This window comes from Notolepis coatsorum (assembly GCF_963971535.1).
Source record: "Notolepis coatsorum genome assembly, chromosome: 7".
In the NCBI taxonomy this organism is placed as follows: domain Eukaryota; kingdom Metazoa; phylum Chordata; class Actinopteri; order Aulopiformes; family Paralepididae; genus Notolepis; species Notolepis coatsorum.
The window spans coordinates 100,819,396-100,963,574 of NC_140171.1; the positions used below are offsets into that span (position 1 = coordinate 100,819,396).

At 44.7% G+C, this 144,179-nt stretch overlaps 2 protein-coding genes across 2 annotated transcripts in view; both read left to right on the top strand.

The window, feature by feature from the left end:
* Positions 1–6,910: 6,910 nt before the first annotated feature.
* sun2 (Sad1 and UNC84 domain containing 2) lies at positions 6,911–90,974 on the top strand. The gene is made up of 15 exons (XM_084319556.1): positions 6,911–7,076; positions 19,061–19,163; positions 19,969–20,087; positions 37,115–37,252; positions 37,490–37,666; positions 37,826–37,900; positions 64,926–65,065; positions 72,103–72,153; positions 77,394–77,642; positions 79,571–79,708; positions 85,372–85,474; positions 88,967–89,082; positions 89,459–89,632; positions 90,307–90,399; positions 90,745–90,974. The coding sequence occupies exons 2-15, from the start codon at positions 19,063–19,065 to the stop codon at positions 90,859–90,861; spliced, it is 1,791 nt and encodes a 596-aa protein (XP_084175682.1). The 5' UTR covers positions 6,911–7,076; positions 19,061–19,062; the 3' UTR covers positions 90,862–90,974.
* A 28,597-nt stretch (positions 90,975–119,571) lies between these two features.
* The window catches only part of pla2g6 (phospholipase A2, group VI (cytosolic, calcium-independent)), a 71,119-nt gene continuing 46,511 nt past the window's right edge, over positions 119,572–144,179 (top strand). The window contains 2 exon segments of the mRNA XM_084318733.1: positions 119,572–119,688; positions 120,677–120,897. Coding sequence (XP_084174859.1) covers positions 120,683–120,897 — 215 coding nt within the window. The 5' untranslated portion in view covers positions 119,572–119,688; positions 120,677–120,682.

Here is a 144,179-nt window from a genome sequence, read left to right on the forward strand (position 1 = left end):
TACTTCAACTGGCAGAACCCGTCATCCAACGTCGCAGTGTTAAACTGCCTACCGAGGTACCACGACGCTACCTGAAGACCAGCTGTAACTACCCGTTTATGCTTGCCCTAACCTTCTGTTTCTTGTGCCCCAGGACTTCGCTCCAGCGTCCTTCCACCCTGACGTCTCGAGCTCGAGCGTCCTTCCACCCTGACGCTCTCGAGCTCCAGCGTCCTTCCACCCTGACGTCTCGAGCCCCAGCGTCCTTCCACCCTGACGTCTCGAGCCCCCAAAGAGGACTCCTGCTCGCTCTCAAGCGCAAAACCTGTGTCCTCTCTCTCTCGCTGCCGACAGCTGCACTGGAGTGCACCTGCTCTCATTCTTCTCCTCCCCAAGAACATTATAACCTCCGTGTTGTTCACATTCCTGTTTCACATTCCTGTTATACTCTGCTTGGTTGGGAAGAATAATTAAAGAACCCTAAACCGCTCCATTCTCTCCTCCTGTGTTTTGCTATTGGGCTCCGCAAGAACCCCCCCTCCTCACAGAACACTGCGACCATGATGTTGGACTCAGCAGCACAGGAGGCCAGTGAATGGAGCACCAGCATCCAGGCCGCCGTCAACGGACACGCCAGTCTGGTAAATCAACACTCACAGATACTGGATGAGACTATTGCCCAACTCAGCGCTCTCACTCTCAGCGCTGCGGAGCGAGACAAACGATTCGAGCGTTTCGAAGCATATTTAACGGCCCAGCCAATTCCGCCTACTGTCTCTCCACTCGTGGTATCCCCACCTGTAGTATCCCAGTCCCGGGAACCTCACGTACCCTCGCCAGAGCGTTACGACGGAAACGTTGCCAAATGTCGTGCCTTCCTCTTCCAATGCTCTTTAGTGTTTGGGCAACAACCTCTAACATTCCAGAGCGACAAATCCAAAATATCCTATCTGTCTGGTTTGCTGACGGGGCCCGCGTTAGAATGGGCGACAGCCCTCCACTTCAGTAATTCCCCCCTCTGCAATTCGTACTCCGGGTACATAGCCGACATGCAAAAGGTCTTCGACCATCCTCCCGGTGGTTCGGATAGAACGGCCGCCTTGTTTACCATCCACCAAGGACACCGTAGTGTGAGCGAGTACGCTATCGAATTCCGTATTCTGGCAGCGGGTTCCCAGTGGAATGATGAACCATTACGCGGAGCCTTTCGCCAGGGCCTCAGCGAAGTTCTAAAGGACGAATTGGCGTCGAAAGAGAGGCCTACTTCCCTTGACAACTTGACTAACTTAGCCAGAGAGCTGGACACGCGTCTCCGGGAACGCTGCCGTGAAAAGGCCAGCACCGTCAACAGCGTCCCGCTGCAGAGCCGCAGGGCCGCTGAATGGGGGAGCGTCCCGTTAATAGTGTCCCGCTGCAGCACCGCAGAACCGACGATTCGGAGCCCATGGACCTCGACCGCTCTCGCCTTCCTCTCCGCGAACGCCGTCACAGACTCAGGTCAGGGGCATGTCTGTACTGCGGGCAACTAGGCCACTCCATCGCCGCATGTTCGGTTCGCCCCAAACGACGGGGCTCGGCTGTGACGCTGGGCACATGCACGAGCCTTAAATTGGTTCCCAGTTCCGGTCCGAATATGCAATTCAGTGCCACGCTTTACCACAACAGTCAATCCCTCCCTCTGTCCGCGCTGGTCGACTCGGGTGCAGACGAAAACATCATCGACGCTCGGGTAGTGTCCCACTACCACATTGCCACCGACGCCTTACCCATTCCCCGAGATGCCCAAGGCCTAAACGGGAAGTTGCTCTCGCAAATAACACGCCACACCACGCCTCTCCGCCTTCAACTCTCCGGGAATCATAGCGAGGAGATCCGTTTTCACGTCACTGATTCCCCCCATAACCCAATCGTTCTCGGCATGCCTTGGCTAAAGCTACACAACCCTGTAATAAATTGGCCAACGGGCTCAGTCACGAGCTGGAGTGCTCACTGTCACGCCTCTTGTCTCCGGTCGGCGCGGTCACCACTGGGGGCCACTGGTTCTCCCGTTCCCAACGAACCTGTTGACCTTTCGACTGTTCCTCCAATTTACCACGACCTAGAGGCTGTGTTTAGCAAACAACAAGCTCTCTCCCTACCTCCTCATCGCCAGTACGACTGTGCTATAGACCTGCTCCCGGGAGCCCCGCTCCCCGCTAGCCGCCTGTTTAACCTCTCACGCCCAGAGAGAGAGTCTATGGAGAAGTACGTCCACGAGTCCCTGGCCTCGGGCATTATTACCCCCTCCTCCTCTCCTGTCGGTGCGGGCTTCTTTTTTGTGTCCAAGAAGGACCACTCCCTTCGCCCCCTGTATTGACTACCGGGGTCTCAATAACATCACGGTTAAGAACAAGTACCCCCTGCCTTTGATTAACTCTGCTTTCGAACCTCTGCAAGGCGCCACCATTTTCTCAAAGTTGGATCTCAGAAATGCCTATCATCTGGTCCGCATCCGGGAGGGAGACGAATGGAAGGCGGCCTTCAAGTCCCTGCTCGGCCACTTTGAGTACAAGGTGATGCCTTTTGGGTTGACCAACGCCCCTGCTGTCTTCCAGGCCCTTGTCAATGACGTTCTCCGTGATGTCCTGAACCGCTCTGTCTTTGTCTACCTGGACGACATTCTGATTTTCTCCCGCTCCATGGAGGAGCACATCCAGCATGTCCGCCGGGTCCTCCAGCGCCTACTAGAGAACAAGCTGTTCGTCAAGGCGGAGAAATGTGAGTTCCACGTCTCCTCCATCGGGTTCCTCGGCTACATCATCGAGGGCGGCAAGATCCGGGCGGACCCCGAGAAGATCAAGGCGGTGACCGACTAGCCCCGTCCCACCAACGTCAAGCAGCTCCAACGCTTCCTGGGGTTTGCTAACTTCTACCGGCGTTTCGTCAGGGACTACAGCCGGGTCGCGGCACCCCTTACTCAACTCACCTCGCCTTCCGTGCCCTTCGTCTGGTCGGACAGAGTGGACTCCGCCTTCGCCGAGCTACGCCAGCGCTTCACCTCCGCGCCCATCCTCGTTCAGCCGGACACGTCCCGCCAGTTTGTGGTGGAGGTAGACGCCTCAAGTACCGGAGTCGGGGCGGTCCTTTCCCAACGCTCCGCCCTCGACCAGAGACTGCACCCCTGTGCCTTCTTCTCTCGTCGCCTGACCCCGGCAGAGGTCAATTACGATATCGGGAACCTGGAGCTCCTGGCAGTCAAACTGGCACTGGAGGAGTGGAGGCACTGGCTGGAGGGATCGGAGACCCCCTTCCTGGTCTGGACCGACCACAAGAACCTCGCCTACGTCCAGACGGCCAAGCGCCTGAACTCCCGCCAGGCACGCTGGGCACTGTTCTTCACCAGGTTCAATTTCACCCTGACCTACAGGCCTGGCTCCAAGAACACCAAGCCAGACGCCCTCTCCAGGCAGTTCGTCCCAGAGGAGGGTTCCGCACACCCGGACACCATCCTTCCTTCCTCCTGCCTGGTGGCCGCCGCCACCTGGGAGATCCAGTCTGTCGTCCGGGAGGCCCAGTGCGTCCAGCCTGATCCAGGTAACGGCCCACCTAACCGGCTTTTTGTCCCCGACCTTGTCCGCTCCCAGGTGCTCGAGTGGGTCCACGCCTCCCGGTTCGCCTGTCATCCTGGGATCAACCGTACCTTGTCCCTGCTGAAGCGACACTTCTGGTGGGTCACCATGAGGGAGGACACCCGCGACTTCGTCCTTGCGTGCACCGTCTGTGCCCGTGGAAAGGCTTCCCACCAACCACCAGCCGGGCTCCTCAGGCCGCTCCCTGTTCCCGGTCGGCCTTGGTCGCACGTCGCCCTGGACTTCGTCACCGGACTGCCTCCTTCACACGGTAACACTGTCATTCTCACCATCGTGGACCGGTTCTCAAAGGCTGTGCATTTTGTCGCTCTCCCCAAACTCCCCTCTGCTACAGAAACCACGGACCTGATGGTGCTCCACGTCTTCTGTCTCCACGGGATCCCGGTGGACATCGTCTCCGACAGGGGCCCGCAGTTTATCTCCCAAGTATGGAAGGCTTTCTGCCGGTCCCTGGGGGCCACGGTCAGCCTCTCCTCCGGGTTCCACCCGCAGACCAACGGTCAATCGGAGCGGGCCAACCAGGACCTGGGATCCGCCCTCTGCTGCGTGACCACCCGGGACCCCTCCGGCTGGAGTACGTTCCTGCCGTGGATCGAGTACGCCCACAACTCGCTGTCCTCCGCGGCCACAGGTCAGTCTCCCTTTGAGTCCTCCCTGGGCTACCAACCCCCACTGTTCCCTGCACAGGAAGAGGAGATCGCCGTGCCTTCGGTGCAGGACCACCTTCGCCGCTGCAGGAGGATATGGGAGGACACGAGGGCTGTGCTGCTCCGCACCGCTGAGCAGAACCGTCGCTTCGCCGACCGCCACCGGACTCCGGCTCCCGACTACCAACCAGGTCAGATGGTTTGGCTCTCATCCCGAGACCTTCCACTCAAGTCCTTGTCCCACAAACTCACCCCCCGTTTTGTTGGTCCGCATAAAATCCTGTCCGTTATCAACCCCTCGTCGTTAAGCTTCAGCTCCCCGCCATCATGCGCATTCACCCCTCCTTCCATGTGTCGCAGCTGAAGCCGGTTCTCTCCAGTCCCCTGTCTCCTCCTGCTCCAGAGCCTCCTCCTCCGCTGATCATCGATGACCACCCGGCCTACATCGTCCACCAGCTGCTGGACGTGCGTCCCCGTGGTCGTGGGTACCAATACCTCGTGGACTGGGAGGGCTACGGCCCAGAGGAGCGCAGCGGGGTCTCCCGAGGGATGATCCTGGACCCTGAGGTCATCCGGGATTTCCATCGCCGTCACCCGGACAAGCCTGGGGGCCCGCCAGGAGGCGCCCGTCGAGGGGGGGGTCCTGTCACGATCAGAGCTTGTGTCTGCCAGATGAGGAGCAATCAGCACGACTGCAAGAGATCACCTCATCAAGCGCTCCCTACTTCAACTGGCAGAACCCGTCATCCAACGTCGCAGTGTTAAACTGCCTACCGAGGTACGACGACGCTACCTGAAGACCAGCTGTAACTACCCCTGTTTATGCTTGCCCTAACCTTCTGTTTCTTGTGCCCCAGGACTTCGCTCCAGCGTCCTTCCACCCTGACGTCTCGAGCTCCAGCGTCCTTCCACCCTGACGCTCTCGAGCTCCAGCGTCCTTCCACCCTGACGTCTCGAGCCCCAGCGTCCTTCCACCCTGACGTCTCGAGCCCCGCAAAGAGGACTCCTGCTCGCTCTCAAGCGCAAAACCTGTGTCCTCTCTCTCTTGCTCCCGACAGCTGCACTGGAGTGCACCTGCTCTCATTCTTCTCCCCCCCAAGAACATTATAACCTCCGTGTTGTTCACATTCCTGTTTCACATTCCTGTTATACTCTGCTTGGTTGGGAAGAATAATTAAAGAACCCTAAACCGCTCCATTCTCTCCTCCTGTGTTTTGCTATTGGGCTCTGCATGAACCCCCCATCCTCACATGTACAGTGTACCCCACCCACCCCTCCTACCCAACCCCCCCCCAACCACCTCCAGTGTACAGTCCCCTCCCCCCACCTACCCAACCTCCTCCAACAGTTTCTACGTCAAATGTATATACTCTCTTTTCTGGACTCTTTTTGTATCACAAACAGTACTGTATTTGCAAATCTGGTATGTCATAAATGTATAGATGTAGCAGTCTATCTGTATGTCGTGTGTGTCATATATGTTATGATGAATTGAAAATGGGGGATCCTGATGTAAACTAGACGAAAGTCTTTCTCTGGTCTGCATCATCCCCTTAACAATTGTATGTAATTGAGCTGTACTGTATTGTACCCATTCTGCAATCTGTTAATAAAGTTTTCAATCAATCAATCAAACAAATGTCTGTCCCATTTTATACCAATCAATGGGATATATTGGATGTTGACCTGCATTCTTTCAAATGTATATAATTAATCATTAAAACAGATGTGTAACAAATAAGAAATACAAATTCCACAGAAGGCATTAAATAATTATTATTTTCAATAATTTCACAATAATTGCATAATTGTGTTTGAATATCTGAGTAATTAAAGTAATTATACATTTGTCCAAAATAGCTGGTTCAGATATGGAAGCAGCTGCCCTGTGATCAGATGAATCCATATGATTTATTTTTCCGACATCAAATGCGTAATTTCTTATCGTACAAATATTGTCATATTTATTTTAATTATGATTAAGTAATTAATTCCAAGGAGGCCTGTAGCGTTAACATGAAGGAATCACTATGAGAACACAGTCTGTCAAGTTAATAAAAATTTCAATTAGTCAATCAATCATAAGAGTGCTCCTCAGCACTCTTAAATCTGCTCTCAGCCACGCTCAAATCTGATTTCAGGAACATTTGGGGATTCGCGCTACATGCCTTAAATGGGCAGAAATCTGCCTAAGAGGAAATTTTTTGTCCAATGTACAGTAAATGACCAAGTATGGTTTTGTCAATATTCCAATGTAAAGTTTTGCTTATACAGCTGAGTGTCCCCCCACCCACCCCTCCTACCCAACCCCCCCCCCTGAACGCGCGGGGCCTGAGAGCGCCGTGCTCTGCCTGTCTGCAGATGGATGCTTCTCCTCCCGTGTGCAATTCTGTATAAACCGGGTAGCCATGTGTGCTTATGGCCGCCAGGTGGCGCACTGGGTTGTGTTCGTGTGTCGGTGTGAAAGGAGGAGGAGCTCGGCGTAGCTCCACACAGCAACACCGCTGTCACAACAAGCGCTGTCTGTCCCTGTGTCCCACCGTCACGTCGTTCTAATGTTCATACTATGCATTGCATTCACCAGGCTGACGTTAACGTTACTTTATTTGATGGAAATCCACGGATTACACGATGAGACAACCGCAGTGGTCTAGACTCAGAGAGAAAGAGATTAATTTAGATGTTAGAGAGATCTTAATCAGCGTCGTTGTTAGGGCTGATTATTAACGGATTAGCGTTTTCTAGCCCGAGATAATTTGACAGTTCGCCGCCTGGAAGTTGTTGTGTTGTGGTTTTCTGACCTGCCTGACCTCATATCGGGGTAAGTTAGGACGCCAACCGCGCTAATGCATGTCTCCCGTTATTCTGTTAGGCCATACCAAAGTTGTATCTAGATAATGCAGCTCGCTTTGATTGATTGATTGATTGATTGATTGAATGAAAACTTTATTAACAGATTGCAGAATGGGTACAGTACAGTACAGCTCAATACATACAATTGTTAATGGGATGCAGACCAGAGAAAGACTTTCGTCTTGTTTACATCAGGGTCCCCCATGGATGCTTATGGATGCTATTGTTTGTATCTTGGTCCCGCATGTATTGCCAGGCATGGCTCCCGAGGAAGTAAAATGCTTTCTTTGCAACCGTGTGTGCACAAGTTCCACTTACGTTTGATAAGCAAGGATATCATCACCTTCTGGAATGTGTCCATCTTGACTATGCTATTTGTATCGGAGATATTGGGGTTTAGAGAAGTGTGTTGTGAATCAGCCTCGCCTACTTAGCGGACCACTAGTGCACCTCAGGTTTGAACAGGTGAAACTGAACCACATAGTTGTTCAACATAGTAAATGGTACAGCCCCAAGCTATCTGAAGTATCAGATCAATATGGTCCATACATACAGTACACACAGCATGGACACGATACCAGGGCCAGTGTTCGCTCTTGTAAGGTGCCGAGGAGGGTCAAGTTAAAAATGGCCCAGAGGAGTCGGAGCTCATTTTTCTACACCGGTATCTCAATGTGGAACAGCCTTCCACTTAGGATAAAACTGTCAGGTTCTAGAGGAATATTTAACCATTAAATATGTGGTGTTAGGGTCTCCAGCGACCCGTTTCAAGGTTATAATATGTAATAACTACCATGTAGTTGATTTTATTAGAACAAGGCTTTTTATGATATCCTCCACAACACATATAAGCACAGCAAAACTATGTTTCACCATTTTGAAAATTCTGAAGGTATCTGCAGAAAAAAAGGTACGACTGTGGTGTTAGGGTCATTCTTGGTAAAACTATACTATAAAAATACTAAATATAAATAAATAAAATAATAATAAATATACTAAACTTTTTTTCAGAAGTTATATTCTAATATTGTTCTATTATAGTCAGAAAACATTATCTATGGGTTTCACATTTAGTATATTATGATTGAACAACCTCATTTTCATCTTAAAATGAAGGGACATGATGTGTCTCGGGGGCCATCAAATCAAATTACAATGGGATTATATGGTTATGAATGCATATAATGTTAGTTAGGATGTAGTATTAACTATATTGAGTGATACTCCTTTCTTTTTAGTGGTCAGGACTGAGTTAGACCCCGGGTCAACATTGACCCGCTAACAACGGTCAGTGGTGCCAATTCCTAACACAACATGAGGGTTAAAGGTCAGGTTCGCTCATAATCTCTGTTGTCTCTAAAGTGGCCGGATAGCTGTCAGGTCATACTCATACTTGTATTGTTGTTTTAATGATAGTATAATGAAATGCGCTATTTTATGGTATTTGGTCAGGATGATATTGACTTGTTTTTAGATATAGAATATGGATTTGTTGTATTGGACTTTTGCTTTATGTGTTGTTTTATATGTTTTTATTTGTATCTGTCCTTTGGTCAGAACATCGGCGACCATGCTGGAAATAAGTGTTGTCACTTTTGCATGTCATCCCTTGGATTTATTGTGTCTTTGGATCCATAAATAAAATCAATCAATCAAGTGCTGTTTATCCAGAGACTCACCTATTTTCTGTGTCTGGGCCATTGTCACACCCTAACATAACAACCATTATGTGTCAGCCTACTCTGTTGGGTATTCTCCCCTTTCTCTCCCCATGTCTATACTCTCTCTCTCTCTCTCTCTCTCTCTCTCTCTCTCTCTCTCTCTCTGTCTCTCTCTCTGTCTCTCTCTCTCTCTCTCTCTCTCTCTCTCTCTCTCTCTCTCTCTCTCTCTCTCTCTCTCTCTCTCTCTCTCTCTCTCTCTCTCCTCCTGCACCACTCTCTCCATCCTCTCGTGCCTTTGGTTGACGTTGGTTGGCCTTTACCAGCTATGTCCTCACCCTGACCAGCCTGAAACGCCACCGCAACCAATGGCATGCACCAATGGCATCCAATGTAATAAAAAAAGTCAACCAACGAACGCGTTTCTTGTACCGGATCTCCTCTCTGGTAAACAAGAATACCCTGAACACTCTAGCAGGAGCACTCATTCAAGGGTACTACGACTATGCTTGCACCTCATGGTACCAAAGCACCTCAAAGGCACTAAAAAACAAATTACAAACATCTCAAAACAAGCTAGGTCAGACTACTACTTGACCTGACTCCTAGAACCCACCTCACCCCTGCCCACTTTGACAACCTAGGATGCTTAGAGTAGACGACAGAGTACAGCAACTTGCAATGGGCCTGGTCTACAAGATACACTACGCGACCAAGGTACCCATGTACATGTCAAAATACTTCCCAAAGGTCAGTGAATACCACGATCACAACACCAGAGGGAGCTCCACAAATCATGTAAAACCCAGATTCGGCTCAAACAAGGGACTAAACACGTTTCGCATTATGCCACATCAATGTGAACGCCCTGCCTAAAGCTGTAAAGGAATGTGAATCACTACCCACTTTCAAAAACACTCTCAAAAAACACCTACGTGAGACTGCAATTCGAAATTGGCCCCTACAAATGTCCTAACCTAGTTGTACAGTAAATGACCAAGTAAGGCTTTGTCAATATTCCAATGTACAGTGTAAAATGTGTGTGTGTCCCCTACCCAATGCCCCCCCCCCCCCCCCCCCCCCCCACCTCCAATGTACAGCCCTCACCCAACCCCACCCAACCCCACCCCACCCCACCCAACCAACCTCCTCCAATGTACAGTTTCTACGCCAAATGTATATACACTCCTTTTCTGGACACTTTTGTATCACAAACAGTACTGTATTTGCAAATCTGATATGTCATAAATGTATAGATGTAGCAGTACTGTCTATCTGTATGTCATGTATGTCATATATGTTATGATGAATTGAAAATGGGGGACCCTGATGTAAACAAGACGAAAGTCTTTCTCTGGTCTGCATCCCTTAACAATTGTATGTATTGAGCTGTACTGTACTGTACCCATTCTGCAATCTGTTAATAAACTTTTCAATCAATCAATCAAAACCATGTCACGGTTGGTCGGGCTGTGGTGAAAAGTGCTGAGCTACAGTAAGGCTGTGCTGATAGAGGCCTCTTTCAGCGACGGTTCCCCTCTTAGCTAAAGCCTCTTGACATACCAGAGGAGGAAAACCATGGATTGTGTGAAAGAAAGCTATTTATTAGATAGAGCCAATTGCTGCTGTGATGTTGAAGCCTCTTAACTTGTGTTTTCTACTTGTTTTCAAACAAGTTGAGTTGTGAGTTAAGGCTACATGGGTCTGTGGGTGAGTTGGTTCAGTAGGCCGTCTGCACTGTAGGTGTTTTAAGTCATCCATCTAAAAGTGACGTCTACAGTAGACCTCTCTCCAGCAACTTATTCCATCCATTATGTTGAAATGAATCAACCGAAATGTTGATTTTTGAATACAATTTGAGTAGGCCTACCTCTCAATGCTCCACAAATGCATCTAACCTAAAGAAAACACACACACACAAGACTGTTTAACAAGTTTTCTCTAAAATGTCAATTATACATTGGTCCATTGCACCCCCACCCCTCCTCTGAACATCTGAATTTGCGTGAATATTATGTCCATGTAACGTGACAGCCTTACCACCCTCCCAGAGGAGAAATATAGAGGAAACACAGCATGCAAAAAGTGTTTTAAAAATTGTTTTTTTTAAGTATAGGCCTGGCCTACTGTGTGTGTTAGGAATAGCCAAGATAAATCAATCATCCCTGGAGGGGGGGTGCTTTCTTTTCAGTAGCACTAAAGGCAGTGGTTGGAAGAGTAATGTACTAAAGCAAATGAGAACATAGGTGCTATAAAGAAAAACATCTTGTGGTTGAAACACGGCTTTACTTTACTTTATTTGTTTATTTAGACGGGACAGAGCATATTAATGGACACTACAAATAAATGCAGTGTAAATACACCAGATTTAGCAAGGATGCTAGTTTTCATCCGCAGTACCCACAAAACATAAAGATTTAACCGGCAGGCAGTGAAGCATATCATACTACGAGACAAAGCATAAAAACATACATTATGATACAAGAAACAAAGTACAAGGTATAAAGTGCATCTATATGGTTTACTGTAGCAGCGTTTTTACAGGGAAATACAGAATTGTATTAAAGTGCTTTCAAGTAATATAGAATTCGTTGTCAAGGTGCACTACCAGACTATTAGTGCACGGTGGTGTAGTGGTTAACACTGTCGCCTCACAGCAAGATGGTCCAGGGTTCGATTCCCGCTAGGGGACCAGGTTTCCGCGATGCCAGGTACCCAGGTGGGGGATCTCCCAGGCCTTTCTGTGTGGAGTTTGCATGTTCTCCCCGTGCTCGCAAGGGTCCCCCCCCCCCCCCCCTACGATAAGAGAAACCCAATGGAAAAACATGCACAACAGATCGCTGACGCTGTCGCTTCCCTGACGAAGACGGGCAGGAGCACTTGGATTGGTCCCCGGGCGCGGCCCTCGCCGACACCCTGTCTGCTCCCGGCAGCCCTTGGGGGGAAGGACGACGGGGTGGGTTAAGAGCAGAGCTCAATCGCATCGGCGACCCTGAGAGACAATTGCAATGTGTGTGTGTATTCCTCTGTGTGTGCCGCCCATTGCATGTCGTTGTGACGTTGCATGCCGAATAAAGACCTCTCTCTAAAGAGGTCCTGCATTATTATATTATTATTATTAGACTATGGTCACAGGTTTGGTCGAGTAACCAGGACTGCATACTTTTTTTGCAAAGCTTAGCTTTTATACTTATAGCACATGCATAAGCCTGGTCTCTTTTGAAAGATAAGATAAAAAAAAGGAGAATCACTTTTAGTGCTAAGGAAATAGAGTAACAGAGGTTTGAACTTGAGTTGAACTTGGTTAACCGTCTGTAGTGTGGTAGTGAAAGGTTAACCTTCTGCGTGTCTTCTTCCAAGAACTTGAACTTGTGTACAAATTTTTCTTTAGTGGTTGCAAGATTCCATATTCCATTATTCCAGCATAGAGGTTTGAGCTGGAAAACACTGCGGTTCCATAGCCTGAAGTCTTATGTAGTACAGGTCCACATTGTATTTGATCCGTCGAGAAATTTGTCTTTGAGAGAGGTTTTAGTAAACCGACACCAAAAGAAAAAGTGTTCCAAAATCCATTTCTTCCATCCACCACTGTGCGTTCTGAAGTCTGAATCATTTCTCATTTTCGCTCGTCAACTTTCACCTACTTCCTATATTTGTACCCCCCCCCCCCAAGGTGGGTATCGTTGGAAGCGGACCCTTGTTGGCTACAACGCTGACCAATAATTTTCGCCATCAGCGGTGATTGGTCAGTTCTCGAGGGTATACTGTCCGAAGTGGTCATTTGACGCGCGCCGTGTAAAAAGACGCCCGCCTGACATATCATCATGTAACTCGAGAACCGAGGCACGGAATTGGTCGAGTGAGGTGGCGTTAGAACTGCGGCAAATAGATGTTTCAAACAGTATATTATATCATATGTTCGGTGAAAAATGCAGCCCGAGCCGGTAGATGCTCGCAAAGTGCCGCAACGTGCGTGCATGGGCATGACGGATTTCGGGCCGGTGCGTAGAGGTTATTAAAGGATGGAAATGATGTACAATCTCTTATGGTCAAAGGTAGATCATTCCAGATTAAACAGCCCTGAACTGACCCAGGCTTCCTGAAACGCCGACCTTTGGTTTTCAACGGCGTCTCCTTGCAGTTCAAAATGCATTTGAATCGTCTCTCGGTCGGCGGATGTCGACCGCCGTCAGACATAGTGATATGTTGTTTGTTTACAATAGCGACAGGAGTCTGGTGAGATAGTTTAGCCACATCACACTGGCAGGCCTGTCTCGCTTCCTGGCCCCTGCCTGCACTATTTATATGACGCACACAGAGACACACATACAGTACACACACACACACACACATACTGGCTTCCTGTCTCTGCCTCCCCTTTTTGTGGCGTTTATAAGTCTATTAGGCTATTTCAATCTGCAGGATATTAAAAAGTCTTAAGAAGTTATAAATTCGGTGTGCACCGCATAGTGCCTTGCACACCTACGCGGCCGTCCCGGGTTCGCCTCCCGCTCCCGGGGGATAATTTGTCGCATGTCCTCCCCACATCTTCTCCCATTCTCCCTCTCCTCTGTCGGTCTTGTATGGCCAGAAAAGCTGTAAAAATGCTAAAATAAAAAAATTATAAAAAAAACTGTATTAAAAAGTATTTTTGGGGGGCTGTTGGGAGATGAAATAATATATTACATATAATAAATGTGTTTGTATTGAATTAGTTGGTTTTTGTGAGGCTACCGGGAGGTTGGTGTGTCTTGTCGAGAGTTTCTATGGAACGCTGCCAGTTCAGTGTCGCTACGTGTTGTTTTTTGCTAGAATGGTTGTGAAATTGGTATTCAATTGTATTAAAAACATTCCTTCTCCATCAGCACAGTAGTCTTATCCCTGACCTTGGCTAACGAGGTACTTCATCTATCCTTAGCCTATTCCTTAGCTACATTAGTTCTGTTGATATAGGCTTAGGTCTGAGTTTCCTTTCCAAGGGAGACCTGGCCTAAAAGGAACACACACAGCTATAGGAATCTGATTGCAGACCTAGTACAATCAATCGATACAATTCTGTTTTCAATCATGGTTTTGGCTTCCAACAATTATGAAAACAAGATGATCGACTTTTATCCAGGTCATGTTTTTGTATTTCAGTTAAATTATATTTAAAGTTCAAGGAAATCCACAGTTTAAAAAAGATGTTTCCAAAATCTCCAAAGTGATCTCGATATTGACCAAAGTATTCGCGATTGGGATTTTTGCCACATTAATCGAGCAGTCCTCACCTACAGTATGCAGATCACTGCGTTCTGTGATACCTGTAATGTACATGATGATAATGTTGCAATCGATGGGGCTGAAATGGATGAGGGCCTGTGATGGTTTTCATGGGATGATTTTCAGCAGGCTTGTGAACTTGAACAGCTGAAGCCTGTGCACAGGATACGAGACTTGTATGAAATCCCAGCCGATTTTTGCAGCACATATTTATTGACCAGATCATTTCCCAACTGCTATGTTTCCCTGTTGCTAGTTGCTAATAGAGACTCAGGACTGGATCGCCCAGTTAGGCTATGATGCTCCATGGGAGGTTAAAGACTCTTGCTCCTTAGGGATGCACCAATTCTGGGGAATAAAAAGTGATTATGGGATAGTAGCCCACTCTCAAAAGTTTACCATGGTTGAATGTTTATGGCAACAGTGACATGACAATGAATGTTTAGGCTGCTCTGTATGTGTGTGTGTATGTGGAGGGGGGTTCAGTGTGTTTTACGTTCTGTAGCTTCTGTATGTATTGTTGTGTTGTGCATATGAGGTGTGCTGGAGGGGTGCTTTAGATTAGCTGGATTATGGTCGTCAGGGCTTAGTCAGGCGGGCATCTGTCAGAGAGCTGCTGCTGCTTCCTGGTGCTTCAGACTAGAGAGAACACACAACACAACGTTAGCTAGACCTCTCCCTGGTGCTTCAGACGGGAGCATGTCTATGTTCCCCGGGTCCTATGTTCCCCGGGTTCTATGTTCCCCGCTTTGATTGATTGATTGAAAATTTTAGACCACCAGCCCTGATTCCAAACTCTAACCTTAACCAGTTCGAAAGAGGGCCTAAGCTTAACCAGTTCGAAACAAGGCGGACATTAATAATTAATAAAATAATAAAAATTAATAAAATGTTCAATCTATTAATCAATCAAGCGGGGAACATAGGACCCGGGGAACATAGGGATGATCCCCTTCAGACTAGAGAACACACAACATAACGTTAGCTAGAGAACACACAACACAACATTAGCTAGACCGCTCCCTACTGCTTCAGACTAGAGAGAACACACAACACAACGTTAGCTAGACCGCTCCCTGGTGCTTCAGACTAGAGAACACACAACACAACGTTAGCTAGAGAACACACAACATTAGCTAGACCGCTCCCTGCTGCTTCAGACTAGAGATCACACAAACACAACGTTAGCTAGACCGCTCCCTGGTGCTTCAGACTAGAGAACACACAGCACAACGTTAGCTAGAGAACACACAACACAACGTTAGCTACAGTAAACCGCTCTCTGCTGCTTCAGACTAGAGAACACACAACACAACGTTAGCTAGACCGCTCCCTGCTGCTTCAGACCAGAACACACAACACAACGTTATCTAGAGAACACACAACACAACGTTAGCTAGACCGCTCCCTGCTGCTTCAGACTAGAGAACACACAACACAACGTTAGCTAGACCGCTCCCTGGTGCTTCAGACTAGAGAACACACAGCACAACGTTAGCTAGAGAACACACAACACAACGTTAGCTACAGTAAACCGCTCTCTGCTGCTTCAGACTAGAGAACACACAACACAACGTTAGCTAGACCGCTCCCTGCTGCTTCAGACCAGAACACACAACACAACGTTATCTAGAGAACACACAACACAACGTTAGCTAGACCGCTCCCTGCTGCTTCAGACTAGAGAACACACAACACAACGTTAGCTAGACCGCTCCCTGCTGCTTCAGACCAGAGAACACACAACACAACATTATCTAGAGAACACACAACACAACTTTAGCTAGACCGCTCCCTGCTGCTTCAGACTAGAGAACACACAACACAACGTTAGCTAGAGAACACACAACACAACGTTAGCTAGGCCGCTCCCCGGTGCCCTCTCAGCAACAACGTTCCCTTCATCCATTCGCCTCTATCCACATTACTTGACATTTAACTAAACCTAGATTTCTTTTTTAAGCCCGTTGGGCGTGTGAAACATTCAAAATTTCAAACATAATTTTTTTTAAACAAACTTGCATCAACAAATTTCCTTTTCAAGCACTATAAGCCAGGTCTGGAGTATATGTGAATAATAATTAGAAAATATTTATTTACAATTTAACACCTTTTTGAACACATTTTCCAAAATAAGTCCTTCAAATTCTCATTACCGCAACAGTCTTAAAACTTCAAGACAATACGAAAAGCGTATACATTTTCACAGTTTTAAGAATTGATTATTAACACTTTGAATGCCGACGACGTGTATTGTCGTCTTATCATGCCCCCCGTTGAGTGCCGACGACGTGTATGTCGTTTGATTCTTTTTATATTTCATCAACCGAGTCTCCCGTTGGTACAGCAGACCCTCTAGGAGCTCAGATAGGAAAATACCGCCCCCTATCGTCTATCCCTGTGTAACTGCAGCTCATTCGATTAGACTGGGAGATCCCTGTGGGGGGAGCCTACTGGCTCCACTGTGCTGGCAAGCCGTCTGATGAAGAGGGATCTGATCGCGGGTTGGAAAGCAGCGTGGAATATATATTTACAGAAGCCAATAATCAATCAATAAACGCGATCGATATTTGGAATGGCGATCAGGAATTGGAATAATCTTCTTGGAGAACATCTGATCTAAGGTAAGGAGTCTATGTTACCAGTTTTAGGATAATCAGAGCTGTTTTCACTGAGATATCAGCATGTGCCGTGTGTGTATGTGTGTGTGTGTGATGTTGAGGAAATGAGAGAATAGATTTTTCAGCCCGCCTCTATAGCGTGCATAAGTACGTATATACTATCGATAATCTAGCATTTATTTGAAAACGATTCATAAATAGGCCGACAAATGACAACGTGTCTAGTGTATTCGAGAATATTCCAATAAATGCTGTTTATGGGGGAATCTTTCTATTTTCCCGGAAATTTTCGCGAGCACGATAGCTTTTCGAAATGCTATAAAAAGGATATGAACCGATTAAAAAACAATCTGTTTTGACAATGTTGACTGCAAACAAGTCATTGATAAGCGACGGGCAGATTAGACACATAGCCATAATTTAAAACATAGATTATGCGTTTTTAACGCTGAAGTGAATGATGGCATTCAAGGGGTAAAAAGGTAAACAAGGCCGGCACTGATAGTGTTAACAGTCATAGACACATACCTGAAACTATGAAATAATATATATCTTTAAATAATCATTTTTAGAATAGTTTGTCATATTACTCTCATTACCGCAACACCTTCTGCAGTCGACAACCAAATTTTTGTGATATTTCATGGAAACCTGAATTTGTCTTAACATGTCATTGTAAACCTGAAAGCACATAACAAATAGATCATGGACATGCCTTTAGAATCAAATTATAATTGTTCACTAAATTAAATAAACATTAAATTAACAGCTGTTGTGGTAATGATACATGGGTTTCGGAAATGAGATTAATGATTTCGGTAATGATAATAAGTATGCTAGGTGTTGCCAGACACAACTCGAGGCTTAAGAGCAAGCCTGTTGGGTATTCAAAGCAAACCACTTGGTGTGTCTGATTAGCCACAAACACCAAAGCAGTAAATTACATTTGTGTAATTTTACTTGCATCACAAAATTTTGGTAACACAACAAATTACATAATTATGAAAAACCTCAAATTTACTGTCTATTTGTCAAGTTAACTATAGGAGCCAAAGCACTCATGAGTTATACCTTATTTCTATTGGCTTAGTTGCCTACACTGTTAAAGTCTACATTTCAGAATACAATGGGGCTTAGCTGTATATTTATTTAGGTTATTGTATTATATGAATGTTTATTTTTATAACCTTACATTGAAACGGCATTAGGAATATTGATTGGATTTAGATAAAGTCATTGAACCGTCTTATTTGTCATAATAGAACATTTGTGATGGCACAGTATGATGTCATAATAAGAACATTTGTGATGTCACAGTATGATGTCATAATCAAACATTCTAGAACATTTGTGATGTCACAGTATGATGTCATAATCAAACATTCTAGAACAGTTGTGTATCTATATATATTCAACAATTCTCTCTTAGCTGCACTCCAACGGACAATGTAGTTGATGACGGGGTCCAGTAGAAGAAGAAGAAGAAGAAGAAGGTGAAGTAGAAGAAGACAAAGAAGAGCCCATAAAAAGAATTGCGGAGGGCAGTAATACGCCACGATGCGTCTACACTGCCGGAAATGCAAATAAGAAGAAGAAGAAGAAGAAGAAGAAGAGCTCATTGTGCATCTTGAAACTGTGCTGAGCAGTACTGAACAGATAGACTAAACAACATAGATTGAAGCCTGCATTTCTCAACCAAGGTGCCTTGCCTACCGTTTTGCTGTGGAAAGAGCCGGCAAGTTGAGTTTTACGGCTTTCCAGTGTGGAGGAATTTTGTCATGTGTCGAGTCGGCGGTGATTTTGGAGACTGGGAAAATACAGTTTTCTTACCTTGTAGTAGTGACGTGAATATTTCGTGGCAGTAAACAGCCAAACAAGTTTTAGTTTAGGAAAATAGCTTTAGGATCACTTCTGTAAAGAAAGACTTCGCTGTGGAAGAGAAATAAACCATTTGGATATCTTTGTTTTACACCGGAGCGGCTGTGGACATTTTTCTTTATCAATGAACGTACTACTCACGAGTAAGCAACTTTAACCAGTAGAGTGGACCGTCGGCCCTCATATTAGTAAGAAAACTGTTCCAAGAGGAAAAAGGAATCAACACAAACTACTGGAGCGCTGAAAGAAGGATAACAGTCCTTCCGTGGGCCGCTTAGTGTTTGAATAAGAGACAATAAGAGACACTCTGTTGTTGAACAACCGACTACTACTAGTGAGTTCCTCCTTGGTGGGATGATTGAACCTGCGAGACAAAGCACCGGTCAGGCAGAGGACCCAGAAACACAGTTAGCTTGATTATTTTTGCACACAGATACTGCTGAACTAACTATACTCTCTCCCTTTATCTCTCTATCTCCCTGTATCTCCCTTTATCTCTCTCTCTCTCTCGCTCTCTCCCCCTCCGCCCCCAGTCATGTCTCGTAGGAGTGCTCGCCTGGTGTCGGGCGGCTATTTTCCCGATGAGGACTCGGACTCTAGTAGTATAACTAACATGAAACGTGAGACGCCGGTCAAGTAAGTCTGTGTTTATGTGTTTGCGTATCTATGTCTGATTTGTATAATGTGGGGAAGGGGGGGGGGGGGATTCTACACCCCATCTCTTCTCATCTTTCTCTTTCTTCTGCCTCTGTTTTTTCCTTTTGTTTGCTTTTTGTTACAGTAAAGTGCTTATTCGGATGTGCATCTGCGTTCTTTTGGCGCGTTCCTTCGATTGATCGTGTTGTCGTTTCTTTATTTTATTTGTCGACATTGAACAGAGAAGCATTTTACAATCTATGGCAGTGTTGTAGTACTCAAGTCCGAGTCCTGGACTGATTTTCAGGACTTGTGACGACTTGGATTTGAGCACTGATGACTCGGACTTGGACTCAGACTCGAGCATTGACTGCATTCAGACTCGGAAGGTACAGACGAATACTCAGACTTGTTCATTGATAAATACAGTTATTGCTTTGTAATAGGCCCTAATCATTTGGCATAAGATATTGATGGATAGTGCATTTGTTTGGCTATTGTGTCACAAAGTAAATAAACTCCCTTTGAAACGGTGACAGCTGTGTCATTTATGTTTAATGTAGACCTTTTTTTATTTGTACGTCAGCTCTTTGACTGCCAGAGTGGAGTGGACTCAATCTTGATGACTTGGACTCGGACTAGGGTAATGGGTACTCGACTCGGGCTCTTCTTTGGTGACTCGAACTGTTCTCGAACACTGGGGACTCAAGACTCGACTTGGACTCGAGATTTAGTGACTCGACTACAACACTGATCCATGGATTCAATGAAGGGATGTTGAAGCTCAATCTCTCTTTTCTCTCAGGGTCGTGAAGAGGATGTATGCGGGTTGCAAGTCCCAGAGAGCGCCCACCTCCAGCCAAGCCGCCGGCTATGTTGGTTGCACCGGCACTGAGTCCGCAGTCACAACAGACCAAAGCGGCGGTAAGTCCAGGGCTTTCCATAAACAGTGGTATAGGGGCACGGCGCCACCGTGACAACACACCAGCGCCACCATGTGTTTAAACTAGGGCTGGGACTTTATCGCATACATTTTTATTAATTAACTACAGAAAGAAAAAAGAAAAGAAAATGTATGCATTTAATCGCATGATGATTTTTCTTTATTGTGTAAGAATGTTACCTTTCAAAGGAGACTCATGCATTTGCTATAAGTATAAAGTATAATAAATCGCAAATAACCTTTTTTCTTAGTCTGGTTTGTTCATAAAAACAAATTAAATAAGAGAAATTGAGATCAATCAAGAGTTTTTTTTTTCAATGGTCAACTGTTGGAATGTACTTGAAAGTACTGCGTTTTACTTTTACCTCGAAAGTGCTTGAGTTTACAAAAGGTTGTTTGCGCTATATATATATTATTCCTAAAATTTCTGCACTTTGTTAAAAATGTCATTGATCTGTTGGTCTGTGTAGTAGTAGCTAATACAGGATTTTGCTGCTTAAACGTATGTATAATACGTAATAATAAGCCATCATGATGATGTAATAGGGGGGACCACAGGGGGCAGTGCCATGTGAGGAGGACGCATTTTGGCTGAGCTCCTTACCAGTATTGCGTTTTATGTAAATTAATTGATCAGTTTGATCTTGAAAGTTCATAAAAGTGTCTGAGAACACCCAACAGAGATATTGAGAACGTTTGCATAGTTTTGTCATCGCAATAAAACCTGCAGCAGATGATGAAGGGTACTCGTCAGAATAAAGCCAACATGGAGGCTATGGAGGCTACACCGACTGAGAACACGGGGCAAGAGGCTATCCTACAAGCTATTGTGGCGCTGAGGATGGAGCTGCTCGACAAGGGGGAGGCCCAGTCGGTCGATATTAAGACCCAGGTTGACCATCTCAGGGCGGAGATTAAACAGGCTAATGATAATGCTAACGCTAAAATTGAGGCCATGGGGAAACGGTTTGTAAAACTGGAAACTGCGGTCAACGGCCAGTCCGACAGGATCACCGCCTTGGAGCGAGAGTTGATGGATGGTCTGAAAGAACTAGCGACCCAGAAAGCCCGAAATGAGGATTTGGAGGCTCGGTCCCGCCGTTTTAATCTGCATATTTTTTCAAGTCAAGTCAAGAGTTTTATTTGTCACGGCATACAAGTATACAATGAAATGCGGGGGGTCTTGCCCGCAACCATGTGCATAATACAATAGTAATATATAATAGAATCCAATAGAACGACATTGTGCAATAAAACAAGTAAACAGAGTAGGGCATATCGGTATATGTACATGAGTTATTTACAGAGCATGGTAGGACATGCTAGGTCCTGTGGTAGTGCAATACACTGTTAGCTACGGATGAGGCACTACATGCTATATTATACAATCTCAAGTTATACTATACTATTCTTAAAGTGACCTTTCCTTTTGTAAAGTGACCATAAGTGTGAGTGTGTGCAGCATGAGTGTGTGTTTGCTCATGTTAAAGTGGCTGCTAGTGTGTGAGCGTGTGTGTGCTCAAGTTCAAGTTCAAGTTCAAGTTCTTTAATAGTTGTCATACAGAAGTACAGAATACTTTCATACAAAATGCTTCTTACTGTTACGCTCCAGAGACTGTGCTAGACAAGATAGTATCAAATAACATAATAACATAATATAGCATGAATTTAGAAGAAGAAAATGAGGTCACAGTTGTTCGGTATAGACATATGTACAATGTTCTGAGTTACCATATAATATACAATACACAGTGTACTAATGTACAGTACTATCTAGTGCAAAGCAGAAATGGGATGAGGTACAATTTTAGGTACAATTTACAGTAAGGTGTACGAGTTGTAGTGCAATCCTTCATCCATAAATATAAAGTGTGGGGAGTGGGTGCTACAGTGTGTTTGTTTAAAGTGGGTGTGTGCTATAAAGTGTGTGTAGTGGGTGCTACAGTGTGTTTGTTTAAAGTGAGTGTGTGCGTGTGGATGTGTGTGCTATGTGTGTTTGGTGGTTGTTGTTGTGTAGTGTTCATTCATTGTTCGTTTAGCAGCCTGATGGCCTGGGGATAGAAGCTACTTCTGAGTCTTTCTGTGCTCGCCTTGAGACTCCTGTATCGCTTGCCTGACGGCAGCAGTTCAAAGAGGCAGTTGTTCGGGTGGCTCGAGTCCTTAATAATTCTCTTAGCCTTCCCCTTGCAACGCTTGTAGTAAATGTTCTGGAGGGTGGGGAGCCCCCCTCCAATTGTGCGTTCGGCTGAACGTGTCACTCTTTGTAGTCTGCTTTGGTCTTTTGCAGTGCTATTCCCAAACCAGGAGGTGATGTTGCCGGTCAAGATGCTCTCTATTGTACATGAGTAGAAGTTCTTAAGGATCTTCTGGCTGACTTGGAACTTCCTTAGGCGCCTGAGGAAGTAGAGGCGTTGTCGTGCCTTCTTCACCACACTGTTAATGTGTATGGTCCATTTCAAGTCCTCGGATATGTGGGCTCCGAGGTACTTGAAGCTGTTGACTCTCTCAACCGGTGCCCCGTCGATGCTGAGGGGGCTGTAGTCCTTGACCCCCGACCTCCTGAAGTCCACAATCATCTCCTTTGTTTTGCTGACGTTCAGGGAGAGGCTGTTTTCCTGGCACCATCCCGCCAGGACCTTGACCTCTTCCAGGTAGGCCCTCTCGTCGTTGGCAGAGATCAGGCCCACCACCACTGTGTCGTCAGCAAATTTGACGATTGTATTGCTACTCCGCTGAGCCACACAGTCGTGTGTGTACAGGGAGTAGAGGAGGGGACTCAGAACACAGCCCTGGGGGGCCCCTATGTTGAGGGTGATGGATGAGGAGGTGCAGTTGCCTGCTCTCACCACCTGGGGTCTGCCAGTCAGGAAGTCCAAGACCCACTGGCAGAGGTCATAGCCCAAGCCCAGGTCCCTGAGCTTGGCTATGAGTATGGAGGGGACTATGGTATTGAATGCCGAGCTGTAGTCGATGAATAGCATTCTCACATAGCATGCTCATGTGTGCTTGTGTGTGGAGAGTTCAGTGTTCAAGGCTCTGATGGCCTGGGGGAAGAAGCTGAGCCGAAGTCTCTCTGTCCTAGTAGCTGGTGTTCGCAGGCGTCTCTGCCTGACCTCAGCAGCATGAACAGGCTGTTGTTGGGGTGGTGAGGGTCTTTCATTATTCTGCAGGCTCTGGATTTGCACCTCTTGTTGTATAGAACCTGCAGGGGTGGTAGTGCAATACCCGTGGTACGCTCGGGTATCTCTGTAGGGCCTTCTTGTCCTGTGCCGTGCTGTTTCCATACCAGGCAGTAGAGCTGCCGCGGTATTGATGTTTTCCTTACCGCACAAATTTGCGAAATATTTCCTACCGCTGCGGTTATTACCGCACACACACACACACACACACAAAAAAAAAGTTTGAATGCATTTTTTTTGTAGTCTACTCTTTATAGCATATAGCCTGCCTCTAGTCTAAATGTCTATCTTTAGAGGATGACTTTGCAGCATGAATATTGTTTGGGATTCGGCAAGCACGCATTCATTAAAAGTGAAACACGGATTCGAAGTATCCCCTCTGTGTCGCGGGCAGGGGTGGTAGCGGCGCGCCCGCCGGTTACCCCCTGACCCTTTCTTCTTCTTCTTATTATTATAACGTTACTACTTATGATTACAAAGGCATTCGTTTTGTGGCATTACGTTATATAGTTACACGTTCGTATTTACCGGACCATAGCAAGGCAAGCGTTACTCAATTCATATCTCAGTTCCTTTCTTTGCTCAGAGCGTGCAGAGTTGTACCCATTCTGCGGTCTGTTAATAAAGTTTTCAATCAGAGTTAATAAAGTTTTCAATCAGACAAGTGTATAGAACGAAGGGCTTTTATTATAACATTTCGTTGCAGTAAAATCATTATGCCTCGTTCCCTGAGGAGCGACGGTACGTCGGTAATCCACTCCGGTCTCCGGTGGGAGCTAACGTATATTAGCCGTGTTGTGACTGTGAGCTCTGATCAATGGCTGAGATTCAGGAAGTAAAAGCACTGCAAGACGATCCAATGTGTGACGCGTCTCTCTTCTGACCAATCAGTGGTCTGCAATGTTTCATATGACTTTTCTGGTACCCAATAGGGTCGCTTGGAACCTCGATAGAGGAGTAGGGTATATCTGCAGAGCCGCAAGCCCAACGAGAGAAGGGTACTTTATTAGTATAAAAAAAAAACAGCAATGACGCGGTATTCAGCCTACTCTTGCGGTGGGCGTGATGTAACAGCGATACCGCGGTAATGCGGTAATCGCGGCAGCTCTACCAGCCAGTGGTGTTTCCAGTCAAGATGCTGGGATAAAAGAAGGAAGAGAGGACGGGAAGCGACAGACAGACTTTGTCTCAGTGCCTGAAAGATGCACTTGGCCTCTCCATATTACCCACTTTAGATTTTGCCCATCATACTTTACGCACAAGGTCAAGTGAAGAAGACGGCGGCCCACCGAGGACCTTCATCGTCAGATGTCATTACTTTCAAGAGAGGGAGGAAATTCTAAGGAGAGCCAGACAGGGGAAACGAGTGACCATCGGAGACGGTGACGCTATCCGCGCGCATCAAGATTTTACGCAAACTGTGGCCAAACAACGGGCCCAGTTTAACGAAGCACGGGGCTTGCTCAGGTCCTGTGAGGGGGTACGCTTTGGCTTGTGGTACCCTGCAGAGCTAAAAGGTGCGTATCTGTATGCTTGCTTACTTTGTATTTTCTTTTTCGAACTGAACATCAGCAAATGGCATTTAGGTGCGCACCTGTTGTACTCTTATATCTGCTTTCCGGGCTCAGTATAGGAGCTCGCAAGGTTTTCGTTAATACTGCAGACACTGTTTTATATCTAATTTGGTTTGTTGTTTTGTCTAATGGGCTGGGTTAACAATACTATGTAGATTCCACGGGAATCACGCAGTGAACGACGCCAATGAGGGCGCTTCTGACAACTAAAGGTGTGTATCTGTATGCTTGCTTATTTTGTATTTTCTTTTTTGAATTGAACGGCAGCAAACGGCATTTAGGTGTGCACCTGTTGTACTCTTATATCTGCTTTTCGGGGTCAGCTATGAGCTGGCGATGTTTTCGTTAACACTACAGACACTGTTTTATATCTATTTTGGTTTGTTGTTTTGTCTTGTGGGCTGGGTTAATAATACAGACTGTCTTGTCTGTAGATTCCACTGGAATCATGCAGTGATCGACGCCAATGAGTTGATGTGTTACTTTGTATTACTTCGCAGTAACTGCTAACGAAGCACTTTAACGCCTCAGCCTCTATTTTTATGCTGTGTTTTCTTCATGACAGCGTTGTTTTGTGTTATAGGAAGCCCGTTCTGAATGGTATGTCTTGCTGTGCCAGCCTCATTATAATACAATAGGTGTTGCGCTTAGCGAATACGGGATCACTGGTCTGCTTTAATGGCTGTGGTGTTAATTTTTTCCTATGATATGGTCCGTCTGTGCGAGGTTAAACAGAGCGGGCCATGTCTATGTTATGTGGATACAGTCAGCTCATACTATTGTCACGCTTGCACGTAGCGTTTGATTTTGAAGGACTGTTCCCTATTCCATCACTTCCGGGACCAAACCAATGAGGCTCTTTACAAGAGGGCATTTCAGGGACTCTAGAGTGCCTTTTGATGGACTATCCATCTATTCTATTCTTGACCATTATTTTCAATGATATGCATGTCATGCTGCCGTAAATCCAGTGTTTTAATTTTAACAAGAAGGTGTTTTTTTGTTTTTTTTGTTTACTACAGAAGGTAAAGACTGATTGTGGTTAGACTGGTTAGTATTATTTCAGTTTTAGTATTACACGGTTCTGGTAAGGCTCAGCCCCACAGGGTAAGCTTTGAATATGGTTTTGTTAGAGGAGGAAAGACAAGTAGAGGTCTCATTTGGTGAGGGGCCGGCAGGGGGATCTTGGGATGTTTTGTGTTTTGTGTTTGTATCCTTGTTTTCTCTCGTGTTTTTTGTTCATATCTTTAACACATTGGTTGCCAATGATGAATGACAAATTATCGCTTGGTTGCCACCACTCTAATCAATGAGAGGACGAGCACATTTGCGAATACTTAAACTATATCATACGGTTATCCTATAACCCTAGTTATATGAGTATAGCGAGCGCTCTGCTCTCTTGGAACTATCCCTTTATCCGATCTAATAATGAATAATTCTTCTCCACATGTACACACCCATCCGCCTGGCCACACCCACATCCGCTCCTCTACATAAGCAGGGTTGTGGCCACACAAACAGCTCCTTCCCAAGTCTTTCACCACCGAATGCGAAGACCACGGGGTCCTCAGTGAGTCAGAGCAGAGCGCTCGCTATACTCATAACTATGGTTATAGGATAACCGTATGTTATATTATCGTATAGCTTACGCTCTGCTCTCTTGGAACACAGGAGCTGAGCAGAGCGGAAGCTCGACAGATGTACCCGCTGAGGCCCCCCACAACCATCAGAACCGGGGAGGACCCGAGCCCCCGGACCCCCCTAGAGGGGGACGGGTGGGAATCGGATCCGACTGTGCGAAGAGGGTTTAGCACCTCAAACACACAGAGTGAGCAGATCGTGGGACTTACCTTCACACAGAAGGACCCGCGACCATCCCACATGCCACCAGGGAACGAACGGGAAGCAAAACACCCCCGTCACAGCCCCCAACATCACAGGGTCAAAGGTCAAGAACCCAACCCTGTGGCAAGGCCGTAGCAGCGGAGCGCGGAGGAGGACCCAGCCCCAGGAACTGCCTGAGGGCCAGGACCCCCCGAAAAAAGGGGGCCCGGTGAGGCCAACGATGCCGTAGCATCGAGACCCCACCAGACGGTCACTGGTGACACCACCCCCCACATCCCCCAGCGTATCGGACAGGGCCCAATCCAAGAGCAGGCCCTTCCCCCCTACGGCACGCCGCCCTGAAGCACTCTAGCTTACTGCACCTGGTATTCCCAGGGGGTCCCCCATCCAAGAACTAACCAGAGCCGAACCTGCTTAGTTTCCAAGATCTGATGAGATCGGCCGTGTCCAGGTTGGCATGGCCGTAAGCCCCAAGAGGCTACCCCCCCACAATACTGTGGGGTTGATCCCTCAATCCAGGCAACAGGCCAGAACTCGACCTGTGCTTGGAGCACTGCGGACTAGACAGACGCCTAAGGGGTCTACTGTAAGAACAGTACCCGGCGGAAGGGGTGTTCGGTATGCTGTGCACCATGTCATGACCTCAACAAACCCGACCCCTCCAGCGGGGTCGAGGTTCAAGGAGAGGCAGACACAATTGGCAGACGTCATTGAAAGATGTGGGGGCACACTCTCGGGCAGACGGGGTCAAGCCCGGCCTCAACCCGAGAGTCGACTCTGCTACCAACACACCGGAGAACCAACCACCTCCCTATGTTTAGCTTAACAGGAGGCGGTTGTTCCCTTAACCCACCAAGAAAACGTAGAAACATAACTGCACGTATACACAGGCTATACAAGCAGTACAAGTGTTTCAGTTTTCAAAGGGTTAACCCAGGCCAACAGGTCGACGAGAACGAGTCCGTACCTGGGCCTGGCGGACCGGGACCTACACAGGGATGCCTAGAGGGGTAGACAGCAACCACCTCGACAGCCCCCTCCCATCCCTGCCCAGCAGGGGGAGGGAGGAGTGAAACAAATGGAGAAGGACCAGGCCCCCTAACAGCGCAAGGTACAACACAGTATGGACCAAGCCCGTCTGTTATGGGCAAGTTGTAGTGGCATACATATGACACACATGGTTCGTACGGGTGCTGGAAATCCTTGAAAATGCTTGTATTTCAATGGGCTGTTTTCAAGGTTAAATGTGCTTGAATTGTGTATAAAGTGCTGGAAAGTTATTGAAATTGTAATTGCACTTTATACTTTCATAATAAATCGCTATCAGACTGAATAGTTTGGTTTTTAGATAAAGAAATAATCTGTGTGTGTGTGTGGCCAACATGCCGGGAGGCTGTCATTTAATGAGCTCTGGCTTGGAGATATAAAATATAATTCATGGTTAAAAAGAGTAGAACATCCCAGAGTAGCCATGTGCAAAATATACAGAAAGGTCTTGCAGATTTTTACCATGGGGGAGAGTGCACTTTCGAGCCACATGAAAGGTGAGCCAATGAGCCATGGATGTTATTAACATGTCTTGGCCTGGCTCGCCAGGTACTACTAAGTTCGAGACTACAAGTGCTCCACACCTGTCTCCGTAAATGTTCATTATAAAATACCACTTCAATAATCGAAATAGTCAAGTAACACGCAGAATACACTATTGGAATTACAAACTCGTGTTTACCGGACTCTGTTTTTCACCGCAGTGTAGCCTATAGCCTAACGTTAGCTAATTCCCTTCCATGTATTTCAAAACACGAAAACTTGTTGTGTATTGAAATGGTATTTAATTTTTATAACGGAACATTTACGGAGACTGGTGTGGAACTGGTGTGGGGCAGTTGTAGTCTGGAACGCAGTAACATACTGTATATGTGTATGTCATGTATGTCATAAATGTTATGATGAATTGAAAATGGGGGACCCTGATGTAAACAAGACGAAAGTATTTCTCTGGTCTGCATCCCCTTAACAATTGTGTATATTGAGCCGTACTGTATTGTACCCATTCTGCAATCTGTTAATAACGTTTTCAATCAATCAATCAAACGTGACGAGCCAGGCCAATTTTAGCATGTTAATTTATGGAATATGCAATCTAACAGCAAATGTGAACTTTACAGTAAATTACATGGATAATAATGTTAAGGTAGTTAGTTCATAATTGGGCCAACGGCCCAATACACACTGTAATAGAGAGCAGAGCAGAAAACGAACAGTTTTCGAATGCATCGCATCATCCAACTTTGACAAAGACCGGTCTCCAGCACAGAGCCTGTAACCTCACGGATGTCTCCTGGCCAATAGGAAACGCGCCAAGTGACGTATCCCATGGCCGGGGGGAAATCCTGTGACCCACCCATCCTAACATGGAGTGGAACCAGGGAACCCCCCCTTCCCCCTCCCTGTGACGCGCTGCCCCTCAGCCGACAGGGAAAACTGACAGGCAGGAGGTCCCACCTCCCGGCCAATCAGTAAAAAGGGGGGGAGGATTTATCAGCCCACCCCTTATGACCCCTCACCCCTGATACGATGCAACGACAAAGCAGAGCCATGACACCAGTCATAGCGTGCTACATGAAAGCGCATTATACCTGTTAGGGTAACAGCTTCACATTCTGCACGCCAGCCACAGACGATAACCTCGTCTGTGCAAAAACTGGCTTTATACATGGCTTCAGGCTCATGTGCGAACTTGCCACCTGAATTTTTTACACTTTTACCCTAAAGCAAGAAAAACACAGACCAAGAGAGGGGCCAAGGGCCTTGGTACAAGAGCTACACATGTAACTTCTGTAGACCAACACCTAACCCAGTTGTGGATTCAATGCCACGTTTACTTAAACGTGAACATGATACACACAACCCTCTATCACAACAAAAAAGGGCAAAAGTTCACTCTCACTACTGCAAGAGGAAAGCCGCTTTTTATGATGAGAGAAGACATAAGTCCTCGATCAAGTGCTGGTCACAGGCCTTGCTAAGTCTACATAACAGCCACCAAACACATTTCAGAGAAATTGCCTCTCTAAGCAAGAGCACAACCCCAGCAGAATCAACACACATTTTGTAAACAAAATCATATTTGAGGGGAGGGGGGGCAGGGGCAAACCGGGGAATAATTTCACCCACCCCTCACCACCTCACCGCTGATACGACGCCAAATGTGTAGAGTAAAAGCTTTACATCATGCACAACAGCCACAGCCGAAAACCTTGTTTGAAAACAGGTTTCCCACAGCTCTGCTTATGTGTGAAAAAACTTGCCACTTGTTATTTTCATCATTACCCTCAAGTAAAGAATAACAAGCTAAGAGAGGGACTCAGCCCTCGATCATATGTCACTATGCACAGCATTGTAGGGTAACACCCAGCCAGTTGTGGGCTCAGCCACGTTGTCTAAACGTTAATGAACACACACGTCTCATCATACAACAAAAACCCAGTAAATTTTTACTCACGTAAAAAACAACGCTGTTCTTAGGTAGAGAGAAGACATAAGCCTTGGCCAACGCTAACCTAAACTATACAAAGCGACCAAGACAATTTTCACACCACACGTCGTATCTCCAAATGTAGTGAAGTAACATATGTTTTGTAAACAAAGACATCGTTATTAACAAAAAATATTCGGGAGGGGGAGGAAGGAAGAGTGGGGTAATGTCCAATGGACACCTTACCTGCACCAACGAATGCAGGACGAAAGGCCGCAACACAGGTTGGTCCACCACGTTGACGAAGGCCTCTCGCTGGCAAGGCCAGAAGAAGCAATGGCCGGAGCCTTGCTCCGGTGTGACGCCCCCCTCCTGCAGCCGGTCATGGCGCAGGCCCGACGACATCTTCTGCCAAAGATGACGTCGTAGTCAGAGTGCCAGGGCCTGCTATTCTCATGGCTAGCGCCAATGGTTGTAGCACAAGCTAAACAGCTAACTCTAGGCTAACTGATAGCATCAAGCTAACGTTCCCAGCCGAGCGCAGCCGGCAGCTAACGTCGTAGCTAAACAGCTAACTGGCTAACAGTTAGCTCATACCGGCTATCGCTAGCCACTAGCTAACGCAGAAGCAAGCTAAGCGGCTACTACTGAAAACTGTACAACGTGAGAAAAGCAATACAGGCCAACACTCCAGACAGCCGCTGTCTTTTCCTCTTATCCGAAGAAAAAAGGGAAAAAGGCAACACACGCCTCTCTTTAGAACGGTGTTTACCAGACACAGCGGTGTCGGCAGCAAGCCCCTTGTTGTACGCGAGCTGCAGCCAACCTGAGCTCAGGGATATTCTCATAATGAACACCAAGCTCACCTCCCTTGTGCCGGGTGTTTTTCATCTTGAAAAGCGGGGCCAGCACGGCGACAGAGGGTATCCGTTTGTCCAGAGACCCGGGGAATTGAACCGCAGATTCGGAATCACGCTCCCAGGAAAACAAAGCTACGACTTCACTTGAGGAGGAGCTAATTTTATAGTGGAGCATCAGACTAGAACCCCCTCCACGCCGCTAAGGGGCAGCGAAAAAGGATCCTAGCCTGGAGCCGACCTTCGTAAGCTGTGCAGTTGACCCCCCACAACTGACACACCTGGCGCCCACGTCTAGACACTCTGGTGGCGAAGACATTATCGCTGTATTTCCTCGAAAAATAGTGAGAGAGAAAACAAAGATATTATGTCAACGCAGCTCCTTTTCTCCAATAACGTAACTCCTTTCCAATAACTATTTCGACACTAAACTGAAGTGGTGTATACAGGCACTTTACGGTGGTGAAAATAGGGAAGGAGCTGTTGGTGTGGCCACGACCCCGCTTATGTAGAGGAGCGGATGTGGGTGTGGCCAGGCGGATGCGTGTGTACATGTGGAGAAACATTATTCATTATTAGATTGGATAAAGGGATAGTTCCAAGAGAGCAGAGCATAAGCTATACGATAATATAACTTAAATTATGGCTATGGTTCTAATACACACACTGGAATACACACAACACGTTGTCATTTTCCGGCTGATTTATGATTCGTTTTCAAATAAACGCTAGATTATCGATAGTATATGTGTACTTATGCACGCTAGAGAAGCGGGCTGAAAAATCGATTATCTATGCCGTGCCTGGCGCTAACGTTACGCACACACTGTACACACACAGGAGACACGTTGTGAACGCTGTGAAAAAAAACTCTGATTAACCCAATACTGGTAAAATAAAGTCCTTACCTCAGATCAGATGTTCTGCAAAAAGATTAATCCAATTCCTGATCGCGTTTATTGATCCAACGTTATACCTCGAAACTAGGGATGTCCGATATTATCGGCCGACCGATATTGGCAGTAAAATGTGATATCGGAAAATATCGGTATCGGTTTAAAAAAAATAAAAACAATAACAATATTTGTTATATATATATCCAGTGAAATTATTAGTTACCTGAAATTATTCCGTTTTTTGGGGGGGGGGGGGGGGGGGGACCCTGCATATATCGGTATCGGTTGATATCGGTATCGGAAATTAAGAGTTGGACAATATCGGAATATCGGTATCGGTAAAAAAGCCAATATCGAGCATCCCTACTCGAAACACATAATCGACGCTTCTTCCAGTGCCCTCAGTGGATGCAATAGTCTCAGGTTACATGCCTCAGAAGTAAAATGTGGAGTCTGGAGTTTTTTTTTATGCATTCCCATCGACTCCATTCCAATGGGTGCAATACCATCCGGGAGACGATAGGGGGCGGTATTTGCCCTTTTCGAGGTCAAAACCATTCCCAATGATAACGTGAGGCTGGATGGATGAAAAATTATTGGATATCGCTAATAAAAGAAATAACGATTAAATAGCGAGATTTCTCGTCATTGGCACACAACGCATGGCGGCCAACAACGAGATTTCTCGTCGTTGGCACCCAATGTGTTAATGATGCATTGTTTTTATAGACTTGTCAATTAAAGGGCTCCTTGCCTGGGCTGTCTGTGACCAGGAGGTAATTATGTCTTGTTTTATACCACGGTATGGCTGTACCTAATCCTTATAAACTGCGGGGGGCAATTACAAAATGTACAACAATCACCCAGTGAAACGCAGTAAAATATTTGCACACTTATCAAAATTGCAAACAGATGTAGCCTTTTTAACTGAAACACATTTGCTTAATAAGAATCATAATATGCTGAAGAGGGGGGGCTTCCCGCAGATTTTTCATTCCAAATTTGATGCCAAATTCTGTGGTACAGCCATTCTTATTCATAGAGATGTGCAGTTTACACAATCAAAGGTGATATCGGGCAGCGATGGTCGCTATATTCTCGTTCAGGGACACCTGTTTAATATACCTGTATAAGACCGATGCAATTTTATTTTATTATTATTACTTTTCTTTTTCTCTTTTTGTCTACTTTATTTTTCATTTATTTTAGGTATTGTGTGGATGTAGTCATGTATTGTATGTATGTTTGTATGTATGTATATAATGTTGTTGTTGAACCTTAAAAAAAACCAATAAAAACGATTTAAATAATAACGTATGTATAATGTATATTCATTGATTCACTCGTATACAGAAATTCACTGGAATTGAAAATGTTTGCTTTTCGCATCAAATATTGATATGCGATTCAAATGTGATTAATTTCGATTAATTAACTATAAAGTCTAGAATTAATTTGATAATTTATTTTAATTAATGAATTATTATTATTATTATTATTATTATTATTATTATTATTATTATTATTATTATTATTATTATTATTATTATTATTATTATTATTATTATTATTATTATTATTATTATTATTATTATTATTATTATTATTTTCTGTCAAAGCTTGGGGCCAGCTTATATCTTATACATGATGACTCATTGACTCATTTTGGAACTTTTGTTACAGCAAACAGAAAATTACAGCAAATGCAAATCTTTATTGCAAATGTCTTGCCTCCCTGTCCAGTCTCTCTTGGGGACAGGGTGTGGAGGTTCGAACGGCCTCAGAAAACCTTTCTAGTCAATCAAAAGCCTCCATTTCTGAAACAAAATGCATTTGGACTATGGTGATGTGATTTATAGCCATGCTGCGGCTTCAACTCTTAAACTGCTGGCCTCAGTCTATCGTTCTTCCCTCAGATTTATTACTGGTGGTGACAGATATGATACCCACCACTGTGTCCTTTATGATATGATACCCACCACTGTGTCCTTTATGATATGATACCCACCACTGTGTCCTTTACGATATGATACCCACCACTGTGTCCTTTATGATATATATGATACCCACCACTGTGTCCTTTATGAAAACGTTGGATGGCCCATGGGCCTTCTCTGGTTGAAAGGCGTAACTATAATTTCTAAAGCCCTCATTGTTAAATTTCCCCCTTACATTACATTACATCACATCACTGTTGGAATGGAATCGTGGAACCTATTCCAAACGTTCAAATGACTGGTTGGTTCTTAGGATTCCGTGAGTTTTCTCTGAACTAGGAAAAACTGCTTTTTCCTTTGATGCTTCCAATTGATTGAAAACTTAGAATTTAGAATTGCAGCCTCCCGTAGGTGCTCTTTGAGAGCAGTTTTGAAGGTGGGTAGGGATTCACATTATTTTATGGCTGTGGGTAGGGCGTTCCACATTGTTGTGGCATAATTGCGAAACGTGTTTAGTCCCTTGTTTGAGCCGAATCTGTGTTGAACATGATTTGTGGAACTCCCTCTGGTGTTGTGGTCGTGGTATTCACTGACCTTTGGTAAGTATTTCGACATGTACATGGGTATCTTAGTGGTGTAGTGTATCTTGTAGACCAGGCCATTGCAAGTTGCTGTACTCTGTTGTCTACTATAAGCCATCCTAGGTTGTCAAAATGGGCAGGGGTGAGGTGGGTTTTGGGAATAAGGTCAAGCAGTAGTCTGACCAGTTTGTTTTGTGATGTTTGTAATCTTGTTTTTAGTGCCTTTGAGGTACTTTGGTACCACGAGGTGCAAGCATAGTCGTAGTACCCTTGAATGAGTGCTCCTGTTAGAGTCTTCAGGGTATTCTTGTTTACCAGAGAGGAGATCTGGTACAAGAATCTTGTTTGTTGGTTGACTTTTTTCATTACATTGGTTGCCATTTTGTCACAGGAAAGATTTGCCTCTAGGATGGAACCCAGGTATGTAATTTCATCTTTCCTTGTGACAATATTGTCACCCACTGTAACAGAGAAGCCGTTGTCCTTGCTGAGTTTGTTATTTGATCCAAAGAGAATGGACTCTGTTTTACCCAGGTGTAATGATAGTTTGTTATCAGCGAGCCAGGTACAGATTCTGCCGAGTTCAGAGCTGAGGGCTTTTTCAACCTGCAACTTGTCCCTGTCAGAGACCAGCAGGGCTGAGTCGTCCGCGAACAGGAACAAGTTGCAGTCACAAGCTCATGACATGTCATTTGCATAAATTAGGAACAGTAACTGTCCTAGTATGCTTCCTTGTGGAACACCACAGCTCACTGGGAGGGGGGGGGGGGGGGTAGTGTACTGTTTACCTCCACCATCTGTTCTCTCCCCTCCAGGTAGGATTGCATCTAGCTAACTGATTAACTATCAAAACCAATTGCTTTTAGCTTGTCAATCAGAATGGAGTGATTGACAGTGTCGAAAGCCTTTTGGAGGTCCAGCATGACCATGCCGCAGTATTTGCCTGCGTCCACCTCTTGTTTGATGTGGTCGTTCAAATAGAGAAGGCATGTGTCAGTGGAGTGGGATCTTCTGAAGCCATATTGGAATTCGTAGATTAGATTTTTCCCCGTGAGGTACTTTTCGACCTGTTCGTAGACTCTTTTTTTCCATGACTTTCGAGATGGAGGTAAGAATAGAAACAGGGCGGTAGTTGCCTGGGTATAATTTGCTGCCTTTTTTGTGCAGGGGGGGTCACTCTCGCAATTTTGAAGTCTTTGGGGACGTATCCCTGTTTTATGGAGATGTTTATTATGTGGGTGATGACTGGGGTGATGGCGGCTGCTGAGTCTCTGAGGAATTTGGAGGGGATATTGTCATGGCTAGTGGCCTTGTTAGGTTTGAGGGCACTCAGTTTTTTGAGTACCTCAACTGTTGTTACCATTTCAAGTTTGAAGTCCTCTTTGCGGACCCCTACGTTTTTGTAGAAGGCTAGGATGTGTTGTGTTCTACCCCAAAATGCCCTGAGTGGGAGGGTAGTTTATTAACCAGTGTTGTGGCTATGTTTGTAAAGAAAATGTTTAAGTAATTGGCCACATCCAGCTTGTCTGTGATGAGAGTGTTTTCTGTCTTTATGTTTATGTTTGTAAATTTGTTGGTTGTTGAGTAATTTCCAAAGTTCACAGGGTTTGTTTTTGTTTTCCTCAGTTTTGTCACTGATGACATTTTTTGTGTGCAGATTTAATCATGGTGTTTACATCGTTCCTTAGTCTGTTTCTTTGTTGTTTGAGTTCAACCACGTAGGCTTGGAGATCACTGTTAGAGCTTTTGGCAAGCTTTGTCTGACTTTTATGAAGTTCAGAGCATTTTTTGTCTCTGGTTTTCATTGCGGTCAGTATGTCTGAGTGCATCCATGGCTCAGCGCGATTTTTAACCCTGCTGGTTCTTAGGGGGGCCATGTTGTTTAGTATGGTTGAGAATTTGGTTTTGAATCCAAGCCATGTTTCTTCAACTAGTGTACCACTGAGCTCATCTGACCAGTCTCTCCAGTTCTTGGCTAAAGGCCTCGCTAGAGTAGGTTTTGAGGTCCCTAGATGTGATTGTTTTGTGACAGCCAGCCTTTTGTTTTAGCGTTTTGTGAGTACAGAATATCATATAATGATCACTTAACCCTCATGCTATAACCCCTTTATTGGAGATCCTGGACTTGTCAGAGGTCAGAATGAGATCAATGGTAGTTTGTGGTGAATCACAAAACCTACTGAAGGACTTGGAAATGGGTGCTTCTTTTCGTTGCATATCCGTGTTCCAACACCTGGAATGCCCTCCAACTGACTCTATAATAATAATAATGCAGGACCTCTTTAGAGAGAGGTCTTTATTCGGCATGCAACGACACAACGACATGCAATGGGGTGGGCACACACACAGAGGAATACACACCCACACACATGCAATTGTTTTTCTCAGGGTCACCGATGCGATTGAGCTCTGCTCTTAACCCATCCCGTCGTCCTTCCCCCCAAGGGCTGCCAGGAGCAGACAGGGCGTCGGCGAGGGCCGCGCCCGGGGACCAATCCAAGTGCTCCTGCCCGTCTTCGTCAGGGACGCGACAGCGTCAGCGATCTGTTGTGCATGTTTTTCTGGACTTGTAACTGTCTTAACTGATTTTTTATGTTGACTCAGTGACTCATCCCAGTATATCCCCCCCCCCCCCCATTTTCCATATCCTCGGTCCAGACGCTGCCATCCAGAGCAGCCAGGATCTGCACATCACGAGGACCAGACCCTACGCCGTCACTCCCCGCCCTCCCATACAGCCGCTGAGCAAGAGAGTCGTGGAGAGCTCAGGGTACTCCTCCTCTGAGAGGATGTGGTGTAAGTATTCTGACCAGGATTAATGAGAGAGAGAGAGAGAGAGAGAGAGAGAGAGAGAGAGAGAGAGAGAGAGAGAGAGAGAGAGAGAGAGAGAGAGAGAGAGAGAGAGAGAGAGAGAGAGAGAGAGAGAGAGAGAGAGAGAATTCTGACCAGGATTAATGGGGGAGAGAGAGTGTGTGGGGGCGTCTGTGTGTGTATATATAACTTTTTAATACATTTTTATTCTGGATTGTATAGGCTCAGTCTCGTACGGCCAGCAGCCGCTGAGCCAGAGAGGCGTAGAGAGCTCTGAGGACCCCGGCAGGAGAGGTGCAGCAAACGCCATCACCACCACCACCAATGTCTCGGAATGCAAGAGCAGCAGCCCCAGTTCCAGTCGAAAGAGTGAAAGAGAGAGAGAGAGATTATTGTTAGGTAGGTGCAGCCCTAATGTGTGTATATATTATAGTATGATGTGTATGTTGTGCACACACTGGCATTGTTACTGTGGCCACGTGCTTCATGTGATTTGTCTTAACTGCAGCTTATCAAAATCCCTGAAATTGAACAAGGATTTTTTTCTCTTTCCCCCAGCAAATGTGTCATTCGACAAGACTGGCATGAGGAAGGTTCTCTGCATCCTCCTCTTCCTCGTCATATTCTTGTTCGGTAAGGCGTGGCACTGCAGCATTTTACAAGTTCCATTTACCCTCGTGAGATACTCATCGTTGACCATGTTCACACAGCGGCTCCTTATTTTTTGCTCTTATGTCGTGCTCAGGTTGGGATTCCTTTCCGCAAAGTGACCGCCATGTGAATAATGGTCAATTAACACAGTGTAATAACCTGAGGCATTTGTGAAGTATTTTAGAATAGGAGTGTTCATTAGAACTAGGGCTGGGTATTTTGCACAAGACAATATTGCAATTTCAACTAAATCAAGTTTCAAGTTTGCTTTTATTTGTCACGTATAAAGTACATGTATGTTACAGTGAAATGCTTGGTTCTGTATGAGCCAGTACAGTAAGAAAAGTAAGTAAAAGAGGAATAAGTCCCAACAATATACAATATACAAACTAAAGTACAACCCAAGTACAATGAAGTAGAAATGCAGACAATGAGGTACAAAAACCTTAAAAAAAGGCAAGATGCAAAATGCTAAATGAGGTATAGATGTAGTGTATTATTTATTACTAATAAATAGATAAATATGGTATAGTGCTAAAGTGTTTAAAGTGTCTAAAGTGAGTGTTAAGATAAGATAAGATATTCCTTTATTGATCCACTTGGGGAAATTCAGGCATCATAGCAGCATGGGGGAAGGGGGGGGGGGTGGTACAGGTAGTAAAAACAACACAAGCAGTGTAAACAAATAGGTCAATATAATTTACTATCTAACTAGCTGAAAAAAATATTCACAGTATTCACAGTGTCACATAAGGTACAGTATGCATAAGGTAGTGTTATAATTTACTATCTACTGTGAGTATACATTATTCACAGTATCCACTGAAATATACATTATTCACAGTATCACAGTATCCACATAAGGTGCAGTATGCCTAAGACAGTGTAAATTGTCCTCCTTGGGTTCCTATAAGTCCCAGGTCAATGTCTGCAGCAGTCACTGCCCCCTGTTGTGGAGCCTGGAGGCCGCTAGTCGCTGCCCACTGTTGTGGAGCCTGATGGCCGCTGGTATGAAGGACTGTCCGAGGCGCTTAGTTGAGTGTCGGGGGGTATGAGTCTGTGGCTGAACGAGCTTCTCATCTTGACTAGCTCGTCGTAGAGGGGGTGGTAGGGGTTCTCCATGATGGCAGCCAGCTTCCTTATGGGGCGCTCCAGTAGCACACCACATCGCGAAGCGGTCGTCCCGGGTTAGTTTCCCAGACCCGGTGACCATACTGCATGTCTTCCCTTCTTCTCCTCCCGTTTCTCCCTCTCTTCTCTGTCGGTCCTGCGTGGCCAAGAAAAAGCTGTCGGTCCTGCGCAACCAGAAAAAGCGAATAAAGATAATTAAAAAAAAAAATGTACAAAATTATATGCAATGTAATAAAGCACAAAAAACACACAGACATAAAAGACTGTGGAATACTAACATACTATAGACCTGTTCGCTGTTTACAAACATACCGTGTTTGAGCCAATCAGCAATACCAACTGAGTCACGTGACTAAGATGCCCCCTACCTGCGCAAAAAAAAATACAACAGGGCTCTATGGAGAAACCAACCCTGACTAAAAGTTGTTTCAAACGAAAACGGCTGGATGTCATTTTGCCAAATCAGCATGGTTATGAGTGTGAGTCTTTCACCTTTTACATATCTAGCTTTGGCATGGATTGATTGTTTAGATCGCTAGCATGGCTAACAAATGCAAATATTGTAGTCTGCCCCATTGTTCTGACCAGGGTCTGCGCACGCATATTTGTCATGACGTCATCGGCGAACAGGTCTATGTATTGTACATGACGCAAAATGAACATGTAAAAAAACATACCTCACTGGCCGCGTGTAACTGAGGATGAGATTGTTAACACTTTCTCTGCCACGCTGGCCGTGCATCCTGCGGTCAGTAGGCCAGCTTTTCGTGATTGTTTTCGCGATAATGATCTTTGCGGAGCTATTTCTATATTATATATTATAGCTATGGGGAAAATGGTATGGCTAATTTGACAGACACTATTTGCAGTAGAGCATGTAAAAAGGCGTTCGTTTCTACACACTGTAGTTTGTAGTTTATTACACGCTGAACATCGCCCATTTCCGAAATAATCCAGTCTTTTTCCATAGATCGCGAGATAGGACGCTTTATGTGCAATATGCCCGAATCGTTCTGGTTGGGGGGTAGTCTTACCCCGAAAATCCGATCGTTAGAAAAAGCCTCGTTTATGACCGGTACAGTAAGCCACTGTGATAGTTACATAAACATGTTCCATGTTCAGTAAAATAGACATAGGGGGTCCTTACCGTAGCCAGAAGGTAATCCAAAAAGAATAATTCCAATGATCCCATCGGCGATCACGATTACAAGTTTATATGTAATTACACGTGTTTACTGGACACTAGGTTTTGAGGCGAGCGGATCTGCTTGCGTTGAATGCATCGAGACAGGCTCTGTGGGGGAGGAGCTCTTCCAAAGCAGTCTCGATGCATTCAATGACAATAATGCTGCCTTCCTATCTGAGTTCAAATGGTAGACGATACTTCCATCTCGTGATATTCGATCAGCATTGCAGTTCAAGCGTATGTGGCTGTGCCAAAGTGATTCAGATCGCTTCGGGCGAGTCTGTAGCGCGGGGATCAAAGGAAAAATATCAACCGATCTAATAACGTATATATACGTGATTGGCGTTCAACGCATGGCGAGCAAACACATATATATACGTGGTTGGCGCAGATTGAGTTAATGATGCTGATAATGATGTAATGTCTTGAATATTGTTGTATCGAATTCACAAAGAAGGGATTGCGCGGCGCTAATAGCACCCTTAACTGTACGTGATTAGCACCCGCTATTTGCTCCGTCTTTGCGAGCCATTCACTAAGGATATTGCGCGGATGAAATACTAACGCAAACACGCCCATAGGTATGCAAAGACTCCGGTAGCGCTTGCCTGACCGCAGCAGTTCAAAGAGGCGGTTGTTTGGGTGACTAGAGTCTTTGGTTATTCTCTTAGCCATGGCCCTGCAACGCTTGTTATAAATGTCCTGGAGAGTGGGAAGCCCACCTCCAATTGCGCGTTCGGCTGAACGGGACACTCTTTGTAGTCTGCTGCGGTCTTGTGCGGTGCTATTCCCAAACCAGGAGGTGATGTTACCAGTCAGGATGCTCTCTATTGTGCACAAGTAGAAGTTCTTAAGGATCTTCTGACTCACTTTGAACTTCCTTAGGCGCCTAAGGAAGTAGAGGCGTTGCCGTGCCTTCTTCACTACACTGTCAATGTGTGTGGTCCATGTCAAGTCCTCGGATATGTGGACTCTGAGGTACTTAAAACTGTTCACTCTCTCGACCGGTGCCCCGTCGATGATGAGGGGGCTGTAGTCCCTGGCCCCGACCTCCTAAAGTCCACAATCATCTCTTTCGTTTTGCTGACGTTCAGGGAGAGGCTGTTCTCCCGACACCACAGCGCCAGGTCCTCTACCTCTTCCAGGTAGGCCCTCTCATCGTTTGCAGAGATCAGGCCCACCACGAGTGTGTCGTCAGCAAATTTGATAATTGTGTTGCTGTTCCGCTGAGCCACACAGTCATGTTTGTACAGCGAGTAGAGGAGGGGGCTCAGAACACAGCCCTGGGGGGCCCCTGTGTTGAGAGTGATGGATGAGGAGGTGCAGTTGCCTGCTCTCACTACCTGGGGTCAGGAAGTCCAAGACCCACTGGCAGAGGTCATAGTTCAAGTCCAGGTCCCTGAGCTTGGCTATGAGTTTGGAGGAGACAATGTATTGAATGCTGAGCTGTAGTCGATAAATTGTATTCTCACATACAGTAGTTCCCCTGCCTTTTGTTGAGGTGTGATGCTGCTGTGTGCAGCACATGGGCTATGGCGTCCTCCGTGGACCTGTTGGGGCGATATGCAAATTGCAGGGGGTCCAAGGTGATTGGGAGGGAGGAACAGATGTAGCCCTTCACTAGCTTCTCAAAGCACTTCATGGCTATGGAGGTGAGAGCTACAGAGCGATAGTCGTTGAGGCACAATATTTCGTATTGTATTTAGTTTATTTCATAATGTATAGACTAGAGCTTGCTTAATTTGTATTTTCATGACACATTGCATCCTTTGTTTTTGTCACTATCTTTCGTCATTGTACATTTGTTTGTCATCCCTGACCTGTCCATGGTGGTGAATCTTTAGACCGAAGTTAGGCACTGTGCCAGTGAAAATATTGTCTCATTTAGAATTTTTTTTTTTAGTGAGAAGTTGTATTTAATGTTTAGTTAAGATAATATAATCCGCATTATCATATACTCATCATATATATATATATCATATATAGAATAAACGTTTCATTGGTCGTGTTTCCAGCGTCTACTCCTCATGGACCTGACGAAACGTTATAAGTTAAAAGTAAATTCTGGAGCATATGAGTGTGCGGGTTCTATTCTCTTTATTGTGATTATTACTGTACCTAATCCAGCACCCAAAGGAGTGATGTGCTTTGGGGAGAATATATAGCATTGCCCCACCGCTACGATCCAGGCATCTAAGCCGGCTTTTTAAAATGCCAAATGTGCGCTTGATCAAATGTGCGCATTCTGATTTGAGCCCGATTGTACACCGCCTCTCCAACGTTGGCAGGATTACGCACGGCAAGTGGACCCAGGGAATGTGGCAACCACATTCGTTATTATATTTCTGCCGTTGCACACTACCTGTGTTGATTGAATACTTCCTATTTCTAAAAACATGTTTGTTTTCGCTTGGTGGTACAATTGGAACGTGAGTGCAGTCAATAATAATAATAATAATAATAATAATAATCAACTTTATTTATATAGCACCTTTCATACAATGATTGCAGTTCAAAGTGCTTTATATACGGGCGGCTGGGTGGCGCAGTGGACATTGCGCTCGTCACCAACGCAAGAGACACCGGTATCGAATCCGGCTGTCAGCGTTGCCTCCGGCTTGGGCCGGCCGTCATACTGACTCAATTGGCAGAGTCAGCGGGAGGAGAGTCGATGGGTGGTAGTCTGGTTGTTGTAAACAGCGACTCCTACAGGTCGGTCAGGGCGCCTGCACAGCAAAGACAGGAAAATGACGGGGGCAGTGTGAGCCTCCTACACGTTACTTCTCGCCAATGAGAGTCCGCGCTGGCAGGTGAAAAGATGTGACTGGTTGCCTCCACATGTAGGAGGGGACTTTTTTTTTTTTAAAGCAAACGTTTTTATTGGTGAAGCAAGCAAGTTTGTACAATTACAAAGTCAGAATTATTCATTCACCCTTTTTTTCCCTTTTTTTTGTATAATCTACCCCACCCATCCCACCCCCAAACCTACCCCCAAACCCACCCCACGAATCAACAGGTAGGGTTACATACATAACATGCAACCAGAGAAAAGGTTAAATTACAGACAATAATAACAATTGCTACTTACAATGATACAATTAAATTAAATTAAATAATACAAAATACAAAAATAACAAAGACAAATTAAATAATATAATAAAAAAAAAAAAAAAAAAAAAAATAATAATAATAATAATAATAATAATAATAATAATAATAATAATAATAATAATAATAATAATAATAATAATAATAATAATAATAATAATAATAATAATAAACAAAAGGAAAATAGTCTGAGTCAGATATGGTACATTAATCAATTATAGAGTATCTACATAGTTATCTGGTGGTATTACATAGTACTGTTGGGCCTGGTTAGATGGGAGGATCACTCAAAGAAGGAAGACACTCAGTCAGGAGGGAGAACAGATAGGCTGTTAAAGTAAGAAATGAACGGCTGCCACTTCTTAAAGAATTTTTCGTTAACTCCTCTAAGTGCATACTTAATCTTCTCTAGTTTTAGAAACGAGACCATATATTTTAGCCAGGCGGAGAAGGGGGAGGTGTAGACAGTTTCCAGGCTAGGAGTATTCTCTTTTCAGCCGGTACGCCGAAAATGGCCAACAGTGGACAGGGCTGTATTGTGGTATCTAGTACTATCGAGAGCACATTGAATATCGAGGACCATAATGGTCTAAGCCCCGGGCAGGACCAAAACATGTGAGAGAGATCAGCTTGTGGGCTATTACAGCGGTCACAATTGGGATTGGAGTCTGGGTAGATTTCAGCTAGTCTTGCTTTGCTGTAGTGTACTCTGTGTACCACCTTTAGCTGTATTAGGCTGAGTCTGGCACAAGTGGAGGAGGAATTCACCCTATCCAGTGCTCCCCCCACCACCCCTCTGTCAGTTCCACCCCCAGCTCTTCCTCCCACCTGGATCTCGTCTTAGCGCTTTTGTCTTTGGTCAAGCACATAGTATTTTGATAAATTTCAGATATAAGCCCTTTTTGGTTTGGTGATAGACCCAAGAGTCTCTCCCAATTTGATCGTTGAGGGGGGCTAGGAAATGAGTCAAATTGTGAACGTACAAAATGACGTATCTGAAGATAACGAAATAAATCGGAGCGTGGAAGACCAAATTGGAGACACAAGGAGCTAAAACTGGAGAAAGTGTCACCGTCATATAGATCCTTGAAACTATTTATTCCGAGTCTGTTCCAGCGTGTAAAAGACGAGTCCAGAGTGGAGGGAACAAACAGGTGGTTATTACTAATAGGCCCCAAGACTGATGCTGCACAGAGTTTAAAGTGGCGACGAAACTGTATCCAAATCTTTAGAGTGGACAGAACAACAGGGTTTGAGGAGTGCCGGGAAGGAGAGAGAGGGAGAGAAGAGTAGACCAGAGCTGCCAGGGAGGATGAACGGCACGATTGCGCTTCTAAGCTACACCAGTCAGTTTCTGGGGCTTTCAACCAAAGAATAATTTTATGGATGTTGACAGACCAGTAATAGTGCATGAAATTAGGGAGCGCAAGTCCACCTGACCCCCTAGGTCCTTGTAGGATGGCTTTGCCTATTCTAGGGATCTTTCCCCCCCAGATAAAGGCAGATATTGCTTGGTCTATTGTGAGAAAAAAGGATTTGGGTAGAAATAGAGGGAGACATTGAAAGACATACAGGAATTTGGGCAGGATATTCATTTTAACACATTGTACTTTACCGGAGAGTGAGAGGGGCAGGCTGCTCCAACGTTGAAAGTCAGCTTTCATGTTAGTGATTAATGGGGGGAAGTTAGCTTCAAAAATAGAGTTTAAGGTGTGGGTGATCTTTATGCCCAGATATTTAAAGCCTGATTGTGACAGACGAAAGGGAATTGAAGATTGTGTAATTTGTAAGGCTGAGTTGTTAATGGGGAAACATTCACTTTTATGAAAATTTTGCTTATAGCCTGAGAAAGAGCCAAACTGTCTTAACATAGATTTTATGTGAGGGATGGAGGTAATAGGATGCGTCAAATAGAGCAGAAGGTAGTCAGCGTAAAGGGAGACCCTGTGTTCGACTCCGTGACGGGTGATACCACGGAAGTGGGGCGAGGACTTGAGTGCAATGGATAGAGGTTCAGCGGCGATGGCAAACAATAATGGAGACAAAGGACAACCCTGGCGTGTCCCTCTGGAAAGTGGGAAATAAGGGGAATTTATAGAGTTGGTAGTGACACAGGCCAAGGGGGCGGAGTAGAGTAGCCGGACCCATGAAATAAATGTGTCCCCGAACCCAAATTTTTGCAGAGTCGTGAACAAGTACTCCCACTCCACGCGGTCAAAGGCCTTCTCCGCGTCCAGAGATATAATTACCTCAGGAGGGAGAGAAGGACCTGAAGTGTGTATAATATTCAAGAGTCTACGAATGTTAGAAAAGGAGTGGCGACCCTTAATGAAGCCAGTCTGGTCCTCAGAAATAATCAGAGGTAAGATGTTCTCCAGACGCCTAGCCATCACCTTGGCAATGACCTTTCCATCGTTGTTAATCAGCGAAATTGGGCGATACGATCCACAATCTGTGGGGTCTTTGTCCTTTTTAAGTAGGAGGGAAATGGTTGCTTGTGTGAGTGTATGTGGCAGTGTCCCATTTTTCAGGGACTCGTTAAACATTTCCATCAGAAGCGGGGCGAGTTTGTCACAAAACTTTTTATAAAAACTTGCCTCATAGCCATCTGGACCCGGTGCCTTGCCACTCTGCATAGCATTGATAGCCTCCTTGATCTCCTCAATGTTCAATGGTCTGTCTAAATCCTTAGCCAGCTCCGGGTCTATAGACGGGAATTCTAGGTCATTTAAAAAAGTATCCATAGATATTCTGTCAGGAGGGGGTTCGGATGTGTAGAGAGTGGAGTAAAACACTTCAAAGGCCTTGTTAATGTCTTGTTAATGACCATGTTATTAGAGCGATCCCTTATCTGTGAGATCAGCCTGGAGGCTGCTCTGCGCTTGAGCTGATGTGCAAGCAGCCGACTGTTCTTGTCTCCATATTCATACGACAGGCCGTGGGAGTGGAGCAGCAGACCTTCAGCTTTCTTTGTGGATAATAGATCGAATTCAGACTGCAAATCCAGCTTCTTTTTATACAATTCAGGTGAAGGGTCTGCGCGTACTCACCATCAAGCTGGAGAATAGAATCTGTAAGGTCCTGCAGCCGCTTTCTCTGGGTTTTGTTCGCATGGGCTACATGGGAGATAATTTCACCACGCAGAACCACTTTTAAAGTCTCCCACAACAGTGAGTGAGATATTGAATCCGATCTATTGGTGAGTAAGAAGTCATCAATTGACTTTGAAATTTTGTCGCAAAACCCCTTGTCGGAAAGTAGCAAGGTATCAAATCTCCAGGGAGGGCGATCTTTTCTATTCAGAGTAAGGGAGATGTCCATTTGTATAGGCGCATGGTCTGAAATTACAATGGCTAAATAGTCAACTGAGCGGACAGAGTCTAACAGGGTTTTATCAATAAAAGAATAATCTATCCTGGTATAAGAGTGGTGTACAAAAAGAGAATGCCTTTAATAGTGGGTTAGCAGATCTCCATGGGTCCACACATCCATTTTCCCTCATAAAGGCTGATAAGGACCTGGACATTTTAGAGAGTGTTGAGGGTCTTAGAGAAGAGCGATCCAAAACCGGGTCCACAACACAGTTCAAATCGCCCCCCAAAATAAGTTGGTGTGTGTTTAAGTTTGGGAGGGAGGAGAGGATCTTGTTCATAAAACCAACGTCATCCCAGTTGGGAGCGTAAATATTGACTAAGAGCACTGGGGTTTGGAATAGAGTGCCCGTTACTATTATATATCTGCCATCCGGGTCAGAGATAACGTTAGAGGATGTGAATTGAACTTTTTTGTTTACCAGTATCGCAACACCTCTTGCCCGAATATTAAAATTGGAGTGAAATACCTGGCTGATCCAAGGCTTGTGTAGTCTAATTTGATCTGCTTTCAATAAGTGAGTTTCTTGCAAAAACATAATATCGGCCTTCAAGTTTCTTAGGTGAGCAAAAACCCTTGAACGTTTGACTGGCCCGTTCATAGATTTGACATTCCACGTGATCAGTCTAACAGAGTTGTCCCTCCTATTATTAGATGAAGTCATGATTCAGTTCAAGATTTGAGTGGTCTGATTGTCCCATATACAGGCCCCCTGTACCGGGGCATTGTAGACTCATAAAGTGATAAAGAAAAAAATAAATAACAAATAAGTAACTATAAACATATGTATGTGTAACCACAACATCTGCAAAAACAGCAATAACAACAGAAAGTACCGACCTTTCCCGGACCGCATCCGGTGTAAGCAACCCCCAAAATAATCCCCTCTCCATTCCCATCCTAGGTTCCCTTCTCTTTTTCCCACATCTAGAGAACCGCAGGTAATCGCTACTAAACTTCCGGTGCATCTACAGACCTTAACCTAGCTTAGAACCTAACATTGAACCTAACCTAGAAGCTAGAAACTAACCTAACCTAGAAGCTAAAACCTAACCTAGAAGCTAACCTAACCTAGAAGCTAGAACCTAGCCTAACCTAAAACCTAACCTAGAACCTAGCCTAACCTAAAACCTAACCTAGAAGCTAGAACCTAGCCTAGAAGCTAAAACCTAACCTAACCTAGAACGTGAGCGTGAGCTCCCAATTTAAGAGTGTAGAGAAAAAAGAAAAAAAAGTATATATCAAAGAGCATTTCGCTGTGACAAGCGACACATTATAGAAATAGAAATAACTGAAAGATACTGAACTTGAATAACAACTCAAGATTTGTCGAGCAAAGAAAAGAGTAGGGGGAGCACCAACCAGTAGGCTGGTGTGTTAACGTCATTCAGTCCAAGCCAGCTGTTGTAGAATTACATTATAGAAATAGAAATAACTGAAAGATACTGAACTTGAATAACAACTCGAGATTTGTCGAGCAAAGAAAAGAAAAGAGTAGGGGACGCGCCAACCAGTAGGCTGGTGTGTTAACGTCATTCAGTCCAAGCCAGCTGTTGTAGAATTACATTATAGAAATAGAAATAACTGAAAGATACTGAACTTGAATAACAACTCGAGATTTGTCGAGCAAAGAAAAGAAAAGAGTAGGGGACGCGCCAACCAGTAGGCTGGTGTGTTAACGTCATTCAGTCCAAGCCAGCTGTTAGCCAGCCTACGTTAAATCTGGTGTGTAAATAAACAAACCCCGACCGTTGTGTAGTTACCTCAGTCATGCCAATGAGCGTTGTAGAATGTCTGAGCAGCTGCGGGAGAGTCAAAGTACAACGTTTGGTCTTCGAAGTCCACACGGAGGCGAGCTGGGTACAGCATTCCAAAACGAATGTTTTTCTTGTACAGTCAGGCTTTTACGTCGTTGTAAGCCGCGCGCTTTCGGGACAGTTCGACGCTGAAGTCAGGGTAGAGTGAGATCTTGTGGCCACGGTATCGCAGATCCTCCCTTCTCTTCCCAAAAACACGCTCCTTGTCCTGGTAGTTGTGGAAAAGTACGATGAACGCTCTGGGTCTGGGGTTGGTTCCTCCGGCTTTATTTTCTTTCCCCAGCCTGTGGGCGCGAGACAGTATGAGCGGCGTGGGGAAAAGATTAGCCCCACAAATCTCCGAAAACAATTCGGTCATGAATTGGATTGGATCCGAGCCTTCCATTTTTTCAGGGATGCCGATCACTCTCAGGTTGGCTCTGCGCGAGCGGTTTTCAAGATCATCCAACTTGTCGGCCAGCCGAGCGTTCTCCGTTTTGAGTTGGGCATATGCGCCTTCCATCTCGACGACTCTGTCGCTGTAGTCAGACAACCCCGATTCGACGGAGGAGATCCGTTGTCCGTGTATATCCAGCGTGGATTTTATTGCCTCCAGGGTCCTATTCACCGGTGTGAGAGCTGAGTTTAGCAGCGAGGTGACCACTGCCGTCGTGTCGGTGAGTATGGCAGTACGGAGGTTCTCCAAGTCGCTGGGCAAGGCTGGCGTCGCTTTGGCTGGGGAAACAGGCATGTCTTTAGCCCCATTAGCAAGTTCAATAGCCCCACTAGCAAGTTCAATAGCTTCGAGGTTAGCAGCAGTTGCCTTCGACATTTCTCTTTTATCAATTATTTTTGCTCTTCCCGTCATGTTGTGAAACGTAGTGCAGTATTCGTCTTTTAGTTTAGATGGTGCATTGTAGCATGTTGCTTGTCAAATAAATAAATAGTTTGCAAGTTGTGCCGGAGCCACTCTAAACACGTCTATCCCGTCGCCATGCTAAACCGGAAGTCAGCTCGGAGGGGACATTTGATGGGCTTCTATCCTCCCTACGACCAGCCAGTGGGGGGCACATGCAAGCAACGATCAGGACAGGGGAGGGAGAATTGGCATGAGAGGTAAATTGGGATGGGAGAAAAATCACAGAAAAAGGAGGAGAAAAAGTAGATAAAAAAAAAGGTGCTTTATATAATGAAGACATAATAAAACAAGCAGCAAGAGCAATGCATAACACAAATAAAAATTGCAGCATGATGCAAAATCAAAATCTTGTTACAAAATCAATCAATTAACTCATTCAGCGCCAATCACGAGTATAGTTGGGTTAACTCGCCAACCGTTCAGCGCCAATCACGAGTATAGTCAGGTTTTAATCGTTATTTCTTTTATTAGCTATATCCATTAATTTTTCATCCATCCAGCCTGATGTTATCATTGGGAATGGGTCTGAGCTTTTCTGGGCCGATCTGAGCCGTGCGGGCGGGCTTTAAATACTCTGGCAGGACTAGCGTTTACAACGTTACATCTGCGATGCTGCCCCCCCCCCCCCCCCCCCCCCCTTCCCCCCCTTCATATGCAATGCCGAGCAATGTGGGACGGACCTCCACGAGCAGTATTTGGAATGGCGATCAGATAATTGGATTATTTCTTTTGCATTACATCAGATACCAGACTCTAAAATCTTGCGTTGATCTGATATTTCTTTCTACCCTGATCGAAGCTGTCTGTGTGTGTGTGGCTGTTTACCGTTGAGTGCAGGAGGTGGCGGGGGGAGCGCCGCGCTACGAGGGCCATTTCATGTATGCACGAGGAAGGATAATAATGATAATCTAGCGTTGATTTCAGGAAGATTCGATAATCAGGCGAAAAATTACAACGTGTTTAGTGTATTCCACTAAAGGGCTATTATCGCGTCTTTTCCTGGAATTACTAAGAATCACCAAAAATATACTCATATTCAAAACGGTATAAAACGGAAATGTACAGATGAAAAAACAATCTGTGCATGTTGACTGGAAGCAACTCACTGACAATCGACGGGTAGACCCATAGCTATAATATAAGATATATTTTAAGCACTCGCAAATCTCGCAGTCTCCCCATTGATTAAAGCGATGGCGTTCTAGCGCCCCCTGGCTCATTAAGTGATGGCGCTGAATGAGTTAATAGCGCCGACAACGTTAAATAACAATATTTAAATAATAAATAAGATTGCATGGGATCTCTGGGTGGCTGGCTCAATATCATCTTTGATTTCATCAAGTAGATCAAGAATTGCTTGAGCTGGCAACCTGTGTCTCTAGATGATTTTGGTCTTGCCTAAATAAAAAAAATGATATTCTCTGGCATTACGATGCCTTCGCCTGACAACAATTACTGCTGCCATGATCACCTGAGATGCTGGCATTAGGAAACGACTTGCTCTGGTCTGCGCCCATTGGCTCAGAAAAGTTGTCACCACCCACAAGGAAGTTATGAGACGTCTATCAGATCATTTAAATCAGACTAATTTATTATTATTATTATTATTATTGGATACAGGAGTTTGTGTACCAAGAGCTTCTTCAAATAACGTTACTCTATCTTATCCATCCTTATACCAAGATAAACTTCATGAACTGTCAGACAGACACCAAATAATTTTTATCAGAGTACTGACATTCACAATTGAACGCTTTACACATTCCTCATAAATACTGTCTTAACACTTTGGGCGCCAGTGGCTTTAGCCATGTTTGTACTCAGTGTGCCACTGACCGCTGTAAAGTATAGGGATTTTCACTGTGCGTTGCGGTGTTTGCAGGGCTATATCTATATTCTATATTATAGCTATGGAGACAATACTATGGCTCATTTGACATTAACGTCTTCCGCTCGTGACATCTGGTCATAAATCAATATTTTCCAGACTGTTCTATAAAAGTAGTGATTTTTATTCCAAACGTTTTCAAGTATAAACATCATTTCTCCAACAGACTTACAACAAAAATGGCTTTCTCTTAGGGCCATTTGAGACCTTTTCGTGCAAGACATGAATATCGACAATATATTATAATATAATATTAATTATATATGTTTTATTGGGACGGTTGGTGAATCCAAAATCATCCCGAAAAGGTCTAAAATGGCCCTAAGAGAAAGCCCTTTTTGTCGTAAGTCCTTGGTGAATGAGACCCCATGTCACAACAGCATTTAGAATGTATATTCAGATTCAGATTCAGATTCAGATTCCTTTATTGAGCCATTTGTGTAAAACACATTGGTAATTGTTGCAGCAATACAGTGTATGCATTCTTTCTTTTTTCACAGTAAACAAACACCAACACAGACAAGAAACGAAAACAGTGCAGTGGGGGATTAATCAATAAATAAAATACATACATATATATATAAAGTGAAGTGTGCAGAGATCCAGTACGGACTAGTGCAGTGCAGTCAATGTCATTGGGGGGGGGGGGGGGGGGGGGGTACCGAGGGAGGGGGGGGGGGGGGGGGGGGGCTGAGGCATTGATCAGCCTGGCGGCTGAGGGGAAGAAGCTCAGTCTGTGTCGAGCTTTCACAGCCTTTGGGATCCTCAGCCTTCTCCCAGAGGGGAGCAGGGTGAAGAGGCTGTGACCGGGGTGGGATGGGTCGGCCATGATCTTTCTCGCCCTCTTCAGCGCCCTGGAGTCGTGCAGGGACTTGAGGGAGGGCAGGGGACAGCCGATCACCCTCTCCGCGGAGCGAATCACCCGCTGCAGCTTGGCAAGATCTTTTGCCGCTGCAGCAGGGAACCAGGAGATGATGGAGTGGGTGAGGATGGACTCAATGATGGCCGTGTAGAATTGGGCCATCATGGTCCTCGGCAGTTTATATTTCTTCAACTGCCGGAGGAAGAACATCCTCCCCTGGGCCTTCTTGAGCAGGCCCGTGATGTTGAGCTCCCACTTCAAATCCCGGGAGATGGTCATGCCGAGGAATCGGCATGACTCCACGGAGGTCACCTGAGTGCCTCCCAATATGATGGGAGGGGGCAGGGCTGCTTTCTTCCTGAAATCCACTACCATCTCCACTGTCTTTTGAGCATTGAGCTCCAGGTTGTTGCAGCTGCACCAGCTCTGCAGCCTCTCGATCTCCCTCCTGTAGGCCGACTCGTCCCCCTGGAGATGAGACCCACCAGGGTGGTGTCGTCAGCGAATTTCAGGAGTTTGACCGAGGGGTGCAGAGAGGCACAGCTGTTTGTGTACAGGGAGAACAGTAGTGGGGATAGAACGCAGCCCTGCGGGGAACCGGTGCTGGTGGACCTAGAGCTGGAAATGCTCTTCCCCAGCCTCACCCGCTGAGACCTGTTGGACAGGAAGTCGGTAATCCACCTGCGAGTGGAGGCCGGCACCTGCAGCAGGGATAGCTGGTGCTCCAGGATGGGTGGAAGGATGGTGTTGAAGGCCGAGCTGAAGTCCACATACAGGATCCTGACATAGTTGCCCGCGTAGTCCAGATGTTCCAGCGTGTAGTGCAGAGCCATGTTCACAGCATCCTCTGTGGATCTGTTGGCTCTGTACGCGAACTGCAGCGGGTCCAGCACAGGATCTGTGATGAGCTTCAGGTGGGCCAGGACAAAGCGCTCCAGGACCTTCATGACCACAGAGGTCAGGGCGACAGGTCTGTAGTCATTAAGGCCCGTGACCTTGGCCTTCTTGGGGACGGGGATGATGGTTGAGGCCTTGAAGCATGCTGGGACGTGACACAGCTCCAGCGTTGCATTAAAAATGGTGGTAAACACCGGTGCGAGCTGGTCAGCGCAGTGCTTCAGGGCAGAGGGGGAGACAGAGTCCGGGCCGGCCGCCTTCCGGGGATTCTGACTGGAAAACAGCCGTTTCACCTCTCTCACACTGACAGAGAGAGGGGGGGGGGGGGATGTGGGGGGGGGGGATGGAGGTTGTGACCGAGTGGGTGAAGGAAGAGGGCGGGGGGGAACCTCTTTCTCAAACCTACAGTAAAATGTGTTTAGCTCGTTCGCCAGGGGGAGGTTATCAGGCGCCTGTGGTGACTTCGGCTTGTAGTTTGTAATGGTCTTGAGGCCTTTCCAAACGGAGGAGGAATTAGTTTAGGAATAGGTTAAAGGGTTAGATAGATAGATTTTCCTCTTCAAAATGTCTGTATATTCCGCGAGAGGCAACCATTTTGTAAAACCTTGAATCATGGGAATTGTAGTTTTTTGCGGCCATTTTCTAGCGGACATCCAGAGGTCTGGATGCCTGTATCAGTTCCGCAACCGTTCCTATTTCCGGGGTAGGCCTGATTGGCCCCGACAGGCACGTGACCCGCCGCGGCCACGCCCCACGGCAGCCCCAGGACGCGGCAACGAGGCTGCTGTGGTTCACCGCCACTTTCCGCCTTCAACGCCGCCCGCAGCAGCAAATTTGCGCGAGCGCAGGATTATTTCAGTGTGTATCATGCAATCATTTATCATTTAACATTTGAAAGGCATACATTGTTGTATGAAATAAAATAGTATAGAGACATATGTACAGCGTTCGATGCAGAATAGAAGTAACTGAGTTACCATACAATATACAATACGCTATAGTGCAAAGCAGAAATGGGATGAGGTACAATTTACAGTAAGGTGTATGCGTTGCAGTGCAAATGCTGGCGCGCTCCAGAGACCGTTACTGTACCATACAATATACAATGCAATGTACCAATATACAATACGCTATAGTGCAAAGCAGAAATGGGATGAGGTACAATTTACAGTAAGGTGTATGCGTGGTGTATGCGTTGCAGTGCAAATGCTTCTTACTGTTGCGCTCCAGAGACCGTTACTGTGCCATACAATATACAATACGCTATAGTGCAAATCAGAAATGGGATGAGGTACAATTTACAGTAAGGTGTATGCGTTGCAGTGCAAATGCTTCTTACTGTTGCGCTCCAGAGACCGTTACTGTACCATACAATATACAATATACAATACGCTATAGTGCAAAGCAGAAATGGGATGAGGTACAATTTACAGTAAGGTGTATGCGTTGCAGTGCAAATGCTTCTTACTGTTGCGCTCCAGAGACCGTTACTGTACCATACAATATACAATACGCTATAGTGCAAAGCAGAAATGGGATGAGGTACAATTTACAGTAAGGTGTATGCGTTGCAGTGCAAATGCTTCTTACTGTTGCGCTCCAGAGACCGTTACTGTACCATACAATATACAATACGCTATAGTGCAATGCACGTTAAAAAAAAATTTAAGGGAATCGAACTTGTCACAAATGGACCATAGGATCCACAGCCAAGCAGCGTTACCAATTGAGCTAGTTGTCGATGGTAAAAAAGGGGGGATTACTGCTACATAATGCTGCCGCGACGGAGCTCCGCCGCGACAATATTATTAAACAGCGGCTCTGTCATTGAAGTGGGAAAAGTTAGCCGTATTGCATAGTATATTGTATAGCTAATGGTAACTCTGCGGCATTGAAGGCGGAAAGCGGCGGTGAACCACAGCAGCCTCGTTGCCGCGTCCTGGGGCTGCCGCGGGGCGTGGCCGCGGCAGGTCACGTGCCTGTCGGGGCCAATCAGGCCTACCCCGGAAATAGGAACGGTCGCGGAACTGATACAGGCGGTCTGGATCTGCGTTGGAATTTTTCAAAACTACACTTCCTGTAAGATTCTATGTGGTTCAAGGTTCATAGTTCTGTATGAATTATTTCAATAACTCTTATTATTCAGGATAAGGTAACGTTTTTGACAAATATTGAAACGCAGTTAGTTTCTCTTCCCTATTGTTAGCATGCAGCAACAATTAGATCTGAAATTAGTTTCAAAACGGTTGCACTGTGGTGAAAATAAAAAAGTACAGTAGATTACAGTAGATTTCATTATCTGTTCTTATGCACGCCTGGTGATACTAAATCCAAATTGAACTCAGGCATTTGAAAGATAATATATGTATATATATATATATATATATATATATATATATATATATATATATATATATAAATATGTAAATGTGCGAATTGGCTATAATAAGGTAATTTATAAGCCTGCTATTCTTTTTTTTTATCCACTTTTTCTCCTTATTTTCTCCCATCCCAATTTCGCATTGCCAATTCTCCCCTCCCCTGTCTTGAACGTTGCTAGACTATGCCTCCCACTGGTCGGCTGTAGTGAGGATAGAAGCCTTGCATCACGTGTCCCCTCCGGTACACGAGGAGGCAGCCTGTCGCATCTTTTCACCAGACAGCGCGGACTCTCAGTGGCGAGGAGTAACGCGTGGGAGGCTCACGCTGTCCCCGATACTTCCTGTCTCTGCTGTACAGGTGTCACCCAACCGACCTGTAGGAGTCGCTGTCCACAACGTCCAATCCCCACCCATCGACTTCCACCTGCTACCTCTGCCAATTGAGATAGTATGACGACTGGCCCAAGCCGGAGGCAATGCTGACTCAGGGAGTCGAGACCGGAGTCTCTTGCATTGGTGACGAGTGCAATCTCCGCTACGCCACCCAGCCGCCCTATAAGCCTGCTATTCTATATTCTATAATAATATTTCAAATTGCATTGGTCCGGATGGGAGAATTCAGTACTGTATCTACAGAACCTTCCGTTTAATCATCTTCCCTTTATTAATTTCCTTAGACTTTTTGTACACATGATCTCAAGAAGGTACTGAACGAGATCAGTGGCAGTTTTTAATGTTTGGTCATTATTAGCATGGTGTTATTCACTGTCAAAGATGCAAAGAAAAATCATAATTCATATTCTCCTTTGTTTCATCACAATTTAAGCAAGCCTAGTAATAGACACAATATTTCTGACACTGGGAATACATTCACTGAGATACCAATAATATGCATGACTTGTAGAGGTGGAGCAATATTCCATTTACTTTCCATGTATTTTAGGCAGATTTTCAGAAAATAGGCTCCGGGTGGAAGAGGTCATCGTTCAACATGTGAAAAATAATAAAATGTTTCATGTATACGTTCACGTGTTATAATTCCTGGTAATTGTTATGGAGCTATACGTGAATTCTGCTAAAAGCGTTTGCGTTGCTCGCCTGTACACGCTACTATTTCCAATTCAAAGGTATATAATAGGTATTATGTTTCATCATGAATGCATGAAAGGTGGGGGGGGGCTAATTTTTTTATGCTTTGATCGCCAGTAACTGCATTCATTTTGAATACTACATAGGTTGATCGGCCGGATCTATATGAAATAATTGTAGGATCAAGGTGGAAGGTCATATAGTCATATGTCATATAGTCCTTACCTTTACTAGGAGGTATCCCAAAAAGAATATTCCAATTGTCTGATCGCGATTTCCAGTATGGATGTCGATCGGGTCCCTGACACGAAGTGGCACAGGATATGCCTCAAGTGTGCTGAATGCGTTTCAAAGTGGTCAGATGAAGCGATTCACTTGGCTTGGTCTAAATTCTCTGCCCGGACCATATACGATGTAACACAGAGTGTGAAATAAGGTTTCAAAGGGTGGGCGATACTGCCACCTAGCAGGATGCGTCCGGTATTTCACTTTTGGGATTTCAGAATGATTTCCTATGGGAACACGAGGTCCGTGAACCTGTAATGAATAAAAAAATCGAATAAAAGAAAAAACGAGAAATCTCGGGTCTGGCACTCAACCGCTGGCGAGTTAACCTGAGAAATCTCTGGTCTGGCAGCCAATGTGTTAATAACCATGTCTGCAATGGAGTTTATATCAAAATAACAATATCAACCCCCCTGAACAAATAGTTGGTGATTGCGTCAAGTCGATTCTACAGACGGACTGTTTCTATCATCGGAATTAAATAATTATAATGATAATAAATATGACAATTACGTTTAGCATTTATAGTCATGACTCAATGAGCAATCTGAGCATTACCGCTCGTATGCACAGTATACTTCACTAAGCCGTCTGGCTCACCTGCCGTTTAACCCAATCGCACGATATAGTGAAATAGACTAAGAATAGATGAACGAATTCCATATAAATCTATAGTTCATTAACGATGCAGCAGCTGATTCTGTATACTGAATACTCTATTCTGCACAAACACACATACACACGCTCGCACACTCCGTAGCGCGACAGCGATTTGCGACTTCAGATGATAATAATAATAATAATAAATGAAGACTTGATTCACATCAATTTGTGTGAATGAGTGAGTGTTATAGTATTTCTACCTGTTCTCATTATGCCCCCCACATAAAATACAAAGGATAATTAGCTGGCCAAACATTATCAGTGCTCTCGGAATTATAATTAGCCGAAATTATAATATATAGGCCTATATCTCGTTGCACACATCTTACATGATAAAGTGTCTGCTGAATAATTCTGTTTTGCCTCAATATATATACAGATGCAGCCATTAGTTGTCGTTACCATTTTGCCATGACGAGCGTGTGTGCGTGCGTGCGTGTATGTGTGTGTGTGTGTGTGGGAACGTGAACGCGATATCTGCCATTGCCAGACAAGACGAGGCGAGCAGGCTATAGTCAACTCTGAAGTGTTCAACTTTCTGACTCCTCCCCCGGATGTAATCGGCTACTCTCGCTTGTTTCCAAGGCGAGCCGAAAGTAATCTCAAACAAGCCTATTGACATCCCTTTATAAATGCGCTTAGTTACCACCAAATCTCTCAAGACGTATATAGCGTCGCTTTAACTGTGCAAGGCAAATAGTGCCGGTCTTTGTGAATTGGGAGTGTTTTTTGACGAGGCTCATTTGCAAAGAAAGGGGAACATGTTCCGCCCATATTACCTCATTAAATACCCGCAAATAGCACCGATGCACAGAGATGCAATGCTGATGGAAACACAATTGCCACCGCATTTCACCCGTTGCGAGTTCTTTGTGAATAGCAAACTGTGTTTGAAAGCTATTTGCATAGCGTCAGAAAAAGCTGTGCAATCCCTTTGTGAATTCGCCCCTTTCTTATTAATCACCAAAACCTTGTGTATACTGCACCCTATACTGTTTATTTTTACTCTTACTTAGTAAGAGTAGTAAGTATACATTCAGATAAAAATTCTTTATTGCCTATATTTATTTCATTCTATTGCTTTATTCTAATGTATAACCTCATCTGCACCTTTTGTTTACTTTCTTGTATTTTTATATTGAGATTGAGTTAATTCTATTGTTTAAACTGTTTTATTTTTCTCGTATTTTCATTTGCAGATACAATTTTATTACCTATATTTATGACTTTCTACTATTACCCAAAACATTTAGTAGGCACCGCACTCGAGGAAAATCGTTGTTTTTATTTTAATATGCACAAATTGTAACACACAAAACGTTTTCAGCCATCCGGCCTTCATCAGTGTGCAATGATAGTTGTGACAAACAAACCTTAACTAGGCTGTACTTGACAACATGCAGGTGGGAACAATCGGCAATCAGCAAACAGGCTAGGTTGACGTCATGATCAGTAATTAGCAGGGCTAGATTGACAGGTAGATATCATCACAGTATCACATGAATGCGTATAATGGCTATGTATGAAACAAGACATACATATCAATACAATATTTACAAATCTGTATGGAATAAAAAACCAGTACATTGGGGGTATCAGGTTGTTAGACCGTTCATTAATCAGTGTACTAGTTTTTGTTTATACAGTAGACAACTTAGGATAGCTTTCACCTAAAGGAATGGAGCCAAATTGAACTCTTCATTCATCCCAGATGGATACATAGATTTGAGCCGATGAATCCATACACATTCCTGTTGTAAAATAAGTTGTTCATGGTTACCACCCCTTCTATTAAGAAAAAACATCTCTAGACCTATGCACTTGAGGTCATTGATTTTATGATCCATTTCGTTAAAATGTCGTGCCACAGGGGAATTAATGTCGGCCCGCTTTATATTGCTTCTGTGTTCGTTCAATCTGATTTTTTATTTGCCGGATGTCTGTCCGATATAGTATTTTTTTTACATGGGCAGAATAATAAATATATTATGTCTGTGGAATTACATGTTATTAGCGATCTGATCTTGTAATTCTTCCCGGTGTGGGAGTCGTGAAATGTGTTTGTTTTGATCATGTGGCTACAAGATGTACATGCTCTACATGGGAAGCTTCCATAAATAAAAGGCTCTGGCCTTGAATACGAGTCTGCTATAACTAGGCGGTCCTTCAGGTTAGTAGCCCTTTTATGCGTAAAGCGTGGAGGGTGTTGGAAGCGGTCATTAAAAGGTTCTATCTGATGATAGAATGTGCCAGTGTTTCATGACTGTGGACTTAATAACAGAACTAAATGGATCATAAGTAAGGACATAATTAATGGTGCCTGATGTTCTGTTTTTTTCTTTCTTCCGGAATAGTTATTTTCTTTCAATTTGATTTACAGTGGCCATGGCAGAGTTAAGACACTGCTTTGGGTAGCCCTTTTCATCAAATCTTCCCAACATACTTTCACTTTCGGAGTGGAACTCCTCCTGAGAGCTACATATGGCTGCAGACCAACTAGCCAAGAATAGAAATATCACCATTAAGGCTTGTGACAAAGGCGGTGGAATCTCTATAATGGATACATCTAGATAAAAAATCAAAGAGATGTTGACTGACACCAATATTATAAGAGAATTTTACTGAATCCCAGGAATAACTACAACCTAGAATTGAAACAGATAATCAAAAAAGCTGAAGAAAACATTATGGCCAAAAGTGACAGCTCTGAGCTCTCTGATCAGGGCTGCAGTCAGTAATGGCTAGCTGTCAATCACTCAAGTGCAACTTTCCCTGCACGGGTTGATCTTTTTATTCTATTATCCAATCAAAATAGGCTATTTGAGTCATCTAAGCCCTGCCCGTGCAACTTTGCGCACGCTACTCACGAACGCGGGTTGAATGATTGACACCCCTCGACGGTCTGGGACTCAATCAGAGAGGAGCTGCGAGACATGGCATAGACCACTGCACTTCCGCGTTACATGGAGCTCGTGAGGAGGAGGGGGGGCGGGGGGACGAATGCGCTGCCTTCCCCCCCGAACCTCCCATGAGCTCAAAATATCGGAAGTGGTGCGGTTTACACTTTCCATGGGATAAAAGAACGTGTCTCGACTCGAGTCGGACTTGTCACGATGGAGAAGCTGCAATATTCAATGGAAGATGAGATCGGTCACTGCTTTGGCTGTTGTGTGGTGAGTGCATTTAAAATATATATATATTTTACAGTGATTATGAATTCATTGGCCCGCTGTGGCCTTGCGTGTGTAATAATAAGGTAGCCCCCAAGGACCACATGAGTCGCGGCAAGCCTTGCTTGCGTTTCTAATCAAATATTAATATCGCCGCGGGGAGGGGGGGGCATAATCCCACGGGACAATGGGATTGACCGATATGTTTACCAATATTCCAATGTACAGTTTTGCTGTACCATTGACTCAGAATGGTCTGTTTTATTGAAATCGTCACAGCAGTATAGTTTGTTTATACTTCAGAAGTCATTGGCCCGCTGTGGCCTTGCGTGTGTAATAATAAGGTAGCCCCCAAGGACCACATGAGTCGCGGCAAGCCTTGCTTGCGTTTCTAATCAAATATTAATATCGCTGCGGGGAGGGGGGGGGGCATAATCCCACGGGACAATGGGATTGACCGATATGTTTACCAATATTCCAATGTACAGTTTTGCTGTACCATTGACTCAGAATGGTCTGTTTTATTGAAATCGTCACAGCAGTATAGTTTGTTTATATAAGTATGATATTTAAACATGTTCCCCAAAATGAATGGAAGCGAATGAGGAGCCTGACACCTGGGAGGAATGGGGGTGTTGCAGCGTTAGGGATGTTTAAAAAATATAATTTAATATATAATATAATATAATAATTTTGTGCTTCACCAAGAAATTTGGTCAGCAGCCGCCACTGCGGGGAACATAGGACCCGGGGAACATAGACATGCTCCCAAATCAATTACCTCAAGTGCATAGGTCTAGAGATGGTTTTTCTTAATAGAAGGGGTGGTAACCATGAACAACTTCTTTTACAATGGGAATGTGTATGGATTCATCGGCTCAAATCTATGTATCCATCTGGGATGAATGAAGAGTTCAATTTGGCTCCATTCCTTTAGGTGAAAGCTATCCTAAGTTGTCTACTGTATAAACAAAAACGAGTACACTGATTAACTCTTTGATCGCCATGGTTAAATTCATAATTTACCATCCCTAGCCAGCTCTATTTGTCTATGGAGAAGTTCCCCTTCTTTGCAGGGCTATAACTTTTTAAATTCTATTGCTAAATTGACATTATTATGGCCCATTCAATGTCCTATATCTATTGTTCAGGGTGTAGCAACGTTATACTTTTTCATTCACATATTCATACTAAAATATGGTCTAAAGTATAAGTATGTTTTTATCGTTTTCTGCAGCTTTCTCCAGAACTTGATTTATAGCCCCAAATGCATTATATTGATGATCAAATACAGTTTGGTAGCGATCGGTGCCAGATAAAAAATTTCAACTGGAGGTACTTCTAGAAGTTACTACGTATCATCTGATGTTGACCGGATGGGCGGGGGGTCGTTTATAATTCCGTGGGCAACGTTATATCATTCATCTAGTGTGGGTCATATGGTCATCAGAGCAGTTAGTAAAGAACACGTTGGAAAATAACGCTGGATCTTACCATATCTTCCTCGCGCCGTTGGACGATCAGCTTGGAGTAGACAGTTTTCGATTATGGGATGTTGATCTAGATGAACCATTTCCAGGTTGTATAATACTATATACGTCCAAATAACGTTGTTTATTGAGTTAGGGCGAGCGATTGATTATCCAGTGTGTCGAGATGGAGTCCGGCTAACGATCGCGAGTGCCCGGACGAAATATGGATGAGCACTTCCTGTTTGGCGCGTCACTTCCTGTTGGCAGATCGGCCACCAGATGGCGCTCTTGAACCGTTAGACAGTTGAGTGGAGCTCAGCAGTATATCTCAGGTCCCCGGAGGAGAAATATGATTTCGATCACAGATTTTTGAAATATTGATATCAAAGACATGTTACGGCGTCTTCGGCAGAATGAGCATGGCGGGGAAAGACGAGTTCCAGCGTTTTCGGCGATTAAAGTGTTAATGAACGGTCTAACAACCTGATACCCCCAATGTACTGGTTTTTTGTTCCATACAGATTTGTAAATATTATAGTATTGATATGTATTAATGTGTTGTTTCATACATAGCCATTATACGCATTCATGTGATACTGTGATGATATCTACCTGTCAATCTAGCCCTGATAATTACTGATCATGACGTCAACCTAGCCTGTTTGCTGATTGCCGATTGTTCCCACCTGCATGTTGTCAAGTACAGCCTAGTTAACACTATGATCGCCGATGACGAGTTAAGACGTCATTCCTAGCCATGCTCATTCTGCCGAAGACGCCGTAACTCGTCTTTGATGTCAATATTTAAAAAATCTGTCATCGAAATCATATTTCCTTTCCGGAGCCCTGAGATGTACTGGTGAGCTCCACTCAACTGTCTAACGGTTCGAGAGCGCCATCTGGTGGCCGATCGGCAGACAGGAAGTGCTCATCCATATGTGCTCCGGGCACTCGCGATCGGTAGCCGGACTCCATCTCAACACACTGGATGATCAATCGCTCGCCCTAACTCAATAAACAACGTTATTTGGACGTATATAGTATTATACAACCTGGAAATGGTTCATCAGGATCAACATCCCATAATCGAAAACGGTCTACTCCACGCTGATCGTCCAACGGCGCGAGGAACATACGGTAAGATTCAGCCTTATTTTCTAACGTATTCCATATATATTCCGTATTCCAACAGTTAAAAGCTCTGGAGCGTAACAGTAAGAAGCATTTTGTATAAAAGTATTCTGTACTTCTGTATGACAACTATTAAAGAAACTTGAGAAACTTGAAACTATAAACTGCTATAATGAACTATGACCCACTCTGGATGAATCATATAACGCTGCCCACGGAATTATAAACGATCCCCCGCCCATCCGGTCATCATCAGATCATATGTAGATCATTCTAGAAGTACGTCCAGTTGAAATTTTTCATCTCGCACAGATTCCTACCAAACTGTATCTGATCATCAATATAATGCATTTAGGGCTATAAATCACGTTCTGAAGAAAGCTGCAGAAAACGATAAAAACATACTTATACTTTAGACCATATTTTAGTATGAATATGTGAATGAAAAAGTTTAACGTTGCTACACCCTGAACAATACATATAGGATATTGAATGGGCCATAATAATGGCAATGTAGCAATAGAATTTAAAAAGTTATAGCCCTGCAAAGAAGGGGAACTTCTCCATAGACAAATAGAGCTGGCCCATAACCCATGGCGATCAAAGTGTTAAGGTTTGTTTGTCACAACTATCATTACACACTGATGAAGGCCGGATGGCTGAAAACATTTTGTGCGTTACAACTTGTGCATATTAAAATAAAAACAACGATTTTCCATTTTTTGTTAACTTATTTAATGTTGGACTACGCACCTGTCTGAGCGCAGTGGTTACCCTTTTTCTACTTTCTACTATTACCCTGCACAATACCTGTATCTCCCTTCGCTCCTCCACCATGCTGCTATGACTCCTGAATTTTCCCAAGGGGATCAATAAAGGAATATCTTATCTTATAAGATTAAGATCTTATCTTACATTTATCATACATGTGCAGCACCAAAAGGTGTTTGTGTGCAACATCCAAAAATGTCCCCCTGCAACGCAAAATGAAAACTAACGTTCCACACAGTCCCAATACAAACAAACAAGAATATCCAAGAAGATACATTACTGAAAAAAATATGTAAACAAAGGAAATGTATGAAATAATGCCCTACAATATTTGTGGCTGTTACAGTTATATTGATGTCATGACTCATAATCATAATCAACTTTATTTATATAGCACATTTACAACAGTTGTGACTGTACCAAAGTTCTTCACAGAAAAACGGCATAGAGCAAAAAATACATATACTAAACATAATAAGTACAAATACAAATAAGTGCAAGGGTTCAGATATAAAGAAAAAAGAAAAAAAGTTCAGCAGATTACAAAAATAAGGCTAGGAGGCAGGCTCAGCTCTGGTCGAAGGCCAGGGAGAAGAGATTAGTCTTTATCCGGGACTTAAAGACCTCTAGGGTCTGGGCTGACCTGATGTGGAAGGGGAGGCTATTCCACAGTTTAGCTGCGGCTATGGAAAAGGCTCTGTGCCCTCTGGTCTTGAGCCTAGACCTGGGTACCTTTTAGCAGCAGTTGGTCGGCTGACCTTAAGGCTCTGGATGGGGTGTGGAGATGCAGGAGCTCGGTCAGGTACTGTGGGGCCAGGCCATTTAGGGATTTAAAAACAGTTAAAAGTTGTTTAAAATCAATGCTTGTTCTTCCTGTTTTCCCTAGGTTTTTGGTTCCTCTCTTTGCTGTTGACCTCTGTCATGAAGACCCCGACACCAACGGTGTCCAACAGCCCACCTGTGTTGTCTGACTGTCCCTGTCCCCCCTCCTCCCCGCTCAAAGCCACGCCTCCTGCACCTGTGGTGGTAGGGCCTCGTCTATCTGCCATACATCTGAATGTGTGTGTGACTGGTTATCTAGTCAATATGATGGTTAATAGATAGATAGACATAGGCGACCTTAAGGTTCAGGGGGGGGGGGGGGGGCATTTCTCTCTCTCTCTCTCTCTCTCTCTCTCTCTCTCTCTCTCTATCTCTCTCTCTCTCTCTCTCTCTCTCTCTCTGACAGACAGACATGTTTCGATTGAAACATAGCTAAGGCCGCCTATGTAGATAGATAGATAGATAGATAGATAGATAGATAGATAGATAGATAGATAGATAGATAGATAGATAGATAGATAGATAGATAGATAGATAGATAGATAGATAGATAGATAGATAGATAGATAGATAGATAGATAGATAGATAGATAGATAGATAGATAGATAGATAGATAGATAGATAGATAGATAGATAGATACATGTAGATAGATAGATAGATATGTGTTGGATGCATGAACCTATGAACTCGTAAGACATTGAGGCTACTCTCATTTACAGTGACAACGAACGTACAAAACAAGACGTAGTTTATCAGCAATTTCATACATATAGGCACAATAAATAAGAATAAACAAATACAAAGGGATCAGCTAAGAGTAAGACAGTTACAAGTCGACACACAGTGGTCGGAGATCATGCTTTTAAATGCAGCAGGAGAAGGAAGAACCTTCAGCTTCAGAGTCAGTTGGAGGGCAGTCCAGGTGTTGGAAGCATCAAAGGAAAAAGCAGTTTTTTCTAGTTCAGAGCAAACTGGAGGAATCCTAAGAACCAACCAGTGATTTTAACTTGTAGAAGATACCATTCCAACAGTGATGTAATGTAAGGGGGACGTTTACCAATAAGGGCTTTAAAAATATACAAATACCAATGATTGTTACGCCTTTCAACTTGAGCAGGCCATCCAACCTTTTCATAAAGGACACAGTGGTCGGTATCATATATATCATAAAGGACATAGTGGTGGGTATCATATCTGTCACCAGCAATAAATCTGAGGGCAGAATGATAGACAGAGTCCAGCAGTTATAGAGTTGAAGCCGCAGCATGCCTATAGATCACATCACCATAGTCCAAAGAAATAAAACAGCTTTGCCTATGCTGACACTGAATGCACAGTGTTTCCCCTGAAAAAGAATTCAGCAGTGCTGCGTGCACGCTGCCGGAATCCATATTTGTGCGTGCACAAAGCACACGTGCCGCCGGAATCCATATTAGCGCACGTTGCCGGGGGAAATACCTTAAAACTACCTTAGAATTGTTCGAGATAGGTTATTCATGTTGATGGAGTCATGTGTGTGTGCATTTTTCTAGGATGTTTTTGGTGTGTCCGCTGACACTAGAAGTGCTTTGGAGGCCCAGGTAGCTGCATATTTGTACACTGCACAAAATGAAATCTTATCAAGTGAAAATATCTTGTATTTGGTACAATCAGTGTTAATTTTGGCAGCTATTTTCATTTTAGTTTTAGTCTTAGTCAAATGCTCCTTTTTCGTTTTCATCATATTTAGTCATCTTCATTTATTTTTCGTTTAGTCAGTTTTAGTCAACTAAATGTCTGAGCATTTTAGTCTTAGTCAGTTTTTGTCTCAATTTTGTCTCGATTTAGTCGACAAAAACGGATGACATTTTTGTCTTTTTAGTTAATGGAATTTTTTTTCAGAAATAGTCAACATGGAACATATTCTGATTTAAATTGCATATTTATTTTTTAACCTATAGGCAGGGGTCGGCAACCTGCGGCTCCGGAGCCGCATGCGGCTCTTCAGCCAATCAGCTGCGGCTCCTGTCTCCTCTTCTGTGTTTTATTTAAAAATAGGTCTACACAGCCAGTATTTTTTCTCCTCTTCATAAGAGTTTGAGGTTTCCCTTTGTTATAACAGGTAAAAACAGCAATAAAAAGTAAATTCTTTTCTTTTTGTTGCTTTATAATTCCATTAATGCAACAAACTGTGTGCTATAAGTATAAAGTATAATAAATCGCAAATTACTTTGGGTATGCAATTGTCAGGCGTTTTATGCTAAATGTGGGGTATGCTTGGGGATATATAAAACATTATACACTGTGTTATCTTCATTTTAAGGGTAAATAGGTTGTGCGGCTCCCTGAGCATTTAATTTTGTGGGAGGGTGGAAAAGTGGCTCTTTTGATAGTAAAGGTTGCTGAACCCTGACCTAGGGGAATCTGAGTCGGCGGCACAAGTGATACACCGGAAGGGTGCACTGTCGATCTGTGAATGGAGAAATAACTTAATAAGACACATTATCTCTTCTTGCCTTGCTCAGCTGGCAGCGGTTTATTTGATAAATATTAAATAACAGTAACAGCAGTAACAGTGTAATAACACTAACTAACTAACAGGATACTGTGTTGTAAACAAACACACAGTACAGTAGTTGAGTAGATAGTAATAGTAGTGTGTATAGTACACACAGTAGCAATCTGATTGCAATCTGCTTGCATAAAAACATATAAAATGATAAATCACATTTTGAGGTTGGTGTAAAGTGCCACATGGTGATGGAAGAGGTCTGGTTAGGGGTTAGATTTAGAGGTGGTCTAGGTTTGGTTAGGGGTTAGAGTTAGAGATGGTCTAGGTCTGGTTATGGCCCCTATTAACCAGACCTAGACCACCTCTGACTCTAACCCCTAACCAGACCTAGACCACCTCTAACTCTAACCCCTAAGTTAGGGTTGGTGATGGTCAGTGCTGGGCTGCTGCCTGCTGCCAGCGGTTTATTCTATAACAACAGGATACTGTAAACGAAGTAAACAGAACACAGAGTAGTACTAGTAGTAGTACACACTGATTGCAATCTGCTTGCATAAAAACATTATATAAAATCACATTCTGAGGTCAGTGTTAAAGTGCCACATGGAAGAGGTCTGGTTAGTGGTTAGAGTTAGAGGTGGTCTAGGTCTGGTTAGGGTAACTTAGGGGTAGTTAAGCATTAATTATAATTTATTATTATTATTTAGATAGATGGATGTAAAGGGCTAGACCAACTATTAACTCCTATCCGGACCTAGACCACCTCTAAGTCACAACCCTAACTTAGGGGTTAGGGTTAGAGGTGGTCTAGGTCTGGTTAGGGGTTAGAGTTAGAGGTGGTCTAGGTCTGGTTATACTGATCCGATACCAGTGCATACATTTTAAAAAAATTAAAAATTATAAAACTTTTTTTTTCTTTTCTTTTTTACAGCTACTGTTTTATATATACTGTTTTTTAGTAATAACTAGAAAGTAATGGTATTTATTCAACAACAGGTGATTGTATAGATTAGTATTAGTATCATTAATTGACAACTATGCTCAATGAGTTCACCCACGGAAAGGTTGTTGGCACATTGGTTCCGCACGGACGTTATACACATTGCACTTGCTACCAGAAGGCTCAGTTTAGGTTGGCTAGTAGTAACGTCTATGTTGTGATTTTAAATGCAAAATAAATATTCAACATTCTCTTTTGAGACTCCGCCTCAGACTCTTATCATTTGGCACTAAAAGCTAAACATTGTCACCGGTATGGCTGTCCGCATTATGTCATTGTGCATGTGTGGGAGAGGTCGATCAGTTAGCCACGTTAGCGTGAGCTAGGTTAGCCACTAGTTAATGCGGGCTAGATGGAAAGTCACAATGTAACGTTACTGGTGAAAAAGTGATTTACCTTGGAATACTCCTTTGCCAACTTGCTGTACTTTGCTTGCAGGTCTGCAGCTGGATTATGAATAGTCCCAACTTTAGCCAAGGTAACGTTAAGCTAAAACTAGCTTTTCAGATAGCTCTTCAGCTAATGCTAATTACACATCAGAGCTCCCCGTCAGCCGTCACACTCCTCTGTCGGGACAATGGCATTTAAGAAAAGTTATAATTATTTTGTCTCGTCTTGTTTTAGTCAACAATATCAACATACATGAAGAGACATTTTGTCCTGGTTTTTGTAAATTACATTTTTCTGTCCTCAGTTGTGGTCAACGATATTTAATTAACTATTTAGTCACGTTAGCGTCACATGGTCTTCAATAACGTGACGTCACGTCTCGTTGTCATGAAAAAAACTTTCGTTGACGAACATCTTTCGTCATAATTTTCGTTGACTAAATTAACACTGGGTACAATAAGTCCAATATTGAGTAGAATTATGTTGAATTATCTTATTCCACTGACAGATAATTTAGCTTGTTTCAAAAAAAATTCTTTATTTTGGTAAATTTAATCTTGTTTTAAGAAAATGTTAACACTTTCAGCGCCACGCTTAATCCCCATCTCTGCCGCTAGAAGGCCATCTTAAAATACTAATTTCCGCAGTGTTTCACGATGTTTGCAGAGCTGTGTGTGTGTTCTCTATTATAGCTGTGGAGACAATGGTGTGGCTCATTTGACAGATACTACTTGTAGTCCAACATGGAAAAAAAATTTGTTTCTACACACTGTAGTTTGTAGTTTATTACATGCTAAACATTGCGCATTTCCAAGATAATCCAGTCTTTTTCCATAGATCGCGAGATAAAACGTGTTATGTGCAATACGCCCAAATCATTCTGGTTGATTCCCTGAAACCCCAAATACTCCCAAATCAAAGGTATATAACCTTCACAAAATCATCAAGGGGGGGGGGTCATTTTAAAGGGGAACTATCTTACTATTTCTTTCACTATTTCGGCAATTTTACACAATTCCTGTGAGTCTATGGAACACATCTGTACGTTTATTTTTTTTGTATTTCTAATCAAGTACTCTAAAGCAGCATTTTTCCACTTCAAGATTCCAAGCTGTTTTTGGCTGGGCTCTGCCCATACTCGCAAAGCACTTTGAGTGACAGTCACCAACCAATGTTACATCCAGCCTGTTTGAAAATACTAGAATCCAACATAGTCTGGTGAAAACACACCTTATGTTATGGATGGATCATCACCGTTTGTCCTCTTCCTCTTCATAATAATATTCAATAGTTCACTAGGCAATCGCCATTGTAGGCGATCGCCCAGCTGTAGTATGGACTCTGGGGAGCTCTCAATTCGGTGACAAATAATGCCTCGGCCGGTGTTGTGCCGAATTCGGACTCCCTGCCAGAATCCGACACGATGGTATCGTGAACGCGCATACACTATCAGATTGCTGTCATAAAACTATAAAGCGGACAGAAATGCGGGAACATTTTGATTATATTTAAAAGGCTTTGACATTGTAAAACGAAATAAGTGGAGTTTCGAAGCTGTAAGCTGAATACAAGTCATAGGAACACCCACGATATAGTGTTCTTCCCCCTTCCTACTGTATAAGAAAGAGGAAAATCGCAAAACGCAGAAACGCTACAGTAAAATAGTAACGTTAATACACTATTGACACATGTGCAGACAGTTGACAGTTGCTGAGTAATGATTTGACAACTTCTGTCCATAATAAATATAACCCTGTCAGTGAATCAATGACTAATTACGACATTTGTACTTACTGATTCGATATTTTCTTTCGGGTCCCGAATACTCGGTACAGCTCCCTTCTTTAGTAACATCCTGGAAATCATCCCAGCATTATAAAGTCCTTGATTCTCAATGTCCTCCTTGCATAAATGTGCGGTACACACCCTACTCCGAGCAGTTGGGACAACATTCGGCGGGTCTCAAAACAAACTTGGCCCATTGCTGGCGGATCACGACATCATCAGGAAATTTATGCAAGGACGTATATTCGCTGCTTGGCAGTCAGGAACAGCACAACATATCTTGCCCGTTTTGCTCATAACGTTTTTAAATGCTAACCCAATGCTAACTAACTGTTAAACTTCAATTCCACACATTTGCTTGCATACTGCAATAAATAATGGTTGAGTGTGCACGGTGGCTACAAACATAGAGGGGGCGTTACTATGCAGATGAGAATTCTTACACGTCAGAGGTACGCGTACGTTTCAGAATGGCTTAGTTCAGTGGGGGATGCTCTCGTGACATCTGAACTGGACGAATGAGCCCATTGATAGACCCCATTGATACAACCCCACATTGCTAGAAAACAATGCTAAACACTGGAAAAGGCCATTTATAAGATAGTTCCCCTTTAACTCAATACTGTGATCGTGTTTGCCGAGCATGTTTTACGTCCGGTGTGATTGTTAGAAAAACACGTTTCAGGTTCGGTAAAATAGACATAGAATATACCTTACCCTAGCCAGAAGGTATTCCAAAAAGATTAATTCCAAGTGATCGCATCGCCATCGCGATTTCGAAAATACGCTTAGGCAATGGAATTTTTAGGCGATCAATGTGAATCTCTGTTCAAGCAGGAGGAGGGGCCTTACAAAAAGATTTATAAAAAGGAAGACGTGTATCCATGCCAATGCAATTCCAGTTCAGACAGACGATACTGCCACCTGGTGATATTCGATCGGCATTGCAATTCCAATGTATACAAACGAGCCAGGGACAGCTAGAATGATCCGGATGATGATTTAGAACGGGGATCAGAGGAAAAAGATCAAAGATATAAAAACGAGTTTACTCGTTATTGGCGCTCAACGCTTGTCGGCCAATCACAAGTATACTCGTGATTGGCGCCGAAAGTGTTAATCTTGTTTTCTTAAAAGCCAAAATAAGCATCAGATTATTTGTAACATAATGGAGATGAACACTGGTTGGGGCTAAATGCACTTAAATTGTCTTTTAAGATAAGTTACAATCATAAAACACAAAATTGTTACAAATCTTAATTTCAATGTCTGGTGAAATCTCCTTTGGGGTGGAATTCTGCTTTAAACCATGTAACATGCCTGGAGGTATTGTAACTTTTCCGTTTTACGGCGCCGCTGCTGAATGCATAATGGAAACACTGATGCATTTTGTTTCAGAAATGGAGGCTTTTGATTGACTAGAAATGTTTTCTGAGGCCCATTTGAACCTCCACACCCTGTCCCCAAGAGAGACTGGACATAGAGGCAAGACAGAATAGGTGTAGAATAGGTTCCAAGATATACAGTACGTTGCAGCTGACAGTCGACCAACACCAGCTTGATCTCTTCTCAGGACCCAGCCACTGTGTATGCTGTCGTGGAGGAAAAGATGGAGAGTTTGCTGGTAAGATGGGGAGCGGGGGACAGCGGGGAGCGGGGGAACTAGGATGGATATGAGGACTATGTGTATGTGCAGCTAGGAGGGATATGAGGAATTGGTGTGTCTGGCGAGAGTTCGTATGGAACGTGCAATAATTTAAAGTGCAGCCGCTAGTTCAGTGTCGCTATGTGTTTTTTTGCTAGTATGGTTGTGAAATTGGTATCAGATTTGGTATTAAAAAAAAAAGTCTTAGATTTAACTTGTTAAAACCTGCAGATACCCTGTAACGGGAACATAATCTATGGGTATTCAAATATATTATATATATATTAGTAGGGATGCTCGATATTGGCTTTTTTACCGATACCGATATACCGATATTGTCCAACTCTTAATTTCCGATACCGATATCAACCGATACCGATATATGCAGGGTCCCCCCCCCCCCCCCCCCAAAAAATGGAATAATTTCAGGTAATTAACATTACATATCTCTTGTTGTGGAATTAACACAACATTGTGCATACTTTTGACAATAAATAAAATCAGAATTTGTTCTTACTTGCTTGCCTGGGTAAATAAAGGTTATATAAATGTAAAAAAAAGAAAATTAAAAAAATTTTTATTTTTATTTTTTTTGAAAATCGATATTTAAATACCAAAATATCGGAGTCATATTCCGTTTGCACACGTGTATGTATTCCCCTCAGCATTGTGGCCCAAATCAGATTTTCTTTTGCAGATCTGTGTGACAGTGTGAACAGCACAAATCACTAGGGCTGTCCCAGACTAAGGATTTGGATAGTCGACTTTGATTGGCCGAAATGAGCCGATAGTCGACTATTAGTTGACTATGAAAAAAAAAAAATTTGAAAAAAAAATCATTCCATTTGGGCTGTGGGGGTGCTTTATGTCTGAAGGAGTCAACGGAAGGTTCTTGTCCTCTGCAAAAGCATGCAATTGGTCCACTGATGGATACATCTTGATATTTGTCTAGTCTAGTGTGTTCATTAGATGGGTGAAATCCTCTTTCAGTGCCTCTGTGCCTGTTTTCTTAGGCAGTTAGCCTCTGGTATGCGTGCCATTCGCGTTAGCCACGCTTCTAGGCCTCTTTTCTTTTGGAAAGAAAGATATAAACTATTTAAAGGAAATAAAATAAAATTATTATTATTATTTTTTGCATTCGACTAAGAGGTTGGCAGTCAACTACAGCTCCTTTCGATCATTAGTCGACTATTCGAATAATAGGGGTCAGCCCTAAAAATCACACAGTACACTATGCCGTGCACTATGCCGTGCACTATGCTGTGCACTATGCCCTGCACTATGCTGTGCACTATGACCTGCACTATGACCTGCACTATGACCTGCACTATGACCTACACTATGACCTGCACTATGTGTAACGGGTGTTCTGTATGTGTTGCTCTTAGTTGGCACCCGTTGTCCTATCTGCGTTGTGTTCTGGGTGGCCCCTTGGGCGAGACAAGATGAACCCACAGTGAGGACGAGGAGACTTGACTGTCGTTGGCATGAACGGCCATTTATTTCTGGTTCACCTCAATGATGCAACCTGTATCAAAATGGTTGGTAGGAATACCACAAGAAGAAACAACGTCACTGTACAATTATCTTTCTGCACGCAGAACCGGTGACGTCACTACGTCGACCGCATGGTTAGCTACATCTTCACATGGTAACTTAAAATGCTAACGTGAATGACAAGTTACAACCAATATAAAACAATACATTTACATTTTAGAAACACACATACCTGTATCAAGATGGTTGGTAGGAATACCACAAGAAGAAACAGTGTCACTGTACAATTCTCTTTCTATCGACAAGAAACACTGAATTGACTATCTGTGACCAAACAAAATATCCAATTGTGCATCCAAACTAATCATACCATTTATAACAACAATATCGAATTAACATTTATCATTTGTCAACATTCATTACTTATTTGGAATATATACAACATAATAATACGCTTACAATACATAAAGTGCCGCACTATATACAGACACGTACCTCACAGATTGGCGCCTTGCGCAAACTGAACATAGATAAGACAACCCCCAGATAGTGAGACGTCTGAATGAACCGGAAGGCAAAGCTCTACATTGAACTCTCTTAAAGTGACGGTTCATATAATGAGTCTTTAGTATAAATAAATCATAACACAAGTGCAAACTGTATTCATAACAATTGGTAACATAGGATTTGGTGACATTTCAATCCCATAAAATAATAAACAATGTTCATTTAACACTTGTTACATATGCAGCAAAGGTTTTCTACTGGGTTATTTTCTCAGTGCATTTTATTTATTGGTGGCTGTTGTGTTGGGATATAAAGAGAATTTCACCAACATGGTTCTAAATCGCCTACCCCACCTTTTAACACTTTGAGCGCCAGAGGTTAATTCCGTATTAGTCCCTTGAATGCCACCATCGCCGCCAATGTTAATGTTAATATCGCCTAATCTATGTTTTAAATTATGTCTAATCTGCCCGTCGCTTATCAAAGAATCATTTTCCAGTCAACATTGGCAAGGCAGATTGGTTTTTTATCGCTTCATTTCCGTTTGATAGCATTTTGAAAATCACCCGTTTTCCTGGGAAAAACAACCCATTCTATGATAATCGCATTTTACTGGAATATTCCAGAACGTTGTTATTTGTCGGCCTAGTTATGAATCGTTTTCAAATAAACGCTAGATGATCGATAGTATATGTGTGCGCACGCACGTTTGTGCCGCACGCTGATAATAGCTGCTCTCATTTCCTGATCGCTTTTACAGTGAAACAGCAATATCACATATCACATAAACGCTTATATCTCTGTGAAAACGAGTCTGATTATCCTAACACTGATAACATAGATTCCTTACCTGACATCAGATGGTATCCAAATGGTATATTCCAATTCCTGATCACCACTCGAAAAAATCGATAAGTGTATAGATCCAATGTGATACAGTAGGAACTCATGATCTGCGAGGCTCAGAGGCTCCAGAATGAACTCTGGTAGACCCCGGCTGCATCAGTGAGAAGTAAAATGTGGAGTCAGAAATCCGTTCTCCCATTCACTTTCATTGAGTCCATTCCAAAAGGGTGATTTACCATCTGGGAGACGATAGGGGGCGCTTTTTTCAGATCTGAGCGGCGGCGGTCCCTGGATCTCCAACGGTAGGCTCGCGTGATGCAATATGATTTCAGATCGCTAATAAAAAAAAATAAAAAATACCAGAGAATACTCGGGCGTGGCACTCAACGGTCGGGGCGTAAACCCGAATATTCTCGGGCGTGGCACTCAAAGTGTTAAAGGGATAGTTGTGATTTTTGGAACCCTGGTCATATTTCTTACTTACCAAATATGTTGTTGATTGACAGTCCTTTCTCGGCACAATCCATGCTGTTCCTCATATTAGCTCCGGATAGTTAGCCACAAGCCAATACGAGGTCAATGGGGTCACGCTCCTGTCTGTATAAGCCAACTGTGGCTCGCTGATTACTCTGTGTGATTACTTGATTACTGAGTACTCGCTGATTTCTTTGTGTGCACTGTGGAGTAGATTTTAGTGAGCCGGCTTGTACAAACAAGAGCGTGACCCCATTGACTTTACATTGGTTTGTGGCTAACTATCCAAGCTAGCATTGGTCCTTGCAAACTTCCCACCACAGTCAGGGCAGCTGAAACCATCACAGTCAGGACAGCTGAAACCATCAGTCAGAACAGCTGAAACCATCAAGTCAGGACAGCTGAAACCATCACAGTCAGGACAGCTGAAACCACCACAGTCAGGACAGCTGAAACCACCACAGTCAGGACAGCTGAAACCATCACAGTCAGGACAGCTGAAACCACCACAGTCAGGACAGCGGAAACCACCACCGTTAGGACAGCTAAAACCCGCCCAATAGTATGCTGTTGACTAAAAACACACCTCTTCAAATAATATCTGAAATGAAGAAAAAAATACTTCCTACTGTCTTTTAACTATTATGCACTTTGCTACTAAGTAAAAACGTTCCTTATTCAGGGGATCGCAACTGAGAACATTTTGGCCACTTACGAACACCCTTTCACGCCTTCAGGCATCCGGAGGAGAACTTTCGTGAATTTGTTCTTACAAACTACTTACGAAGATAGTTATGTGACCTGTTGGAATTGGTGGGTTTTAAGTACCTCAGAGTCCGCATTACAGAGGACCTGACATGGACAACACACATAGACACTGTGGTAAAAAAGGCAAAGCAGTGCCTCTATCCCCTGAGACAATTAAGGAAGTACAGAGTATCGGGGAAGATACTCCACTCCTTCTACTCCAGGGCCGTAGAGAACATCACTGCCTGGTTTGGAAACTGCACTGGAAACTGCACTGGGAACATCACTGCCTGGTTTGGAAACTGCACTGCCCAGGACAGGAAGGCCCTACAGAGAGTGGTGCGCTCAACAGAGCGTACTATGGGTATTGCACTACCACCCCTGCAGGCTGCAGGACTTATACAATAGGAGGTGCAAATCCAGAGCCTACAGAATAATGAAGGTCCCTCACCACCCCAACAATAGCCTGTTCAAGCTGCTGCGGTCAGGCAAGCGCCTCTGCATAATACGCAGCAAGAACAGAGAGACTCAGGCTCAGCTTCTTCCCCCAGGCCATTGAACACTGATCTCTCCACACATTCTCCACACACAAGCACACATGAACACACACAAACACACACACACACCACACATTCTGCACTCTCTCACACACAAACACACCACAGGTCACTTTAAACACATACCGGTAATCACTTTAAAGGAAAGAAAACAGCTAACTTTAAAGAAAAAAGAAAAAAAACATAACTGGGTGTTTTTGTATAGTTAGGATAGCATCGTGACATAGAGTATAACTGTATATTTATTGTATAGTAGTGTACATACAGTAGGACTCATTACCTTTTGTACCTATTTTATTCTATTATTATTGTTTTTTTTTGCACAATTGAAGCGGGCATGGCCACCTTAATTTCACTATATGTCTTGTGTATGTATGATGAATAAACCTCTTGAATCTTGAATCTTGAAAACGTACACTTTCGATCATGCAGCCCATTGTTAGTAAGTAAGAAATAGGGCCGGGGTTCCAAAAGAATCCGAACTATCCCTTTATTGGCAGGTGGGACCAGGGCAGTGTTTGAGGGTCGTGGAGGAAAAAACTACTAGCTTCCTAGTAAAGTTGACGTGCTGTTGATTTGTTGATCTATCAGATGGAACAGCGGCTCCAGGCGTCCGAACGGTTACAGGTGGAACAGCGGCTCCAGACGGCTCAGCGGGTCCTGACGGACATGCAGAGCGAGAGAGCGAAGATGGTGGCCGTGGACTCGGACAGCCGGGCGCGTCTGGAGAGGGAAGTGGCCGGTTTGACCAGGCGGCTGGCCGACTACCACGCGGACCTCCAGTCTGCTGTCACCAGCCTCAGCGACAGGGTCCAGGCCGCGGAGGGACTGAACGTCAACGTAAGGATGTTGTCGGTGTGTGTGCTACTCAGTGTTGTAGTCGAGTTACTAAATCTCGAGTCCCCAGTGTTCGAGTCCAAGTCTGAGTCACCAAAGAAGAGCCTGAGTCGAGTCGAATCTCCATTACCCGAGTCCAAGTCATCAAGGTTGAGTCTGAAAATATACACTTTGACTGCTGTTTTGATAGGGTTCGGGTCTTTACTCTTGGCTACATTTGAAAAAGAAACACAACATTAATTAACACGTCTGTATTGATCAATTTATGATGAGCGACGGCTTAACAAGATAACCAACACTACAAAGCTTCTTCCTCATCTGTGGTTCAGGGTAAACAAACACAACCTACTTAACTTTATTGCAATACTTGTTGTTTTATTGGCTAGCCCTATACTTCCCTACAAAGGCAAAAAGCCTTATTTTTAGTCACTATAGTTTTGCCTTTGTAGGGAGCTACTGATATAGTGGTATTAGTACATACACATTTAGAGCGATACACATGCCGAATCCCCACCAATATTTCGCCGTCGACTAAAAACGTCTTCAATCAATATCTGAAATGAAGAAAAAACAAAAAAAAACACTAACCTTCTTACTGTCCTATACTACCATGCACTCCTCCTCCTATACTAATGTCTATGCACTCAACACTGCAGCACCCACGTTTCAGCACTGTTTGATCATTGTTACTCAGCTGAAAGAGTTGTACCCTTCCTGCTGACTTGTCGTACAGAACTTGTAAGTCGCTTTGGATAAAAGCAATCAGCTAAATGACAAAATGTAAATGTAAATGTAAACATGTAGTGGTATTCATACATATATGTAGGGGGCATACTCTGCTGTAGAAAGGCACACAGCAGTAACGCAAGTTACAGCTTTTTGTAGGGCAGTATACTTTATAAGTGAAATGTAACTTCTAAATATCCGTTTTATCTTGTGGCAAGGTTTCAGACTTCAGTTCAGTTCAGTTATTTTTATTTTTCGGGCTTTGGACACATAACAACGGTCATTCCATAAATCGCCAACGTTTTACCAGCTGCTATTGCAGCATTGTCCAATTGTCCGAAAAGGGCTAGGGAGAAGCACTAGGCTTGTCGGGCCCTACCCCTGAAGACTTATGTTTCGTTTTTTTATTTACATTTTTTTATTTACATACATACATAGTACATACATATAGTACACATTACAGTACACACATATAGTACACATTACAGTATAGTATACCTGCAGTACATAATAGTGTATACAGCACATATATAATGTGATATGAGATATATAGTACATGATATATACAATATAATATAGTACCATAATATAATAGTATATACTGCAAATATAGTTCAATATAATATACAAATGAATTATAATATGATTATATAATGTAATATGATATAACGTACAATACAGTATCATACGTATTTATTTTCTTATTAATATGCAATTAAATCTCTTCTTCCCTTCTGTACCTATCAAAAATAGATTTTTTTATCTAGATGTGAATTGATTTATGTTTTCACAATATTTTAGTTCATCCTCTAGACTCTAGCCCATTCCACAGGGTGGCTCCAAAAGAGGAGATACACATTATTTTCAGGTTGGTTTTCATCACAGGTTTTTTGAAGTGCAATGGTCCTCTGAGGTTGTATCCCCCCATTTACCGGTAATTGATTATTTCTTGCTTTGTACATAACTTGCAGAGTTTTAAAGTTTACCATATCAATGAACTTCAAAATGTGTGATTGTAGAAACAGTGTGTGTGTGGTCCCGATATCCTGCATTGCAAATAACTTTAAAGCCATTTTCTCAGTTTCACTGTTTGCATAGTTACTGTGGTTAGCTCCTGCATGGCAGTCTATACATAAGCACACATACAGTAATCATATTAACTTCTAATATAATTTAAATCTAAATCTGACCTCTTGTTCCCATAGCTGACCCAGGAGCTGTCATCGCTCCAGATGAGACCTCCTCCCGTCCCATGCCCTGATCCCAGCACTGCCCCCGACTACAACCAGCTCACCCCAGAGCTCCAGCAGGCCATGGAGAAGTGGTTCGCTGACCGGGTCAAGGTTTGATTGATTGATTCAAATGATTTCATCAACAGTTAAAAATGGAAACATGACTTTTCCAGTCAGCGACATTCCTTACATAATCATAACCATTCAGTATCTTACCATAACACAGTAACGGCCAGCAATTACACCAGCTGTGTGTAAGTTCAAATGTTGCTTTTTCATACAGTATCTATGTTTATATCAACCAATTCTAGAATATTGAATAATTGATTGATATAAACATAGATAATGTATGAAAAAGCGAAATTGTATATTATGCTGTTGTAGAAGTCGAAGGAAGAGGCGATGCAATAACCAGCGTGACAGGTCCTTCAGGTTACTTCCTACTTTATTCATTGACAAAATCACCACCTTACACACACACCTACTACTCTCCTATATCTCCTCCCCCGTGACCCTTCAACTCTGGAGTGAGAGACTCCCTCAACGTGACACCACACAGGCCCCCCCCGAACACCCAGAGTAGACATACCCTGCAATCCCAACTCATACAACACCCCCCAAAGTACTCAGCCCCTCGTAGGAGGCCTGACTACCCAACCATAGCGACTGCGCTTAACAGTCAGAAGGGAAGGGGGAAGGGCACGAGCCCGTGGCCGTCTGGACTGGGGGAGAGGCAGGGGCTGCTGCCGGGGTAGAGGTAGACACGGGGTAGACGTCGGCCCACTGGCCCATCCGGGGTCACGTGTGCAGGCTTCAAACGGTCCACCGATATCCGCTCCTGAATCCCCCCTTTGTCCACCACAAATCTCTTGGGTCCCGCCTCCAGGACCCGGAAGGGCCCATCGTACGGAGCCTGGAGTGGAGAACAGTGGGCATCACGGCGGATGAACACGTACGGGGCTGACATCAAGTCTTTGGGGATGTAGGACAGGGGAAGACAGTGATGTGCGGGCACGGGAGCGAAAGTGCCCGCACATCACTGTCTTCCCCTGTCCTACATCCCCAAAGACTTGATGTAGGATGGCCAAGCGATGAGTCGCAGCTGACCAGGGGGCTGTGGCACCTGGGAGGAACTCCCCAGGGACTCTTAGCGGCTGACCCAACACAAGCTCAGCCGAAGATGACTGCAGATCCTCCTTTGGGGCCGAGCGTAGGCCTAGCATAACCCACGGCAAATGGTCAACCCAATTACTGTCCGTAAGAGCCGCCCGGAGAGCAGCCTTCATAGTGCGGTGGAAACGCTCACAGATACCATTTGCCTGTGGGTTGTATGCCACAGTGTGGTGGAGTTTCACCCCCAAACTCTCTGCCACGGCGCTCCACAGCTCTGACGTGAACTGGGGCCCTCTGTCTGAAGTTAGATCCGCGGGGGTACCGAAACGGTCAACCCAGGTGGAGATGAACGCCTGAGCCACGTCCGGCGATGTAGTGGATGACAGGGGCACAGCCTCCGGCCACCTGGTGGTCCTGTCCACCATGGGTAGTAGGTGAGTGAACCCCTGGGAGGGGGGCAGTGGGCCCACCAGGTCCACATTAACGTGATCAAAACGTCTCTCCGGGATGAGAAATGGCCCCAGCGGGGCCTTAGTGTGCCGATGCACCTTGGAGCGCTGGCACGCTACACAAGAGGCTGCCCACCCCTTGACGTCCTTCCTGAGGCCCGGCCAGACAAACTTAGCCCCCACCAGCTTAACTGATGCCTTCACCCCTGGGTGCGACAAGGCATGTATAGCATCGTAAATGCGGCGGCGCCAGCCAGCGGGGACCATCGGGCGAGGTCGGCCGGTGGAGACATCGCAGAGGAGCGTGGCCTTACTGTCCTGGAACGCCACATCCTCCAGTCTCAGTCCTGTCGTGGCCGTCCTGAATGCCTGGATGTCCATGTCCGTGCACTGGTCAACTGCCATGGCTGCGTAGTCCACACCCAGGTGCACAGTGTTGACCCGCACTCGGGAGAGACAGTCAGCCACCAGGTTGTCCTTGCCCGCCACATCCGTGGTGGTGAATTCTGAAATGGCGGACAGTTTTACGCTGCTGCCGTGCCGACCATGGTTCCGTGGTCTTGGCCATGGCAAAAGTCAGAGGCTTGTGGTCCACGAAAGCGGTGAACTCCCGCCCCTCCAACAGGAACCTAAAATTACGTGTGGCGAGGAAAAGGGCCAGCAGCTCCCTGTCGAACGTGCTGTATTTCCTCTCGTTGTCCCGAAGTGTCCTGCTGAAAAAGGCCAGAGGCTGCCAGGCGCCGGCCACCCACTGTTCACACACAGCCCCCACAGCATAGTCCGAGGCATCGGTCGTGAGGGCTATTGGAGCGGCCGGGTATGGGTGTGCCAGCATGGTAGCGTTAGCGAGAGCAGCCTTAGCACTATCAAATGCTTGGACCCTCTCAGGGGACCAGTCCACCTCCTGATTGTCCTTCTTGCCCCTCAGTGCCTCGTACAGGGGATGCATCCAAGAGGGCCGCTCCTGCTATGAATCGGTTATAAAAATTTACCATCCCGAGGAACTCCTGTAGGGGCTTGATGGTGCGAGGACGTGGGAAGGCAGTGTTTGCCTCCACCTTAGTGGGCAGAGGCACAGCTCCCCGTGACGAGATGTGATGGCCCAGAAAATCGATCTCTGGCCGGCCGAACTGACACTTGGCCGGGTTCACAATCAGCCCATGCTCATTCAGCCGCTCAAACAGCTGTCGGAGGTGCAGATGATGCTCTTCAGCAGATGTGCTGGCCACCAGGATGTCATCTAAATACAAAAAAAAATTACAAACCTCGCAGCACAGAGTCCATTAACTGCTGGAAGGTCTGCGCTGCCAAAAGGCATCCTTAAAAACTTGAGAAGTCCAAATGGGGTAATAACGGCAGTCTTGGGCACGTCTCTGGGATGGACTGGCACCTGGTGGTAGCCCCGCACCAAATCCACCTTGGAGAAAATGGTGGTCCCGGCCAGGTGAACAGAGAAGTCCTGGATGTGCGGGACAGGGTAGCGGTCATGAGCCGTGGCACTATTGAGGCGCCGGAAATCTCCACACGGGCGCCACTTCCCATCAGCCTTCGGAACCATATGCAAAGGCAAGGCCCACGGGCTGTCGGAGCGGCGCACAATGCCGAGCTGCTCCATTGTGTCGAACTCCCCTTTAGCGATGGCCAGTTTAGCGGCATCAAGACGGCGCCAGTGCACGTGAGCGGCGCGGCGCGGGCGGTTTTGACGTGAGCGAGGAGTGGGTTTTAAAATGCGTCGGCGCGACGTCCGGAGCGAGAGTTCTCCTCCGCTCCAATCCACTCCAGGCCGCTCACAGTGGTTTAACACTGATGTAATATACATGTAGTACAATGCCAAAGCAACAGATGGCGATGTACAAACATGAAGGCCTTTTTTTTTTTTTTTTTTTCTTTTTTGGTCTTTTTCCCCCTCCATTTTCCTCCGATTTTCTCCCATCCCAATGTTAGTCGTATGCCAATTCCCAGTCCCTTCCTGGTCGCTGCGCTTTACCCCCCACAGTCAGATCATTTGGGAGAGTGGAGGCTACCACGTGCTCCCTCCGACACACGTCCAGCCAATCACCGCTTCTTTTCACCTGGCAGCGCGGATTCTCATTGAGAGGGCGTAGCGTGTGGGAGGACCACACTATCCCCCTCACGTCCAATCCGCGCTTAGCAGGCGCCCCGACCGAACTGTAGGAGTCGCTGTTTACAACGACCCGGACCCACCCCGCCAGCTTCTCCCACCCTCTGATACAGCCAATTGTATCAGTGCAGACGGCCAGCCAAGCTGGTGACAACCCCGGAGCTGTGAGCTGGATTCGAACAGGCGAACCAAGCTCACAGCTCCGGGGCTGGTGACGAACGCAATCTCCGCTCGACCACCTAACCGCCTTCATGAAGGCCATTTTCAACCAATGAGAAGGGTGAACCTGTGATATCCTGTTCAGGCTTTATCACTCACATCCTGTTAGAAAAAGTTTTGACGCCATTGTTGTCGTTAGCTTACATGCTAACGTTAATGGCAGCGACCATAGCATTGTGGCTAGGCTAGCTATCATCGCTTAATAGAGCTAGTGAATGGATAAACAACGTTATTTAACACTGCAGAATGGGTACAATTACAATGCGGCTCAATACAAACAATTGTTAAGGGGCCCAGGGGGTGTAGACTGTTGTAGTTTGAGCTCATTTACACCATGCTCCAAAAAAAATTAAAAATCTGCCGAGCGATGTGGCGCGGGGAGCGCTCGATTCAAGGTAAGCGGTGAGCGACTTGGGGGCGGGGTCAACATGAGCGATTAGCGGAGCGGACCAAGCTTTAAAGAGCGAAGAGCGGATTTCTCGCCCGCGCCGATCCGCTCACGTGGCCTGGGCGGCGCACACGCACGAAAACTGGCGGACCGGCCGTGGGAATATAATGCTCCACCCCATGTTTTGCGACCATGGCAGAAAACGTGGGCACAGTCAGAGCGGGGAAATCAGCGAGAAGCCACTGGTACACAAGCCCTGAGCCTCTAGCCTTTAGCCGCGTTAAGTAGCCTTTTACACTTAGTTGTCTGTTTTTACTTTTACTGGATTGTGTATTGCATGGAATGTTGTTGTTGCCGTGCTGTCATTGAGATGTTTTTGTTACTCGTAAAGCTACAATATGAATTGCCCCACGCAGGATCAATAAAGTTGTCTGAATCTGAATCTAGTGTTGACTTTACTCCCTGAGTGGTGTAACCCAGGGCTGAGACCTGTTGTCTTTGTGGTCCTGTGTGGCGCTGGTCAGTACTCTGTGTTCAGACTGTGAGCGACCACACCATACCATGTGTCGGGTGGCTTATCTGAAGCAGAGAGGGGCAATGGGGAGGGAGAGAGAGAGGAGAGAGAGAAATGAGGGGGGGAGGGAGAGAGAATTAAAAAGAAGATAGAATAGAGACAAAAAGGGAAGGGAACATTATTATCACAGACATCCTGTTGGGGGATCCCCTTTGAACAGCCCATCTGAAGTTTCTCTCCTCTACACCGCCTGTGGTGCTTTTTCCCCTATTGCTAGGTTTTAGTGAGTCTTTCCTCATCTTCATTGGGGAGAGTCTGGGGGTGTTGCATTATGTGGATTTCATGGTGGTTTTTGTTCAGGATCTATTGTGATGTTTCTTCTTGACTTGTAAAGCCCATGGGGGCAATTCCATGTGACTTCCGGCCAGGTTATACACATACATTTGATTCGATATGATTAGGAAGGAAGGAAGGAAGGAAGGAAGGAAGGAAGGAAGGAAGGAAGGAAGGAAGGAAGGAAGGAAGGAAGGAAGGAAGGAAGGAAGGAAGGAAGGAAGGAAGGAAGGAAGGAAGGAAGGAAGGAAGGAAGGAAGGAAGGAAGGAAGGAAGGAAGGAAGGAAGGAAGGAAGGAAGGGGGTCAGAGAGAAGGAGAGTACCTGGATGACAGATTTGATTTTATTAATACTAGTGTATAGGCGGGACATACCGCATAGCAATGCTAGTGGGTGAGGTGATTGAAAGATTATGTCGCCCCAAAAGCTCAGCTGCGGCCAACAATTAGCTCTACATAATATGTCTATCTATAAAAAATATATTTGTGCGTGTGTGTGTGTGTGTGTGCGTGTGCGTGTGTGTGTGCGTGTGCGTGTGTGTGTGTGTGTGTGTGTGGTGTGTGTGTGTGTGTGTGTGTGTGTGTGTGTGTGTGTGTGTGTGTGTGTGTGTGTGTATGTGTGTGTGTGTGTGAAGCAGGACCAGGACCAGGGCATGAACAGGCTCAGTGGTAAGGAGTGCTCTTCAGACTGTGGACGCCCCATGGCTGACAGAATGGCAGACTTTTCTCTAGAATCACAAGGTTTGGAACAACTTCACCTCATGACCTCTAGGGACAGAACCAGGTTCGGGGGAGCGGAGGGTGGGGAACTGTTGTGGGCCTAATGGCAAATGTTCTAATCTCTAAGCACTATTGCTGTCTATTCTATTTTACTAGCTATTTTATTGCACTACACTATTGCACTATTTTACCCTGTCTATTCTATTTGACTCTTTTTATTATTGTCTATTTTAAAACTGCCATAGAATCAAACCATACACAAGGTGGCCTTCTGGGATGTTGAGCCTAATGTGAAAAACAGATTTTTATATGTCTGCACTTTATGTGCTCATTTTGTGCCTGTCTTTTTTGCTGCTGTGAAGCACTTTGAGCTGCAATTCTTGTATGAAAGGTTTTTTAAATTATTAGAATAATTACAGGTGTAAGAGCCAATTTACATGGTAAGGTGCCATATGTTATATTTTATGTATTTGTTTGGATTTATGTATTTATGTTGATTTCTGCCTGTATACAGCCATGCCTGCCAAGTTGGGTTTATGGCATCAGTTCCCTTTGCTCACCAGTAGGTGACTTATCTGGCTACTTAACACATTCGGGGCCATTGGGATGAGTCTAATTAATCTCAAGAGGACCGGGGAATGTAAACAAACGTGGGCTGTTTGTAGAGTTTCCACGTTATCGATCGCCATCTGGTAGATTGATATGTCCATTGGCTGATGATAAATTATTGCATGGTGAAATCTGCGATGCAAAACGTAATCCAAGCTACATGCTACACATCCAGAATCCTGCTACTGGAAACTCCAAAAAAAAGTTTAAAAAAAGAGTCCACCGTTCGGCCACAGGTAACACTGCATTATCGCAATAGCGCCCCTAAGAGGATCTGGCCGGTATTGCACCTTCTCGAATTCATAGAGTAGGGTAGATCTGCAGTGCCGCTCGGCGACCTTGAATAGGTTATTAAAATGGAATAAAAGATTACACTCCTCCACATACAAATTTATTTGGAATAACAAACCACCACGTATAAAAAGATCCACCGCACAGAGAAATAAAGCAGACGGTGGCATGGCAGTTCCAGATTTTTTCCAATATTTTAAGGCGTACACATTAAGACCATTGACAATATGGTTTGATCCCCAAGCATTAGTGTCCTGGAGAAAATTGGAAGAAAACATAGTAGCCCCACATAGACTGAAGGACATAGCACACACTAAATTACCAATCAAGCACTGTGAGCGGAAATTTGGCCCCATAATTACCCATGCGATCCGGATATGGCGTGAAACACAAAAAAAATATCCTAACCCACAAAAATGGCACAATCACACTCCCTTATTCAATAACAATGCACTCTTAATTGAAAAACGTCCTATAAGATTCCCTATATGGGAAGAGCAAGGCATACACTCATTAGGGGATGTTTTTAACAACCAGGGTTTTTGTAGTTATGGAGAAATATGCACAAAATTTAATCTCACCGAGTCCACATGGCTTTTTTACATAGAGTTACAGCTATGTTTGAAGTCTCACGGTGTTCCATTAGACATACCAGTTGAACACCACAGATACCACAAATTCTTCTATGAAAGAGAGACATCGAGAGGTTTTGTATCAGGTTTTTATCATCAATTACTAACGTCCTCGTATGAAACCCTCCAACTAGACTCTGTCTGGAGGAGGGATATACCAGACCTGGAAAGTGACTTTGATTGGCAAGGAGCATGGGCAAATGTCCGTCTTACATCAAGGAACCCGGACCATCAACAAATCAATCTTAACTATATTCACAGGACATACTTGACTCCTATAAGACTGAACAGAATGGGTCTCAAACAAGACTCAAAATGCTCCCAATGTACAAATGGAGACGAAGGAACATTTATGCACATGTATTGGGACTGCCCACCAGTTAAGGCATTCTGGAAAGAGGTGACCCATCAATTATCAAAACTCGTATCTTGGAATATACCAGTACACCCCTCTGTATTACTATTGAATGATGTTTTTGAGTTTGCAGTAAATCCACAGCTAAAGAGGTTGGTTTTATCGGGTATCACAGTAGCTAAAAAAACTGATCGCATCACGCTGGTTTCAACCGGAAAAAATGTGCCGGAAGGTTTGGTCTCTTACATATCTCGATGTGATTTATCAAGAAATATCTACAGCAAGAATTCTGGGACTCAACGAATCCAAAATGTCAATGTGGTTAGAAGTGGTGGAGAGAATAAAAGCTAGCTTATAATGGTAGTGTCTGGTTAGGAGTGAGGGATAATGGAGGTACTATCCAAGGAGGGGTCCGGGAGGGGGGGGTTCGAGCTGGAGCATATGTGTGTAGGGTTTTAGATAATAGGTATTAGGAGTATATCCTGTATAAGACATTGGTACAATTGGTAATTTCGTTGGATATACACTGTATACGGTAAAATATTATTATATACTTTTTTTTGTTTTCTGTTTCTGTACTTGCATGTCATTTTAGCCACCTTAATTGTTTCATTATGCATTGTGTGTTGAGTACTGACTTTTAACAATTTTGTTTTGCAACAATAAAAAAAAAAAAAAAAAAAAATGGAATAAAAGCAATAACAACTTGCCACGGATTTATCCGTGCCTCTGTCCACAACCGTTGGAATTGAAACACGGATAAATACGTCCTTGGGCGCCATTGTGTTAATGGGTAATGGGACTGATGAGCCACAGGTGTGGTTGGTTACCGGCAAGAGCCAACAGTTTTTGACCGTACGTCGTCATCGTTTCATGGACCTCGTTTGTTTGTAGTTATAGTGTTTGTTTGTTCATTTGAAGGTATTAGCGTTTACTTATATTACATGCAAATTGTGCATTCTGTACTTATGTGGTCAAATAAACCCACTGGGGGTATTATTGCAACGGACCTTGTGGACATTCTATATTTTGACCAGACGAGTATCCAGCACGAGCCACAGACGCGTCAACTAAGTTCTAGTCGGTTTTCAGCCTCCTCAGGGCTTGTAGGTTTGTTGTTTTACTAGTCAAGTTAATTCAAGCCCTCAAAAACTGGTGTAACAGGTATTACATTTTTTTGGGGGGGGGCAGCATGGCTGTCGGGAGGTGAAATAATATTAAATATATGAAATGTTTTTGTATGCAAGTCGTTGTTTTTTGCGGGGCTACCGGGAGCTTGGTGCGTCTGGCGAGAGCTTGTATGGAACACGAGAATGACAATTTAAATAGTTTTTTTGCTAGTATGATCGTGAAATTTGTATAAAGTTTTGCTCTAAGTGGTATTAAAAAGGTCTTAAAAAAGTGTTAAATGTAACTCTTTGAAACCCGCAGATACCATGACTAAGTTTGAGGGATCCTTGCTAAAAATGTGTGCCGATATATCGTTATCAGAATGTTCTTACTCCCAAATACCGGCATCTGCCTTTTATCTGAATAGAATGGCACATGCTTTGAGCTTTTGCTTACTCTGTGTGTGCGTGTGGTGTGTGCGTGTATGTGTGTGTGTGTATGTGTGTGTGTGTGTAGGTGCCAGCGTGGTCAGTACCAGGTGTTCTGAGACGTACCGGATCCGTTCTGCCTGTATGACTCTGTTTGGCTTCCACCTCTGGTACCTATCTGAGAGTCCACGCACTGTCATCCAGGTACTCTCCTTCTCTCTGACCCTGTTCCTTCCTTCCTTCCTTCATTCCTTCCTCTCTTCCAAATCAAATCGAATGTGTCGAAATGTATGTGTATAGCCCAAAATCACATGGAATTGGCCCCATGGGCTTTACAAGTCAAGAAGAAACATCACAATAGATCCTGAACAAAAACACTCGCAGACTTTCCCAGATGAAGATGAGGAACGACTTCCTAAAACCTAGCAATAAGGGGAAAAAAGCACCACAGGCGACGTGGAGGAGATAAACCTCAGATGGGCTGTTCAAAGGGGATCCCCCAACTGGATGTCAGTGATAATAATGTGTTCCCTCCCCTTTGTGTCTCTATTATGTCTTATTTCTCTCTCTCTCTCTCCAGGGCTACCCAGTGCTCCTCCCTGGGAAGTGTTGGGCGTTCCACGGTGTCCAGGGCACCCTGCTGATCTCCCTGTCCCACCCGGTGTGGATCACCCATGTCACACTGGACCACCTGCCGCGCTCCAACTCCCCCACGGGACGCATCGACTCGGCACCCAAAGACTTCCAGGTCTATGTAAGTTGGTCTCATTTGAAGCTTTACAACCCAAAGACTTCCAGGTCTATGTGAGTTGGTCTCATTTGAAGCTTTACAACCCAAAGACTTCCAGGTCTATGTGAGTTGGTCTCATTTGGAACTTTACAACCCAAAGACTTCCAGGTCTATGTGAGTTGGTCTCATTTGAAGCTTTACAACCCAAAGACTTCCAGGTCTATGTGAGTTGGTCTCATTTGGAACTTTACAACCCAAAGACTTCCAGGTCTATGTGAGTTGGTCTCATTTGGAACTTTACAACCCCAAAGACTTCCAGGTCTATGTGAGTGGTCTCATTTGGAACGTTACAACCCAAAGACTTCCAGGTCTATGTGAGTGGTCTCGTTTGGTACTTTAGAACCTGTGACTCACATTCACTCACACATTCACATCACCTCACACCACCGCCGGCGGAGGCGACTGTGAAAAGTGCCAACCTGCTCATCGGGAGCAGTTAGGGGTTACGTGTCTTGCTCAAGGACACTTTGACATGCTGCTGGGAGGAGCTGGAATCGAACCGGGATCCTTAATAATAATCTCACTTTCTTTCTTTCTCTCTCTCTTCCACTTTCTCTCTCTCTCTCCCTCCCTTTCTCTCTCTCTCTCACTTTCTTTCCCTCTCCCTCTCTCTCTCTCTCTCTCTCTCTCTCTCTCAGGGAATGATAAACGACACAGAGGAAGGCACGCTGCTTGGGAACTTTACTTACGATCAGGATGGAGAGTCGACACAGACGTTTGAGATCCCAAAAGTGAGTCATAAATCAACATTCCTGTCTTGATTCCTCTTTCTTGCCGTAGTTTGAGACTCTGTGCATTAGAGCTGTACTGTACCTCTCTGGAGTCTCACCTCAAAACATACATGTGCGGGTTTGGTTCCTGAAGCAGAGTTGGTGACATTGACGACAAGAGCCTTCTCTCTCTCTCTCTCTCTCTCTCTCTCTCTCTCTCTCTCTCTCTCTCTCTCTCTCTCTCTCTCTCTCTCTCGCTCTCTCTCTCGCTCTCTCTCTCTCTCTCTCTCTCTCTCTCTCTCTCTCTCTCTCTCTCTCTCTCTCTCTCTCTCTCTCTCTCTCTCACACTATCTGTCTCTCACACAGAGCTCCAGCGATGTGGCGTATCACCTCACGGAGCTCAGAGTGCTGAGCAACTGGGGCCAAATGGAGTACACATGTGTCTACAGGTTCCGTGTCCACGGAACGATGGCCTCCACATGAGACGGAGACTCTCCCTCAGGAAAAATACAAATAATAAGCCAACATCTATTCAGATCAGGTTTTTATTTATTTATTACCATACCCTGTATGTGGGGAGATTTAGTGTTAACTCATTCTGCGCCAAACCTGAACTTTCTCGGGTTTCAAATCCAAACGCTGAGCGTCAAACCCGAGATAGTTCAGGTTTAGATCCTTTTTTCTTTTTTTCGGTTTTCCCATTCTAAACACTCACACGGACCTGCCTGTGTCTCCCTGGCACCGCTGCCTACGTTATAACGGCAATGCCGATCGAATCCCTTTTGAACTGGGTCTCTCGGTTGTCTTTCAGTGCCAGTGATAAAATTATAAAAAGTAAATAATAATAATTATTATTATTATTTTGCATTCAGGGTGTAGTCGACTATCGGCACATTTCGGCCAATCAAAGTAGACTATCCAAATCCTTAGTCGGGGACAGCCCTAGTTCACATTATGCCCAAACAAACTGATCCAAGTATCGGAACGACTGCTCCGAACAATCCAGGTGTCAAACACAACCCTGACGGTGCTAAATGCGTGGGATGTGTGGAGAATCCAAGTTGTTCGACCAGCGAGCCGGTGAATGTCGCGGTGGGGGAAGGCAATGTGGAGCTTCCTGTTCTCCAGCAAACAGGTTATATTGTTCTTTACGAACCTGCCGACATTATTGGTTCTGCAATAAGTATATCGTGGCCTTAATGCTCAATGATAGTCCAGACCGTACTCCACTGGGGTCCGCACGTTCTACAGTGACGCAACAGTGGACCTCAGTGTATACGTCCATGTAGGCGTGTCCACACGCCACTCAATGTCCACACGGTACCTGCCGTCTGCGTGTGAGCCCGTGGCTCGGCATGCGCGGTGATTGAAGGAAACCCGGCGGATCAAAGAGTGTTGGTATTCCTGGACTTTGAAAGGCAAAGCACAGTGGACCGTCCTTCCACATAGTGTGTATGTATATACTGTATGTATACACGTATATGTATATGTGCCCCTGTACTTCTAGACCATGTGAGAGCCTTTGAGAGGACGCGCACAGATCGGAGAGTATGCTTGGCTGAATGTGTGTACAGTATATTTGTTTGATCATGGATAGTTTAGACTGTTTGATTGTGCAAACCATCCTAGACATTGGATGGAGCTTATATAGAGGGTATCAATGATTGTTGGTTTTTAATATCGGTATATTCTGTTAATTTAATAATTAGGGGTACAAGCCTCAAAGGGGCTGTTGTTTTTGTGCTAATTTATTATTTACTATTATTTTTCTTCTTCTTCTTCCTCTTCAGAAATGTTTGCGCAAATTCCTGTGAGATGGTAAATGATAGCGACATGACATTTGGCCCATTGATTGGAAGTTGTGTGCAAGTGCTCTCCAAGAAATATGACCCCAATCAGAGCGATGGGGCGCTATAATATATAAGGTAAAGACCATTTACTTTGAAAGGTCATAACTCCTACGCCGTAGGTCAGATTTACACTAAACTTGGTACAGATGTCCATCTATCCTCACTCTTCAAATTTGCCCATAAGGTCTGACATATTGGATCTTCCCCCATTTAGTATTTTTTTTAAACATGGGGACTTAAAGTCTTTAAAAGGTCTTAAATATGATTTTTATAAAAAAAAATTATGTATTGGATTATGAAACATTGCGATAACTTCTCTGTTTCTCGTTTAAATATGTTTGGGGGAAATGTCCAGGCTGCAAAGTAAGCAGTACAGTAATTTGACCATACATCCATGACAATTTGTCCAAACGTCACCAAATTTGGTGAATATTTTAATTAAGCAGTTGAAACATGTCCCCAATTTTTTTTCAAAATTGACCAATAGGGGGTGCTACAAATCCAAAAAAGAGGTGTGGCATAATACAAATCAGACTATAAATCATAAATGTTTTTTCCAATCATTGCAAAACTCACAGGATATGTTTCATAACACTGTTGAATCATGTGTGTGAAATTATTTTTAAATCTTAACAATCTGTGTTGGCTTGAACCATGGATTTGCCGCTTGCAGCTATATTGTACATTTTATTTAGCTTTTATGTCTGGTATCTTCATTGGGGTGTGTGGGTCCAAAGCCTCCTCTGATGACGAGGGGACTGGGTACTTCGCTTCAAGTTTAACAACACATGTTCTAACTTTCTTAGATGTATATGTCGTGTGAGGGTGGCTGGTTTAAGCAGCCACACCTGCCCTGGTTCAAGCTAATCAGACCTGGGAGCAGGTGTAGCTGTGCACCTGTTACAGTATTGCTGTGACTTGCTTACAAGATCCAGTAATAAGACACCAAATTATTACATTTTTGTTTATATATTTCTCATATAGCTACACTTAGCAACCGTTGTCTCTTCCATTGCCATGTACAAAATAATGGTTGCTATGTTACAGGTTAGCCACATTGGAAGACGGAGAACTACACAAACATTCCATATTGCAGCTTTGTACGATTTTCTTTTTTTCTTAAAATTTTCAACTCTTTTGAGTTGTTTATTTTGCTGGAATACTTGAACTACCTTTTGCTGACCTTTTCCAAACAATGCTAGGGTTTTGTCTCAATATCTGTGCTTCTAACATAGTGTCTGGCTCCTTGTGAATAATGCAACATTTTCCCATTGACATTGTACATCATCAGGAAAAGGCGTAAATTATTTAATATCTGGCCGACTTCATTCATACTTTTTTACAGTACATTTTAGGTATTTATAGCAGATGAAGCGGAGGTTTAGTATGATTACTAGAAAGACTGTATACAGTAAGATGATAATGAAGGTCATAGTACTAGTTACCTGTAGATCTGTGTCATTATCACACGGCACCATTCAAATGTACGCATCCATAGTTGTTCATTTGTATCCGTTTCCAATTGCACTTTCATGATCGCCTTCTGCAACAGTGCTACTTCACAGAACAAACTTTTCCATTTCCATTTAGTCATTTAGCTGAACGCTTTTATCCAAAGCGACTTACAAGTTTTGTATGACAAGTCAGCAGGAAGGGTACAACTCTTGTTTTTTTTTTTCATTTCAGATATTGATTGAAGAAGTGTGTTTTTAGTCGACAGCAAAAGATTTGTCGGGTTTCGGCTGTCCTAACTGTGGTGGGAAATTCGTTCCACCATTGTGGAGCGAGGACCGAGAATAGGTGGATACAACAAACTTTCGAAAGATGGATTTGAGGTCACAGCAAATGTTGCACAGTATTTATTTGACACAGTATTCTATATCCTGTTGAGTGAGTCGTATTTATTCCATAATGTATTAGTACGTGACCCATGATACAGAGTGACGTCACAGGGTTATCCATTTCTATTTTAGCTAAGAATTGTCACCTACTTGGGTAAATAATAGGCTGTACAATTTTGATATTTGATATTTATTTAACTCTTTTGATTGATATTTAACTCTTTTTATGAGGGTACCTTGTTAATAACAAACCTGGGTGGCTCACATAGTAGTTGGAAATAATTGTGAAATAATTTAACCTAGTTGGAGTACCAGATGGGGGGGGGGGGTTATAGTGTCAAGTTGTCACTTAGTTGTCAGTAACAGAAAAGTTACTGAGAGTATACAAAATGTACTTTCAAGTTTAAGCTTTCTATCAATCATGGGGTTGACTTATGTGGCAACCCCCACCCATTTGATACCAAGTGACTTAAAAACACCGATAATATTGCTTAATATTGAATATCTATGTACAATATTCCTCTGAGTGATCTCTGGCGCCCCCTGCTGGCACAGGATGGGACAACTTATAAACATGCACAGGGAGGCACATTTTGTTGAGAGGTCTGGCCCGTGAGCAGCAAAAAATGAGAGATTTCTCTTAGATTTGGCAGGAAATCATTGATCAATTCATATCATTGATCTGAGAAAACGGGTTGAATATTTCCTTTCATGTTTGAAATATGGTGAGCAGGGTTTGAGAAGGTGTGCAACCATATCTGCCTTAAGTGCATTTCTTTTTCAGTTACCCAAGGCTGTCAGTGGAGAAGGTGGGCTATGTTGCTTATATACCCATCGAACAATTGAATGTCATGTTGAAAACTTTAATCTTCCAAGGGCAATATGCATTCTTTATCCTAACAAGAATCTCCGTTCATGTGGTTTATGGGTATGGTATTAAGCAATCTGTTTTGTAGTCTGACTTGTTTGTTGAATACATGCAAGTAACTCATTGGGGTATTTCATTATTATTGCTTATTTCGAAGCCATATCAGCATTGTCCCCCCTTTTTTTTTATTTATTTTTTAATAAAAACACATTTTAGTAGATTGTGTATTTTTTCCCTTCATCAACACTGAACCTCTGGCTCTGTTTAGCGACTACAATTGTGTAATCTATCAAATGTTTTCAACTATTTGTAACGTCCTACTGGTCCATGGGACGGGAGCATGTCTATGTTCCCCGGGTCCTATGTTCCCCGGGTTCTATGTTCCCCGCTTTGATTGATTGATTGATTGATTGAACATTTTAGACCACCAGCCCTGATTCCAAACTCTAACCTTAACCAGTTGGAAAGAGGGCCTAAGCTTAACCGTTCGAAACAAGGCGGACATTAATAATTAATAAAATAATAAAAATTTATAAAATGTTCAATCTATTAATCAATCAAAGCGGGGAACATAGAACCCGGGGAACATAGGACCCGGGGAACATAGGGATGATTCCCCATGGACTGTTCTCCCCTGCTCTACCTCTCCCCGTCCCTGTATGTGTATTCCTTGTATTTCTGTCCCTAAAGGCCGGAATATACTTCCCTCCGCAATCCGCATTGGTGCGTGTGATGTAATTTGCGTAATTTTCGTCACCGCTCTTGTGCACAGACCTCGGATCCGTGTCTGCATGCAGGCCAAATTTTTTAACTGCGCGGATAGACCACCGCAACACTTCCGGGATTCTGAAATCATGGAGGAGATTGCGGGGGGAGCAAATTAATGAATGTGGATGAGAGCCTTGATGTAAGTGGTTGCAGCTACGGCTGTGGGGGTGCTAGAGACATGATCGAATAGGCTTTTATGCGCCTGAGTCTCCTGAACACGGCGTGACCAATTCCAAATCGTTCTGAACTTAATCTGCCGAGCTAAAGTCCCTTTTTCAGAACCTACTCCCCATACGCATGCGCAGATTGCCAACGGATTCTGAAGGCTCGCGAAAGCCGAGCGAAGCCGCCCTGGAATGTTCCATCAGAGGGGGGGCTTGTGGTGGGAATGTGAGCGGCAGGTTACGATATTTAAGAACCAAATAAGAGCATCCTGGAAGGTAATTAAGGAAAGTTGTAAGTTTTCAATGGCCAATTGTACAGTCAGCAATACAATACACTGTATAATCTGTGACCAGATGGGCTTGACAACAATATCATTAATATAAATAGTGAAAAAGACAGGACCTGGAAGTGAACCCTTTGGCACACCTTTAGTTATTGATAAAAACTTTGATTGGGCATAATCCGACTTTACACACTGATGACTCCTTGACAGATAATCTTGGAACCAATCACATGCATTTCTATCCAAATCAATAGTAGCTCATCTTTTTAAGAGTAAATGGTGATGAACTATATCAAAAGCTTTTGACAGATCAATAAAGAGAGCAGCACAGTGTTTCTTGTCTAAAGTTGATATTATGTCATTAGTAACTAAAGAGATGGCTAATAATGTGCTATGATTAGCTCTGAACACGGATTGGTGTGGGCTTAGTACAGAGTGATTTGAGAGAAAGGACTTAAGTTAATTATTCACTAAATACTCCAAGACTTTCGCTAAGCAGGGTAACTTGGAGATGACACTAATAATAACTAACAATTAAAGTACAATCTTTAGTCTTGTTATATTATCATACTGGCCAATTGCGTCTCGCTCTTCGCCATAATGAGATAACTCTTATCTCCTAGCACCTACTGTGCTCATGAACAAACTATTTTCACCCATGCACCTGACCAGGCCACGCCCCAGCATCCTCCTATAAGACGCCGGACATGGTCACACTACCTTCCTCTTTTTTTGTTTCCAACATGGACGCTGCAGTGCACTCCATGAACTAGTTGTTATGAAATGCAGAGAGAAATTACACAATGTTGGGTTTTCGCCGGAGATTCACCAGCCCCTTGAATCTTCTCGGCACATCCTAACAGCGCATCGGGCCTGTCCTGGGGTTTCCTCGTCGTGACAGCCGAGGGATTGGCTACATTAGATGAGCACGCCCTAAAAAACCGTCGCCGTCTAGCTGTGTCTAGCTTGCTCTCCGGTCACTCCCCCCCCCCCCCAACACCAGTGGGATAAGGGCTCTGATTTGTTTTCTTTGGCTGCGGGCCGCGTGCCTTCAATGAAGCGCAAGCGGCCCCATGTTTCGCTTCTCATGGGGGCTGACACCCAGTTGCTGGCTAGGCCTGGGTCTGTGTGAGAATGTTGTGCTGTCAAGTGGCTCCCACGCCACACGTTCTGCGTCTGTGTTTGGTGAGCCTGGTGTGTCTGTCAACAACAAAGGTTGTCAGTGGGGGAGCTCGAGGCCCTTGGGGTCGCAGCGCGAGTTCCCCCAGCCCCGCCCTTGCCAGGCCGGGTATCACGTTAGTGCCTCCCACGGCCGGAAGACGGGCGGTGGTCTGGCAGGCGCTCGTGATTTGGGTGGTAGTAATATCACTGCAGGGCTACGGTGTGTAGGAACCCACCCTATCGGGCAGTGTGGGGACCTCACGTCTTGCATGTCCAGCTGTAGAACAGTTCCTCAGCAATCCATGCCGGGGAGGTGTTCAGTGGGGGAGCTTTTTTCACCCAGTGTGATGTCAGCTTCCCCCATATCAAACCGGCCCTTTCTGTCAGGGTCCCCCCTTGGGTGCGATTGCCTCATTGGTAGTGTCAGGGTGCGGTGTCCCAGCTCCACGAGACGCCCTGCTCACGCGGTTGGCGAGTCCAGGGTTGGCAACGCACAGCGGGTGGGACCGGGCCGCCTATCTATGGTTTCTGGCGGACCAGCGCAAAGTGGCGGCGGGTGCGCTTGGGATTATCATCACATATGGCTACAGCAGTGCCATATGTCGAGGTGGATGGAGAGAACACTGAGGCGGGGATTTGTGTTTACACAACCCCACCCATTTTCGGGTTTGGTACAGACCCTATTGTCGGGGTCAACAGCAGTGACAGCTCTGGCTGACGAGATCCAATCTCGGTGAAGCTAGCCATCGTCGTGGTCCCAAAGGAGGATGCGATGCGTGGCGTTTCCTCCCGGTATTCTCTGGTGCCGGAGAAATCGGGGGGGTTGGTGTCAGACCCATACTGGACCTGTCCCATGGAAGGTTCAGAATGTTGACCGTCTCCCACCTGTTAGACGCTGTCAGGTGGGGGCCTGGTTCTCCTCCATAGACCTGTAGGATGCGTTCGCATCCCGATCTTCCATCCTAGGGCTTACCTACGCTTCCTTTGCAGGGCTTAGCGTACGAGTACCAGAGGCTGCCGTTCGGCTACTCTCTAGCTCCCTGCATCTTCACCAAGTGTGTGTAGACCGCACTGGGGCCTCTGCGTCGTCGGGGGTTACGAATTGTATTCTGCCCTGGATGACGTTCTGGTCCTTGGCCGGTCAGGGTAGATCGCCAGGTCTCATACCAGGCAGGTGGTGTCGGTCGGGCTCTGGCTATGGGCGTTCTCCATCTGCTCTGCCTGAGGGCTCTCCACATCCCCGGCAGGGTAAATGTGGGTGCAGGTGTGATGTTGCGGGGCGGTCCTCACCCTGACGAGTGGGGATTACGTCCAGACATAGTCGGGCAGGTCTGGGACCGATTCCATAGCCGTCCGGGATTCTGTACGCTTTCCCCCCCTTACACCTGATAGCTCAGCTGTTGGGGCGGGTACGTCGGGAGCGCGGGACTTGGTCCTGGTCGTGCCGGGCCGTGGTCACCGCGGGCCCTCTCTCAGGCACGCAGAACTCTGTTCTGCCTTCCTGTTCTGGGGCAGCCTCTAGGCTTGGCTGCTGACAGTGTGAATCTGGTGGGAATGCGTCTTGACTAATCTGTGGTTAACGCTATCCGGTACGTGCACGCTCCGTCCTCTACCACGGCTTATGCTGGGGAGTGGCGTATGGTCGAGTGTGGGGGCGGAACATTGTTCAGCCACCCTCTCGTGGGATGTTCCTGCTTGGCGCTCTGTGTCTCAAGCCTGTGGAACGTTCTCTGTCTCCGAGTGGGACCTCCAACTGGTCCTGGGCCGGTTGTCGGAGGCCCCGCTTTGAGCCTCTTGAGCAGGCGCCATTGGATCTGCTGTCTTGAAGACCGTGTTCTTTTTGGCCATCACCTCCGCTAAATGCGTGGGTGAGCTGTGTGCTCTCTCGTGCGGCCTGAGTGCCTGTCTATTCGGGCCAATAGCGGTGCGACTCTGAGGCCTAATCCAGTCTTCGTGCCAAAGAATTTCCGGAGCTCTTTTCGCTCCAGGGATATTGTGATTCAGGCGTTTCATGCGCCTCCTCACGCTAGTGGGTTAGAGGCGAGCCTTCATCTGTCGTGTCCTGTCCGTGCTTGGGGTTTTACCTCAGTCGGACTCAGGATCTCAGGGCTGCCGATCAACTTTTTGTTTGTTACAGTGGAGTGGCGGCCTCTGCCGCCTTGTTAGGGGGGGCCTCGGTGGAGGACATCTGTGCTGCGGCCTCCTGGTCCTCCCCGGGTCCCTTCGTTAAGTTTTACCTCATGGACATGACTGGGGGTTCTGTCTCCCAGGCGGTTCTGAGGTCTGGGACCTCCCCTGCGTCCCGCCTGTCGGTGGGTTAGCAGGGGTGTGTGGGTGTGTGCCACGGGGTGACGTGTCACACGTGGTCCCACCTATACTGTGCGCTTTTAGGGGTTTCTGGTTCCCTTTTTTTCGCACTTTGGTGGAGTTGACTGCCTCCCCCCCGTTCGCTAGGACGGGCGGGTGGACGGGACTCCCCTCCCATATCTCATTATGGCAAAGAGCGAGACGCGATTGGCCAGTATGATAATATAACGAAAGGTTATCCTATAACCTAGTTATATGAATACTGGCTGAGCGTCTTGCTCTTAGCGCCCTGAGGTCCCTTGGTTGGGTTTTCAATGTTTTTTGTTCCGAGGAAGGTAGAGTGTGACCATGTCCGGCGTCTTATAGGAGGACGCTGGGGCGTGGCCTGGTCAGTTGCATGGGTGCAAATTGTTTGTTCATGAGCACAGTAGGTGCTAGGAGATAAGAGTTATCTCATTATGGCGAAGAGCCAGACGCTCAGCCAGTATTCATATAACTAGGTTATAGGATAACCTTTCGTTCTTGTCCCATCTTGACTACTGCCCAGCAATTTGGTCCAGCGCGAACTCCAGCTCACTCAAAATAGAGCTGCCCGACTCACTCTTCACTGCTCTATAAGGAATAGTGTGGAGGGAATGCATGCTAGACTCGTGGATGAGGGTGGACGAGACTAGCATGCAGTTTGATTCGGTTTTTAAAGAACATTTGTACCTTAGGTAAACCCACTCAATTGTCACATGACCATAATACCAGACATGCTTCAAGTAGTCGCTTTACCCTACCTCTGCTTGGAATCAATGCTCTAAAGAAAACTGCAATGTATAGAGCCATAACATAATTGGAATAGGATCCCATTACACAGACGGAAAACAAGGACAGTTTCAAAAATAAACTTAAAGGAGCCATAATCCGGAAGGAAATCAATTTATGTCATGCATGAGTGTAGCTGCAGCCATGTTATCCAAACTTCTTCTGTTTACTTTGTGTTTTTTTTTAAAGGTATGGTGAAATGGATTCACCTATGACCTTTTGTTTTATTTTCTATTGATTATGTATGTGATATATGACTAATTTACACTGAATGTTTTATATTTGTATGTGTATATCTGTGAGGACCCCAGGAAGAATAGTCAACACGTTGATGATGACTAATGGGGATCCTAATAAACATAAACATAAACACTAGGAAATCATCTTGTTGGGATAGAAAGATTAAAATATGCATCAATTACTCTGTAATTAAAGGAGCAGCCAGTTTTAGAAAAAGAAATTATCTAAATTATCCTCACCAGTAGAGGTCCTGGGATCTATGGATTGGAGAGTGTTTAATACTTCATCATGTGAAAAGGGACTAAAGGGCAATTCCATGCAAATGTCAACCTCACCATGAAAGAATTAAAATAACATGATCATAACCAAACCAATTTCAAATGTATCATCAAGGTCTATATTTTGAAGTACAAAATAGATTTGATCGTAATATTTATGAGAATGCATGTTTTTTCACACTACAGGAGGAGACACAATGATGTACACATTTATTTTTCGATTAACCTAATTGTATGACTTTCTGAATGGCCAGAATGGCAAAAATAAAAATCAACAGATATTTTTCTAACCTCACCTTTGGTCATGAAGGGCTGTTGTATCAATATGTGAATCAATTATGTACTTTGTGTCTTTCCATTGGCAGGTGAAGCATGCTGTTATAATGCCCCTTTATGGGACAGTGAATGTAACATCCATAACGTTTTCCAGGAAAAGTTGTCATAAAACATGCATCTGGAATGCAATGTCAACCAAACTTCCTAAGCAAAGCTAACTTTTATAAAGATGACATATTAGCAACAATTAGTCATTCTGGTCTTATTTTCTGTATTCTTTACAAGTGTTATGGATGTTACCGTTATGGATGTTACATTGCAAGTGACGGATGTTACTTTGCGAATGTGTGTTAAGTCCGATTATGACCCCTTTGTTTGAAGTATAATTTACACATTTTAATTACACTTATTGAGATAAAGATGAGCCTGCAATAAGACATTTTTGACCTTTTGGATTTTGAGATAGGTGACAAAATACACAGCGTTATGGATGTTACGGAAATTGACAAGCTTTTCGGACTCACTGAACACATGATGAAAACTCTGTGAATATCTTTTTCAAAGAATAACATGTTTACTATCACTTTGTAGGGAAGGGTTTGAGGTACCCAAAAAGCACATTCAGGAAAACCTGGCATTTCCTCTCAAGGAATGAATCACAAAAAAGTGCCGTTATGGATGTTACATTTTTGCGTTATGAATGTTACACGTCTGAAATAGACAAAAAACACTCAAAAATGTGTGTTGTTAAGTCCGATTATGACCCCTTTGTTTGATTTAAATCAGAAGTATTTTATGACTCCTTGTTTGATTAAAATCCAACATATTTCCAGACACAACTTTTTCACACATTGTTGGTCTAGGCAGAGCAGTGTCCACATTAGCCTACTGCTAATCGGCTGCTGTCGGCCATCTCCCCCTCACGTCCAGTGGCGTCGCGTGGGTAAAATAACTGGGGATGCCAATCTTTTTTTTATTAAATTTTTTTTTTATATATATATTTAAGCCAAATAATATTGTGACAAAATAAAAATGCACACTAAATAAAAATACACATTTCAAGTGTAAACATACAGCTATACTATTCCATGGGCTAGATTTAATAAGATTCAAGCTGAGTAAAGCTCTTCCCACACCTCCAGGGCAGCAAATGTGCAGAGGCAAGAGTACTTAGGGGCCTTTCTCACTCACGTATTGGGATCGAATCACTGCTCCCGGGAACGGGGGGGAGTGTTCTCACTCAGACGGACACACCCCTTTTTGGGATCGAACCGGCACTGATTCGTTTTACCCCCCGCTGAACCTGGGACAGTTGGATTAGGTGGTTTCGGAATCGGGCCGTGGGAGCGGGGGGCGTGACACAAACAACGTCGTTACTGTCATGCTTGCTTGAATTTTGGGCAGATAAAACCACACTACAATACCCACAAAAACGATATTTATGGGCAATTTGAGAGTTCAGACCTCAACCAAAAACAAGCATGTGGAACCTCACAGCTCAGTGGATGAAAACATGAAGCCACGTTACAAAGCACAGCACTTCTGGCTCGCATTAGGCCTGGCAATTTTTGTTTGCCATGCTATTTCTATACATTAGTTTCTTGTTTGAATGCATTTATTTCTATTAGACCAGTGGTGCCCAACCAGTCGGCCGTGGTCGACCAGTAGATCAATGACATGTAATATAATTGCCACGAGCGATGGGATAATGTTAGCTGCTGGACAGGCTAAGCTAACTAGCGTTAGCCGTTAGCGTTAGCCATTGCTGTATACTATACTTTCTTGTTCGAATGCATTTATTTCTATTAGACCAGTGGTGCCCAACCAGTCGGCCATGGTCGACCAGTAGATCAATGCCATTCAATATAATCGATGCAGCAATGTTACTAGTAAAAGGCTAAGCTAACTAGCGTTAGCCTTTAGCTTAGCGATATCGTTAACCCTGCAAAACGCTCAAAAGCGGACTCTACAACACCAGGTTCAAATATAACTTCATATTTATTGGTTATTTGTTCATTTTATATCAGCATACAGTCTCCGCCGTCGTGTTAAGACACTTCCTGTTTACATTTTCGAACGTGACATCATCGCCTACGGCAAGCGTAAACGCTCAAAAGGCAAACCGTAAACAGAATCCGGAGCGAACCAAGACTGCAGTGTGTACACAAACTAAAGGGGGGAGAGGGAGGGGGGAAGTTCGCATTAGATCTCGGAACGGGCTAGAACGGAATGGAATGGAAACGAATATAATGAGTGAGAAAGGCCCCTTAGTTTGCTGACGGACCCGTTTTAAGGTGTGGGAAGGGCTTTAGTCAGCTCGAATCTGATTGGCTAGTATTGGTTTTGGACTCCACATACATGAATCACATGGTGGAAGCTGGAGAAAGACACCTCCCCTCTGCCTCCTCTCCTCTGCTGCAGTGACTGCACTGTGTCTCAGTGTGTCAGAGTGAGGAGAAGAGGGAGACATTTAAAAAAAATATATAACACATGTATGAAAAATAATGATTTTTTATTATTATTGTAAACTATATAATTTTTTATTTTTTTTTCATATTTCATATTAATTCATATTTTAATAATGGGGAAGAGCTGGCTTCTGTTGGCTTCCAGGAGGATTCGCCACTGCTCGCGTCTGCTCAGCCTACATGTGTATTTGTTATTGTTTTGCCGAGTATCGTGACAAGAAAGTTCCCACCCCAAAAAACACAGAAACCCCAAATGAAACCAAACCGAAAGTAAATAAGTATTATTCCAGGGACGACATTTCAAGACAGGCCCCAGGAATGAAGGATGCAGTGACCATAAGAGGAGTCAAGCAGAGGGTTCAGAAACGCCACATGTCCATGTCCCTTATGGAGGCTTACCGCTGCACTTCCAACCAAAGAGGACAAGTCCTGGGTCAGTTTTGATCAGATTCGTGAACACCTCAATCCTCACATGGATAACAGAGGGATATACCATTTCTCTGAACCAGTCCAGGCAGAGTGAATTGGACTTGATTTTTTATAACTTTCTTTTTCATGGTGAGGTTGACATTTTCATGGAATTGCTCCAAAACTCATTTTCTGATTTAACCGATATTAATATTGCTGTTCTCTGTATAGAAAACAATTTTTTATGTTAATCAAATAAAGAGCTATTTTCCAAAAACGTTTTGTAATTTATTTTCAGAAGTGACTGATATTTTGAAACTATTTAAGACAACAACAAAAACATAAGATTTTTTATTTTTTTTAGATTTTTTGTGATGTCACCGTATGATGTCATAATAGAACATTCGAGAACATTTGTGATGTCACAGTATGATGTCATAATAGAACATTCTAGAACATTTGTGATGACAGTGTCATAATCAAACATTCTAGAACATTAAATGTTCTGAAAAAATGCCAGGAAAATTCTTCTTCTTATTCTTATTCTTATTTGAATTTCCGGCAGTGTAGACGCATCGTGGCGTATTACTGCCCTCCACAATTCTTGCTTCGCCCACACTTGAGAAAGTTTACACTCCTCTTCCTCTTCTTCTCATCTTCAAAACACATTTCTATCGTCTCTGTCTCCTTCTTCTCTGCTCCTCTTGTCATACAATCACTCTCTTGTTGAATATATATAGAACACAAATGTTCTAGAATGTTCGATTATGATAATCGAACATTCTAGAACATTTGTTCGTCAAATGTATATACTCTCTTTTTTAGACTCTTGTATCACAAACAGTACTGTATTTGTAAATCTGGTATGTCATAAATGTATAGATGTAGCAGTACTGTATCTGTATGTCATATATATAAATGCCCAAACCCCCCACCACCTCCTAATAGACAGTCTCCTCCCCACTGCATGTATATATTCTCTCCCCGCATATGTATATTTCTTTCCCACCCACCCCCTCCAAATGTACAGTCTCCACCCCACCGCATAGCTGTCAACCCTACCGTTTTTCCGGGATTCTCCTGTTTTTTCAACCTTCTTCACGCCCTGTTCACGGTTCACTACACGTATTTTGTACTTATTACTTTGTACAAAATGGCTACAATTCCCCTCCGTGACGACAGGTGGCAGCAGTGTAGATTAGAACGTTATCACAGGAAGTCAGACCGGGAGACGGTTGCGACCCGAAGAAGAATAAGAACAGCGAGCGGATTTGCTCAGAGCTCAGGGGAGAGACTGATGCACCGAGGGTGTCAAATCAACTTAGCCAGTGTTTCTTGATTGCCCACTCTGTGGCTTTTGTCTCTGGAACAAAGGGTTTGCAAATCTTCTGTGGATAAAACAATACAAAGTTACTGTATGTGATGCAGGAATGTGTAAATGTGTTGGTGAACAGCCGTTTGCTCTGCGCCTCCCCTGTCGTCCCCTAAGGTTCACGCGTCCCCTCCTCCCATTCCTCCACGGAGAGCATGCCTTCACTGGCCCAATTTCCTGAATGCGATTTATAAATATAAATTGATCCGTTTTAAAAGTTGTCGTGAATTGTCATGGTATGACAAATACAGTTACTGGTAACTCGCAGGCATTGCAGAGATATTGAGGGAAAACACAAAATCGCATTGGCTTTTTTTCTATCTCACTTTTCTCTGTAGACACACACACACTGTTCCAAAAATGATATTCCCACTGCTAAATTAATGACCATAGGTATTTTTTATAGCTTTAACGAGTTGTAGTATTAATATGTAGCCTACAGTGATGAAGGTATAAAGACACTATGGTAATACATCAAGTCAAGTCAAGAGTTTTATTTGTCACGGCATACAAGTATACAATGAAATGTGGGTGGTCTTGCCCGCAACGATGTGCAATACAGTGGTACAACATATAATAGAATCCAATAAAAACAACATTGTGCAATAAACAGGTAACAGGTAACATGGTGTGACATCTCGGTATCTGTACATAAAAAATATTTACAGAGCATATAGGACATGCTAGGTAGCTTTGGTAGTGCAATACACTGTTACTGTTGTTATACTAATTTAAAGTGGCCTTTCCTTTTGGCCATAAGTGGGTGTGTGCGGCATGAGTGTGTGCCCGCTCATGTTAAAGTGTTAAAAGTGGCTGCTAGTGTGTGAGCGTGCACAGCGTGCGTGTCGTGTGTGTGCTTGTGTGTGGATAGTTCAGTGTTCTGTGGCACTCAATGTTCATTGTTCAAGGCTCTGATGGCCTGGGGGAAGAAGCTGAGCCTAAGCCTCTCTGTCCTAGTAGCTGGGGTTCGCAGGCGTCTGCCTGACCTCAGCAGCTGGAACAGGCTGTTATTGGGGTGGTGGGGGTCTTTCATTATTCTGCAGGCTCTGGATTTGCACCTCTTGTTGTATAGAACCTGCAGGGGAGGTAGTGCCATACCCGTGGTACGCTCGGCTGAGCGCACCACTCTCTGTAGGGCCTTCTTGTCCTGTGCCGTGCTGTTTCCATACCAGGCAGTGATGTTTCCGGTCAAGATGCTCTCTACAGCTCCTGAGTAGAAGGACTGGAGTATCTTTCCCGATACTCTGAACTTCCTTAACTGTCTCAGGTGGTAGAGACGCTGTTTCGCCTTCTTTACTACTGTGTCTATGTGTGTTGACCATGTCAGGTCCTCTGAGATGTGGACCCCCAGGTACTTGAAGCTGCTCACCCTGTCCACGGTAGCCCCGTTAATCATCAGTGGTGTGTGTGTCTCCTGCTGTCCTCTCCTATAATCCACGATCAGCTCCTTGGTTTTACCAATGTTCAGGAGCAGGCTGTTGTCCTGGCACCAGCGTTCCAGTACCTCAACCTCCTCCCGGTAGGCCTTCTCGTCGTTGTCCGAGATCAGCCCCACCACCACCGTGTCGTCTGCGAACTTCACTATGGAGTTGGAGCTGAACTTGGCCACACAGTCGTGTGTGTATAGTGAGTACAGCAGGGGGCTCAGAACACAGCCCTGGGGGGACCCGATGCTCAGGGTGATGGTGTTGGAGGTCTGACCCCCCACCCTGACCGCCTGGGGTCTCTCACTCAGAAAGTCCAGTACCCAGGCGCTCAGGGCGGAGCTCAGACCCAGCCCGATCAGCTTGTGCACCAGTCTGGTGGGGACTATGGTGTTGAACGCTGAGCTGTAGTCAATGAACAACAGTCTCACATAGCCCCCCTTCTGACGGTCCAGGTGAGAGAGGGTGCTGTGCAGTACTTGGGAGACCGCATCGTCAGTGGACCTGTTTGGCCTGTATGCAAATTGCATAGGGTCCATATCGCTGGGGAGGGAGGCACAAATGTGATCCTTGACCAGCCTCGCGAAACATTTCATGGCCACAGAGGTGAGTGCCACCGGTCTGTAGTCATTGAGACCTGCTGGGGAGGGTTTCTTTGGTACCGGGATAATGGTAGACATCTTGAAGCAGGCAGGGACCACTGACTCCTTCAGGGATCGATTAAATATAGTGGTGAACACAGGGGCTAGCTGGTTAGCACAGGACTTGAGTATGCGTCCTGTTATTCCATCTGGGCCAGCCGCCTTCCTGGTGTTCACCTGCATAAATGCTCTTCTCACACTGTGTACCGTCAATGAGAGAGCGTCCCCGCCCCCCCGCGGATGCCCCCCCCCTCCACAACAGCCGGCGCACCAGTGACGTCACTAGCCGTTGGGCTAGCAGTGCCACTGTTTGCACCAAACCGCGCGTAGAAGGTGTTGAGCTGGTCCGCAAGGGAGGCGTCGTCGCTCCCCATTGAGGGGGCGTTGACTTTGTAGTCAGTTATAGTCCTCAGTCCTTGCCATAAGCCTCTTGTGTCGTTCTGTGCCATTTGTGCCTCCATCTTGTCGGCATACGTCCTCTTAGCAGTTTTAACAGCCTTGCACAGAGTGTAGACTGTTGTCTTGTACTCTTCCATGTTTCCTGACTCTCTGCCCAGGTTGTAAGCAGTGGTGCGAGAGTTCAGGGCTGCTCTGATAGTACTGTCCACCCATGGTTTCTGGTTTGGGAACACCGTCGCCTTCTTTGTGGGGACAATACTATCAGCCAGCGTTGTTATGAATGACACCACAGCGTCTGTGAACTTGCTGACGTCACTGGTGCTCCTCTCGAACATTCCCCAGTCGGCGACGTCTAGTGCGTCCTGAAGCGTGGCCTCTGATTGGTCGTCCCATTTTTTTACCTCACGTGACACGACGGCGTCACGTGATCTCTGTTTGTACGCGGGGACCAGCAAGATGGCGGCATGATCCGATGTGTTCGTTGCTCCCGCTAATGGTGGGGCCGGTACAGCCTTGTATCCGGCTCTGAACGGGGTGTAGCAGTGGTCGAGTGTATTTCCTCCCCTTGTGGAGCAGACGATATGCTGAAAGAAAGACGGCATGACTTTTTTCAGATTCGCCTGATTGAAATCCCCGACTACGATCATGGCTGCGTCTGGGTGCTTGATTTGGTGAGTGTTCAGGTGGTCGTGTAGTTCCGCTAGCGCCCTGCCGACGCTCGCCTGGGGTGGAATGTACACTGCAGTCATGATCACTGCAGTGAACTCGCGTGGAAGATGGAACGGGCGACATTGGATCGTGAGGTGTTCCATGTCGGGAGAGCATGAACGGGAGAGTATCTTCACCTCCCCGGGGCTAGTCCAGCCGTTGTTGGTCATCAGGCAGAGACCCCCGCCGATGCTTTTCCAGGAGGCTTCTGTACGGTCCGCTCTGAAGATGGTGAAGCAGTTGAGGTTTCTCTATGACAACACGTGAAACACAAATTCACTCATAATTCATAATTATTATTCATTTACATATATATATATATATACATTTATTTTATTTATATATATATAAAAATTTTGTTTTTTTAATTATTATTATTTTATATTTTTTTATTAGAAAAGTTTTCCTCTGTAAAAAAAATGCCAGTGAATTTTTTCTTTTAAAAAAATGGCCAAAATTGACAGCTCTGAGCAGGCCTGCACTGCAGTAATGACTGCAGTAATTATTCGTGAAGAAAACTTCACAGGTGTGACCCAATGTTATATAAATAATAAATAACAGCCAATCGAAATAGGCTATTAACTTCGTCTAAGCACGGTCTGTGCAGTTAAACTCTTGCCATTGAATGGAGGTTTGAATGATTGACAGCCCTTGCCATCCAATACATGGAGGTTGAATATGATTGGCAGCCTTGCAAATCCAATCAGAGATTGCTGCATTGCAAAGTCAAAACGGGTCCATCTGCAGGTTAGGTTTAGCTCTGGCCAATCTCAAGTTTCTCAAGTTTCTTTATTAGTTGTCATACAGAAGTACAGAATACTTTTATACAAAATGTAACAGAAATAAGCATTTTGTATAAAAGTATTCTGTACTTCTGTATGACAACTAATAAAGAAACTTGAGAAACTTGAGATTGGCCAGAGCTAAACCTAACCTCCGACCCTGCAGATGGACCCATTTTGAGCAAGGAAGTAGTTTAGTTGTTGTTTAGTAGAAGTAAGCTGTACAGCTATAACAAGTAAAGTCAGGCTAAATTAAACTTTGCGCCAACATTAGGACCGAAGTATAAACCAGCAACTGAGCAACATGAAGAAGTGGACTTATGCATCTGGATCAGAAAAAACGTTGTGGATGAAAAAGTAAGTAGGCTAGTGTTTGTAAAAGCTTGTATGCTAACAGTAGCTAGCCAGCTTAGCCTACATCACAATGATAATCACCAAGCTAACTTACTGTACACACTGTAGGGCTGGGCAATTAATCAAAACAGAATCGCGATATCGATTCATAGACCTATGCAATCTCATTTCTAAGTTATGACTATTTTTTTTATTAAAAAACTTTTTTTTTTTTTTTTACTTTTTAAATTCTTTTATCTGGGTTGAACATGATCTGTGGAACTCCCTCTGGTATTGTGGTCGTGGTATTCACTGACCTTTGGGAAGTATTTCGACATGCACATGGGTATCTTAGTGGTGTAGTGTATCTTGTAGACCAGGCCCATTGCAAGTTGCTGTACTCTGTCGTCTACTCTAAGCCATCCTAGGTTGTCAAAGTGGGCAGGGGTGAGGTGGGTTTTAGGAGTAAGGTCAAGCAGTAGTCTGACCAGTTTGTTTTGTGATGTTTGTAATCTTGTTTTTAGTGCCTTTGAGGTGCTTTGGTACCATGAGGTGCAAGCATAGTCGTAGTACCCTTGAATGAGTGCTCCTGTTAGAGTCTTCAAGGTATTCTTGTTTACCAGAGAGGAGATCCGGTACAGGAATCTAGTTCGTTGGTTGACTTATATTACGTAACCATTGACTACAGGAAGGCTCGTTAACTTGTCAATGTTACACAATAAGGAGACGGCAGCCAAAGTATCTAAATAAAGAATATTTTAATTAATAGTTACCATGGTTTTCGTAACTGAAATGAACCTCAAATAATAGACAGACAAACACAGGGCTATACAGACAGGATCAGCACCAGACGGAAGGGATGACAGACTACTTATACACAAGGGAATGACGAGACAACACACACCTGGGGTAATGGTAATTGGGTACACCTGGGGGGGAAAACAATAGGGACTACACACCATGACAAAGGACTACATCTAGACATGACACATCACACTAGGAACGCCTGATCAGGGCACATGACACACATAACACCCCCCCCCCTTAAATTTATGGCCATAACCCCAGAATAAAAATGGGGAAATGGACATAAACAACAAAAGAGAAAAAAATACCACACAAAATAATTAACGAGAAAAATAGTGGCCACTTCTAAACAATACAATAAAAGCAGAGAAAAAGTGAGTGCGGGAATTGTAATTTTTTTCCATCTGATGACAATTAAGGGGAGCAATTCCCAGCACAACAATATTTCTTTTAGAGAGTGCATGTTGATTTTTCACTATTCACACTTCTAAACACGTCTCAGACAAACTTCACAGACTACGATATTGCCGCTGCACTAGCCCCGATCAACCAGGTACGGAGAATGGACAGCCTCAGCCTTACTCCTCACCACTCCCGACTCCTGGAACACAGAGCAAAATCAACAAAAAGCAAAAACAAAACAACAACAGCAACACCTCTCACACAACCCCCCCCCCCCCCCCCCCCAGAAACACAGCCCCAAACCCACACCCCCCCACTGACTACAGTCGTGACAACGCGTCGGCCAACACATTGTCCTTGCCCTTGACATGCACCACCTCCACATCAAAGGCTTGCAGAAAGAGGCTCCAGCGCATCAGCCGCTGGTTCGAATTCTGCATCCTACCTATAAAGACCAATGGGTTGTGGTCCGTGTAAATTTTAATAGGTGATTGGAGGCGATGGAAGGTACCATATATAAAATGGTCCAACTGCCCTAGCTGGTTGAGAACGCTCCCTATTGGAGAAGTATTTGCCAAGGGGGTCACACACAACAACTTAGTTTTATTACATTGGATCCCATTTTGTCACAGGAATGATTTGCCTCTATAGGATGGAACCCAGGTAGGGAATTTCATCTTTCCTTTTAAGATAAGATAAGATATTCCTTTATTGATCCCCTTGGGGAAATTCAGGCATCATAGCAGCATGGGGGAAGGGGGGGGGGGGGGGTACAGGTAGTGAAAACAACACAAGCAGTGTAAACAAATAGGTCAATATAATTTACTATCTAACTAACTGAAATATATTTTCACAGTGTCACATAAGGTGCAGTATGCATAAGGTAGTGTTATAATTTACTATCTAACTAACTGAAATATACATTATTCATTATTCACAGTATCACAGTATCCACATAAGGTGCAGTATGCCTAAGGTAGTGTAAGTTGTCCTCCTTGGGTTCCTATAAGTCCCAGGTCGATGTCTGGCAGCAGTTGCTGCCCACTGTTGTGGAGCCTGATGGCCACTGGTATGAAGGACTGTCCGAGGCGGTTAGTTGAGTGTCGGGGGGGTATGAGTCTGTGGCTTCCTTGTCACCTTCACCTAATATGTTTTGATCTGGTCAGGTGCGCTGTCACCTAAAATGTTTTGATCTGATCAGGTGCGCTGTCACCTAAAATGTTTTGATCTGATCAGGTGCGCTGTCACCTAATATGTTTTGATCTGGTCAGGTGGGCTGTCACCTAAAATGTTTTGATCTGATCAGGTGCGCTGTCACCTAAAATGTTTTGATCTGATCAGGTGCGCTGTCACCTAATATGTTTTGATCTGGTCAGGTGCGCTGTCACCTAATATGATTTCATCTGGTCAGGTGCGCTGTCACCTAATATGATTTAATCTGGTCAGGTGCGCTGTCACCTAATGTTAATATGTTTTCATCTGTGTCCACTGACCACTGACACACAGTGGGGGATGTTTTAAAAATATAATTTAATATATAATATAATATAATAATTTGTGCTTCACCTAAAAATTTGGTCAGCAGCCTCCACTGTGGTGAAGGAGTTGGAGGGAGAGATGCTGTGATCGGGAGTCACTGATTTCAGCCAGGTCTCCGTTGACATTGATTGATTGCTAATTTTAACAGATTGCAGAATGGGCACAATACACAATTGTTAAGGGGATGCAGACCAGAGAAGGACTTCTTCCCCCATTTTCAATTCATAACATTTACAGTAAAATCAAATACATTTAGAGATTACAACCTTTATTTAATGGTTAATATTTTTATCAAATGTAATTTACTGTATTTTTATAGCATTTACACTTAAAGTAGGAACACAAAAGTAATCTGTAAAATAATACAGTGCATTTCCTGTATGGCTGGGTACATACAGGTTTTGACCAGCAGATGGCAAGCGACGAGGCAGCTCCATTGGGAGGGGGCGGGGCCGAGTGGGAGGGGGCGGGACCGGGGGAAGGGGCGGGGCTAAAATCTACACGTTTTGTCTCCTGCCTATGTTGACAGCTATGCCCCACCGTATGTATATTTCTCTCCCACCCACCCACCCCCTCCTAATGTACAGTCCCCTCCCCATCATATGTATATACTCTGTCATCTATGGGTAACAGTACTGTATATTTGAATACCGTTTATGTCACAAATGTATCAGTACTAAATACCTGTATGTCCCTATGCCATAAATGTCATGTATGTCATAAATGTCGATATTAATTGAAAATGGGGGACCCTGATGTAAACAAGACAAACGTCTTTCTCTGGTCTGCATCCCCTTAACAATTGTGTGTTGAGCTGTACTGTATTGTACCCATTCTGCAATCTGTTAAATAAAGTTTTCATTCATTCATTCATTCATTCGTGAATTGAAAATGGGGGACCCTGATGTAAACAAGACAAACGTCTTTCTCTGGTCTGCATTCCCTTAACAATTGTGTATTGAGCTGTACTGTATTGTACCCATTCTGCACTTTGTTAATAACATTTTCAATCAATCAATCAAACATTAACATCAACAGGAAGAAGTCCGATATATTATCTATCAAACAGATTCCCAGCAACTGCAAGTCTTGGAGTCTTTATGAATAATCAATTTAAATCCTTTCTCTCAAATCACAGTCCCCCCCCCCCCCCCCCCTAGGTGCTAGTAAAAATAAACATAGTATAATCCGCGCCGGTCAACGCAATCTTCCCAGTGGATTTGTTTATAAACATTTTAAATTTCAAGATCGAAGAGAAACCGACCTCAGGTTTGTTTGGTTGTTTTTCCCAATGCCCCGCCGCAGAGCCAGGCTGGACGGGTTGGAGGCGGGGCTTCGTGGTCTGGACAAGTATTAGTGGTCTGGACAAGTATTTGCACTACTGCGCACCATTTTCAACTTCACTTTCGTCTCGTTGATTGATTGATTGATTGAAAAGTTTATTAACAGATTGCAGAATGGGTACAGTACAGTACAGCTCAATACATACAATTGTTAAGAGGATGCAGACCTGAGAAAGACTTTTGTCTTGTTTCCATCAGGGTCCCCCATTTTCAATTCATCATATGACACACACGACATACAGATAGACAGTACTGCTACATCTATACATTTATGACATACCAGATTTTCAAATACAGTACTGTTTGTTATACTAAAAAAATCCAGAAAAAGAGTGTATATACATTTGACATAGAAACTGTGCATTGGAGGAGGTTGGGTAGGTGGGGTGGGGCTGTACATTGGAGGTGGGGGGGGGGGGGTAGGGACACACACACACTGTACATTGGAATACTGACATACATTTGACATAGAAACTGTACATTGGAGGTGGGGGGTTGGGTACATTGGAATAATGACAAAGCCATGCTAGTTTACATAGATCCCCCATTTTCAACTTACCTTCCCCCATTTTCAACTTAACTTTTGTCTCGTTTACATAGGTACATAGACAGTAATGTTACATCTAGACATTTATGACATACCAGATCTAGTAATAATAGAGTAAACTTGTACATAGACAGTACTGCTACATCTAGACATTTATGACATACCAGATCTAGTAATAATAGAGTAAACTTAACTTTCGTCTCAGTAACAATGTTCATAAAGTGTTGAGTACTACAGTGTAGGTTAGTTTATTAGGACAAGTGCATGACAGTAAGGTTAGTTAGGGTTAGATTTTTTTTATTCAGATAATGGTTGAAGAAGTGAGTCTTTAGTCGACAGCGAAATAATAGAGTAAACTTAACTTTCGTCTCGTTTACATAGGTACATAGACAGTAATGTTACATCTAGACATTTATGATTAGCCAACGCTTTTATCCAAAGCGACTTACAAGTTCTGTACGACAAGCCATCAGGAAGGGCACAACTCTATCAGCTGAGTAACAATGTTCATAAAGTGTTGAGTGCTACAGTGTAGGTTAGTTTATTAGGACAAGTGCATGACAGTAAGGTTAGTTAGGGTTAGATTTTTTTTATTTAGATAATGGTTGAAGTAGTGAGTCTTTAGTCGACGGCGAAAGATTGGACGGGTTTCAAAAAATGGACTCTTTATACTCTCACATGCTCCAGTCCACACGCATGCGCATACACATTGCGCACTCCAACACATAGCGAGAGAGCCCCCCCCCCCCCCCCCCCTCATCCGCAATACTTGTCCAGACCACTAATACTTGTCCAGACCACGAAGCCCCGCCTCCAACCCGTCCAGGCTGGCTGCGTGTTGCTTATTAACAGTGGAAGAGTGCAAAAATGCTTCCGCATTCGTCACCGCACGCCACTACGGTAATGAGCCTTTCCTTTTCCTTCGCCCAGGTGCACCGGCGTGCACCGGCGTGCTCGCGAGGTGCCCGCGAGGTGCTCGCGCGCGCATGCGCATGAGATCCCCGCTTGGTTCGACACATATTAACACGCTTTGGTTCAATTTAATCACGCTTTGGTTCATATTAATCACCATACACGTGATGGATGCAGCAGGCGATCACTCCTACTGTTATTCAGCTGCGCCGAGGTACATGATTGATTGATTGATTGCCCACTTTGACAACCTAGGATGGCTTAGAGTAGACGTTTCCTTTTTGAAAATCATCTGACATGAAGATGGAACACATTTTTGTTGTTAATATTATTTATATTACTGGTAGTTCATACAAGACATTATCGCCTAAGCCAAGCTGCACTTTAACATAGGTCTGGGTTGTTTTTATTTCTGTTAGCGCTGCCACTCTGCAGTAAACAGACATCACTGATATAGAGTGTCTGGTCAGTAACATGGGTCTAGAACCCACCTCACCCCCCACTTTGACAACCTAGGATGGCTTAGAGTAGACGACAGAGGCGTAGTACATTTTCCTTTTTGAAAATCATCTGACATGAAGATGGAACACATTTTTGTTGTTAATATTATTTATTACTGGTAGTTCATACAAGACATTATCCTCTAAGCCAAGCTGCACTTTAACATAGGCCTTTCTTTGTAAAATGTGTCATAATGTAGCATTTGTGTGTGTAACGTACACTGTAAAAAATAAATGTTTTTTCACAGGAAATTCACTATTATTTTACAGATTACTTTTGTTTTTCTACTTTAAGTGTAAATGCCATACAAATATAGTAAATTACCTTTTATCAAAATATTAACCATTAAATAAAGGTTGTAATTCCTTCATAGTTAAAGACAGTAGAGGTTATACTTTATTATCTAAAGATGGTAAGTTAGAGTGCTGTGTTCACTCATAGTTAAATACAGTAGAGGTTGAGTACTTCATTATCTAAAGATGGTAAGTTAGAGTGTTGTGTTCACTCATAGTTAAATACAGTAGAGGTTGAGTACTTCATTATCTAAAGATGGTAAGTTAGAGTGTTGTGTTCACTCATAGTTAAATACAGTAGAGGTTGAGTACTTCATTATCTAAAGATGGTAAGTTAGAGTGTTGTGTTCACTCATAGTTAAATACAGTAGAGGTTGAGTACTTCATTATCTAAATATGGTAAGTTAGAGTGTTGTGTTCACTCATAGTTAAATACAGTAGAGGTTGAGTACTTCATTATCTAAACATGGTAAGTTAGAGTGTTGTGTTCACTCATAGTTAAATACAGTAGAGGTTGAGTACTTCATTATCTAAACATGGTAAGTTAGAGTGTTGTGTTCACTCATAGTTAAATACAGTAGAGGTTGAGTACTTCATTATCTAAACATGGTAAGTTAGAGTGTTGTGTTCAGTCAGACAGTAGACAAGTAGAGGTTGAGTACTTTATTATCTAAACATGGTGAGTTAGAGTGTTGTGTTCATTCATAGTTAAAGACAGCCGAGGTTGAGTAGTTTCTTCTGATATCACTTTCAAACTCCAAGTGATTTAGATCCAAAAATTTTTTTTTTTTTTTTTTGGTCTTTTTCCCCCTCCATTTTCCTCCGATTTTCTCCCATCCCAATGTTAGTCGTATGCCAATTCCCAGTCCCTTCCTGGTCGCTGCGCACTTACCCCCCACAGTCAGATCATCTGGGAGAGTGGAGGCTACCACGTGCTTCCTCCGACACACGTCCAGCCAATCACCGCTTCTTTTCACCTGGCAGCGCGGATTCTCATTGAGAGGGCGTAGCGTGTGGGAGGACCACACTATCCCCCTCACGTCCAATCCGCGCTTAGCAGGCGCCCCGACCGAACTGTAGGAGTCGCTGTTTACAACGACCCGGACCCACCCCGCCAGCTTCTCCCACCCTCTGATACAGCCAATTGTATCAGTGCAGACGGCCAGCCAAGCTGGTGACAACCCCGGAGCTGTGAGCTGGATTAGAACAGGCGAATCAAGCTCACAGCTCCGGGGCTGGTGACGAACGCAATCTCCGCTCGGCCACCTAACCGCCCTGATCCAAAACATTTTCTAACAATACATGTATATTCCATAGTAAAGTACACGTTAACGTTACAATGTGTTGTGTTCACAACACTGTTTAGTCTGTGACGACGCGTCGTGATAATATACATGTATATTCCATAGTAAAGTACACGTTAACGTTACAATGTGTTGTGTTCACAACACTGTTTAGTCTGTGACTACGCGTTGCGATAATATACATGTATATTCCATAGTAAAGTACACGTTAACGTTACAATGTGTTGTGTTCACAACACTGTTTAGTCTGTGACGACGCGTCGCGATAATATACGTATATTCCATAGTAAAGTACACGTTAACGTTACAATGTTGCGTTGTGTTCACTCATAGTTAAAGACAGCCGAGGTTCCAAGTGATTCGTTGCAATGTACGCGGAAATGCCATATGCCCTCAGCTCGGAACTAGGCAAAATCTGCATATGGCTCGCCGACAACAAACTATCATTACACATGGGCAAAACAGAGTCCATTCTCTTCGGTTCAAATAACAAACTCAGCAAGACCGACGGCTTCTCGGTTACAGTGGGTGACAATATTAACACAAGGAAAGATGAAATTACCTACCTGGGTTCCATCCTAGAGGCGAATCTTTCCTGTGACAAAATGGCATCCAATGTAATAAAAAAAAGTCAACCAACGAACGCGATTCTTGTACCGGATCTCCTCTCTGGTAAACAAGAATACCCTGAAGACTCTAGCAGGAGCACTCATTCAAGGGTACTACGACTATGCTTGCACCTCATGGTACCAAAGCACCTCAAAGGCACTAAAAAACAAATTACAAACATCTCAAAACAAGCTAGTCAGACTACTACTTGACCTGACTCCTAGAACCCACCTCACCCCTGCCCACTTTGACAACCTAGGATGGCTTAGAGTAGACGACAGAGTACAGCAACTTGCAATGGGCCTGGTCTACAAGATACACTACGCGACCAAGGTACCCATGTACATGTCAAAATACTTCCCAAAGGTCAGTGAATACCACAATCACAACACCAGAGGGAGCTCCACAAATCATGTAAAACCCAGATTCGGCTCAAACAAGGGACTAAACACGTTTCGCAATTATGCCACATCAATGTGGAACGCCCTACCTAAAGCTGTAAAGGAATGTGAATCACTACCCACTTTCAAAAACACTCTCAAAAAACACCTACGTGAGACTGCAATTCGAAACTGGCCCCTACAAATGTCCTAACCTAGTTGTACAGTAAATGACCAAGTAAGGCTTTGTCAGTATTCCAATGTACAGTGTAAAATGTGTGTGTGTCCCCTACCCCCCCCCCCCCCCCCCCCCCCCCCCCCCACTCCAACCTCCTCCAATGTACAGTTTCTACGCCAAATGTATATACACTCCTTTTCTGGACACTTTTGTATCACAAACAGTACTGTATTTGCAAATCTGATATGTCATAAATGTATAGATGTAGCAGTCTGTCTATCTGTATGTCATGTATGTCATATATGTTATGATGAATTGAAAATGGGGGACCCTGATGTAAACAAGACGAAAGTCTTTCTCTGGTCTGCATCCCCTTAACAATTGTATGTATTGAGCTGTACTGTACCCATTCTGCAATCTGTTAATAAATTTTTCAATCAATCAATCAATCAATCAATCAATGCATTTGTCTGAGCAGCGTGAAAGGAATGGCGCATTACCGTAGTGGCGTGCGGTGACGGATGCGGAAGCATTTTTGCACTCTTCCGCTGTAATAAGCAACACGCAGCCTGCCTCTGCGGCTCTGCAGATACCCCCTACTCGCCGCGTCTCTTGGCGCGAGCACCGCGATAACCAGAGGGCTTCGCTCAAACCAACCTTAGATTCGCTCAACCAATCAGAGAGGGTCTGCAGAAATGGAGTTCAACCAATCAGAGAGGGGTCTGCAGAAATGGGGCTACGAAATGTAGAGACGCTGCCCGCCTATATGACTTGCGACCTATGCGACACTACTAGCTTTTGCCTCTGATTGGTGCATCTTAAGCTTTGAAGCAAGGTTGGTTGAAGTTTTCAGTTTGTCGATGTAGCCGTCAAAAGTCGGTATTCATAGGTAGATGCTAGATTCCACGGGCCGAAAGAAAATATGTACATTAATTATTATTATTTGTTTTACTTATGTAGTGGGAGTGGATAGGTTAGGGATATATTATATAACACTGTTAAGGTTACAATTATGACGGTTTGCAGCTTGGTCAAAAACTCACGACCCGATTACCGTGTGTGATCTAGCATCGACTGTCGTTGTCATACGAGACGAGGACAGACTGCAAGCAGGTAAGAAGTATCTCGAACAAGCTAGTCTGAAGCAAGGAGATTATTGTACCTACAATAGTAGATGTAACGTTAACTGAAGTGGTCTACGTGCTCATGGTTGTAAGTGGAACAAAGTGCATTTAACTTGCCATTGCCACCATCACTACTGTTGTATGACGAGTTGTCGTTTACGTTTGTGTGTGTGTGCGTGTATTACAGGATGTGTGTGTGTGTGGGGGGGGGGGGGGGGGGGGGGCGAAACTCGTGATGAATGGAACCGCTTTTTAAGGCATCTTCCCATCACACAGAGGAAGTGTTGTCAGCTACCTTCGTGACATGGCGGCCCAGTGAGCTCAGGGACGGTTTATAACACTGAATACCTCCAATTTAGCGAATCCTGTTTGTCTGTCCCTGCTTTAACTGTTGCTGAGGTTGACACTTTGGCTGTATACACTTACTTAATCTGAGGATCAGTTATACCTAAATCATACGTTTGTTGTTGACAGTCTGGCTTGTTGACATTATGCAATATTCTTGAGTCCTTAGTAGGGCTGGGCCAATAATACATTTAGGATGATTTTTACTTGTGCTTGAATGGAAGAAATGTTGTATCTTGGAACAAACATGCTTATTGATATTAACGATTTAAGTATTGAAATTTGGTATCAGAATGACATTGGTATCAGTGTCTGGTAACTCAGGTTGGAGGCCCGGCATAGGAAGCTGATTATGGGGTAGGGCCGTCCATTTTCGTCCTAACCTGGTGAAACGTTACATATTATCAATACCAAAATACCAAATTTCGATACCACAATTTCTTTTGATACTCTATAGTCTATATGGTATTGAAGCAATTCAATCTATACCATTAAAGTATCACATTTCAATACCCAGCCCTAGAGATACACATTTCTACCACATGTCAGATATCTCCCCTGACATCATCAGTGAGAATCATTTTGGGATTGTAATACCAATGGCGTTGAATCTCCCCTGCACTCTCATCTAGGTAACCATGCAGTTTCTGGGCCGATTGCTGGACACGGTCTCTTCTGTGTCCAACCTCTTCTCCAACCCCTATCGTGTCCGTGATGTGCCACTGTCTGACTACAGCAAAGGGGGCAAAGTGCGTCTGAAAGAAGAGGGGCGCATGGTTCTATACAGAAACCCCGCTTGCCAGTCATGGGACTGTCTGCTTATGTGTCCTGAAACACCTACCGTTGCTATGAGGTAGGTATTGATTACAGCATGGTAATGACTAATGAGCCAATGGTAATGTGGGCTGAAAACTAGGTCTGCAATCTATAGGCTACTATGTATAAAATATTAACTACTCTATTGAGTGAGTATATGCTAATTGGACAGTATCCTTATTGTTGGTCTTGGATCCGTTTATTTTATTATTCGTTATTTATTCATTTAAGGTTACACTCATTCTGGTCTATTTGCCAGCATTGAGGGTAATCTGATCCTAGAATTTGACCATCAAACTTCCACCAGTATTTTTTTAAAGCAGCTTATTAGACTACTGCCTCACACAAAAGTCGAATTGATTTAGGCCTACTTAGCGACCACCGCCTGGAGAGCAGGACAATTCCTTATCAAAGCAGCTTAACTTCAACAGAGCCTTATTATCTAGAGTGAGTCAGTGCTGAGTCATCCAGCCTCTATACCGGAATCCTTTGTCGCTAAGGCAGTTCTGCTTTACAACGATGGGGCCAAGCTGGTCTCCACTAGCTCACCTTCAGCTGAATCTGAATCAGAATCAGAATCAGAAAGGTCTTTATTGCCAAGTAGTTTTCACATACAAGATATTTGATTGTTTTCAGCGCGTTATTAACAGACCGACAATAAAGGACAGATAATAAAATAAAAAGGTGGAATAAAATAAAATGGAATATGAACTAAATTAAGATAGAAGCACAATAGAATAGAATTATGAAATAGAAAAAATAGGTCAGGGATGTACAACTGTATAATAAAGAGGTGGAATCAAATGAAATGGGATATCAACTAAATTAAATATAAGCACAATAGAATAATAGTATAATTATAAGTAAAAATTCAAATAGGCCAGGGCTGTGCAAGATGTGGTAAAGTATACACTAATTAGAATAAAAATAACAATACAGTGGGATGGGATATTTAGCAGGGCTGTGCAATTGAGCAGTTATGTGCAAAAAGTATGAGACATTAATAATCCCTCTTTCTCCCTCTCCTGTTGCCTTTCTTTGCTTTTTTAAGGCTTTCTTTAATAGTACGTCTTGTCCTGTGGATGTTTTATTAAATTTGTTTGTATTCACTTTTTCTCCTTATTTTTCTCCCATCCCAATTTCGTAATTCCAATTCTTCCCTCCCCTGTCTTGAACGTTGCTAGACTATGCCTCCCACTGGTCGGCTGTAGTGAGGATAGAAGTCTTGCATCACGTGTCCCCTCCGGTACACGAGGAGGCAGCCTGTTGCATCTTTTCACCAGACAGCTCGAACTCTCAGTGGCGAGGAGTAACGCGTGGGAGGCTCACGCTGCCCCCGATACTTCCTGTTTCTGCTGTACAGGCGTCACCCAACCGACCTGTAGGAGTCGCTGTCCACAACGTCCAATCCCCACCCACCGGCTTTCCCACCCTCTAACACTGCCAATTGTGTTAGTATGACGACCGGCCAAGCCGGTAGCAACGCTGAGAGCTGGGCTCGATACCAGTATATCCTGCGTTAGTGGCGAGCGCCTTGCCCACTGCGCCACTCAGCCGCCTGTCCTGTGGATGTTTTTGGAACTGTATTTCTAGCACAGAGGCCCAATTAAGAATAGAATAGAATAGATCTGGGGCGGTCAGGTGGCGTAGCGGAGATTGCGTTTGTCACCAAACGCCGGAGACGCTGGATTCGCCTGTTCGAATCCAGCTCACAGCTCCGGCGTTGTCACCAGCTTGGCTGGCCGTTCACACTAATACAATTGGCAGTATTAGAGGGTGGGAAAGCTGGCGGGGTGGGTCCGGGTCGTTGTAAACAGCGACTCCCACAGTTCGGTCGGGGCGTCTGCTCAGCGCGGATAGGATCTAAGGGGGGTAGTGTGATCCTTCCACACGTTACACCCTCTCAGTGAGAGCCCGCGCTGCCAGGTGAAAAGAAGCGGTTGATTGGCTAGACGTGTGTCGGAGGAAGCACGTGATAGCCTCCACTCTCCCAGACCGACTGTGGGGGGTAAGTGCGCAGCGACCAGGAAGGGGATTGGGAATTGGCATAACGACTAACATTGGGAGGAAAAAGGAGGGGGAAAAAGATTAAAAAAAAAAAATAATAATAGAATAGATCTTTATTGTCATTGTTACATTTGTTACAACGAAATTTTAAATGCAGCCCTAGGTGCTAGTAAAAATATAAAAACACAGTCCTAAACACAGTATTAAATATAAAAACAGGAGTAAGGCATAAATAACATTAACATAAACAGGGGGGTGTAAAAGATAATTGCACTATCCCTTAATGTTTTGTGGGGGGGGGGTGCAAGGGAGACTGTTGTTTAAAATTTTAGCAGAGTTTAGTGCACATATGGCCCTAGGTTAAAAACTAAACTTCAGTCTGTTAGTCCGGGTGGGCATGACGCTGAAACGCCTGCCCGAGCGCAGCCGTACGAGGTGTTTGTTGCCCGGGTGGTGTGGGTCTTTCAGTATTTTGACTGCTTTTTTAAGGCAGCAGGAGTTGTATAGTCCTTCCAGTGAGGGGAGAGGGCAGCCGATTAAGTTTCCCAGTAGAGAGTTAAAGGTGCTAGCCTGTAAGTGGTATTATTTTTGTTAAAATAAGTGGTCTACATGTTAAAATACCTATACATTCTAACAGCCATCACTGTAGAGTGTTTGGTCAGTAACATGGGTCTCCCAGTCCCAGTCAGGAGAGAAACGAATAAGAAGACTAAGAATAATACAAAATAAAATTTGTTTAAAGGGGAACTATTTTATAAATGGCCTTTTTGAGTGTTTAGCATTGTTTCCTAGCTATGTGAACTTATATTAATATGATCTATGTCTCAAAATTCTCATATTGGCGCATTCTTCCAATTCTCCTCTCACAATATTCACCCTCACTGAACTGAGTCGTTTGAAAATGTGCCTATATGTGATGTCATATAGTCACTGCTGCATGTTAATGTGGCTCCTCAGGCACCTGCACCTGCACCCCAGTCCACATCAGCTCAAAACAGCTCGAGATCTTGAGGTAGAAAAATGCTGTTTTTGAGGACTTGATTAGAAATACAAAACAATGAATAAAAAGTATTATACACTGAGCCTTCGGCCATGATCTTAACGGGAAAGTTCTGTTTGCCACTCTTCTCTGTCTCGCGTTCTTCTAGACAGGGTTGTCCTCTTAGTCCCGGACTCTTCGCTTTATCCCTCGAACCCCTAGCTCAATACATAAGACAATCCCAAATTATGTCTCCTATTTCAATTCAGGGCACACATCATCATATTAGCTTATACGCAGATGATGTACTCCTGTTTATGCAAAATCCCTCCATCTCTCTACCTCATCTGCTCGGCGTGATAGATGAATTCGGCAGCCTGTCCGGCTTTAAGATCAACTGGCCAAAATCTGCTTTTCTTCCACTTAATGAGCCTGCGAAGGCTACCATCTTACCGGCAAACATGCTTATGGTGGAGCACTTTAAATGTCTCGGGATTGAAATATTCCCCACTATAGGCCAGACGGTAAGGTATAATTACTCCAGCTTGGGTGACAGGATTACGAATGACTTTAACAGATGGTCCAAATTAAAAAATTCATTACAGGCCCGTGCGTCAATAATTAAAATGAATATTTTACCCAGAATTAACTTTATCAGCTCCATGCTCCCGTTACCTCCTCCTGTTGGTTACTGGCAGAAATTGCACTCTGCCTCGTATAAATTCGTTTGGAACAATAAACGCCCGCGCTTGAAGAGATCAACTGCCCAAAGGAGTAAACTCGATGGGGGCTTAGCATTTCCAGACTTTAAATATTATTTTCAGGCTTTCTCTCTGAGACCTTTGATCACTTGGTTTGATGCTCAAGCAGCTGTATCTTGGCGACCATTGGAGGAGAAGTTGGTGTCCCCATATAGACTTCAGGATATTGTGTATACCAACATATCAATTAAACAATGTAAATTAAGATTTGGCCCTTTAATCACACATGTGATCCAAACTTGGCGTGACACTCAGAAAGTGGGTACAAACCGCCATCAATGGCACACGCATTCCCCTCTATTTAATAACAATCTTCTCCTTATTGAACAACAACCTATTAGGTACCCTAGATGGGAAAAGAAAGGTATCCACACATTGGGGGATATCTTTGATAACTCTGGCCTCCGATCTTTCCAGGATATATCCAACGGATATGATCTCCCCGGAACCTCCTTTTTCTTTTATTTACAAATAAGAGCAGCTCTGAAGGCTCATGGCGTGCCATGGGATGCTCCACTAGTGCATCACCGCTTTCACAAGTTCTTTTATGACAAGGAGACTTCGAGAGGCTTTGTCTCTGACTTTTATCGCCATTTACTCATGACCTCGTATAAAGAGCTCCCCCTGGATACGATTTGGAGAAAAGATGTTCCGGAGTTGGATGTAGATTTTGATTGGGATGCAGTCTGGGAAAATGTTCGGTTATCCTCACACAACCCAGATCACCAACAGATTCATCTGAATTTTATTCACAGGACTTATTTAACCCCTAGACGATTGAATTCAATGGGTCTCAGACCTGACTCTCTGTGTACCTTGTGTCCAAGTGGCGCCACAGGTACATTTATGCATATGTACTGGGAATGCCCTCCTGTTGTGATTTTTTGGGAAAATGTTACATATCAGCTCGCAGACATTTTCTCTCTAACCATACCTGTATCTCCTTCTGTACTATTACTGAATGATCTCTCTAAATTACCGACCTCTATACAGGTGAAAAAACTAATTTTGGCCGGCCTCACAGCCGCAAAAAAATTGATTGCCTCACGTTGGTTTCATCCAGATAGACTCTGTCCAAAGGTATGGTTTCTCACCTACCTTGACGTGATCTATTTGGAGATATCCACGGCACGTGTTATAGGGGTTAGGGAATCTGATATCATAATTTGGTTGGCTACAGTGGCAAAGTTGAGGGAACGCATATAAGTTTGGAAATGTTTGTTTTGATTCTTGTTTTTTTTTTTTTTTTTTTTGCTGAGTGATGTATTGTGATGTATTATGAGTGTGACTCATGTTGAGGTCCTGGGGTGAGCGGGGGGAGGGGGGGGGGGGGAAGAGAACGAGCGAGTGTCCATGTTAGGATGATCACTGTACAGTTGTATCAGTAGTTGTCTTGTCATGTGGTGTTGAGTAAGTCTTTTTATGTATTGTTGTTGTTGTATTGTGATATGTTTTGTTTCATGTTGGAAAAAAGAAAAGAAAAGAAAAATATTTGATCAAAAAAAAAACAATGAATAAAAAAAAAATATATATTACAGAGGTGTTCCATAGACTCACAGGAATTGTGTAAAAGTGCCCAAATAGTGAAAGAAATAGTAAAATAGTTCCCCTTTAACTCATTGACTGCCAGCTATTAGATGGGGCCCGTTGTTGCAATGCCACGCTTTAAAAGATAGGAGTGCGTCACCTTGTTTGTAGAGCTATAACTGTATGCTATATTATAGCTATGGATGTTATGGGAGCAGAGGAACGGGACCCGTATTAAGGAAACACAACAGGTTCAAGAGGAAAAACGCCAAACGGCGTGTATTTATTTATACACGGTTCAAGGCAAACAGAACAACAAAAGATGAACGACTGTGGCGGTGTAGTGTTGGCAGGTCGGACGCCTGGGATATGAAGTGTGTATTTAATAAATGTGTCGGGAAGCAGTGTGTGTGTCTTAACACTAGAACAGCCATGGAGAAAATGTCACTGATTCCCACCGGAAGGGGTCAGATGACCCCACAGCTTATATGAGAAATATGAGAAAAATAAACAGTGTAAACTATATAATTACCTCTTAACCCTTTAATCGCCAAGGACGCCGTACACGTCATTCTCCGCCATGCGTAATCTGCCAATGACGCCGTAACACGTCATTGAGATCAATATTTCAAAAATCTGTGATGGCAATCATATTTCTCCCGCGGAGACTTGAGATCTCCTGTTGATCTCCTCTCAACTCTCCAACGGTTCAAGAGCGCCATCTGGTGGCCGATCGGCGGATCGCCCAAACAGCAAACCGGAAACAGAAAGTGGTGCTCATCCAAATTCGGTCCGACCACTCGCTATAGCTCCCGGGGCGCGTGTATCGCTTCCGCAACGGAATTCAGTTTCCGGGTTCGCCTGATTGGCCGCCACCGCCACGTGACCCACGCCGCTACCCGCTTCTCTGCCTCTGCCGCTGCCTGTGTGTTGACGCCAGGGTTAGAAATTAACATTTTTTTTCAAGGGCTTTTTTTGCCCCCCTTAATTGCTTTTCGGGGGCTTTTTTTTGTATTTCGGGGGCACAACATTTTTATAATGAAAATTAACATAAAGATTATAAAACATTGTTGACACTTTTTTTTACAGTCTTCGTCCCTATGTTTGATAACGTAATGTTAATGTCTCCATATATAGGGCTCTACGCTAACCTTTTTCCCAAGGAGCACATGTGCTCCTAAATAAAATGTTAATAAATAAAATCTAAATACAAATTTAGGAGCACACAGAAATTTAGGAGCACAGTGACAATTGTTCAAGTAACACACACACACACACACGATGTGTGACATCATGGCTTGGTTTCATGTTTTGAGGTACCTTCAATTATCTGTAAATAATACATACATACTCTATCTAAATAGATTACATATTATTGTCCCTGAGTGAGGGCAAGTTGTGTTGTTGTCTTGATATAATAACCGGTTGCCTCTGGATCAATGAATGTCTAATATTGAATAATATTATTAGATATTTTATTTTTAACATCCCTAATTCCAACAGTCAAGAGGCTTGTTTCAAATTGATGAAAAACCCCACACACGCAACGTTTGTGAGTATAGGCTCTGGCCAGGTCGATCAATGAAATACGTTGCGCGCTCAGCGCTGTGGAATGAAGGAAATGCGCATCGGGATCGGATTTGGATGTTATTCTTTTGGAGTTGTGTTACAAATGGAATGGTCTTTCCCCGCCGAACACAAGTTACTTAACGTTACACAGCCAGGTCGCGCTATGCAGATGCTTAGCTTGCTAACGTTAAGATAGCAGTGTAATGCTTGATGAGAGCAGAGCGCTCTCTCTGTGTTCGCAGCACCTCTCAAGTGCCTGGAAGCATCTCCCTGTAACACGCAGCGGGCCCCGCCTCCCTCCTCCTTGGAACAAACATTCCACCCAAAAACTGAATTTCAGTCCAGTTTCAATCTGAACTATTAACAGCGGAGCTGTTTTGTAATTCTTCATAATCACTCGTCTGTCTCCACACTGCAAGTAAATGATTTTTCCGCTTTGCACACACACATATTATTAGGGGCAATACGAGGGAAATGCTCGCACTGTAGAGCATATATATAATTATATATATAATTAGTAAACTGTCGGGGGCTTTTTTTGCCCCCTTAACTGATATTCGGGGGCATTTGGTCAATTTTCGAGGGCATTTTGCCCCAAGCCCCCGTTAATTTCGAACCCTGGTTGACGCGCGCGCGGCATGGACTTCACTGCCGCTTTCCCACTTCAACGCCAGAGTGCTCTTGTTTAATAATATTGTCGCGCCATCTTCTGAGTGCAGAAACGCTGCTGTTTAATGCTGCTGTCGCTTTTCACATAGTCATCTTGAGTCAAGAATCACTTTTCCCACTTCAATGACAGAGCTGCTGTTTAATGCTATTGTCGCTTTTCACATAGTCATCTTGAGTCAAGAATCACTTTTCCCACTTCAATGACAGAGCTGCTGTTTAATGCTCACTTTTCCCACTTCAATGACAGAGCTGCTGTTTAATGCTATTGTCGCTTTTCACATAGTCATCTTGAGTCAAGAATCACTTTTCCCACTTCAATGACAGAGCTGCTGTTTAATAATATTGTCGCGCCATCTTCTGAGTGCAGAAACGCTGCTGTTTAATGCTATTGTCGCTTTTCACATAGTCATCTTGATTCAAGAATCACTTTTCCCACTTCAATGACAGAGCTGCTGTTTAATAATATTGTCGCGTTGTGGAAAGCAGGATGAGAGAGCGTAGATTTCAGTGTGTATCATTTAATCATTTAACATTTGAAAGGCATACATTGTTGTCATACAGAAGTACAGAATACTTTTATCAAATGCTTCTTACTGTTACTGTTAGAGACTGTGCTAGACAAGATAAGTATGAAACAAAATAGTATAGCATGTAAAATAGAAGTAAAAATAGAGGTCACAGTGTTCAGTATAGACATATGTACAATGTTCGATGCAGAATAGAAGTAACTGAGTTACCATACAATATACAATATACTATGCAATGTACTAATATACAATACGCTATAGTGCAAAGCAGAAATGGGATGAGGTACAATTTACAGTAAGGTGTACGAGTTGCAGTGCAAATGCTTCTTACTGTTGCGCTCCAGACACTGTTACCATACAATATACAATATACTATGCAATGTACTAATATACAATACGCTATAGTGCAAAGCAGAAATGGGATGAGGTACAATTTACAGTAAGGTGTACGAGTTGCAGTGCAAATGCTTCTTACTCATCCCAGTGCAAATGCTTCTTACTGTTGCGCTCCAGAGACTGTTACCATACAATATACTATGCAATGTACTAATATACAATACGCTATAGTGCAAAGCAGAAATGGGATGAGTAAGAAGCATTTGCACTGCAACTCGTACACCTTACTGTAAATTGTACCTCATCCCATTTCTGCTTTGCACTATAGCGTATTGTATATTAGTACATTGCATAGTATATTGTATATTGTATGGTAACAGTCTCTGGATCGCAACAGTAAGAAGCATTTGCACTGCAACTCGTACACCTTACTGTAAATTGTACCTCATCCCATTTCTGCTTTGCACTATAGCGTATTTGTGGTAACCTCTAATAATAAGTAAGCCACACAACACGCTTGTGATCCATTTGGTTGAGTAGTTTAGTGGGTAACGGGAGCCATACAATACAGGTGCGTCTTACACTCTGCGCACGTTAGTCATACAGGTAAGAACGCCGGCCCCGGATACGGAGAATACCTCACGTATATATCTGTAGTCACAAAATAATATCCCTTGAGCAATAGCTCCCTCTAGTGGGGGAATATAGATACTGCCTCCATATTAATCCTAGATATATATATAAGGCTGACATTACAACACCCCTCCCCCTTTAAATTTCAACATTACCCAATGTCCATGTAATACAAAAATAATACTAAATAAAGGACTTAGCAACAGCTTACCAAATAAGGCACTTGGAAAACATATTACCAACAGTCATTACACTCATAACTGTCGTTAAATGTTCAGTCTGTCGGGAGGTCTGCGATCACGCTGTGACCTGCGCAATACCGCTGGTGACCTCGGACACACCACAGGTGACTGAGGTTTGGGTGGCTCTGGTGTTGAGAGCATGAGAGGGGTCTGAGTGTCAACTCTACTTGGGGACACAGACACCTCTCCTGGGGAGTCTGTCACTGGTACCGTAGTCACTGGCAAACAACATTCTCCCATAGTCTGTTCCCCACGGGTATCCACCGTGGTGCGATCCGTCTCTGAACTGGTGTCGTGGCGTAGGCGTACATGGTCCTGGTGTCTACGGAAAACACGTCCATCAGTCAGTTGAATGACATAGGAAACTGGGCCACTCTGTTTCAGAATAACGCCAGGCAGCCACTGTTGCTTGTTGATAGTACTGAAATTCCTCACATAGACCTTGTCCTCAGGTTCTAATTGTCTCTCTTTTGCGTGCTGATCATGACGCTCCTTCTGCTTCTCCTGCTTCCTCTGTACTTTCGCCTTCATGTCTGGACGCAGCAAGTCCAATCTCGCCTTGGGCCTATGCCCCATCAGCATCTCTGCTGGCGTGCGCCCCGTTGTCGTTTGAGGCGTGAGGCGATAGGTAAACAGGAAACATGAAGCTGCCGCGATTACCGCATTACCGCGGTATCGCTGTTACATCACGGCCACCGCAGAGTAGGCTGAATACCGCGTCACCGCTGTTTTTTATAATAATAATAATAAATTACCCTCCTCTCGTTGGGCTTGCGGCTCTGCAGATATACCCTACTCCTCTATCGAGGTTCCAAGCGACCCTATTGGGTACCAGAAAAGTCATGTGAAACATTGCAGACCACTGATTGGTCAGAAGAGAGACGCGTCACACGTTGTAGCGTCATGCAGTGTGTTACCACCAATCGGCAAGCGCGTATTAGGTTTTTACTTCCTGAATGTCAGCTCATCACAACACGGCTAATAACGTTAGCTTTAACTCTCCGCCGGAGTGGACTATCATCGCTCCTCAGGAGTACTAAACGAGACATAATGATTTTACTGTCTGCAACGAATGTTATAATAAAAGCCCTTCGTTCTATACACTTGTCTGATTGAAAACTTTATTAACAGACCGCAGAATGGGACAACTCAGCACGCTCTGAGCAAAGAAAGGAACTGAGATATGAATAGAGTATTGCTTGCCTTGCTATGGTCCGGTAAATACGCTGATGTTATTGAACGTATAACTATATAATGTTAATGCCACAAAACGAATGCCTTTATTATAAAGTAGTAACTTTATAGTAATAATAATAAGAAAGGGTCGGGGGGGTTAGGGGTAACCACCCCTGCCCGCGACACCGAGTGAACTGCGCACGACCAGAGGGGAAACTTCGAATCCGTGTTTCACTTTCAATAACTAATGCGTGCTTGCCGAATCCCAAACAATATTCATGCTGCAAAGTAATCCTCTAAAGATAGACATTTAGACTAGAGGCAGGCTATATGCTATAAAGAGTAGACTACTACTACTAAAAAAAAAATGCATTCAAACTTTTTTTTTGAATTTTTTGTGTGCGTGCGGTAATATTTTGCAAATGTGTGCGGTAAGGAAAACATCAATACCGCGGCAGCTCTACGTGAAAGTCTAGTGTTTAGAGAGTCTCCTGTCATCCTCTTTAACCCCTCTTTCACTGTCTGAACAGCCCGCTCAGCCAAACCATTTGAGGCTGGGTGGAACGGCGCCGTCCTAATGTGATTAATGCCGTTCTGGTGCATAAATTCACTGAATAGCTCACTGGTGAATGTTGGGCCATTATCCGAGACCAGGGTGTCTGGCAACCCATGGACTGCGAAGACTTGTCTGTGTTGGTCTATGGTTGTGGGGGCTGTGATATTGTTCATGATATGGGCTTCTATCCATTTTGAGTGTGCGTCTACCATGATCAGAAACATCTGTCCCATAAAGGGTCCTGCAAAGTCTACATGCAGCCTAGACCAGGGGCGGTCTGGCCACTCCCATGGGTGCAACGGAGCAGGCGGTGGATTGTTCTGATTAGTCTGACACTGTGTGCATGATTTTACCTTGCTCTCCAGATCATCGTCCATTCTTGGCCACCAGACGTATGATCTCGCTAGGCTTTTCATCCGGGAGACTCCTGGATGAGTCTCATGTATCTCCTCCACAACTTGTGACCGTCCTGGGGGCGGTACGATGACCCGCGACCCCCAGAAGATGCAGCCGTCCTGCAGGCTCAGTTCTGTTTTGCGTTTAGCATACGGCCTCAGTTCCTCTCCCTCCACGACACTGGGCCAACCTTGCAAAAGGAAGGTCTTGACCCGAGACAGGACCGGGTCCCTCTCTGTCCACTGCTTAATCTGTGTCGCTTTGATAGGTGTCTCTGCTAGCCTCTCCAATGAAAACACAGTCTCTGGAGGCACATATGTAGTGGCGGGTGTCTCTGGTAACGGCAGTCGACTCAGTGAGTCAGCATTTGCGTTATCCTTGCCCGCTTTGAACACTATAGTGTACTGGTAGGCTGAGAGTGTGAGAGCCCAACGCTGTATCCTGGCTGAGGCCAGCGGTGGGATGCATTTTGTCTCACTGAACAGACTCATCAGAGGTTTATGGTCTGTTGTGATAGTGAATGCCCGTCCGTATAGGTATTGATGGAAACGCTTCACAGCAAAAACAACAGCTAGACCCTCTTTATCTAACTGAGAGTACCCCTTCTCCGCTGCTGTTAGGGTACGTGAAGCAAAAACAACAGGCTTCTCATCTCCATCCTCCATGATGTGTGAGAGCACGGCTCCGACTCCATAAGGCGAGGCATCACTCGAGACGATGATCTCTTTGTCTGGGTCGTAGTGAACGAGCAGCTTCGCAGACTGGAGCAGCTCTTTCACTTCCTTAAAAGCTCTCTGCTGCTCTCCACTCCACTCCCACTTAGTGTCAAGGTGCAGTAGCTTGTACAGTGGGGACAAAACATTTGATAAATCCGGCAGAAATTTGCCATAATAATTCACCATGCCCAAAAACGATCTCAGTTCATGGACACTCTTTGGGCTTGGAGCCTCCTTTATGGCTCTCACCTTGTCTTCCAAAGGGCTGAGCCCCTGTGCTGTGATCCTGTGTCCCAGGTAGGTCACGCTCGGTGCCAGGAACACACACTTGGCACGCTTCAAACGCAGTCCTGCGTCTGAGAGTCGTTTCAACACCTGTGCTAGGTTAGCCAGATGCTCCGCCTCCGTGGCCCCCGTGATGAGGATATCATCTAGATATACCGCTACGTGCGGGATACCCTGTAACAGCGTGTCCATTGTTCTTTGAAAAATGGCGGGGCTGGATGCCACTCCAAACACAAGGCGATTGTATTTAAATAAGCCCTTGTGAGTGTTGATGGTGACATACTCTTTTGACTCTTCGTCAAGTTGCAGTTGCTGGTAAGCATGGCTCATGTCTAGCTTTGTGAAAAGCTTCCCCCCTGACAAGGTTGCAAACAGGTCATCCACTCTTGGTAGTGGATACTCCTCCAGTTTAGAGACCTGATTTACCGTCACCTTGTAGTCTCCACATATGCGTGCTGTATTATCCTCTTTCAGGATTGGCACAATGGGAGCCGCCCACCTTGAAAATTGGACGGGTTCAATGATGCCTTGCTTCTGCAAACGTTCCAGCTCCTCCTCCACCTTGACCTTCATGGCATACGGCACCGACCTAGGCTTGAAAAACCTTGGGGCGGCCTCAGGGTCAACATGGAGTTTCACAGTTACCCCCTTCAGTGTGCCCAGCTCGTCCCTGAAAACATCACTGTACCGATGCAGGATGTCCTCTGTCGTGTCTGTCGTGTGCACATATTTAACATTATGCCAGTTTAGCTTAATTTTCCTTAGCCAATCACGGCCCAAAAGACTTGGCCCCCCCCCCTTAGCTATAACCAGCCTGGCCTTTGCCTTCTGATTCCCTGCTAAAATGTCCACATATAGCACCCCTATATGAGGTATGGGCTGACCTGTGTATGTCCTGAGCCTGAGCTTTGATGGGCTAATGGGTGGTAGGTTAGACCCCCATGTCTTCCTGTATGTCTCCTCACTGATGACCGATGCAGTAGCCCCTGAGTCAATCTCAAACTTTACATCCTGTCCCCCGACAGTGATAGTGGCATAATAGGGTTCAGGTGGCTCCTCATCTGTTCCCACCCCGAACATGTTGTATGCACACTCTGCTTCCTCATGTGTTTCTTCCAGGTGGTGTGTGGAGGCTTGAGCCTGACGCTGCTTTCCCTGCCAAGGCCTGCCCCTGCCCATTTTATTGTCTTTTGAACTCCTGCACTTCTTTGCTAGGTGTCCCTTTTTATTACAATTATGGCAGACAGCCTCTTTGAATCTGCAGTCATTTGCATAATGCGACGACCCCCCACACCTAAAACATTCCACCCCTTTTTTAAACACTTCATTTTTACCAGTCTCTTTATAGGCAGGATCCCTTCTGACTTGGTGCACTGTCTGTGACACTGACAACCCATTCCCCCTCTGTATGTCCCTAGCATTATTTGCAGCCATCTCCATACCTTGGGAAATCTCTAGGGCTTTTTTAAAAGTCAGCGGCGGGGCTTCCCCCAGCAGGCGGCGCTGTATGGGGTCATTATTAATGCCGCAAACTAATCTGTCACGGAGCATATCATCCAACACTGCCCCGAATTCACAATGTTCCGACAGTTGGCGTAGCTCAGCCACAAAGTTGGCTACAGACTGACCTTGCTTCCTGAACAGACTGTGGAATTTGAAACGTTGTACTATCACAGAGGGTCTTGGGTTGTGGTGGTTCCCCACAAGCTTGACTAAGTCTTCATATGGAATTTCCCCCGGTTTCAGTGGTGTAGCTAAATTCCTTATCAGCTTATAGGTCTTAGCCCCACACACACTCAGGAGAATAGAGCGCATTTTCGCCACATCAGTAATTCCATTTGCATTGAAAAAATGTCCCAACCTTTCCTCGTACTCTGTCCAGTCCTCGTTCGCTTCCACGAACTCACTGATAGTCCCAAACGTCGCCATCTGAGCGCGAGGCTCCTCTTCCACACTCGGCTCGTCCTCTTCTCCCGATGCTCTCCCGTCCCCGAGCGATGCTCCTTCAGTACCACTGCCGGCGTCGCTCATACGTTAGCCGTCCAGCTATAGCTTTAGCCTCACGCCAACAACAAACAAAAGCAACCGGGATGACACGTCGCCAATCCAGTTTATCCTCGTCGCCAAAAATATGTGGTAACCTCTAATAATAAGTAAGCCACACAACACGCTTGTGATCCATTTGGTTGAGTAGTTTAGTGGGTAACGGGAGCCATACAATACAGGTGCGTCTTACACTCTGCGCACGTTAGTCATACAGGTAAGAACGCCGGCCCCGGATACGGAGAATACCTCACGTATATATCTGTAGTCACAAAATAATATCCCTTGAGCAATAGCTCCCTCTAGTGGGGGAATATAGATACTGCCTCCATATTAATCCTAGATATATATATAAGGCTGACATTACAACAGTATTGTATATTAGTACATTGCATAGTATATTGTATATTGTATGGTAACAGTCTCTGGAGCGCAACAGTAAGAAGCATTTGCACTGCAACTCGTACACCTTACTGTAAATTGTACCTCATCCCATTTCTGCTTTGCACTATAGCGTATTGTTCATTAGTACATTGCATAGTATATTGTATGTTGTATGGTAACTCAGTTACTTCTATTCTGCATCGAACATTGTACATATGTCTATACTGAACACTGTGACCTCTATTTTTACTTCTATTTTACATGCTATACTATTTTATTTCATACTTATCTTGTCTAGCACAGTCTCTAACTGTAACTGAGGGGTACAATTCCCTGACTGTATTAATCAAGTATTAGTATCATTAAACTACTACCGTCTTATGTACATTACTGGCCATACTGTACACAAGTATATCGGATGAGAACACTTCCACAATGAAACGGTTTCCACACAAATACTCGTTTAGAATATTTATTACATCAAAGGAATATTAGATTACATTACTTAGATCAATTCGGATGCGCTTATAAGGCAAAGAATGTGCGTAGGCAAGTCAATACTGAATATTAGGAATTATTTAGGGAATAATGGTAGGGAGGTTACTACCGGTTGTAAGCCAGCAGGGGGAGGCAATGCTCTATACAAAGTCAATGGTTCCACAGGGACAATTACTCCCTGTGTCAGCGGGGAAAGGCAGCCTCTGTACTCTCAGTGTGCGCGCCGCGCAGGTGAAGCCGTGGAGTCTCTGCTCCGACAGAGACGGGCTCGAGTGATGTCCTCACGGGCATATGTAGATCCCACAGCAGTGGGTGTAGACGGTTCTCTGCTCCAGCAGCTTGGTGAAGAATGAAGAATAATAATAGTAATCCTGCCGGAAAGTGGCTCTGCAATCACCGGTGTAGGTATCTTCCGTGGTGCGCGGTGGTTCACAATTGAACTTGACGTTACTATCCTATTAGCACGCGGCAATAAGTGCTCTATGTAGACACACAATTACCCACTTCACGTGGTCTTTGACTCGTAATGAAGGCTTACTCGTAAATAGCGAACGATACGTTGAACGAACGTAGTAGGATAACACGACTCTATTTGGGGCAATACGAGCCCTACTCTGCCACACGTTGCATAATGGGGAGAGATGTCACTTGGATAACTGGAACTGAACGAGACTGAACGGGACAAGGGACTTCACGTGTTCGCCTGCGCCATATTTATATGTACGGTGGACAAGTAGTGCCGCTCTGCTTTCGGTAGCCGTATTCCTGCGCGGAGCTGGGGCTAGTAAGGGCATGTCTCGTCGGTAGCTTTCAAGTCGGCTCTAGGGGGTAAGTCACTGGCGCCTGGTGGCACGCCATCCAATAGGAGAATGAAATATTATGGGCTGTAGGCTAAAGGGATATTCCGTGCATATGTACAAAGAATATACAAGGGATATCAAACGATATACAAATATTATGCAATATATATCAATCAATAAATACATAGATTCGGTTTAATCTGACCCTTTGTAACAGCCGCCCCCTAATTAGTCCCACCTAATTAGCTAAGCAGAGACAGATTAACCGCACTGTCCACTACTCAATGTCCGTTGTGAGGGGTCGGTCAGTTCACAAAGTCATGGGTCATGGTTGTCATTAAGCGAGTCGGGGAGCCTTGGCGACTCTATCAGCCTCGCCACGGGTCGGTTGTAGGTCCGCCCTTGGCCGAGCACTTCTGCCACTCTGACCTTTCCGTCGGCACCAGTGGTCACTTTGCTTACGCGGCCGGCCGGCCACGCAGCTCGGGGTAGTGACTGGTCTATGGTCATGACGACTGGACGGGATGAAGGGGGGCTTAGGAGGAAGCGGGCTTGAGACTGCTTTGATCTGTGCTTGGCTGTGCTTTCTCCTCCTCCGTCTGTTTCTCTTGTTTGCTCTGTACCCCATCTGAGGAGGGGCCGGTCCCGGCCGCCCCGTCAAGGAGTCGCTTGGGGTGCTGGGTTCGAGGTCAGCTACGTCTGGAGCGCAGCTGAGGGGGGTGGAATTCCGAACTCCCTCTGGTACCCACGGTTCTCTCACGGGCCTCTCGCTTAATGTCAATAGCCTCTGCTGTACGGGGGAGAGGCCGGTGTCGCTCGCCTCTGTGTGTAGGCAGCGTGTAGACGTGGGTTGACTGTCAAGTCCGTAGAGGGGGCCCTGGAGCGTCCATCCCAGTCGGGTCTGAACCGCGACTGGGCATCCTTTGGGTCCGACGTGGGCCGCCTCAATTGGGAGAATGAGGTCCGCGTGGTCGGAGCCGATGAGCAGGGTCGGTGTGGCGCCGTCGATAAGCGGTATAGGTAGTTGACGTAGGTGCACATACTTAGCCATCAGCTGTGGGATGGGGTAGGTGTACTGAGACAGGCCTATGTCGTGGCTGGTGAAGACGTTAGTTATACTATACTGCTTCTCGGGCTGGTCCACCGCTGCTATCTTGAAGGAGACCCTTTCACCCTTTATGGTCTTCTGGTCCCTTCTGATGGTGCGTATGGTCATTGTATCTTTGACACCTCGCAGGCCCAACTGGGCTGCTGCGGAAGCGAGGAGGAGAGTCTTTTCAGACCCATCGTCCAGGACGGCGTAAGTGTCCAGGACCTTGTCCTCGTAGCTCAGGAGCACTCTGACCACTTTGAGGAGCACACGGGGGGTCCCGCTATGCTGGTCAATGTGGAGCACTCCTGTTGGTTGGTTGTCTTGGACCTTCTGGTGGGCTCCGCACCGTGCTGCGCGGTAAGCGGCGCCCGCCTGGGCCGCCCCTGCGTGGTAAGCGGCGCCCGCCTGGGCCGCCTCACGCCACTGGTTAACTTGGACGGGGTTCAGTGTCTTATATTCGGCGCACTGTGCCAGCCAGTGTCCGCCGTCGCAGTAGGTACAGTAGGGAGCGGTCTGGTGGCTCTTCGGTGCTGGTGCCACCGCCTCGGCATGGTACATTACCGCGACGGGCCCACTCTGTTGTCCTGGCTGACGCCTGTTGATGTCATGCAGGACCTCCAGGTGGGTGCCACCGCACCTGCTGCACTTCTTTTTCAAGCGGCACTCAGCTGCTAGGTGGCTGCGCGCGCAGCGGAAGCAGCGGCGGTGGTCCTTGACCCACTGACTCACATCATCCGTGGTCAGCTTCTTGAAATCTTCGCACTGATACAGCCGATGTTCTCCCTCACAGTACTGGCACTCAATCTTCCACTGGTCCTCTTTCGTCGAGGGGGTGTTGTGGTTCTTGTGTGGTACTGATTCGGCTTGGTGCATAACGGTCACCAACCGGCGGTTATCCGTTTGTCCCCGAGGTCCGAGTCTTGGGCTTGGTCCACTCCATACGAACGTGTCTAGTCGTAGGCTACTGACCTCCCTGGCGAGGAACTCAGATAGGTCTAGGAGGGATGCCTCTGGACCGTTGGGGTCGCGGTAGTCTCTCTGCCGCCTGAAGCGCTCTTGTCGGGCGGGAGGGAGCTTCTCTAATATCCTCTCTACGTTAGAGTTAGCGTACAGTTCGTAGATACCCTTTTCCTTTTGGGACCCCAGCATCCCTACCAGGGACTGTACCTTGATAGACAGGTCATCTAGCGCTCTGTTGTCTCTGGCTGGGGGGAGACGGTCAATGTCTCTTATCTCCTGTATCACGTAGTCCCATACGCGTCCATACCGTTGGTCGAGTGCTGCTAGAGCCGCTGTGTATGGGGTAGTAGAGTTGGCATAGGCCAGCGCTATATTGTGCGCTCGGGGCACCTTGAGGTGCTTCAATAGGGTAGCATACTTGTGGCGTTCATCAGCTACATCAACCATCATTGTCTCTAAGCACATCCGTAGCTCCGTGTACTGTGCTCGGTTCTCATGGGTGAAGTCTGGAAACGTCGGTGTGCCAAGGTACGATGTCATGGATGACTGGCACATCGGTGAGCGTTGGGGAAGAGGCCTCCTAGGCGAGTCTCCCCGTGCGTGTCGTCTTGGGCTGGTACTTGGTGGGTACCGAAGGTCGGGTACCCAGGTGCTGTCCCTCGGGGCTGGCGGTGCGTCAAACTCACCCGTGAGTTGAGTCTGGGGTTTGTAGCGCAGGGCCTCGGGGCTGACTTCTGGGCTGTACTGGACCTCCTGGTCCAGAGTACGTTGCTGCTGGTCGGGGCTGTACTGGGCCTCCTGGGCCAGAGTACGTTGCTGCTGGTCGGCTTGACATTCCTCCTCTTCCTCCTCCTCTTCCTCTGCTAGGACCTGGAGTCTTCTGTTCAGTCTCTCGGCGTGGTCCGGTTCTTCCCGGTTGCTGGGTCTCGTATGGACCGGCTGGGGAGGGGGTTCGGAGACGTGGACAGGATCCTCCTGTTGGCGGAGTCCCGGGTCGCTTCGTCGGGTAGGGGAATGTGTCCTAGACCCATGTCTTGACGATCTCTGAGAGCTCCGTGCGGAGTGAGGGGGTGTCGCCATGGCAACCAGTTTGTCCATCAGCTCCGCCTGCAGCCGGTCGCGCTCTGCCTCGCGCTGGGCATGGGCTGCGTCGCGCGCTGCTTCGCGCTGGGCATTGGCGGCGTCGCGCTGCGCATTGGCGCTGGCCTGGGCGGCGTCGCGCTGTGCGTTGGCGGCGTCGCGCTGGGCATTGGCGCTGGCATGGGCGGCGTGGAGCTGTGCATTTGCGGCGTCGCGCTGTGCATTGGCGGCGGCGTGCTGTGCATCGGCGCGGCTCCTCTCAATGTTCTCTTCTGTCTGGAGGCGTCTGGTCTCCAGTCTTATGCGGTCGTCTTCACTCCTTTGTTGCGCCTGGAAGCGCTCTTGCTCGCCTGCAAAATGTTCGCGCTCGCGCGTCTGTTGCGCTTGAAGTCGATCGCGTTCGGTGGAGGCTGCCAGGGTGGCGATGAGTGCTTGCGCCAGCATCTTGTCCGCCGCGCTGGGGGAAGACGCCGTTCGGGGCGATCGGCTCCCGGCAGTACTTGTTGGAGACCCGTTCTCCTGTTGCGTACCGAGGAGATCCATCTCCTGGGTGCGCGTCTCTTCTTGTGGTGGGTCGGGTTCCATCCCGGGAGGGCTTTCTTTATCCTGGAGCGCTCCGGGGACTACCTCGTCGGCGTTGTCGGGGGATAAAGTCGTGTCAGTTCCCTCCTGGTCCCCACGTGAGCTTGGTCAGTTACATTAGAACCCACTAGGGCCTCTGTGGTCGGGGTAGCCTGGTTGGTAGGGTCGGACATAATTTTACTATCCGCTTTAGTTATTTTATCCGTATCTAATTTCCCTTTAAAGCTAGGTATTGGACTGACAGCGTATGCCTCTAGATAGGGAGGTGGCTGCCGTCTGCGCTGCGGGCGATCTAGCTTAGGAGAACCGTTTGTGGAGTGTTCGTCATCGGCCATGTCAATATTAATATTATATTAATATTACGCTAATTATTATCCGGGGCTCGAAGGACCAATTGTAACTGAGGGGTACAATTCCCTGACTGTATTAATCAAGTATTAGTATCATTAAACTACTACCGTCTTATGTACATTACTGGCCATACTGTACACAAGTATATCGGATGAGAACACTTCCACAATGAAACGGTTTCCACACAAATACTCGTTTAGAATATTTATTACATCAAAGGAATATTAGATTACATTACTTAGATCAATTCGGATGTGCTTATAAGGCAAAGAATGTGCGTAGGCAAGTCAATACTGAATATTAGGAATTATCTAGGGAATAATGGTAGGGAGGTTACTACCGGTTGTAAGCCAGCAGGGGGAGGCAATGCTCTATACAAAGTCAATGGTTCCACAGGGACAATTACTCCCTGTGTCAGCGGGGAAAGGCAGCCTCTGTACTCTCAGTGTGCGCGCCGCGCAGGTGAAGCCGTGGAGTCTCTGCTCCGACAGAGACGGGCTCGAGTGATGTCCTCACGGGCATATGTAGATCCCACAGCAGTGGGTGTAGACGGTTCTCTGCTCCAGCAGCTTGGTGAAGAATGAAGAATAATAATAGTAATCCTGCCGGAAAGTGGCTCTGCAATCACCGGTGTAGGTATCCTCTGTGGTGCGCGGTGGTTCACAATTGAACTTGACGTTACTATCCTATTAGCACGCGGCAATAAGTGCTCTATGTAGACACACAATTACCCACTTCACGTGGTCTTTGACTCGTAATGAAGGCTTACTCGTAAATAGCGAACGATACGTTGAACGAACGTAGTAGGATAACACGACTATTTGGGGCAATACGAGCCCTACTCTGCCACACGTTGCATAATGGGGAGAGACGTCACTTGGATAACTGGAACTGAACGAGACTGAACGGGACAAGGGACTTCACGTGTTCGCCTGCGCCATATTTATATGTACGGTGGACAAGTAGTGCCGCTCTGCTTTCGGTAGCCGTATTCCTGCGCGGAGCTGGGGCTAGTAAGGGCATGTCTCGTCGGTAGCTTTCAAGTCGGCTCTAGGGGGTAAGTCACTGGCGCCTGGTGGCACGCCATCCAATAGGAGAATGAAATATTATGGGCTGTAGGCTAAAGGGATATTCCGTGCATATGTACAAAGAATATACAAGGGATATCAAACGATATACAAATATTATGCAATATATATCAATCAATAAATACATAGATTCGGTTTAATCTGACCCTTTGTAACACTAACAGTAACAGTAAGAAGCATTTTGGATAAAAGTATTCTGTACTTCTGTATGCAATGTATGCCTTTCAAATGTTAAATGATAAATGATTAAATGATACACACTGAAATCTACGCTCTCTCATCCTGCTTTCCACAACGCGACAATATTATTAAACAGCAGCTCTGTCATTGAAGTGGGAAAAGTGATTCTTGAATCAAGATGACTATGTGAAAAGCGACAATAGCATTAAACAGCAGCGTTTCTGCACTCAGAAGATGGCGCGACAATATTATTAAACAGCAGCTCTGTCATTGAAGTGGGAAAAGTGATTCTTGACTCAAGATGACTATGTGAAAAGCGACAGCAGCATTAAACAGCAGCGTTTCTGCACTCAGAAGATGGCGCGACAATATTATTAAACAAGAGCGCTCTGGCGTTGAAGTGGGAAAGCGGCAGTGAAGTCCATGCCGCGCGCACGTCAACACACAGGCAGCGGCAGAGGCAGAGAGGCGGGTAGCGGCGTGGGTCATGTGGCGGTGGCGGCCAATCAGGCGAACCCAGAAACCGAATTCCGTTGCGGAAGCGATACACACTCCCGGGGCTCCATCTCGACACACTGGATAATCAATCGCTCGCCCTAACTCAATAAACAACATTATTTGGACGTATATAGTATTATACAACCTGGAAATGGTTCATCTAGATCAACATCCCATAATAGCAAAATGTCTACTCCAAGCTGATCGCCCAGCGGCCCGATGAGACGGCGGTAAGTTTCAGCGTTTATTATTACCGTGTTCGATACAAACTGCTCTGATGATCATATCACCCACACTACATGAATCATCTAACGTTGGCCACGGAATTATAAACGACCCCCCCCATATCCGGTCAACATCAGATGATGAGTAGTAACTTCTAGAAGCACGTACATTTGAAATTTTTTATCTGGCGCCGATCGCTATCAAACTGTATTTGATCATCAATATAATGCATTTAGGGCTATAAATCACGTTCTGCAGAATGCTGCAGAAAACGATAAAAACATATTTATACTTTAGACCGTATTTTAGTATGAATATGTGAATGAAAAAGTAGAACGTTGCTACATCCTAAACGATAGATAATTGACGTTGAATGGGCCATAGTAATGTCAATTTAGCAATACAATTTAAAAAGTTATAGCCCTGCAAAGAAGGGGAACTTCTCCATAGACAAATAGAGCTGGCAGAGGATGGTATAAGGATGTACATAAGCGTGGCAGAGAAAGGGTTAATATAAAAATATGAGGTTTTCCACAGGTTTGAGTGGAAAAAAAATATATAAATAATAATAATAATAATAATAATAATAATAATAATAATAATAATAATAATAATAATAATAATAAATAAAAATATAATAATAATAAAAAAAAAAAAAATTGGATGGAAGAGCCACACATAGACGGGCAAAGAGCCACATGCGGCTCGCGAGCCATGGGTTGGCCACCCCTGCGCTAGAAGCTCGCAAAGTGCTGTGACTTTCCACATAATCCTTATATATGTGGAATAACGTTCTAATTACATTTTCCTGAAGTCATTTTGAAATTTCAGAAACCGTGCTAGATAAAACGGGTACTTTTAGGAAAAGTCATTGAGTGACAAAGCTGGAGCTCGACCGAGTGACGAGGATACATTTATTGAAAATGCCTAGGGGTCATTTGAGCGGGCAGGCAATCGAGCGGGAAAACGAGCGTGGCGGTTCGGGAACGGCGTCCCCACACTAGACGAAAAAAAGAGAGAGGTGAGGGTTAGTTAACCAGCAAACAATTACCAAAGCTACAGTGTAGAAAACGAGGGTTAGGTTACCAGCCGGTAGATACAATACGTGCATCAAACAAAATGAGGATTCAACAATAGTCAGAATTTTCAAATGCAATC

Bases quoted from the DNA above. Each gene is read 5' to 3' on its own strand.
- sun2 (XM_084319556.1), top strand. From the start codon at position 19,063: ATGTCTCGTAGGAGTGCTCGCCTGGTGTCGGGCGGCTATTTTCCCGAT. The intron at 37,901-64,925 runs GTAAGGCGTGGC...TGTTTTCCCTAG, and splicing joins CCTCGTCATATTCTTGTTCG to GTTTTTGGTTCCTCTCTTTG. The intron at 85,475-88,966 runs GTTTGGAACAAC...GTGTGTGTGTAG, and splicing joins CTTTTCTCTAGAATCACAAG to GTGCCAGCGTGGTCAGTACC.